General features: G+C 40.5%; 1 protein-coding gene across 1 annotated transcript; it reads right to left on the bottom strand.

Annotated features, from left to right (window-relative positions):
- Positions 1-51,687: 51,687 nt before the first annotated feature.
- IQCM (IQ motif containing M) lies at positions 51,688-126,531 on the bottom strand. Its single transcript, XM_033160814.1, has 10 exons — positions 126,236-126,531; positions 123,522-123,612; positions 119,582-119,652; positions 110,396-110,520; positions 107,882-107,952; positions 100,247-100,436; positions 98,325-98,469; positions 92,360-92,494; positions 67,973-68,131; positions 51,688-52,198 (listed from the first exon to the last, which is right to left on the bottom strand). The coding sequence occupies exons 1-10, from the start codon at positions 126,525-126,527 to the stop codon at positions 52,065-52,067; spliced, it is 1,413 nt and encodes a 470-aa protein (XP_033016705.1). The 5' UTR covers positions 126,528-126,531; the 3' UTR covers positions 51,688-52,064.
- Between the last annotated feature and the right edge of the window lie 17,648 nt (positions 126,532-144,179).

The following is a 144,179-nucleotide window of genomic DNA, read 5'->3' as shown; positions in this document are numbered from 1 at the left end:
CAGGTGGGTAGACGTGTTGGTCTGCCATAGTCGAAACAAAATAGAAAATTCTTTCCAGTAGCACCTTAGAGACCAACTGAGTTTGTTCTTGGTATGAGCTTTCGTGTGCATGCACACTTCTTCAGATACACAATAAGTGTAGTTTAGTATGCAATAAGGCTATTGGTGGCTTCTAGCTATGGTTACTGTGTTCCACTTCCCCACTGGAGGCAGCTGGGAGTCACAAGGGAAGAGACTGCTGTTGCACTCAAGTCCTGCTTGGGGGCTGCCCACCTGATTGACCACTGTGAGGACAGAACTCTGGACTGGATGAGTGTGTTTGCAGGCATTTCTTATACCCTTATAGGGTTCAGACTCAGTCAGGGCAGAGGATGGGATGCAGAACCAACCAGTGACAGAGACCGAGGGCTTAACTATAGGTAGCACAGGGATAGGACCTGTGGCCAGGGGCAGCCTTTGGTAGTACGGCGCCCTGAGCGAGAACACAATTTGGTGCCTTTCACTCTCCCATTCTGTGCATGGTATCAAGTGCACTATGTCATAGTTTTGCGCCCCCTTGGCTCAGTGCCCTGTGTGGGTGGAAATGCCTGCTTCACCCTAAATCCAGTACTGCGGTGGCCCTTCAGGTGTCGTTCCCATCAGCCCCAGCCAGTTTGGCCAATGGGCAGGGATGATGGGAGTTGTAAAGCAACAATATCTGCTTCCTCACCCCTGAGTTACAGTCTTCTGCAGTGCTCGTGCCTCACTATCCTCCTTCCAGTCCCCCTGCCCTTCTTTGGATGCTGAAGTTGGAGTACCAGAAGTTATATCATATGAAATTCATGGCAGTTATCTAGTCAGCTAAAGTGTCTTCTCCCCAGTCCTCTAGGGTGCTCTCTCAAGTGTCCATTTTGGCTAATATTCTGGAAAATGAATAATTGGAGAAATTGCATTTTAATGTCCATTATTCCTTTATATTTGATCACAGCATAGCAAATGATCTAATTTTGCCTTCAAGCATTCACTTAGTAATTCATGTTCATTGGTCCCTGGTACTTCTTCCCTTTATGGAAAACCCTCTAATTTTTGCACACACCACCCCAACATATATGAAATTAGATTTTAGATACTGAACTCGACCTCCCTGCACTAAAAATAGCACTAGATGGATTTTCTGTGCTTCTCTTTTCCTTTATGCACCATATTCTATGACCTACAAAATTGGCTTTTCAATATTAGATGCATCTACTTAAAAGTAAGCTGAATTGAGTTTAATGGGGCTTATTCCCAGATAAATGGGCATAGGATTCCAGCCTAAATCTAAAAACACATCACAGCTTTTCAAACCATTTTTATAGAATTGTACACAATATACAGCTCACCCCTAAACATGCTGATTTGGAAGGAAGCTCCACTGAGTTCCCTGGGACCTTCTTCCCATTATGGATGTGCTTGGGCACAGCCTTCATCTGCATTGTATCTAATGCTTGTATATGAAAGGCATCAGAAATGGCTACAAAATTAATGTCAGTGGTGTATTAAGAACTGTAAACCATTCCTTACATACTTTTCCATCCTAGCACTTGTAATCCACCTGGTTTCAAATTCTTGTCCCTTTTGAGTAGTATGTAGTAAGCTTGCCTTTAGCAGACATGTAGAGGTTTGTGCTATAAGTCACACATGGCAGTTTATTGCCTATGACTTTTTCACCTATTGTTTACTGTTAATCTAGAAAGGTGGGTAAAGAAAGTGCACTGCAGTTTAAAAACTCTGTGACAAAGGCTCAAGTCACTTCCTAAGGCAAAAGAAAAAAAAAGAATCAGGTCCCAAAATAGAATAATTTTCAGGTGAATGGTCCAGCCAAATATGTTGCCATATTTGATTTTTAAAAGCAGAGTTTGGTTTAAGCCTTATTTGGAAGGCAGTTTTGAAACCAAATTCTCTAATCTGAAGCATTATTCAGAGGAAAGAGGTAGATACTTTGCACATACTCTTGTTCTATGTATTACTTCATGTGTGCTAGAGCATGGACCCTTCAGATGTTATTGGACTCCAACTCCCATCATCTCCAGGCAGCAGGACTAATGGTCAGGGATGCTGGGAGTTGTAGGCCACCAAGATCCGGATTGGCCACAGTTTCACCACCCACGTTCTAGAGCTTGGCCTGTTGAGCATTAGCAACCCTAGCTTCATATTAAGCCCTGCCAGCTGGTAATAAATATAAGCTGGCCTTTCCTTCACAGGTCTGTTTTTCAGTCCATCCAAATAATCAGCTGATTTCCTTGCATCATTGTTGCAGCCTCCGAATTTACAGAATGACCTCACCGGCATTCAATTAGAGCATATGAAATAATGATGCCATTCACTTAGGGAATACTTTATGGTGCATTTATTCTGAGTTGGAAAATATTTCAGCCTAATGTATTGCTTGCTACCTTTTTAGAAAGAGTCCTGTGGCCGACATTTTAGAATGTAACTTATACAACTGTTTTCCTTGATCGGCTGCCACAGAGCAATCCAAATGGCATTTCTAAAGGGATGAAAAATGTATTAGGTCCTGACTGTAAGTTCTATGAAGTTACTGTCCAAGGTTGCAATCCAAAACTCCTTTGTAGCAGGCTGGCCAGGTGTGTGTGTGTGTATGCTGGCTGGGGCGGGGGGTAGGGATGGGGAATGGCGATGACAGGGTAACTAAAAAGTGATGCCACAGTTCTTTCATCAGTGCAGAAAAACTCTTCTACCCACCAATTTGTTGGGGAGGTGGAAGTGTTTGCTAGCAGTGAGTTTTCCACTGCCAATTACAAGCAGAATGCCTTGAAATATGGCATTGTGGGAGCAGGCAAAGGAGAGGCTGAGCATTCCCAGGATCCATTGGATCCTGAGTTCATCCCAGTGAGTTTGATCACTGGGGCTGCCAAGCTGGTGCAGCAGTTTGCCTACTCCCAGAATGCACAGCAGGTGATTCCACTGCCCAGTTAAATTCTGCAGAGCAGCAGCCAGGGTTAGGATTTCACCCCACATTCACTTCTTTCACTATGGATCTACACCATCGACCAGTTAAATATATGAGGGGCCTAATACATTGATAAAAATGAAGGATGTAAGTAGTATGTATTATTAAATCCCATGCACTTTCTGTTCATCAAAAACACATTTGACCCCTACAGTCTCCACGGCTGCCAATCATTTCTGGTTCCCATGTGAACTACACTGTTTGAACCAATCTACGGTGCTGGAGCCAGATTGTCCTGGATGGCATCATAGTTAAGTACTTCTGTGTGGTATATAGCACTATATCATTAATTCAAAAAACTTCCACCTGAAACTTACAGTATATGAACTTAACAGCATGTGCCAACAGAGGGGTATCATTGTTAACATTGCAAAAAACATACATTACTATGTGTCTTGTGCATTACATCAGCCAGTCCACCTGTTCATGGAATTAACACAAGAACAGTGGAGATTCTATCAGTATGTCAACGGGAGCTGAAGTGAACTCTAAAGTCAAAAGAAGAAAAGATTTGGCATAAATACAGCACTGTGGGGGTGGCCAGTCTCGCTTTTAGTGAACCAGGAACACAGAGTAATAATCTGACTTCTGTTTTCTGCTGTTGCTGACATGTTGGTACTGAACATGTGCTGGAGTATTGTGGTGTTTCAACCATAAGGAGACAACTCTGTGTTTTGCTAATCTCTGTGCCATGCTACAGATGGCACATAACCTGAAATTACCCTATAAAAATGTAAATCTTTGATGGCTTTTTAAAAAATGCAATGTTCACTTTATCTCCATTTGTTTTGGGGGGGAAGAGAGAGTAGTGAACGGCACTGACAAGGACACGCCCTCCAAGTGACCTTGCCCTTCAAAGTGAGATGGTGGCGGACGAGTGGGCATTTTTAGGTGTGATATGACTTGCCTAAGGCATGCTTTCCCCAAGTAGTCTTGCCTGCTGCCTACTATGATAGGATTTCAGAACCAGGTAAAGACATTTTAAATCACTTACTAGTAGCCTACTATTCCCCTCAAGGTCCCTTCCAACTCTACACTGTTTCTCTGATTCTATGTTATAGTACTGCTTTTAATGCGCTCTGGGGTGTGTCTGTTCTTCTGCTCCCTTTTTATTGTTGTTATTCTGACATTATTCTTACATTCTTGTTTCTTGTGAGCTGCCCTGGAAATATTTACATGGACTGGCTGGTTACCAATGTATCAAATACATATATACAGTATTAGTTGACAGGGACTGCAGAAAGTTGACAGGACTTGAATGCTAGTTATATCTGCTAGTTCAGGAATGAGGAGCCTCAGACCTGAAGGCCAAATGTGTCCCTCCAATAACTTTTGCCAGGCCACACAGCTCAACAGGCCTTGCTTTTCCCTAGCCCCATTCCATGCCATTCTCAAATGCCTTTGTCTGTCTGGATGGAATGCTTCTTTGAAGTGTGATAATGCCTCTTGCTTGCCTCAATGAGGAAGTGTGCAGAGATGTCAGAAAGCATTAATTTTGGGACAGGTGGAGTATTGCCTATTGTAAAAAGGTAAGGTTCACATCTATTGCTCCAACCACTTGGGCCTCCCACCCCTGTGGTAGGTAGCTGTCTGTTTCACTTAAGGTGAATGTGGAAGTTCCTGCACAGGTGAAACACCTAAAGGAATTTCAAGATTAAATTCAAGTAGCAAACCTTTTTCAGGAGGGTTTCTCTCATTGCCACCATGAAAAGTGAAGATCCACTGACATCTATAGCAAGACCTGAATCTCATTGGGTTTTTTCTTTAAAACAGTATTTTAGTGTTATGAATTTGTGGGTGCCAGACTCCTTAAATTCTTGGACCCAGTAGGCGTTAGAATTTAATTAAGCTTGGGGTGCTAAGTTGTGTGCTGGACACTTCTAATTCCTTGGAATCAGCAAAGGTTAAAAGCTAATTAAGCCAGGCTAGCTTCCTTTTGAAGTTGGAGCCTGGGTGTTGGGTCATAAAGACAACAAAGGATCAAAAGGGACTCAGTGTGGTATGACAAAGGGGTGGGGCCCCTCTTACTCCACAAATAAAATAAGAGCTTAGAGTAGGGAGAATTAGGAGTTATGTGATTGAGATGCAAAGCATGATGTCTGATGTCTGTTTGAATCAAAGGCTGTGGCTATGGGAGAAGCAAGACTCTCTTGGGGAGATTATGCTGTGAACCCCTCCATCATAAGCTCAAGTGGTATATACGTATAAATAACCCCTCCATCATAAGCTCAAGTGGTATATACGTATAATGAGTGCATGGAACCCCTAGAATATTGCACCACTCAGAGATTGGGGTGTTGTACAACAATACATCACAAGAATGGCTAAAATAATTAAAATTTATTAGCAACATTTTTCAGGGAGGGCTTGTCTATTTCTTATCATGCATGTCATTTTATGTAGTCATAAATACAGTGGTACCTCAGTTTAAGAACTTACCAGTAATTTGTTCTGGAGGTCTGTTCTTAACCTGAAACTGTTCTTAACCTTAAGCACCACTTTAGCTAATGGGACCTCCCGCTGCCACTGCGCTGCCAGAGCACAATTTCTATTCATATCCTGAAGCAAAGTTCTTAACCTGAAGCATTATTTCTGGGTTAGTGGAGTATGTAATCTGAAGTGTATGTAATCTGAAGCGTATGTAACCTGAGGTACCACTGTATTATACTATATGCTTTTACTTCTTACTCCATGAACATCACAGGTATCACCTCTGGAAGCTACATTTCTTTGAATGTTAAACAACAAGAACCTGTATAGTTCCAAAACCAGGAACTCAAATGGCTTTGAATTTTTTTCAAGAACCTCCACAATATTTCTGCACTGTGACTATCATTTTACTTTGTAATCAAGCCTCATAAGAATATACAAATGCATCTGATAATTGCCTCTTCTTTTAAATTCATAGGCTATTTCCCAACAATTTGTTGGAAGCTGAAGTTTAAAACAAGCACCCCTGTCCTCAGCAATGCTCAATATTTGCAGCTGAGTAAAGGCTGGAGGTAGTACCAAACTAGTACAAACTATATGTGGATAAACTAGCCTATTTTGCTATTGTTATCCAGAACTGTGAATGCTATGTAACAAGCAGTAGTTTAATTAGGGTGCAGCAGCAACTATTACTTAATTAATTAATTAATTACCACCCTTCACCTACATGTCCCCGTGACCCTACCAGGAAAATCTGGATGTATGGCAACCCATGTCGGCAGTGTCATTTCCCCTTAAAAATAGCTCAAAAATGTCTTCTTTTTTGCAATTTTGTTAAAAAAGCACAAAAACTTTGCCAAAAAATCTCAACAACTTTTGTATCCGGATTTTCACTTTTTGAAATACGGCAACCCTACACGTGACTCACACCAGAATGAGCGTCTTTTGGTCCAGTGCCAAAATATGGGACATTCCGGGATTCAGACAGAAGTCAGAATTGACTTCTGAAATTCCAGGATCTCTCACTTAAAATGGGGCAGTTGAATGGTATGGAATAAGCAAAACAATAATGCACAGGTATATTCATTTTTTTTTAGGTTTTTAATAAAACATTGCCTGATCTCTTTACCTTCACCTGTTCACTTTGATATGTGATTATGTGTACACAGCACGAGGTGGCCATCACATTTTTTGTTTATTTAGAGTAATGTCGCTGGAGAACTGAAAGGATGTAAACAGCACAGTGTTGTGTGGAAATTACTGGGGTATTCACTTAGATCTTAGGTACCGGTATTTAAACTTAGATCTACCAGAAGTTTAAATATTAATAAAGACTTTCTGCTGTATTTTATATGCAGCAAAAGAAAGAGGAAGTGCTAAAAATCAATGGGCAATCTATAATATATGGCTTGGGAAAATCCCCACTGGAGCAGCATAATATATATTTATTGAGCAGTGCATGCACTTTTTAACCGTGAAATTCCCACTGATGTCCATGGGACCCAGGCCAAAATAATCCCACATTATGAAAAATGAGGCTCGACTAAGCCAATGACTGAGAAACGCCTGTAACCGTTTTTCACTGAGGTCCATCTAGTAAAGTTCCACTGCATATCACAAGAAAAATAATTCATTTCCTCTCCCAGCTGGGTGTTTTTAATATTTCAAAGCCCCATATTCAATGAGTTAAGTAAAAAGTGCATTCTGAAAGATTTCAACTGCAGACCAAGAAACTGCAGCTACACTGGAAGGAATTCAGGAAGTGGTGGTGAGCATCTTGTATATGCGTGCAAGTGTGTGTGTGTGTGTGTGTGTGTGTGTGTGTTGTAAATATGTGGGTTATGCGTTTACAGCTCAGGAGTGTAATAGGTTATATTTTAACAAGGCAGCTGGGAGTGGAAAACTTGCCCATTATCTGAAGCAAGTGGGTCCCTGCTGTATAAAAGTCAAATTGGTAGGTTTGGTGACAGGGTTGCTAATGTCACACCTTAAATTGGCTCAATGTCAGCTCAGTCTCAGAATTTTGTTTCTTCAGTGTCAGATACTAAGGCTTGGAAGTAGTACCCATTTACTGAGTACTCTGATTTCAGATGCATTTCTTTTCTTTCTCCTTGATTCATCCTCTTCTTTATTATTATTATTATCGAACATGCACAATACAAAAACTGTAAGTGAAATCAGCACATTGTAGTTACTGCCACCTACACCATCTTTAGTATTCTATGGGCATCAATTTTTAAAATCCCGTTTTGATTATTCATTAAACAAACATTGTAAGGTGTCGTATTACCAGTAGCAGAACCTTCAGTTTCTAATTGTCTTTTACTTTACCATTTTACTCATAGAACACTTCTCTATGGGCTAATCCACATTTGCCCCGTGATTTCTAGGCATGGGTCCAAGTTCTTCTTTTTTCCTTCTAGTTTCCCCATGAAAACTCGCTGTCTCCTGCTAAATCAGAACAAAAACATCAAACTGCAGAAAACCCAGCTGAAGGCTCATTCACATATTTGCTTGTCCCGTTCCCAGAAAGCACAGGTTCAAGTGGTTTTACCTTTGCCCTGTCGCTTTCCCCCAGCAAACCAACTTTTTAGTGCTAAATAACATCTATCTGAAGAAAACCTGAATACTGTTTGTTCTGATTCGGCGCTAAAGATCAGGTTTCCCCAGAGGAAAGCAGCGGGGCAAACAGAGGTTTGGATAAGCCCTGACGTTTGTTTCTATTCAGTAGGATGCAGCAAGTTTTCCTGGGGGAAAAGAAATTGTGACAACAAGGTAAGTTTGAGTGAACCCTATATTTCTCAATGGATGATCAACGGTCTATGGCCTTTAAAATGTGTTTGTGGAAGTGGGGTTCTTGGTTTGCTTTTCTTTTTGCTTTATTGTGCATTTTGTGTTCTCATTTTGTATCTTTTTGGGTTGTGAACCACTCTGCAGACTTTTTACCTGGGAGGTAGTTCATTACCCCAGCTCAGTACAAGAGGTTTGTGTGCAGAAACAGGCCCACAATGACACGGCATTAAAAAGCTCGCATGACTATGAAGTATGGAGCAGTGGAGTGTCCGCAATGCTGAGTCTGCTGGCATGCAAACTGCCTTATTCAGTGGATGACCCATATCAATCAGTCACAGGAAGATTAAGACTAAAATAAAAATACACCACTAAATGATCAGATGGCTCTGGCTCCTTCAAAACAGTCTCAATGGATAGATATGTAAAGTGGAAATATGCATCACCAGCATCTGATGACTCTGATGACTAATAGCATACAATCGGAAGCTGGCTGGCAATGAGGAAAATCTGTAGGAGTCACAGAAGGGTTCTTTTCTCATTTATGAATGAGCAAGACATAATTATCCCTTATATTTACTACATCTCTGACACAACATCCTGGTGAATAGAGAGGTCAGAACCAGGTACAGATTATTTTAAGACGGACAGACCAGCATATGTAATGCAGGTGCTTGACTTGTGTGTGGATTTGACTTTGAACTATAACGCTTCAGTCCAGTACTTCTAGCCCTCCACTGGAGTACCCTGTGACAGCAGAAGATGCTCTGGGAGAGCACATTGCTTCTGATCTTGCAGTTTTGCTTTGGTGTTGGTCCAGTGAGACCTACTATATTTATGATGTTCTGTTGTAAGCTCTATATGATTCATGAATGTCCTGGCGGCATTTGTCTATAGCAAAGAATGAAATATGGGATCAAATTTAAGAGCACATGTGGAATACTGGTTAGAATGTTGAGTAGGGCTAAGAAGACCCAAGTTCCAGTTCCCATTCAGCCATAAAGCTCACTGGGTGACCTTGGATGGTCACTATCTCTCAGTCTAGCCTAATTTAGAGGTAGGGAGCAGAGTGATCTTAGATTTCAGTTTAAGTTGAACAACATGTGAAATATCAAATGGGGCTCCAGTTCACACTGAATTGCATATACCTCGGAAGATGAGTAGTCATCCAGTGCTATCTGCATCTAAACTTTATAGTATGGGAAAAGATTGTTTATTTCTACCCATCTTTAAATATGGAAAGACTGTGGATGGGCAGACTGCACACATCTCTTTTTGCTGCTCTATACTAATGTTTATGCACAACAGTTTGTTGACTATGTCCACTTGGAGGAGGAGCAAAGAAAGAAAGGAGGACTAAGATGTAATTATAATCAAATATTATGATTTCATTGTTTAGGATCCAGGTAGACCACAGTCAATTTATTTTCTTAATTCAGTTAAGTAACTTATTTCTTTTGAAAGCTCCTTGACCCTGACCATTAAATGTCAAAAAACATTTGTTTTTAAGATATGACATTTCACTCTGCAGTATAATCAACAGAATACATGGAAATTATAGGAGATAGATCAGGATGCAGGATCAGTTGAGTCATGAAGTAGCTGCCTCTAAGGGCATTTGGAAGAAGAGAAGGGTGTCCTTGTGATTGGCGTTGCTGCAAACTGGATTTGGCTGCTTTAGGACAGAAGCACTTTGCAATAGTGACAAATTGCTTTGCAGCAATTTGGGAAATGTTGAAATATGGCTTGCTCAAATATAACCTTGGGAAGGAATCTGAAAATCCTAGATAATGTATTTGTATTTTCCTATCACAGTGTCTCAAAGCAAAAGGACCCATCAACCCATGCTCACTCACACTAGACGATCTTAGTCATTCAAGCAGCTTTTGAACAGCTTTGTTCGCATTAGTGAGATTGCTCGCATACGTCTGTGGGAGGAGACAATATGGCCATATAATTGTATGCTAGTTCATCAGTTTAAATATGTGACATAATGGTAGACTGGAAATGAATACTTTCTGTAGGAGATGCAAATTTGAAATCCAAAGTCAAATATAATCATTTCAGAGTTTTAAATCAAAGAGCACACATTTATTTGTGCCAGTTGTGAAATATACACCACAATTCAGTTTTAGAAAGTCACTTTAAAATGGTTTTCTTTCTGACAAAAATTGTAAGTGCAGACTCCTGTGGTCCACCTGAGCACCATCCAGCATCACACAAATTCACACAGCACTGAAGCATCAGGAAATGCCTTGGTTCAGTCTGCTACAGAATATCACACATGGCAATTTCCACGCACATACTGTAAGTATTTTCCCACTAACAGAAACCTTTTCCCCATTTCTGCAGAAATTCTTCTGGGAAGTGACTGAATTGAACTCCAGGACAGCACCCAAGGCCTTCTTCCTTTCAAATTCTAAACATAAGTCATTACAACACAAGACTGTCAGGTGGTTTCTCTTCTAACCTTTCTAACCATATAGTAAATGTGAGTAGGTGGAAAAAAGGCTTTGAAGTGTATTCAGCTGAACACGCCTAGAATCCCTCTTCTTAGTCTGCTACCACTAAGCTACAGTTCTTTCCCCATCTGCATTATCCACTATTTGTAAAGTGGAACATGGCAACCTTCAGTTTGTGTCACTAAATGTAAAAATATGCTTATTTGGAAAAGAGGAGATTGAAAGGAGATATGGACGCCATCGTCAAATATCTAAAGGGCTGTCCCATGGAAGATAGAAGGTTGTTTTTTCCTGTTTCATAGGGTAGGATCCAAACCAATGGCTTCAACTTACAGGAAAGGAGATTTCCATTAGGCACCAGGAAGAATTTTCTGATGGTAAGAGCTGTTTGACAGTGGAGGAGACTCCCTTGAAAGGTGGAGGTCATTCCTTACAGGTTTTTAAGCAGAGGTAGGATGGTCATCTGTCATGGATAGTTTAGCTGAGATTTTTGCCTTGCAGGTGGTTGAACTAGATGACCCTCAAGGTCGCTTCCAGCTCTACAATTCTATGATTCTATGAACTACAGTCCAGAGCACACAGAAAGGGCAATAAAGTTTAGCTCTTTTGTAGTCAATCCTCCAACTCCAGAAGGACTTTAGTAACAGTTTCAGCTAATATGAAGCAAGAAGAAAGATTTGATAAGATACCAGAAATTATGGCAGACTACCCACCCACAGCCTTCTTCCCTTCAAATCCTAAACATAATTCATTGTCAGCAAAAGGCAGGCCATATAATATCCAGTTTACAGGATTTCTTTTAATAAAAAAAAGTGATGGGTAGATCCAGCATCTCCAACTATTAAATCACATGGAAACCTGGAGTACTGATTAAAGCTAATGTTCATGCTGCAACACCAGAAACATGCTCAAAAATAAAGTTGGGAAGAACATAAATCAAATCTAAAATTGTCCAGTCCAAAGACCTTCATTTTTCATGAAATATAGATTAATATCACTGGGTGAAATCAATTTGCCATGGACTGGGAAATGGCAGCTAAAAAGTTGGAAAGTGTCATAAAGTTTTTACTATTAGCACTCTAAAATAATTATGTTTTCTTATCAGAAGGTCTGGAACTGAAAGGGGTGGCGGTGTCACCATGTTGATTGGTTTCATCACATGGGATTACCTGAAGATAAATAGGTAAGTAGGTAGGTAAGTAAGTATACACGCTCTCTTTCATTTTGGTCTAGCCAAGAGTTAATATAATGGAAGGTTATTCTGTTCAAAAAATGTATAGAACCATTACCAATAATTTCCATGTACTTAACCTCAGATCTATTAGATGTAATTCATCAGTAGCCACAGCAAATGGGTTTGCTATATTTAAAGGCTCCGGGTTTCAAATGGCTTTCTGAATCAGTTAGCGTGGATGTTTTGAAATAGTATTAGACATTCTGGGAAAAAAGCAATTCTAAATAAGAATCTTCAAGCATGCTATTTCACGCCTGAAAACAGAAACTTCTAGTAATAATTTTATTTTTAAAGGATATACTGTACTGCAGTTATATGCATATCAAGGAAAGGTAAAGAGAAGTAATAAACTCACATTCAAAGGACCCAAATCGATGAGATGCAGAATCCATAACTGGGTCCCTAAATCTATGTATATGTGTCTGTGTGGTTTAACTAAAAGCTAATGTAAGTGACTCACATTTTGATCAAAACACAAGCACTGGGGGAAAGTGGCATGTAACTTCCCTATTCACAGTTTATTTGATTCTTTCAAAGGTACTAACCTCACTGGACAGGGGAAAGCAAATGCCTGTATCACACCTGCATTTTTGTCTGCACTAAAGCCAGTAGCAACTTTGAGGTATGAGGCATTTTTGATAATAGAAATGTTGCTGTGGTCCATGTCATATTATAAGCTACCGCAAATTATCATTGCAGTAGTTAGGCCAGTTAGCATTGCCACTGTCATTCAAGTCAGGCAAAATACCACCTTCTTTTGCAGACTTTGCAGGACTCTTACTTATCTTGACGTCCTCTTTTTCCTATGTGTGTTTTCCAGAAAAATCTCAGATTTGTGAGACTTCTGTCTTATAGGTTGTATCATTTGCAGTAAGAGCACCACATTCAGCTCCCTCAGTGTTAGTTACAACAAGTGTATAGTCATATTCTTGTTCTTCAATTGCTTTCCGTGTACAAATATATTTCAGGAAGAACCCTTCTCGCTTTGCTTGATCCTTAACATTTTCTACCTTTTGTATATCATCTGAGCTCCAGATGGCCGTGGTTTTTTTTTTAATCTGCCATAGTTTACTAGAAAATGAATGCATTTTCAAAATAAGGTTAAGATGTGTCTGTAAGTGCATTTTCACTTGTTATGTGTACGTATTACATAACCTCCAAACAACTCTACAGTCTATTTCTTATATACATAAAACTATAATATATGAATTATCTCAAAAAGGATAAAATTTGTATATTTTGTATATCATCTGAGCTCCAGATGGCCGTGGTTTTTTTTTTTAATCTGCCATAGTTTACTAGAAAATGAATGCATTTTCAAAATAAGGTTAAGATGTGTCTGTAAGTGCATTTTCACTTGTTATGTGTACGTATTACATAACCTCCAAACAACTCTACAGTCTATTTCTTATATACATAAAACTATAATATATGAATTATCTCAAAAAGGATAAAATTCCCCAAAATATAAACTGAAAGTAAAATATTATCTGACATGTATAAGCTATAACAAAAATTAATTTGTATAAACTGTGCACCTCAAATGTCAATACTGTGCTCCTCTGAAGTCTGAGCCCTTGGCAGCTGCCTAGTTGGACTAATGATAGCACCAACCCTGCTGCTACCTTTGATGAATAGTGGGCTTGTAGAGCAGATTCCCATACAAACCTTCCGGAAAGTAATGACCATATTTGATGGCCATGAGGTTAGGAAATGGCAACCAGGGAGAGAATCCTTCCCAGCTGTAGCACCCCACTTGGGAAATACTGGAGACTTGGCTGGGGCCTAACTTTGAATCATTCCAGCACCAGATGAAAACATTTTTATTCACCCAGGCTTTTTAATATCAGCCTTTAATGCCTGCTAAATGTACTATATGTGCTGCTGTTGCTTATTTGTTCTGCTGCTTTTAGTTGTGTTCTATTATGTTTTATCTTTGATTGCTTTTAATGTTGGATTGCAGGCTACCCTGGGAGTTATGAAGCTGAAGGGTTGGGTAGCAAATAAACTGGAAAACATCTGCAAATAACATTTTTTTTTCTTTAGCTCCTTTTGAGGTTCACCTCCTGGGCAGGGAGCTTGTCTGAAATGGTTGCAATCACTCCCCCCCACACACACACACATAAACACACAACCTTCCCCATAACTGTTGCTCTAAAATTAGAATCTCATAGGAGCTTTTAAGTCTGTGTGTCTATGTTACGAAATTAAGACACTGGGATCACGAATCTCATGTGTCAACGTCGGGGGGGGGGGCTAACAGGAATCACTCATCTAATTTCATTGTTGCTGTCTTTTTATTGTTATCCTAAATATCTATGAAATCTCACAATGCCATCTAGTTAATTTACTTAATATACTTTTCATATTAGGATAAAAAGGGTGTGCTCTTAATAAGTGAATGAAAAAACAAATTGACGTTGCTATGTATTTTTTCCTGCTTCAAGAAATAGCAAAACAAAGCAGGGGGCAGGGAGCTGGGTGCCTTCATAATGTTGCTGGACTACAGGTAGGGCTGGTAGAAGCTTGAGTCCAGTGGCATCTGGAGAGCTGCAAGTCGGCTGCCCCTGCTTTTTCCCTCTTGAGTCTCAATTATGCTGGGCTAATGAAGAAATCCCCTTCCTTCTCCAAAATCTTGTCTGGCTGCAGAACAAAAAAACTGGTGGGACATGATAACATGGTGGTTCACAACTGACTGGCCACTGGCAAGAAACTGCGGCACAAATTAAAAGCAGACTCTCCACCACTTACGATATGCTCTTATGAATTTGGCAGCATAAATATGTACAGTGCATTTTTTCTGGGGGGGTCGCAGAGGTACGCATACCCCTAAACATTTTGTGAATCTAATTTTGCCCTCATTGAGGGGAAGTATTTCAATATGTGTAGGAAAATGAGAGTATCCCTAGACATTTTTTAAGAAAAAAAGCACGGAGTACCTATATGTGTGGCACTAAAATTTTGAATGGCAACACTTAACAGTTATTCCTATAGCTTACTAGCAGATGTTGATGGTATCGCTGAGAGAATGGAGGACAGGTTGTGTTAGGGCTTCATAGTGCAGTTCCCACACTATGACACAGGGTAGTGACTACTGTGCCCAACATGGCTGGAGACCAGTAAGATCATTGACCTACAGGTTCTGTTGCATCTGCAGCATGCAGCTCCAATCTGCCTCTACTTCCTCCACTGGTGGCCAGCAGCATCCACAGGAACTTCACCCATCCTCTTTTCACTGTTCAGTGCCAGCAGCCATGTTGTACATTCTTCTGCCTTCCCCACATGCACCACCAGAGGAGGGATGTCAGAGGAGGGTCAGCACTAGGACAAGTCATTGTGAATGATGCTGAAACAGATGTGCTTATTCTTTTTCATTTCAACACAATGCAATTCGTTTAAACCAGGTACATTGCTGAAAGCTTGCCCACTTTACTAAGATGAATGGCTGAACTGAAAAGGGCTTCTGGGGGAACAAAATGTTGCTGTTGTCAAAGCTGTTTAAATGATTGTTCCATTTTTTGCTATAAAAAAATTCAGTTAAACTTTCAACAAGTTTTCATGTTATGATGTTGCTCCAGAAACAAACATTTTGCCCACCTAATTTCCTAACTGGCCAGCCAGCTGCTCCCAAAGGTGGTTCCATAATGTGGTTGCAATACACAGTGCGATTGGAACATGGTGTTAGAGGTGCCTATTTGACTGTGTGATTAAACAGCTAATGTGAGGGGGGAAGATTGCTACATTTGTTTTAGCTGAATTTGACATTGGCATTAAGCAGTGGTACATTGAGTTAAGTGCATAGCACACAGTCAGAGTAATGATTATATTAATAGACAGTGCAGACAAAAATCGGTTTCATCTGTAAACAAAGGTTTTCATCTCAACCTGTCCAACCTAAATACCCATATTTGTCATAGTTCTGGTTTTTCTGTACTCTTCACTTCCTGTGGTAATGTCTAGGGGTTCAACTAGTTGGCTGGGGTTGATGGGAGTTTTTACTAATCCATCAACATCTGAGGACCCAAGGCTGAAGAATGTTGTACCAATGCAATGATGTTGTTTTCTCCCTTTACGACAAACATAGCACCAGTAAGATTGGCTGTTTGAGAGGCCAGGCCAGAGATCCAAACTGAAGGTTGGCCTGATTGTTCTTGTCCCATTATATGAACCTGAATGAAGTCCACTTGAAACTCAAGTTATTACTAATCACACTGCAAAATAAGGAACATGAAAAGAACAAGCAGAAACACCACTTGTAAAGAGCCTACAAGTGTCTTTTGGGGAAAAGGGGTAATAATAAATCTGAACTTAAAACACAAATATTAAATAGTGCATAGAACCTGAAGATCATTTGCTTTTTGTGTTTTTAAACCCTTTGGAAATAAAAACAAAAGGTATTGAAGGAAGTATAAAAGTGTGAGCAAAGCATGCTGTTGCCTTGTGCTCCTTAATATGCACAGGCCTATTAACTGAAGCCCTACATAGCATAGTCAACACCATGTTCCCCCTAGCAGTAGCAATTCTTCCCCACAGTGAACTCAATGAGTTCTACCAGGGACTTACATATTGTTTTTGTGTTAGAACAGCACACAGCTGATTCAGGAACCCAGTGGTTTTACTTCAAGGGTTTGCTGTTCTTATAGAGAAATTATACTTTCCCAAAAATCAAACACAATATCTTGTTCCGATTCCGCCCCCGCCCCCCACCATTTAAGGGACCTATTTGATAGCTTGTGCACCATCTTTAAATACAAGTGCCAAGGACAACTGTTGCCTACAGTACATAACATCACGTGATATAATTCCTCTTATTCCTCATTTTGTGGTTTTTATGACTATATATGAACATGAAACACATAATACAAATAAATTGCCTTATCCAGTCTTAGGTAAGTCCTGTCTACCATTGTAAATCCCCCTTCTGCTGTAAAATTGCTCTAAAAACACCTTAACGGAGAAATGTAGTGCATGTACAGATCACCTAATTTCAACTACCTACCGTATGTTTCAGACTACCCCAGTAAATCCCATTTCTATCAGCCCAAGGATTTTTAGTTTCTGTGAGTCAAATGTTTTGTTCTATCTGTGAATTGCTTGCTCTGTACTGGACAGTGATGGAGCGATCTTTTGAAAGGGAGGTCTCAGAAAGCTGTTCCCATTTCAAGTAGGTCCAGAGACCCATGCAAAACTGGATCAGGTCTTAAAGGGGAGGGGCTTCCTTTCCACCCTGCAGAATGGATGCAAGCATCAACAGGTGCCAAAGAAAAAGCACTCCAGTTTACAACTGATAAAAGATAGTACACTCAGTCCATACAACGTGCCCTCAAACCTTGTGATGTGTTGCAATTATATGGAACAAAGCACCACTATCCTCTGTTTTTATGTGCAATGCATTGGCTACCGGGGGGGGGGCGTGCTACTTAGTACTCTACCCATGTAAATACTGCTGCATTCAGTGGGGCTTATTCCCTAGAAAGTACACACAGAATTGCAGTGCAAATGTCTCTTTCAGTTTCCCTCTAAATATCTACTACAGTTCTGGTTGATGTTAGAAACTGCAACAAAGGTGAGCCCTGCTGCAGTGGAAAAAACACCCATCAAGTCCAGCATCCTGTTCTCACAATGATCAATCAGATGATTCTGGGAAGCCCAGAAGCATGATCTATTCTAAGTACAACAGCACTCTTCCCACTTGTGTTCACCAGCAACTGGTGTACAGAGGCTTACTGGCTCCAATTAGTAGCCATTGATAATCTTATTCTTCATGAATTTGTCTAATCTTTTAAAGCTATCCAAGTTGGAGCCATTCACATTCCCACATTTTGTGGTAGAGATTTTCAGTGCCATTCAGACAGGTGTCTTCCCCAGTCCTGCCTGTGATGCTATGGACTGAACCTGATATATTTTGCATGCAAAGCATTTTTAAAAAATTGTTGTTGTTGTTTAGTTGTTCAGTCGTGTCTGACTCTTCGTGACCCCATGGACCAGAGCACGCCAGGCACGCCTATCCTTCACTGCCTTCTGCAGTTTGGCCAAACTCATGCTAGTCACTTTGAGAACACTGTCCAACCATCTCACCCTCTGTCGTTCCCTTCTCCTTGTGCCCTCCATCTTTCCCAAAGGGTCTTTTCCAGGGAGTCTTCTCTTCTCATGAGGTGGCCAAAGTATTGGAGCCTCAGCATCAGGATCTGTCCTTCCAGTGAGCACTCAGGGCTGATTTCTTTAAGGATGGATAAGTTTGATCTTTTTGCAGTCTGTGGGACTCTCAAGAGTCTCCTCCAGCACCATAATTCAAAAGCATCAATTCTTCAGCGATCCATCTTCTTTATGGTCCAGCTCTCACTTCCATACATTACTACTGGGAAAACCATAGCTTTAACTATACAGACCTTTGTTGGCAAGGTGATGTCTCTGCTTTTTAAGATGCTGTCTAGGTTTGTCATTGCTTTCCTCCCAAGAAGCAGGTGTCTTTTAATTTCGTGACTGCTGTCACCATTGCAGTGATCATGGAGCCCAAGAAAGTAAAATCTCTCACTGTTGTTGTTATATTACTTTAAAAAGGAGATGAACTCAAAGTGACTTACAAACACATATCCTGCCCTTCATCATAGGTGATCTCGGGGCATGTAAGAAAATTTAAGATACAATGAAACAGAAACTAAGCTTCCATTAAAACAAATATAGTATAGCTCTCCTCTGTTGTCATGCTGGTTATATGCTCTACTGCTGCACAATAGCCCCTAAAAAAAAGTGTTTGAAGGTTGACCTAAACAAACCTATCAGACATATTTTTACTATAGTGCTCCAATATAGAATATAACACTAAGTGGTTTAACTGAAATATAGACATTTCTGAGAGTGGTTAAGTTTGTTGTCTCTGGCTACAAACCCAGATTATAGAAACCTCAGTGGGCTTGTCACACATCCAGGGAATGAAAATCTTAAACTCCATTTGCTATTAAATCCAGATGTTGCTTAGCTGAAAGTGCATAAACTGATTATTCCTCTTTTCCTTGTGGTGCATAATATATTAAATCCTCAACATTGTTTTTTAATAAATGGGCATAGCTGCAATACAACAGCAAATAAAACATCATGAAAAGAAAATGCTTTTGAAACATACATGCAATCATGCAAAATGGAATGACAAACCTGATCATGGTTGGATATAACAGTAAGAAATTCCTGAAATAACCCAGTGCTTCATCTTTAGCTTTTCAAAAGAGATTGCCATATAGCAGGGGAAAGAAAGGTACTTATCTGGTCCAAAGGCATGGTGGGAAAATGAGGCCGCTAGACTCCAGCTAAGGATGCTGCAGTTATCTGTGAAAGATATTCATGGTAAAATAGAAGGTTTTGCTGGGTCAGGTTTCTTCTCTAGATCTTTGACCCACAACATAGGATATGGGCTTTGGAATGAAGAAACAACACATGGGACAAGCAGGTGCAATATGGAATGTGTCTCTTTAAGGTGCATTTGTTTTGTGCTGTTTTTAGCTGCTGGGTGATGAGATTTTTGCCCCAGTCCTCATTTAAAAAATTCCCTCCAAAGCTGCTGCTTGTTTCAGAAAGGAAGCGCCCATTGGTGGCAATGGAAGAGGGCTCTCCTAGGGCTAATAGCAACTTTGGAAAGGTCATGGACTTCATCAGGACCCTGGCAGGGAAGCAAAGGCTCATTCCCCTGTTCCCCACATGCTGTTGTCCTGATACAAGTCCCACCTCCTGCAGTGACTACTAACGGTGCCACACAAATGCAACTTCAAGTGACACATTTAGCATTATGTATGGTTTAGCATGGAAAGCAATGACAAACCTAGACAGCATCTTAAAAAGCAGAGATATCACCTTGCCGACAAAGGTCCATATAGTTAAAGCTATGGTTTTCCCAGTAATGATGTATGGAAGTGAGAGCTGGACCACAAAGAAGGCTGATCGCCAAAGAATTGATGCTTTTGAATTATGGTGCTGGAGGAGACTCTTGAGAGTCCCATGGACTGCAAAAAGATCAAACTTATCCATCCTTAAAGAAATCAGCCCTGAGTGCTCACTGGAAGGACAGATCCTGAAGCTGAGGCTCCAATAGTTTGGCCCCCTCATAAGAAGAGAAGACTCCCTGGAAAAGACCCTGATGTTGGGAAATATGGAGGGCACAAGGAGAAGGGGACGACAGAGGATGAGATGGTTGGACAGTGTTCTCGAAGCGACTAGCATGAGTTTGGCCAAACTGCGGGAGGCAGTGAAAGATAGGCGTGCCTGGCATGCTCTGGTCCATGGGGTCACGAAGAGTTGGATACAACTGAACAACGACAACAAAATGGTTTAGCACACATGTAATGTTCTCATGAAGTCTAACTATAACTGAATTTGCTCCCGTCCTTCCCTTGCTATCTTTGTTCTTCCCCTCTTTATGTCCTCTTGTCTTTCCCTTCCCTCTTCTCCCTATGTTAATCTACTCTTCTGTCAAAATTTAGACCAGAAGTCCCCTGGGGCATTTGTTCATGAAAATACATTATACAGTATATAAGTAAGTAAACTGTTTGATATGTCTCAGCTGTTAAGGGTGTTATCCACTGTTATCCTGAGAGAATACCCATCAATATGAATGGCCTACTCTAATTTAGTTGGGTATCACCCTAGATGTACTGGAAGATGCAGCATGCAATGCATCTACTCAGACCCAGTACAAATCTTTGATCTATGTATCCCCAGTCATATTAGCAATTACAATGCAATAAGCGTTATGGAACTGCCAGCACTTTCAAGTTCTTGCCAATCCTTACAGCTCTCTGAGATTCATGCAGTAGATTAGTTAAAACATTATAGAGAAGTTGGAGACGATGACAAAAGCTGATGACAACAGTTCTCTGGCCCTCTTGAAATGATTTGAAAAACTGGAGGTCGTTATGGTTTTATTGCTTCTTAAGGAAACATTTGCATCTCTAATAGCAACCCAATTGTGTGTCACTAACTCAACTGACTGAGTCAGATTTGTGCATTGATTCATCTGTGGTGCAGTGGTTAAGAGCGGTAGACTCGTTATCTGGGGAACCGGGTTCGCGTCTCCACTCCCCCACATGCAGCTGCTGGGTGACCTTGGGCTAGTCACACTTCTCTGAAGTCTCTCAGCCCCACTCACCTCACAGAGTGTTTGTTGTGGGGGAGGAAGGGAAAGGAGAATGTTAGCCGCTTTGAGACTCCTTCGGGTAGTGAAAAGCGGGATATCAAATCCAAACTCTTCTCTTCTGCAGACCCAGAGCAGAGGATAGTTTGCGATCAGTGTTTTACATGAGAAAAAGGTAGGGCAGGTGGTGAGCCAGGAGCCAATGCAATTGAATACATGTCTATGTGCATTCAGAAAAGAGCTTTCAGGATGTCACAACTGCTGAAACTCTTTAGCTATGCAGTAACATTCTGGAACAGCTGGTTGCAACTTCCAGTAAAACCCTTGCCAAAAATTGGGAGGGTGCTGTGTATTCCTTTACAGATCAGCACTAAGGAGGGGAGGAATACTTCTTTTTCTTTCTATAGCCATAGTCTGATCCTAGCAGACTACATTCTTATGCTGAGAATTTTGTTTTGAATTTGATACTGTTGTGATTTTCTGTGGTTATATATGCTTTTGAAATGTTTTCACCTTTGTTAATTAGGTATTGGTTTTGCCTTGGTTTTGTCAGCCACACCGGATCTCTTTAATGAGAGAAATGTGAGAGACAGTACAAGTATTTTATTAAACTAACAAAAACAACAAAGCTTTTTCATCACTACCAGTTGCCTGGGAACTTGGGCATTCCTCAAAGGATGGTGGCGATTCACAAGGTAATCTGCCCTGCGTGTTATAGCCGTGGCACAAAGCACTTGCCACAGAGTCTGTGATATAAGTATAATGTGCTCAAAGGCCTTTAGATTTCAGAATCCTTTTTGGAGTGCTACTGCTAATGAAATAGAAGAAGGTCAGACAGCTTCTTCTGAATGATAATTTGCATTATTAACACAGATTCAAATGCAGTTGAAAGGCAAGGCACTTGGGGCAAATAAAAAAAAATCCATATGATCTAGCATTTCCTTTAAAGGCCTCTCAACTTAAGCCATTCAGACACATCAGGGTGGTTTCCATCAAGCCATAGATCACTGGTGGTGAATGATGCACAAGCAGAGGTCAGTGCATGGGTTAAGAACACACCAAATATAATGCTGGACTGCATGGAAGTTATTTATGTGCACATAGTGCTTTATTTAAATTGGCTCTAATGCTCCTTGTTTTACTGTTTTCATGGTCTTTCCACTGAAAGTGGTAAACCAGCTGTGAGTAGAGAGAACACCAATTTTACTGGGAAAAGTGTATTCAAATTCTCAGCTGTCTAAAGTATGCATAAAATCCAAACTGTAAAAACACTGCACTTTTAAAGCCAATTTTCAGAATATTAGATGAATGTTTTTGACAGAGATTTGAGCTTACAGTGGGTAAAAGTGTTCATATCAGTGCTCAGCTTTTGGTGACATAGCTTAAGAAAAATATGGGTTGGAACTCAAATGTATTATTTACTTGGCAAAAATGGGAATTCTGAATTTTAAAAATGTGAGATGTAATATTTATTTACTTACTTATTCATGAGATTTGTATATCTGCCCTTTACTAGATGGTCCCAGGGGTGTAAGTACATAGATTGTTAAAATGACATAGCATGATTGCTACACCTTTTGGGCGGCCAAACATTGGAACATGTTTTCTCAATGTCTTCATATATAATAAAAATATAAGGCTGTCACCATACTGAAGTTTGTTTGGACATCAATAGGCTGCTATGCCAACTTTAGGCGATGAATGGCAGATGGGCAGGTGAGTAAGCAAGCAGCATGTCAGTAAACTGCTAAGGTTGGGTTGGGTTGGGTTGAGCTGTGAGGGATTGGTGAGAGGTATATTAGGTGTAAAGAGTAGAATTATGTTATATATACTATTCTCGGATGGAGATTCTTTGAATGTTTGAAAGTGTATAAATCCTGAAATGAATAAAAAATACCTCCTTTCTCAACTAACTTGAAGTCCCATTGCTCATGAAGCCAAATTCCTTAGTCAGTCAATAAGTCCCTCAGATATAGCACACTATCTTGTTTTGTATCAGAGATCATCAATTTCATGCATGAAATACATGTATGCAAATGCATGTGTGAGATTGAATTAAGGCAATTTTTTTAAAAAAATACAAGGTCTGCTGGATCAGTCCAATTGCCCATTTAAGCCCAGCACCCTGTTCTCACAGTGGCCAACCAGATGCCTTAAGAAAGACCCAAAGCAGGACCTGATAGCAACACCACACTCCTTACTTGTGACTCCCAGTAATAGACATTCAGACGCATATTGCCTAGTAGCCATTGAGAATCATATCCTCCATGAATTTGTTGAATTGTCTTTTGAAGCCATCCAAGTTGGTGGCCTTCACTACCTCCCATGGGAGCAAATGTCATATTTTAACTATGTGAAAAAGTCCAATTATTGCCCAATGAATAAGATGAAACACAGGTGCTCTAGTTTGTGCAATTCTTTTATGCTTAACTAGTTAGTTCAAACACAAAGCATAGGAACATAGGAAGCTGCCTTATAATACTAATCCATCTAGCCCAGTGCTGTCCACACTGACTGACTGGCCAAGGATTTTTGGCAGGGTTTTCTTCCAACCCTACTTGGAGCTGCTGGGGATTGAACCATGGACCTTGTACATGCAAATTAGACTAAACCACAGCCTTTTCCTAACTAAACTGCATCAGTTCCCCCAGGAGTCTGCAAGGACCATCACTGCCCTTTGTAATTTTATTCAGGGTATAGAAACCTCACTCATGAGATCATTTCTCCTATTAAATTAAGCATATAATTTTATGCTGATCACTTTGACTTTCAGTCATATGGCATCTGGATTAGATTTCTACAGTATCCCAGATATTAAATCAAAGACAGTGTTAGTAACAAGAGAAGACATCTGAGCCAGATTTGGAAACCAAGGTGCCCCCAGTGGCTTCCTTAACTCCTGCAAAATGAAAGGCATTTGCTGAACTCCTTTTGAAACAATGACATTTTCCTCCCAAAGGTTTTGCATGACAGGTATGCATTTTGGGGTGTAAAGACTTGCAGGAAAGGAGTTATTTTGCAGCATTGTAAATGGGTGGAAAAGAACTTGCTTTCCTTAAGATGGGTATGTTCAGCGCTTTTTTCTGGGGAGACACAGGGGTATGCCTATTTCAATATGAGTAGGAAAATGAGAGTACCCCTAAACAAAGCACTGGGTATGTTACATAGAAACCTCCAGGGAACTATGATGACCAGAGAACTGTTTCCACCCAACTTCATGTCATGAGTTGGAGCCAAGAGAGATAATAAAGTTCTTGGCTAGCTTCCTCACTGGTAACAGAAGGCCTGGATTAAATGAGACAACAGTCACATACAACACAGGACAGCAACACATTTAAATCAGAGTGCAGATGCTTCCCGTGAGACAATTCTCTTTTACGCTGAGAGTCCTAGAGAAAGTGAGAATCTAGATGCACAAAATCCATATTTCAGTCTCGCCTTACTGTCTCACCGGAACCCAAATCCCAGTTCTGCAACAGCTCTATTTAAAATTGAAATTCACATGCTGGTGAGGTAAAACCACCAACTTTGGACACTCTGCTGCAAAGCGACAAGTTTCTTATTAGATGTACAGGAAACCATGCCAGGCTCTCTCTGAAAATAGTGTAGTGAAATGTGAACAGGAAATAATGCATTAATATAAATTGCAAACATAAAAATATTTAGTGAAGAGCAGCAAACAATCTGCTTGCTCAAACATGGATTGGCTGCTCTATCAAACGAAGGACTTACAATTATCACACTATGAAAACAATCCGAGCTAAGAGATGTCTTAAAAGAACTGCAAACTGCAATCTGTTCACAAAAGCCTTATGATGCTTCTTCCAAGGTATAACATAATAACAGCTGCACAATTTTTATGCAAGGTTTTTAATAATAAGGTACCATGTGTTTTCTACAAGCAAGATTTACTTAAATAAAATTGTTACAAACCCTGCAGGAGCACTTAGACAACAAGTGGAACATCAACAGAAGGGAAGGTGTTCTCTGATGGACATTCAAAAGATCAGAACCACAGAACTATGAAATTTCAGAGATGTCTGAAATGTTAATTTTCTGCTTCATTTTCTGATTTCTCTATTACTAGAGTTTATGTAGCATCACTGTCCATTAAAACACACCTTTCAATATGTAGGAATGTGTGAATATGCCTCTGAAAAACTGAAAACATTTTATTGGAAATTAAAGAGAGGAAGAAGATAAGAAAATGGGGTTAAGACCTAAGGGGGGGGGGATAACATAGCAGCAGCACGTTCAATTTAATTCCCAGTTTGAACATGGAGACTATTTCACTTATTTTCATTTGATTTTTTGTTTGGGGTGTTTGGTATTTTGCCTTCATAGTAAGGTTACCAGACGTCCCTGTTTCCTGGGGACAGTCCCCGGATTTACAAATCAGTTCCCATACAAAATCCATTGAAGTTGAAAAGTGTCCTCAGATTCATTGGGAAAAAATCTGGTAATCTTACTTCATAGGGTACCCACACATTGGTTCCAAAATGTTTTATTCCTTGCTCTAGCATTGACAATATCCATTTGCCCACAGCCAGCTGAGAGACAAAATGATCAATCATGTTAGAATCATTAGTCTAGATTACATGACAAGCATGGAGATCAATGTAGTTTTCCTACTTGAAGTGGCTAGCAAACAATAATCCACCCGAGACTTAAATGTGCTTGTCCCATTGAAGCCAATAGGCTTACCAGCCAATCTTATGAATGCCAACACAGAAGTAAATCCCATGACGTTTAATGGGGCTTACACCAAGTATGTATAGGAGTGGAGCCTTAATTGTAATTTACATTGGTGGTTTTTACTGGGACTCCTGTTCTCCTGTTTCAATTTTCATGTGAAACTCAAGTGCTTAAGGAAGGCAGAAATGTTCTCTCTAAAACTTCTTTAATTGTGGGGCATGTTCACATTTTTAAAATGAAAATCCATATAACTGGCATTATTTTGTCTCTCTGTTCTTGCTTTGGCACAATTCCTCCCGTGTAATTACTTCATAGACTTCTTCTAGAGCAGGCACGTCCAACAGGTAGATCGTGATCTACCAGTAGATCACTGGACATCTTGTGGTAGATCACTGGTAGATCACTGGATCCCCCCAAAGAAGTTCAACAACTTTGGCTCCCCTAAAAAAAGCTCAACATCTTTGCCTTGCACCCCAAAAAAGTGGGGCTTTCCTCCTCCGTCAAACAATCTCAACATATTTGACCTGAACCCCTAAAAATGTGCCTTCCTCCTCCCTAAAAAAAGCTCAACAACTGAATCCCCCAAAAGGGGGTAGATCACTGCCAGTTTTTAACTCTGTGAGTAGATCGCAGTCTGTTGGGAGTTGGCCACCCCTGTTCTAGAGCAAGGATTCACCCATATTTCAGCTCTTCCTGTGCCACACAAGCACAGGTCCAAGCAGTTTTCCACTTGACCCACGCTTTCTAGACACAGATCCAAGCAGATTTGACGCAATGACCATTCCCCACATCAAATGGGGTGCGCATTTTGTGTGGTCGTGCACAGCTCCCTTAGATTCCAGAGCAGCACCTGGCAGTTCAGACTGGCACCACCTTTGTGGGCAAGATACCTGTGATCTCCGCCTACCCTAGTCAGCCGCCAATCCCACCTGGGGAGGTGTTGCCAGGGGGATTGACCAGGTGGGAGGAGGGACCACACATACACAACAGAGGGTGTAGCTTACCTCAGAAGCAGCAGTCGGCTCCAGAGCTTCTCCGACCCTCCACTCCCTCAATTAACGCTTACTTTGCAGGATAATATTTCTTCCACAAGCGCTACTATGTCAAGGCCGCTGTTGATGGGCCGGAAAGGAATTTCCCTGCATTGGCAGGTTTCGCCTTTCCTGTAGCAATTTGTCACAACTTCGGCAGTTGCAGGCCTTGGGCAGAATCCTTTAGTCATCTTTCTAAATGGGAGGGGCATGGGATGGTAACTACACCCCCCCCCCAGTGCGGCGGCGATAACAGGGTTCCCATTAAAGGGGCTTGGGGGGAGGCATTGGCCATACGCCCAGAGGTTGTCATTGCCCTCCCCCTCCAGCGGTGGCGAACCGGGGGGGGGCGGGCTATCAGCTTGAACACTTGTTCTCCAGTTACCCAGATGCCCGGCTGGGGGGCTGGGAAGGATAAACGTCCAATGCCTTGTCGGAATACGTTTCACGGATCCGCCATGGATTCATAATTAATTGGTTATTTTATGGGTTTTTCAAGGTCTACTTTTGGTATAATTGCGCGCAAAAGTGAAAGTGAAAGCATGAATGAATAGTGTGATTCACTTACAAGATTAATCCGCCTTTATTTTGTAGATCCGGTCATGTTCAAAGTTGTTAATGAGCGTTAAACTTGCTTCCCGCCCTTTTGGAGGGCAGCAACAGTGATCTTATTGGTTAAGGCATTATTGATGATGTCACGTTTGTTCCCTAATAAAAGGCAGAGGCACCCCGCTTAGGCAGGAGGAGTAGCACGAGACCGCACATTCTTCTTATGTTCTTTTAGTTGGGTTTTAGTTGAAGTCAAGTTTAGTTTAAGGGGCTAGGAGCGGGCTGGACGGGTTGGATGGGTTTTTCTTTAGTTAGAGTTAGATCGCGGAAGATCATTCGGTTTAGCCTTAGTTAGGTTTTCTTTAGGTTTAGCCTAGGGCTAGAATTGCGGAAGATATTTCGGTTTTAGTTTATTTAGTTAGCCTCGCGGAAGATTGGGCGCGCAGGGTCTTTAAGCTTAGGAGAACTTAGCTTAGGGGACGAGCCTACGCGGGTTCTGCCGAAGCCACTAAAGATACAACCGGTGTCTGTCTTCCTTTGGGGTTAAAGGGGGGAGTAAAGTAAAATTTTTATTTCTTTAAATTGGTCCGTCTATTCAGAGTCAGGGTATATATTTTATTTCACGAGGCAACTGTTCATTAAAGAAGGCAATTAGAAACTCACACTTCATCGGAGTCGTCAATTGGCTTACTCATCATCCTTCAGACTGTGAGGCTTGGCCGGCGACCGTGCTCAAAAGCACGCGGAACGCTGGCCACTTTCCCCGCAACTGGTACCTCGTGCATAACCAATCCAAGGCCGTGCACGAGGAGCTCCAGCACCCAAACCCCGACAAGTGGTGCCCTCTCTGAGGCAAAGCGTAGTCAAAAATCGCTTCCACGAAGACTCCGGTTAAAGGCAACATATCGGAAGTGGCTCGGAAACAGACATTGAGAGGTGAGGTATAACGGCCCGGTTTATCCAGGATTTCGCTGCAGTAGCGCGAATCCACCGCTTGCCCAAAGTAGTGTAAATAGAAGTCGCGCGCGTATATTTTGCCCCAAGGGGTCCCCGGGTAGAGCGGCAAGGAGTTTAGTGTAAGCCTACGGGCAGAGTAAGGTCTTCCCTAAAGCCTACGGGTGGGAAGGGTTCTGGCAAAAGCCTACGGGTGCCAGGGTCTGGCAAAAGCCTACGGGTGCCAGGGTTTTCGGTCAAAGCCTACGGGTAGGGCCGGTGTCTCCCGAAAAAGCCTACGGGTGGGAGGGAAAGGTTTTCTGGCTAAAGCCTACGGGTGCCAGGTTTTTCGGTCAAAGCCTACGGGTAGGGCCGGTAGCCCCTAGTAGAAGCCCACGGGTGGGGGTGGAGGTTTTCTGGCTAAAGCCTACGGGTGCCAGGTTTTTCGGTTAAAGCCTACGGGTAGAACCGGTGTCCCCTAGTAGAAGCCTACGGGTGGGGGAGGAAAAGTTTTGGAAAAGTGTTTAAAAAATGGGCTCCTCACTCTCAACTGCTCAAGTAAAATTTTGTGAAGATTTATTGTACCTTTTGAAAAGAAATGGTCACCCTGTCTCTGAATCAGAAGTAGAGCTTTTAGTTAAAACCATTGGGGAAATTTGTCCCTGGGTCCCTAAGGAGGGAACGAAAGATTTAGCTTCATGGGAAAGGATCGGGTTAGAATTTATGGCCAACCCGAAAATCGGAATTCCTGTACAATTAGTATGGAGCAAAGTAAGAAACTGCTTTCAACAAATCGCTCCAAGAAATGTTTTGCTTAATGGAACAGTGAATTTAGGAAATACTGCTTTTAATAGTGCCCCTGTGCTGCCGCTTGCGGTTGTGCCATTTTCGGCCCCCTCGCAGCAGCCAGTTCAGGCCCCGTTGTCGTACACGCACTCGCCCTTGTCCAATTTGTCATTGCCAGATTCATTGCCGCCTGTGCCGGTGCAGCAGACGCCGTCGGCCTTTCAAGCCCCGCCGCGGACTGCCCCACCGCCAGTCGCTCAGCAGTCATCGCAGGCCTTTTACCAGCCAGCGATTTCAAGTCAGCAGCAGCCGCGGACCTCGCTCCAAGCAACGGTCCCGCTTCCTCCATCGCAAGCCGCGCTTTTGCCAGCGATCCAGCAGCAGCAGCAGCAAGCAGCCTTTTTGCCAGCAAACCCTGCTGCCCTGCAGGCCGCGCTCAAGCCAGCAGCTCCAGTTTTGCAGCAAGCTGATTTCCAATCAACAGCAATCCAAGCTTCAATGCAAGCAGCACAACAGCAATTTACCAACCCTTCAGCACCTCCAATGCCAATGCAGATTCCAAGACAAGAGCAAAGCCAAACAATGATGATCCAGATGCCAGGACTTGCAGTACAGAGCCAACAACCTTATGCTCCAACTTCAAGTCAGCCATCTTGTCTTCATCCAACTTCAAGTCAGCCATCTTGTCTTCATCCAACTTCAAGTCAGCCATCTTGTCTTCATAGTCAGCCATCTTCAAGGCATCCAGATGTCAAAGACTCTTTAGCACCATCTAGTGGCTCATCATTTGGAAAGCATCAAGAAGATTTAAACTCACTGATGCCACCTACAGACCCTACAGCAATGCAGCCCATCTGCAGAACCCAAGCTTTGGAAGCAGCTTTGGGACAAATAGACTTTAGTGCTGATCCAATGCACATCTTTCCAGTGATTCGTGCTAATGGAGGACAACCTGCAAGATATCAAGCCATTCCTTTTGAAACACTACGTGAACTGCGAAAAGCCATACGCGAAAATGGACTTCAAGCTCCTTATACTAGAAGTTTACTTGAAGGACTGTCCACTAGTAGACTTCTGCCATCTGATTGGAAGTTGATTCTTCGCACCTTCCTGTCGCCTACAGATGCTCTTCTGTGCCTGCAAGAGTGGAAAGAAGTAGCAGCCAGACGTGCAACGCCACTTGCCACAGAAGATATGCTCACAGGATCAGGACATTACTCCAATCTCAATCAACAGCTAGCCATACCTGATGCTGCACTTGTCACCATAGCAGACATTGTAGTCAAAGCTTGGCGCAGACTACCCAATCGCACAGATGCTAGCTCAGTATCAGGATTCGCTGCAGTTAGGCAAGGTCCAAAAGAACCTTATGGGGACTTCGTGGATCGCCTGATTGTTGCAGTGGAACGCCAGATAGAAGATCGTCATGCCAGAAACATGCTGACAAAACAACTTGCCTTTGAAAATGCCAATGATGACTGCAAGAATGCCCTAACAGCAGTTGCAGCTCGTCCAGATGCCACATTGACTGAGATGCTACGCGTCTGCCAGAATGTCGGTACCCACTCCTACAAAGCACAGCTCTTGGCAGCTGCGGTACAGATGCCACGTCAAGACAGCTCTACGCCAGTCAAGAAGTGCTATGGATGTGGAGGCGATGGGCATTTCCGGTCGCAGTGCACAACAACGCCAAGGCCTTCTGCCAAGCCGCCAGAGAGATGTCCCATCTGTCAGAAAGGATTTCATTGGGCGAATGATTGTCGCTTGAATCCACAAAACACATCACCTACCTCATCTCCAGTTCAGGGAAACGGTTCTGCGGGCCGCGCCCCGGCCCCGGTAAAACAATAGGGTGCAAGTTCAAGAACATCATGAAGGTCAACCATCCCAGAAAGGTGAACAACGCTACTCCTTATCCAGGTCATCAGGAAAAAAGAGTGATCCAGAGAGATATCTACTCTTCAGGTGTCCAGAGAAAAGATGTGACCTCATCAAGCATTCAGGTTCCAGAGGTTTCATCATCTGCCTTACCTATTCAAAGGGTTCCAGTAGAGAACACAGCATTCAGTTCACCTTCTGCTGACCGCCCTTCAGTTCCTGCTGATGTTGATCCTGCTTCACAGCAAGCAATCACAGTCAAGCCTCTGATCGCAGAATTGCCTTCAACGTTGAGAAGACATCCTACTGAGATCAATCTCGCAACTCCTGAGCTTTATTCATCTTCAAATCAAGGTCAATCTGTCATTGAAGGACATTTGCCCTTGATGAAACAGCAGTGTTCAAGTTGCAACCCAGCTGATGATCACTTTCCATGTGGCCAAAGAATGCAAGTGGGTGGGCCAGCTCCCTCTTGTGGAAGCTTAAGCATCACTCCAGTTAACAATGTCCACACCTTTGTGTCACCTCCAGCTTTTAAGCTCAGCCCGCCACAACCAAACAACTATCAGGAACAACAACTTCCACTGCCTCGTGTCAAAGAAGAAGTTCCATCCTGCCAGTTTGATGCACAACTGACTGAATGCCAGCAGGTTCAACAGCATCAGCAACTTTTACCAACAGAGGAACCTCAAGTTTGCCAACTCAACACCAAGCAGCTTCAGAGTTGCCAACTTCAGCAGTGCAAAAAACCCGAAGCCAAAAAGATATCTTCAAACACTGCCAACGAAGAACAAGAAGCTTCTTCTGTCCCAGGTATACCACTCTTCTTAACAGAGGACTGTTATTTTTCAAATCCATGGTTTGCTCAGCAATTGCCAACATCCATTCGTGGTCCATTCCCAGACACCTCAATTTGCCTTATCCTGCCTAGGATGGATCGCCTCCCTGCCACAGTCACACTGACTGCAGGCCTAGTTCGAATCACAGATTCATCGCAGTTGCTGATTCCAGGATTTTCAACTGTTCCTTGTGTCCTAACAAAAGGTTTGGAAATTGCCAGACTCTATTTGCTTACTTCTACGCCTACAGCTCCTGTAGACTCTTTGCCTCCTCAGACAGCAATGGCGCTAATCAAGATTACAGAAGAACGCCCTCATCTCGTCTTAGAAATGGGTGGACGAAAGATCAAGGGTCTTCTTGATACAGGCGCAGATGTCACAGTGATCGCCAGAAAGGATTGGCCTGACCAGTGGGCAACGACTGTCACCCAGGAAGTCTTCGGAGTCGGAGGTTTCGAACCCGCCCACCAGAGCGTGCATCCGATTACCTTCCAGTCAGACTCAGGCTCCATGGTGCAGCTCCGTCCACTTGTTATGGATGTGCCCATCACCCTTTGGGGTAGAGACTTATTGTCTAAGGCAAGAACTGTTATCCACTCGCAATTTTGATGTGGGCCTTTGCATCGGTGCCAATTCATGCTCTTCCACTCCCATGGAAGGAAGGACCCCCTGTCTGGGTCGACCAATAGGCACTGACGCCAGAAAAGCTCGCTGCAGCAGAGGCCCTAATTAAAGAGCTACTTCTTCAAGACTGTGTCCAACTCTCTACAAGCCCTTGGCAAGCACTGTTACAAAAGTGCATTGTTCTTTTCTGCATTGCTCACATTTATTCACTTTTCCTTTATTCAATGATCCAATCGCCAGCCATGCAACATTCCTTGTTATGTTCTATGCTGACTTTGGCAGTGGTTGATTGGAAAACTATAACTCCCGGCGAAACTTTTGGTTCTTTGGCTAGATTCCTGTTTCTTTATTATCCTCTATATTCTCAGCATGCTGAGAATATCCAACTCATTGTCTGAACACACCAGTTTCTCAAAGCAAAGAACTTGTTTCTGTTCCTTAAGAGGAAGTTTCTAAAATTTGGCCCATCTATGGAGAACTACGGTTTCCAGTGGCCCGCCTTCGTTTGTGTGCTCAACCTCTACTCTTCAACAAGACGTTTCTACAGTTTGTCCAATTAGGGAGAACTACGGTTCCCGGCAATTTTTGCTCAACTTAGTGTCAAATGCAGCAACTCTTCAAAAATCCTCAACCTATGTCTTTTGTTTGCATCTAGGCAGCCCCTTGGTTCCTGGCTGCCTGAATCTGTTCCAGTTACTCCCTTACCTGCATTCACTAGCAGATCACTCTGATTTGCTTGCTTAACCTCCTTTCTTCTACAGGTATCGTTGTTTCTTCAGAACTCGATGTTTCAGTACTTTCCTGAGCTCCATGAACTTTTCCTGAGTTCCAGGACTATTTCTTCTACATGGTCATGTGTAGTCGGAGAAGAAGACGACCGGCAACTCATTCATCGTCTTCATCCTCCTCTCCAACACCATTTTGCAGTTCTAAACCTGTCTTGTACTTGTAAAAATTGCATATTTACCTTTGTATGCTTCTTGAAATATCCGCCTCGCATATTACATGTGTTTTCCATATAGCTTGGTAATTAATGATATGGGTGTTTATATATATGATAATTTTTCTGAAATGGTTTCCATTTAGAGCGTCACAACTTTGATGATATGGAAATGTTTATGTAAGGTCAAAGCATCATCTTTGTGCAGTTCTAGTCATAGACATATTTATACATATATGTTTTATTTCAATAATCCTAAATCTCCACGTTGTGCTTGCAAAAGTTGTAGTTCAAAATGTGGTAACACTTATATGCCTTATTTGAAATATTTCCTTTGGTCAAAGAATTGGTCATTCTCGGATTTGTTCAAGATATATGTGTCAAGTCTGGTGGCGTCCTACCCTTTTGGTACCCCTATTTTCTTTGAAGAATACCCCTCTATATGCTACCTTTGGCAGTAAACCAGGTTCCCAGCTTTTCCCTTCACTCTGTTTCCTGCTGTTGATGGGAGACCCTTATGTAGTTGGTTTAAATCCCATCTCGTTTCGCTGGAAACCCTTGCGTAGATGGTTTAAATCCTCATCCTGGCTGGGACACCTTTATGTAGGTAGCTTAAATCCCCTCTTGTGGCGAAAACCACTTGTACATAGGTGGCTTAAATCCCCTCTCTGGAATCGGACCCTAGTTCCCCGTTACCTGTGGTCGCTGTGGTAAGTCCAGAATCTAAAGTTCCCTCGATTCTGTAGCCTCAGAGCCACAACCCTTTTATGTTTCCTTATCCATTTTCCTTAGTTTCCAAATAAAAAATTTAAAAAAAATGGGGGAGGGGTCTGGGTAGGCCATGTAGCCCCAGCTCTAGTTATACTTTAATTTTGGGTCCCGGATCGGGACCTCTCTTATGTTTGGGCAGTCGTTATCCGTTATTTTTAATTTTGGACCTGTATCAGGTCCTCTCTTGTGTTTGGGGAGTAATTTGTTGTTTTACGCTGCACGCGAAAGTATACATGCTTATGAGGTGATTTGTTGTGTTATACTACATATTGAAGTATTTATATATGCCTAGAAGGTTTACAGTGTATCGGATCGATCATTTTTTATGTTCGGCTAGTGGTTTGTTATTTTCATGATTTTATTGCTACATTATTGTACAAGTATTTCCTCCTATGAAAGGGGTGGATGTTGATAGTTTTGCTGGTGTTTATATCACAGTCTTGATGTGGACACTGTCAGCACTGTTGACGCTTTGCCTTTTCATGTCGAGGTTTATATCGAAGCAAATGGTAATGTTTGTGTCAAGATAAATGCTTATGATATCTCTAATTTTTTTTATATAACTAAATCAAAATTAATTTAATTTAAAACAAAAAAAGAAAGATGATATGTCGGAATACGTTTCACGGATCCGCCATGGATTCATAATTAATTGGTTATTTTATGGGTTTTTCAAGGTCTACTTTTGGTATAATTGCGCGCAAAAGTGAAAGTGAAAGCATGAATGAATAGTGTGATTCACTTACAAGATTAATCCGCCTTTATTTTGTAGATCCGGTCATGTTCAAAGTTGTTAATGAGCGTTAAACTTGCTTCCCGCCCTTTTGGAGGGCAGCAACAGTGATCTTATTGGTTAAGGCATTATTGATGATGTCACGTTTGTTCCCTAATAAAAGGCAGAGGCACCCCGCTTAGGCAGGAGGAGTAGCACGAGACCGCACGTTCTTCTTATGTTCTTTTAGTTGGGTTTTAGTTGAAGTCAAGTTTAGTTTAAGGGGCTAGGAGCGGGCTGGACGGGTTGGATGGGTTTTTCTTTAGTTAGAGTTAGATCGCGGAAGATCATTCGGTTTAGCCTTAGTTAGGTTTTCTTTAGGTTTAGCCTAGGGCTAGAATTGCGGAAGATATTTCGGTTTTAGTTTATTTAGTTAGCCTCGCGGAAGATTGGGCGCGCAGGGTCTTTAAGCTTAGGAGAACTTAGCTTAGGGGACGAGCCTACGCGGGTTCTGCCGAAGCCACTAAAGATACAACCGGTGTCTGTCTTCCTTTGGGGTTAAAGGGGGGAGTAAAGTAAAATTTTTATTTCTTTAAATTGGTCCGTCTATTCAGAGTCAGGGTATATATTTTATTTCACGAGGCAACTGTTCATTAAAGAAGGCAATTAGAAACTCACACTTCATCGGAGTCGTCAATTGGCTTACTCATCATCCTTCAGACTGTGAGGCTTGGCCGGCGACCGTGCTCAAAAGCACGCGGAACGCTGGCCACTTTCCCCGCAACTGGTACCTCGTGCATAACCAATCCAAGGCCGTGCACGAGGAGCTCCAGCACCCAAACCCCGACAATGCCTGAGCCAAGGTCTTCCTACATCTGAATCTTAATAAAGTTGTGGCCACTTTTAATCCCATAGCACGTTGTCCTGTGTCATTATTCCACTCAGGGGCTGCATGGGGTTTGGGGGACTCCGCCTGGCCACGCAAAACAGTGAATTGCTGTTTGCTCCGATTGATGGGAGCAGCAGGGGGGAGCAGCAAGAAAAGAGGAAGTGTGGATAAACCCTTAGTGATATAGGTAATCCCAAATATTCTGAGATCTCATACCAAATGAGATGATCTTTTTGGTATTCAGTAGTTTGGTACAATTAATGGGGCACTTTTAGGTGAGTTCACACATGCAGGCACATCACACAATGGCAGCAACATCAGGCAGTGAATGACTGTGTAAGTAAAGGTAAAGGGACCCCTGACCATTAGGTCCAGTTGTGGATGACTCTGGGGTTGCGGCACTCATCTCGCTTTACTGGCCGAGGGAGCCAGCATGACTAAGCCGCCTCTGGCAAACCAGAGCAGCGCACAGATATGCCGTTTAACTTCCCGCCGGAGAGGTACCTATTTATCCACTTGCACTTTGACATGCTTTTGAACTGCTAGGTTGGCAGGAGCAGGGACCGAACAACGGGAGCTCACCCCGTCATGGGGATTCGAACCGCCGACCTTCTGATCGGCAAGCCCTAGGCTCTGTGGTTTAACCCACAGCACCACCCACATCCCTGACTGACTGTGTACATCCCTCAAAACAAAATGTGATACAGTAGACCGGGAACCTTTAGACCAGAAATTTGTATATTAAAAACATTTAGCCTTGTCTCAGTTTGCAATGAACCTGCATACAAGTTCTTCTAAGAAATACCAACTTTGATTTGCTAACAGAACGATCTCGTTCTCATTTGCTTGTCCTTAAAAGACTCTGATGCAACTGAATACAAACATTAAGCTTTTGTAAAGAATACAGTGTGTGAATGGCAAAAATGTAGAATAGGTGGTTTTTGCATATACAGTACTTCCATTGACAAACCAATCTGGAAACTGATCAGATATGAATGGAAGGCTCAGAGCAAATCAGGTTTTCATGTCCTCAATTGAGTCTGGATTGGCTCCAGGAGCTAATCTGATGTCAATGAAAGGACTATACTGTATTCATTTGAAGATACTATTGCTGTAAAAGCTGCTTGTCTGGATTTTAATTAGGGGACTAAAAACAACTTGGGTGGATTATATTTTAATGCATCTATTGAAGCTTCATTAAAAGATTGTGTGGTTTTTTTTCCTAACGATCAAAGGTCAGAGGTTAAGCAGGATACTACTAAGAATATTTTGGGTTTTATTTTATTTTATTTTTTTAAAAAATCACTTGTTTTCATTTTGATTTTGGCCTTTGCTTGTCTTTAAGATACCTTTCTTTCAAACATGATTCAGCATTTATAAGGTTTTAAGTCACACTCAAAACCCAAAGAAATTTCCCATGGGAAAAGAAACATACCAAGATAAGCTATAAATCAGTACTTTGTACGCATAGTGCAGCAAAGGAGAGAATAAGAAAAATTACTGACTAGATGGAAGAAAAATAGACCACAAATTTATTGTAACTTTCAACACATTGCAGCTTGGCAGCACAACAGGAGCCTTGGACCACCTATTGGTGGCACCTGGGTGAAAGAGTAGCATATATTGAATGCCCATAGTTAGTAGGCACAGTTAGTGGGCACAATGGCATTTGGAATTACAGCCAGCTTCCCTCTCCTGTATTTGGTGAACACATGAGAAGGGTGATTTGAACACCCCTTTACTCTCCTGCCGTCGCTTTAGCCTTCTTCACACCTTATAAGCCTGACTAGTGAAACTGGGTGGGAATCATGAGGCCAGGCAGGATGGCTCTACTCACCTGCCTACAACACAACGAAAGGTATTCCAGTAGACAAAGTTCCTGGTTGCATGAAGGTGTATATTCATGTTCAAATGAACACATATACAAGCTTCCTTCAGTATTTACTACTAAATGTGCTATGTGGGAGAGGAGGGGACTACGGCCCCACAAACTGGAAACCAAAGAGATATGACCTCATTTGCACATTGTTGGCATAACTTCTCTAACTCCCCCCCCCCAAGCCATAGAGGCCGGCCTTTTAACCATTGCTTATAATTTCTCAGTTCTTGTTCGTCTTATCTGCAATCTTTTAAAAAATGGAACACTGCACCAATAAATCTAGCTGCCATTATTTGTATTGCAACAATGCAGCATACTGCCTTTCATTGTACTGTACAATAATGCTACTTGTGAGTAGATGAATTATAAAGAGTACATTAATGTCTTTCTTTCAAAGATCCTTGTGCTCATGGATCTAGCAAGGGAAACCACCCAGTCTAGGAGGGGATTGCTGTAGCCTTTTCACCATGGATTCCCCTTACTGGATCAAGCTGCTCATAAAGGTGACCATTTCCAAGGAAGTAAATAATATTGTCATAGGTACAGAGTAGTATTCCACTAAGTTTAACTCAGATTAGACCAATTAAAATTAAGAGGCCTAACTTAGTCATGTTTATTAATTTCTGTGGGTCTAATATGAGTAAAACGCAACACCACCCATAAAATTAAATTTTGTAAACTCTCATTGCATTTCTTTCAAGAAAATGTGCATTTAATTGACTCATTTTTAGCAATTTCCTTATTCTGAATTTACATTTAACATGTTTATGTCCTTCAAAGATTTTTTTGAAAAAATATCCTAATTTTAAATAGCTTCTCTGGCTTGTAGACATATCCATGCTTCATTGTTATTGGAAACATATCATTAAATTAATCATGCTAGCATTATGGAAGCAAACAGCATGTTTAGATTTCAATAATCTGGAATAGGGTAACCAACTGTGCAGAAAAAGTAAGCCAGAACTGCTGCTCTCATGTGGCAGCTTGGTATGCTTAAAATGCAGGAATTAGCAGCAGCAAACACTTTTTGGGAACTTTGCAGATAAAGAAATCACTTTGGAGTGGCCATATGAAAGAGGGAAATAGCAGGTGGGGTAGGGGCCAAGCAGCTTGACCCTCCATCACTTCTCTGCTCTGAATTTTCCACTGCTGGAGTTGCTTTTCATTAAAGACAGCATTAGCTGGCTCAGATACCCATGCCCATGCATTTAGACCTAAAGCCTAAAGTGAGTGCGTTTGCTGGCATTAATCGCTATGTTTGCCTGCTTTTTGGCTCTTTTTCATTTGCTATCACCCCCGCTCTCCAGCCAGAGACTTTGCTCTTTGGAGCAGTAATTTGCCTTTCTTTGTTCATGTGGCTCAGTAAAATCTAAAACTCATATGTTGCTGGTGCTAAATGAGCAATAATTATTTGCCTGGTTTAATGTTGTCAGTATTTTTCCTTACAGTAAACAAGTTTGTCTGAAAGCAGAGCACTAAAAAGAAAAAGAAAACCTACCCTGGCCAACACATGTATCTATTTCAGCACTTAAATCTAAACATAATTCATTACAAGCACCTTTGTTATACAGGGCTGGATTTTTATGGGAGCAGAAGAGAGTGAGGCCCTCTGGTGTTTGTGATCTGTGAATATTTATACTCCTGAAACTTTTTACCACCATTACCATGCTGACTGTTTTCTAGTTTCAATCAATAACTGAGGGCTGCAATATAATACTTAATGGAAGTGTACGGGACAATTTTTTTTATTAAAAAAAAATCCTGTGCATACATGCTGGAAGTTTTCAGTACAGAACATAGAAGATTTCTTACCCATCCACCTACAATATCTGGCACTGTGTTTTTCTTAGTGTATAACCAAGTCCCATATGGCCAGATTCCAAAACTTGCTGCACCAGTAGGCTATATATATATATAACCTATCCCAAAAGCCTGAACATTATGTAATATATACTTAATTTATTTGCAGAATCAAACTCCTTAAACTAGTGGTTATGAAACATTTGAACTATGTGGCTTCCCCCTTAGCAAATACGCATTGTGACCACACATGGACACAGTAGGTTGGGTCACTGGGACAGATTTATTTAAATGTTTAAACCCCAAACAGATCTGCATTGTGGGTACAAGGTGTGGGATCTATATCTAACAACCAAACTTTGGGCAAGCTCGCCCTCCCTTAAGCCCCACTCTTTCAGCTGAGTAGGGATGCCTTCCTGCTACACCTCCTACCTCTGGGGCCCTATAACTCTAAGCAGGTGTTTACAGCTTGGCCTCAAAGGTGCTCACTAACCATGTCACACAGTCCAACAGCCCTGGAGGCAGGTCTTGGGACTACATCCTTCCTCTTTAAAGGTGCTGGGTGGGAGGATCACAGAGAGAAGAAATACTATGGCGCATCTGCTTCACCACAAGTCTTCATGTGCCCCAGCTGCAACAAAACCTGTATCTCCCTTATTAGTCTCAGCAATCACATCAGGCGCTGTAACCTTCCTGAAGTTTGACTTTACCTCATAACTTCCCGCACCTGTCTGCCACAGAAGCTTGATCACCTTCTCCATACACAGAAATAATAATTTCAAGGAGTCACATCATGCCTCTCCCCCTTCCTATTTCCCACCCAATTTCCCACCCATTGCTGCTGTCAGCACTAGCCTTCTGGCCATCACCACATTAGATGAGGAAAGAGCTGAAGTCTGTCCAAGCAGATGAAGGAGGAGAAGGAGACTGAGCAAAATGGTGCCCAATCCATTTAAAGGGCCTGCCACTCCACCACAATGCTGAGCCCCAACAAGATCCTATGGGAGTATTGTCCCCCTCCAACATGGCAGCCAACACTCACTTCAATCTACTTGTTGGGCCGTAAGTAACAAGCTATGTGAATAAACCATTGGAAAGGTATGTTATAGACAATTCACCACTTCCACAAAACAGAAAGCTCAGTAAAGTGAGGTGAATGTGGGGCAACTTTTCTGGGGACACCAGTGAGTGAGATTTCAGTCAGTAGTTCTTTTATGTCTAAAGAAAAAGTGGCTTCATACTTTGTCCTATTACTCACCTACAATCAGTACCATATATGTAGCCCACAACAATAGTTTAATAGATAACATGATGTTTTAGTTTTATAAGTCACACAGAACTCATAAACGCTCTTATGCTATTAACAACAGCAGAGTGCTGTACTTTATCTCTATGAAACAGATACACAGAAATATTATTTAATAAACAGGCAGGTATTTTTAGTGATGTACTATTACCCCACCAACCCCCATTGCTAATAATTTTAATACTGTACCTTTCCTTAAAAGCAAAGAAAAACAAGCAGTTTATGAAGAAGAGTCAGCTTGCATTTTTTTTTATTAGAATGGTTACTTTTTCTTTGCTAATGATCTTAGGAGGACTTTTTTGGGGAGGCTGTTGTGAGAGAAAGTGATGAGAAGAGATACATCCAGACATCAGCCCTCACAAACACACTTGAAACAATGTGCTTTCACAGTTGCTTAAAAGTCATGGAGCAGCTGCACTGAAACTGTAAAATCTGCAGTTTTGGTGTGCCAACGATTTTCAGTTGGCCTTAATCAGAAAATAACATAATTTTCATTGAAGTTCTCTGCAAGCTAGAAAAACACATTAGGACTGATGAAAATCCAGCCCAAAAAAGCAACCATCCTGCTGGAACTTATCAGAGATCTACAAATGAGACACTTTAAAAAATGTGGCAGGGTGATGATGCTCTGGGTTCAAAATTCCAGGCAGCCGCTTACATTCCCCCTCCCTCTTGGTTTTCTCCCTACTCCCACATTCAGAGAGCATTCCATGGCCACTGAGCATGCTCAGCCCTTATTGGGTTATTTCTTGGGTTCTCCTCCCTTAGGGTTCTCCCCCTCAAATATTGAGGGAGGGCACACATTCCCTATTCCTGATTTACACAATGACCTATTTTCAAGTTATCTCAACACTCTTGTTTCCTCAAGTTAATACATTTTATCCATAGATAGAAAAATAGCTGGAAGTGAAATTATTATAAATTCTTATTTTACCATATAATATATGTTGGTGAAAACCCTTAACGACTGGTATATAAGTTCACCACCAAAAGCAGGATTTTTTTAATCTAAGGTCTACTTCTCTCTCCCTCTCCCTCTCCCTCTCCATCCCCCCTCTGTCTCACACACACACTTGCTGCCACATGGAAGCCACTTGAAATTGCAACCATGTGATGTAGCAATTGCCCACAAAGTGACACCATTTTATGACATCATAAAATATTCTTTGTTGGGTGGTCTGTGGGCAGCAGCATGAAGAAAACTGTATGGTAATTACCCTTCTTTTTGAAGTTAAGTGTAAATTGTAGCAAAATTTTAACATACAAGCATGCAAAATCCTAAGGGAATGCTGATATTATTTAGTTGTGAGAGGGAACTGTATGACATTGGCTTCGGAACTGGCACTATCACCCCTTCCATTCCAAATATAATGCTTCAGTGACAAAGCCAAGAGTAAAAACAAAATAAAAAATAAAAAAAATTCCTTCCAGTAGCACCTTAGAGACCAACTAATTTTGTTCTTGGTATGAGCTTTCATGTGCATGCACACTTCTTCAGATACACTAAAGCCAAGAGTAGTGGCTGTAAAGTTAATCAACTATTGAACTCACTTTGGCTGCAATCCTATGAATATTTTCTTGAGGGAGTAAGTCCCATTGAATTTTGTGGGGTTTACATCTGAGCAAATGCACAGGACTGGGTTGAATCCTCAGCTTGGGTCCAAACTTTTGTCAACTACAAATGAGCACTATGGGAAAATATTCTTCGAACTAATCCTAAATTCAGGTGATGGAAGTTGCAATGGCTAACCCTGTCACTGACCTCCAGATGTTCAAGGGGCTTGCTTACATGGAGGCTGCACCTAAATGCTTTGACTTCTCTATGCACAACCCCTGCAAAATGGAAGGCCAGAGATCATACATAGCACCCCATGTACAAGAACCCATGCATACTTGAGTGTATGCCAAAACACTCAATGCAAACAAGATCTTTGAATGCATGGAAGTTTTTGGTGTGAATGACAAATCAGATAGCAGGATTTTGTAGGAACCTGAGACTTGTGGCAACAAGAAGTAAGTGCTTACTATACTATACTAACTGTTGCACTAGTCTAATGTTGCAAACGGTGGATGAGATCCATTGGATCTTCACTGAAGGAAGGTGGGGTTTTTGTCAATTCCCCCTGTAGCCTGCAAAAAAATTATATAGCAGTTTAGAGGGATCCTCTGAATTAAAAAAAACAAAAACTTTTTTAGATGACACTAGAGTAGGGAGAGAGAATTGGCAAAAAATTACCTCTTCTTTTATTCCTCTAAGAGGAGCTTCTACTAGATTCTTTACATGCATAACAGGAGACCTTCCTTCTATGCAGTTGGCAAGTCAGGATGCTTCCCTTTGACATTATGGGCATATTCATACAGGCAGGAGAAGTTGGTTTTGCGTTATGAACAACATACCAGTTCCTGACACTGCTCATTCTACTCTAGTATTCGAAACATTTCCCAAGACTGGGATATTCTGGGGCAGGTAGAGATGCATGGCAGTGGTTTGCCTGCTGACATACATGAAATGTCTCTCTGTGTGCTAGAAGTACAGTTTCCTATTTGATGTATTACATTAATGTGAAGAACTAAAACACACACAGACACAACAGTGGTTTCATGCAACAGCAGTTTCCAGCAATCTGTGCAGATGACGCAGCTCACCATGCATGTTACAGAGGAGACCTTGGTAAAGTCAGCTGAACAAAATCAGCACAGGAAGAAAAAACTAATAAATACACTGCAAACTGCTATGTACAAACAGAGCACAAGGTGCATCCATCAAAATACATTTTCATTTCAACAAATACAATATGGTAATTACTGTAGTTGCTGGCAAGCTGAGACAGTGTACAAGCTAATCACTTGTAAATACTAACTTTAGATTTTTAAAGAAAAAGAAAAAACAGTGTCTAATTAAATTTAGAAGATTTTTGTTGTTGTTTCTGTAGCATATACATAAAGGACACGATAAGGTTTAGTGTACTGTGCGCTTTGGGCAGAGTACTAAATGTTCTAAATATAGTACCTACTTGAACACAAGATAGATGTTGCAGAAGAGTGTAGAGCTTGGAGGCACAGCGTCAAGGAATCAGTGGGAAAATCTCTTGATGCAATTTTTCTGACAACAGATTAAAACGTTAAGGGTACTGAGATAGGATTGCAAATAGAAAGGTGTACCATTATTCATGCAGGTTCACCTTTTGTCTTAAAGAACCGAAACGATACAGATCTGCTTCTTTTAAAATGAAGACTGCTCTGTGCATGTTTTCTATAAGACAACACAAAAAGTGTCACCCTGATTCACAGAACTTACTATAGCATTTGCTATTGTTATCAAGATTGCTGCTGGTAAAAAGCTTGTATGCATGAAGAGTGTAAAATGATTCACTGGCACTATAACTAATACACAATGATCTGCATAAAAGCACACTTTCCATTAGATGATATCCCTGTTCAGAGAATAGTGCACTGCAGTATGCTACACTTGATTGCTAACTTTTTGTAGTAAGTCTTCAGGTTTCAGAGGCAGCATGATATTTTTTATATATTAGTGGATCCATTAAATTATATATTAATGTAACATTTTTACATGTAACTGTGTGTTTTCTACTATTTTGTTTAAGTTGTCTATTGCTCTTACTAAACATCTTCCAAGACAATAATGCCCACCTACAACACAAAGAACTCATAACCCGTCTACTCTCGGCAGCCAGAAACATCATAACCAGACACTGGAAAGACCTGTCAGGAATAAACATGGACCAATGGTACCAAGTAGTATGCTTCTTGCTAATGGCTGTTCCTCACAAACCACATCTACCTGCCCATGTGTTGTATGCAAGCACCTTTGAAGGCAGGGTCCCAGCACTGATCAGTTGACTGGCAGTGGGAGTGCACTTGCAGAGGGACTTGCTCCATTAGTGTGAAGTGGTTTGCATGGATACGAAATGCAAACACTTTCATGTATCCAATCTAGTTTCACCAACAGTTCTTCAATCTTACCTGGATTAAGCTTCAGTTAATAGGCTCTCATCCATTACTGAGAGAATACATCAATATAGCACATCCACTGCTATTCATGCAGATGTAGAGCTGTGTGTCATCAGCGTATCACTGACAATATACTCCAAATATACTCTGGGTGATCCCACTCAGAGGTTACATGTTAAACAATACTGGAGAAATCCATGTTGCATGAGAAATGGGGAGAGGGTCAAGGGTCAGTGGTCCAGGAGGTCCTATAAGTTAAGGAAGCAGGTTCAGAGTTTTGTTGGTAACTGTGCCAAAGTCATAAAAAAGAAATGTGACAATATATAATTTGCATAAACCACCAGTTTCAGTTCATGCAATAAATTAATTTTGGGAAGTCTTTTGCCTTACTCATAGTATGGATATTTATACCACTTGTGACATCCAATATTATGATACAGTTATATTTCTCTCAGCTGCAGGGGTATGTCTTGAACAGCTCCACTATAAAAACAAACCCAGGAGTTCTTCTGTCGGTATAGTTCATGGAATCTTAAGCTAAAAATAGCTTAAAGGGGTTCTTGTTTTGTTTTTAAGACTGTTTGAGTCCTTCACAGCAGAAAAATAACAGCTTTGCTGAGAAACTAAACAATGGGCAAGTGAATAGAATATTGGGAGATGATATCTTGGGGAAAAAATAGAATTACATCTGCACAGAAAAGCAAACAGCTCAAGGAATATCTCAAAATAATGATACCATCTGCACAGGGGAGTATAAATAGCTCAAGGGATATCTCAAAACAAGAACAGAATTCTGCAACAGGCAGCATGGAAGAAAATATATTTTATAGGTATTTTATAAAAGGATAATATACTGCTGTGGAACATGAGTGTGTACAACTCGGTGAAATCACTGAGAGATTAAACTGGATTTCTGCCCCACAGGCTGAAATAAACTAACAGCACTTGGTAAATTTATGTAACGAGGGTCTTATGGTGGTTTCTCATAAGCTGAGCTGCAATATTGGTGGGAAACACAAACAACAGGAAAATGTACAATACATGAAACATAATCTCTTCCAAAACTGTAATTCATGCTGAAGCAGTAGCAAAAAGAACTAAAGAGTCTATGAAGAGATTGCAGCTGATTTTGCATGGACAAAGAGGTTTTCACATAAAGTTCACTTGTGAATGTATCAAGTGGGACTGTTTTTCATAGTATATTATTATTATTATTATTATTATTATTATTATTATTATTACAATTTATTACTGATGCACAACAATATTGTTTTTCCTAACACAGCAATATTTTTATTATTATTATTACTATTACCATTATTATTAAGTAATTAATTTAGATTCCACTTAATGCTCAAATTGGCTTCTAATCCCTTTGTGAAGTATAAAAACTAATTCTACAAACATTGAAATATAAACATCCTTAATTAAATACACAATATAACAATCCTATTACTGAGATTTGCAAGTATCCGTGCCAATAGAATGGAGCACAACCGCCAGTCCAAGCTTTGTGCTTCACACATTCATTGCAGTTGGGGGCCCTTTTCAGCAATTCTATAGCAGAGCTTTGAAAGTACATGAAGTCCAGCCATTGTGCTGTGGGGTAGAGGGAAGTGAATGCATCCCTGTGTTGACTAGGAAACTAGGGAGTTCTTCCTTCTTTCCTTTTGGGAGAGACAACGAGTCACCCAACTGCCTATGGTGATATTAAGTGTGAGGTAGGTAGAAGATATGGCTGGGCCAATCTGATCAGAGTACCTGCAAAGCCCTGAGCATGGCACCCTGAGTGAGAAAGCTGTGAGAAGTGCCAGGGAGCCTTGATGATCAGCTGAATGTCTGGGATTCAAAGTGCCACAAACCAGGCTAAAATGGATCACCTGATACTGGGTATTATTGTGGTGTCCCAGCCACCTGCTGAACTTGGCCTGCAGGGGATGGGGGAGATAAGTACCCAGTCCACCAGACAAATCTGGTTCCTCACACCTGTTTTCTGCAATATGAGGGACACTTCCGTTTCTTCTTGCATCATACAGCTGTCTTGGGAGCCACCATATTGCAGCACAGCAAGATAGTAAGAGTCACCTGGTTGCCAAGGTGCTTGGGCTACTCACCCTCCCCTGTAGCCCTGTGCTACCACCTATGGGGCACCCCAGCATGCCGTGGGAATATAGGAAGAGTTCTCTGTCTGTCTAAGCCATTGGAATATTCTCAGTTATGCCACAACTCTCTTCTTCTGTGGCTGTAATGTTTGTAAACAGCACAGAAACAAATTAAAGGCACAGCTTGTGACGGGCCCTTTCAGTGTCCCACCAAGAGCCCTCACAACTGTAAAACGTTTCCCCTGACTGTGTCTCTCCCTAGGGTTCACCGACGACTAAAATGAATCCCCACAATGCTGTTATGAGAGATGTCCTAGGGGCACCTCAGTTCTCCACGTTCTTAAAGTGAAACTCCTGCCACCTTGGGATTCTCCCGCCCTGGGTTCCCAAACTGCTGCAGCTTGCCCTTTCCTTTCTGGCAACTGCGTGGCACCTTTGGCTTCCCTGCCCAGTCCTCTGTGTGTTAGGTAAATAAGCCACCCGTCCCCTTTTCCTCAAGGAAACCTCTAGTGCTTATCCCCTCAACCACACCTCTAGAGGTACTGACGCACTGCCCGAGTCCACAAACGTTGAACAACAAAAATATGTTTATTGAGGTAACTTATATATAAAGGAAGTTAAGGTAGAATGCGGTTACAATGTTTTTCTATTAGGTTCATAAGCTTGGTTACAACATGAAATCAGATAAAAACTTTCCTTTCCTAACCTAAGCCTATCCTCCAACCCGCTCTCCCTCTCACCCTCACTCCCTGACCCACAACCCACAACAACCGCCCCAACTGCCATTCTCCCCTTTTAAAAGGTGGAAAAGACCCACCTCTGCGATTGTGCTGCCAGTCATCTAGAGTGGGTGTTAACTCTTCGAGTGCTGGGCACTTGCTCACACCCAGGCACAGGGTTGGTCCGTTACATTTCTCCCCACCTCTGAGAATTTGCATAGGCATTCACTACCTAAAGGATAGTAATGCCGGTGCAAAGAGTCTCAATAACAGGGTTACTTTAATAACACAATAGAAACAAACGTTCCCCCTTAGGCTTTGCTCTCTTTATACCAGCAAATGATCAAAATACCTGTTTTATCACTGGATATAAACACAAACAAATAACTTTCTTCTTTAAAAGAAACGAGATAATGCATCTGCGAATACCAATGTGGGTGTGTGGGTGTGATATAATGAAATTCTCCTTCCCTCCACAGCTCCCAGCACCACCAGCCACACTGTTCTGGAGTGTCCACTCAGAGGATGATCCAGCTGGCGGAAGTGAACTTTGGATCCAACTCAATGAAGACAATTGTTACTAAAGGCAGCATCCAATTAAATAGACCTGCTACTGCAAGGACTCTTGGCTGCACAAAAGAACTTCTCCTTCCTCTCTTTGGGTACCCTATGCCTCCCTAAATATGGTCCTCCAATCCTCTAGAACAGATTTTGGGAAAATGCAGGGAGGGTAGAAGTACAGGGAGTTCCATTGCGCAAGTGGAAATTAATGAGTTAATGGATCTATGTAGTTGAATTCCACCCAGTATCTGCTTAGCTGAGAGTACGTTTCATTGAATTCAGTGCAACATTTTGGAGTAGACATGTACACTATTGTACTATAAATATACAAATAAAAAACTAGATGAATGGCACACATAAACACACTGCTTAATTCTGCCTCACATAACACATACAAACCCACAGATACTACAGACTTAAGCTTATTGGTTTTTTAAAAAAACTCCACACACCGGGGGGGGGGGGGAGGAACATTAAAGTACCTTATGAAAACTGAACGTATTTAACCTCACATTTAACTTTTTTTTAAGGAAATCATGCAAGTATTCAAATAAGTATATAAAGTCACTTGGAATTATGAAATCTGAAAAGCAGGAAGAAAATAACAGAGAAGACATATTCTTCCTAAAACAGGAGGAAGGAAAAGTATATTGAACACCCCACACCCACCCATTGGCCACTTTGACAGATGGATAGTACATCCCACCTATGATACCCGATATTTTATTATTCTAATTATTAAACTTATATACTACCCTTCATTTGAGGATTACAGGGTGGTTTGCTATATACCGTATATACCCGAGTATAAGCCGACCCGAATATAAACCGAGGCACCTAATTTTCCTACAAAAACCTGGGAAAACTTATTGACTCGAGTATAAGCCGGTTCACCTTTGCCGCTGTGGAGGAGGAGGAGGAACGAGCAGCCCGAAAGCAGCCCTTTGGGCTGCTCCTTCCTCTTCTTCCTTTGCCAAGTTTGCATTTATGTGAGCAGTTCAGGAATGGAACAAGCTGCCTGGGAAGAGTAAAGAACCGCCGTTCTTGTACACTTCTTAAGGAATGGTTGACTGGGGAGAGCGGGTGGCGGCACGAGCGAAGAGAAAGGGTTTTTTTCTCGCCGCCCCCACCGCCCGCCTCACTCGAGTATAAGCCGAGGGCAGCTTTTTCAGCACAAAATATGTGCTGAAAAACTAGGCTTATACTCAAGTATATACAGTAAAAACACAAAAATATGTAGCATAGTAACAAACAAAACAATTATACTCCCTACCCAGTTTAAAAGGCCTTGGATTGTTTAATTAGCCAAAGGTCTAAAGAGGCAACTTAAGCATACATATGACCATGCAACAAAATTAACATTACAGATAAGACCTAAAGAATCAAACTGATACCATTAACCACCATTTTGGTATCAGTTTTCTTACTCAGTCCTGTCTCCTTTTTAGGCTCTAGATTAGCAGAGGTACTAAAATCTCAGGAGGTCATTGTTTTCGTTTGTTATTATGTATTTTTGCATTTTTGTATTGTAAACCATCCTATGATCTTTGGATGACGGACGGTATAGCAATTTAATTACTAATAATAAATGATGAAGCAACCATGCAGAAGAAAACCAGACTGTGTCTCTCTTCACACAACAGTTCGGTTTAAAAGGTAGCACAATTCTAATCATCTTCACTACAGTATGTTCTACTGTTTCCAAAAATACTCTGCAACAAAATTCAATCCTGAACTGTGGAGAGAATCTCTGTGGGCAGTCAGTGTATCCCAGGAGTGTGCCTGTGTGTGCAGCAGGAGGGCAGCCTGGTGGGTGAAGGATGTGTGGAGAGGGGACTGTAGCTCAGAAGTAAAGAAGATGCTTTGCACATAAATGTTCCGGGGTGAATTTTTCACACCTCCAGTCATGAGGATCTCAGCAGGGCTCTATTAGAGCTCTGCAGTATCCCTGAAGAGTCATAGCAAATAGTTCTGAGCTAAATGAACGAATGGTCTCTGATGCAGCTCCTGATCCAATTCCAGTTATTTTGGGGGGTGGGGTGGCTTTTTTTAATGAGTAGATTGAATAATCCATTTAAAAATGCATGGGTTGATCCTGATAAGATCGTTTTAAATGGAAAGTAATTTAACTCTAGAATACAGATGGGGTTGAAATTTGACTCTGTTCACATCTGAAGGCAAGCTTATCAAATTTGCATTTTCCAAAACCATACTGGAGCCAAAACACAGCCTTCCTTCAAAATCTGCACTTTGAGATGCAGTTCTTCAGCAAGTAATACATACAAAAATTTGTATACTGGGATAACATTCAAAAATGCATTATGTTGGGGGAATTGCTTTGCTAGGTAACATAAAATAAAAATGTGTATAGTAGAAACACACAGCAAAAGATTGGTAAATTTTCATGAGAACTTTTTTTAAAAAAATCACAAAACAATGTAGAAATATGGAGAACAAAACTTAAGATTGGAAAAATGAGGAACTGGGAGAAATAAAATTGATATATTCACCCATCCCTGCTTTAGAATACATAGCTAGCTCTTTTTTTTCCATTGAAGAGCATTCCATTCACATTTCAATGTTAATGGAATTTGATTCAGTATGATTTCACCCCCCTTCCCCCAGTCAGAAGTATTTGTGGAAAAGTCAACTTGGAATTTTGAAAGGAGCAGCTCTTAAACTGGAAAATTATTCAAGTTGCCTGCCATCCATGGCCTTTTTATGTTGATACAATCTCATAGGAAAAATATTGGTGAACTGCAACTTTGGGTGCTTCCAGGCTGTTGCTATCTTTGGGCAGGACCCAATCACATACCATCAAATTCAGGTCTCGCTTCCCCCAAAGACCTGATTTTTTGCAATAAGGAATGCAACGGGAACATGCTCTGGAAAGTGTGGGAGAACACTTGCTTGACGTAACAGCATCTAACCTTCCCGCAAACAAGTCAGGACAAGTGCTCGCTAAACAGCCAACATTGTCTAACCACCCTTGCAAACAAATCAAATGAATGCTCAATAAACATTGCCCTTTGAAACCTTGGACATAATGCTTTGTTTTATTTCTTGTTTAGAGGGGCTTGCTCGTGATCTTACTATGTCTTTAGGCTTTGGGGAAAAAAGATCAGTGGGAAGCAGTGTTTTTGAACTCAGTTGGGTCACTGGAACTTTCTCTGCACTCCATTCTAATTTGCAGTTTTGCTATAATAAAAGCCCCAGATATATTGCTACTGTCTAGACATTTTATCTGAAACAAGTGTCCTTCGTAATCCCAGAGGACTTTTCTATTTTATTTCCAGTAAATCAAAGTCTGTGAAGAGCTTTGGTTCTTATTAAGACATACCCTTCACAGTCCAGTGATTGCCAACAGTGGCAAACCATTGACAGTTCATTTACATATAAGTGATGACTTCCATCAGGTAGTTGGCTCAAAAAACTACAGTGGACACTCAGAGAGCATATCCAATATTTCTTGCTCTTTGATGAGGATCAAGTGCCAATTTATTTATAGAAAAGTGACTATTGAAAGGTAAAGGCTTTCCTTTACTGACCTTACACCGTCTTTTTGCAGATTTAGGGAATATATTGTTAAAGCGCTTGATGCAAGTTAGTTTGTTTTGAAATGCACACAGAACAACTTTGAGATCAAAAGGCACCAGAAAGGCTGTAAAATTTCTTGGGCAAAAAACACTGACACATTTATTTGATGTTAGATGCTGCCATACAGAATACAGAAAGACAAAAACAGAAGAACAGTGCCTATTATGATCCAAACAAATAAACATGGGATTTAAAAAAAAATTACACATTAGGTTTCTAAATCCTACTGAAATTGTTTCTAACCATATAGGAATCTAGTGTATAGTATGGGCTCAAGAGTGATTTTTCTGCTATATTCTGTCTACATCTGATGATTTAAAAATGAAATGCTTTCAATTGTATACTGGGAATTTTCATCAGAGGAAACTGAAGTTTGTTTACAATCCAGTATCTTTAGAATCAAATTGATGATGCCATTTATTACAACTGGGCATGAATTGCATCCTATGTTAGACACTGTTCTCTGTTACAGCAGCAGCTTGGTTTGCTTCCTGTTCTTTCCTCTTCCTTTCTCGCATTGATGCAGCTACTAAAGCTCCAGCGACTCGAATATCAGCTGCCTTTAATATTGGATGTCCACCCACTGTAACACAAAATCAATAGATTTATTGGTAAGTTAAGAGCATACAAATGAAGATCCATCTCAATTGAGGACAATGCGGAGAAAGGTTACTGTGGTGTGCTGTTATGAGTTTGTGGGTGCCAAACTCGCATTTGATCCCTGGATCCAGCAAGTGTTAAAAGCTAGTCAAACCAGCCTAGCTTCCTGAAGCCCTGGATCCAGTAAACGTTAAAATATAAGCCAAGCTGGCTTCCTCTTGAGGTGATGGGCCATTGAGAGCACAAAGGGGGTCACAGATGTAGATACATTCTGTATAAACTGTATAAACTCAAACAAAGTCTATGTCTGTAAGAAGTCCATTCAAAAGTTGTGAGTGTTGCCATATTGTTGATCCATTGATTATCTTTATTCTTCCAATTCATCAGTATCAGTCTCTTGGCCACTTTACCCTCTTGACAATCCTGTGAAGATAGGTTTCCTCTCCCAACATAATCCAGTGGTCTTGCTGGCTGGGCAGGGATTAAAACCCTGGTCCCCCTGGTCCTAGCCTGACCCTCAACCCCCTATGCCACCACTGGCCCTGTGTGTGTGTGTGTGTGTGTGTGTGAGAGAGAGAGAGAGAGAGAGAGAGAGAGAGAGAGAGAGAGAGAGAGAGAGAATATATAAACTTTAGTCCCCCTAGTCAATGTAAGATGCATCTTAAAGCAACTTGTTATCCTTGAATTTTCCATGAGCTATTTTGAATATAACTTTTTAGGAAACTTGAGAAAGCAACTCAAAAAACACCACCACCAAAAGTATAAATATTACTGCAAAATTAACAGAGAACACCCTAATAATGCAATGACTATCATCAAACTATTTGATACAGAAAAAAAGAAATGATGCAGCAGAAAAGCAGACAACTAGAGGGCAGGAGAGATTCTCCAGACATAGAAAACTAGTGAGCCCATGTTGTGACAGCAAATTAAAATTGAGCTGAGCAGAGCAAAAACCATGCACAAGCACAGTTGGAGCAGAAAGAGAGTTTGGTTGTCCTCTCTTCAAATGTTTCAGAGATACTTCTCCCATGCAGAGGTAAAGCAGGAGATGAAGTCATAGAACCATTCTACAATCATTTAAATGTGGCATTCTTTATCTTGGTGAGGAAGTAATCATCGCAGCAGAAATGAAGATGTGGCAACATAAAATTGCAGCTTTCAGATATTGCAGGATCCAAATATTGTGAGTGGCTATGAATATGTTCCCCCTGTACATTCTTGCTGACAATAAAGCTCTCAAACAAAAGCAAATTTGAACTGTGAAGGTGTAAGTCTGCAGCCAATTTGTTCTTCACAAAAAGAAAATTGTGAAGTAAAATTGCAGATATAGCCAGTTGGTTTGTGATTTACCAGTACAGTTGAACTGTCATTTTAAGGTCATCCCAGGAATGTACAATGTGTTAAGGCTTTGAACTGAAACTAATGTGGCTTGTGGGCCAGAGCAATCAGATTGGTCCTGTAGCAGTACAGAAGAACAAGCCTTGCTTAGGAAGAATCAGCATGGCTTCTGTAAAGATGGCTGTTTCCTCACTAATCTTTTAGAATTCTTCGATGTGTCATTAAGCATTTAGATTGGGCTAAGAATATAACATTTGCATTCAAAGAAGCAGAAGTTTCCCTAATAATATTAAGTGGGATTGGTGCCATTTCACTTTATAAGGAAGGAAACTGGGAGGATGCACCATTTTAAAATATTTTTCATAAGAACGGCATGGGAAAGGAATATTCAGTGTTCAGTACTTCAAAACACTCTTCTCCTTCTTCTTCTTTGGCGATCATTCATAAGATTGTCTTCCATAAACACAGTTTTAACAGTAAGTCTGTAAGTGATTGTGCAGGCCAATTCTGGAACCACATGTCCTTCAAAACACTACACCACAATCATCCAATGAGACTGATTAAACATACAAAATAGAAGCATTTATTCATGCAATACATTAATAATATGTGGTTGACACCACCACCCCCCAATATTATTTTTTATGTAATAGCCAGTAGGTTAGGTGGGTTTAAAAAGGAACAACACATTTATGCAGGAGGGGTCTAATCAGTACAGATTCATCAAGATATCTAAAAAATTGAACCTTCACATTCTGGAGCAATCCACCCCTGTTTAGCAGATGCTGTTATTATATCTGATTTGCAAATTTCCAGGGACATTTGTTTGAAGAGTGTCATGGGGTAAAGTGCTGGACTATGTGGGATCTTGGCCCAAGCTAGCAGTTTTCTTGCACACAAAAAAGTCTCTGTAAAAAGCACCCTAAGCCAGAAGGGGAAGCTAGAAACCAGAATGATGAAAGAATAAAGGAAAGGAAACAGATGGAAGACATAACTGGAAGAAGCCACAGACTGAAAAACCTCTTTTGGCAGTATGCGTGGAAAACCTAACAGAACTGCATAAAAGATTCTAGTTACAATTATGAAGTTATAATCTGTTACCACCTTCTATTCTCTCTTTTTTAAAGAGAGAGAGAGAGAGAGAGAGAGAGAGAGAGAGAGAGAGAGAGAGAGAGAGTTGAGATATGTGAGAAGTAAAATTTACTTTGTGAAGAAATTAGTTAAAATTCTTATTGGGTATTTAGGGTTCAATTGAATAAATTGTTCATCAGACATTGATGCAAGAATACAAAGACATTTCAATTTCTAAGTGGGATTCACATACTAAGCTGTTTTTCCAATGAAGTGGAAAACAGCTTGCTGTAAGTCTTGAATAGGATCTAAAGATCAATTTTCAACAACAAAAAGGGGGTCCAATCTTTTCCCCAAACTCTTCCCCTTAATATCAAGGTAGAAAATGTGCTGGCAGTAGTAGGAGAAAGAGAGGATTCTCTTCCTTACACCAATATTCCTCCTACACCATGCTGCCCTTCAGGCCTTTCCTGGTGGCCCTCAACAATATTTGATGCTCTCCCCAAAAATATTTGATGCCTTCCCAAAGCTGGGTAAGCAAGGCACTGGTCTTTGGCAATGAGGCATGGATCCTAAAGACCACCCACCCCCTTCCCAAAGCCTAGGTAATGGGTGAGGGCTGGGTGTGGCGTCAAATTTTGGCCTTGCTTCCCACACACCATGCCCAACAAGGCAGTGTGCGGCCTGCGGGTTCTCTGTCAAAGACTCCATTAACCAATTCCCCACTTTGCACTCTTGGATGCCATTGGCGTATACATATGCCCACTGCTTATAACAGCCTCTACTCACAGAGGCTACAAAACTATTTCTGTATAGCTTTGGACCAAGATATCTGAAAGATTGTCTCTTCCTTCTCATGTGTTAGCAAAGTCACTTAAATAACAAAGAAAGAGTCCAGACACAAGTCTGTAATATTGTCTCCTCCACTGTGGTGAGATATATTGCAGTATTATTTAAACCACATCCACTTTTGTGACAATCCATAAATAGCCACCCCATTTAGGAAGAGTGAGTTGATCCTTAAGCTAAAAAAGTGGCTGTTTTATATAGTTTAAAAGGTAATCCACTTGAAAATGTATTAATGAAGAATGCTAAGATTCTATTAACCTTAATAGGATATCTACAAGGAAATTCAATGCTTAGTAGGGATGCAACACAGCATTTAGAATGTATTAGCAAGAAGAGAAAAAAAGTAAAGACTTGTTATTCTTTAAGCAACTCAAATGCGAAGCTGACTAAACATTTCAGCAAGCACCAGAGCCTGTCTATTCAACTCACACACCAGCTACGAACTTTAAATCACAGACTTGAGAGCTAGTGTGGTGTAGTGGTTAAGAGTGGTAGACTCGTAATCTGGTGAACCGGGTTCACGTCCCCACTCCTCCACATGCAGCTGCTGGGTGACCTTGGACTAGTCACACTTCTTTGACGTCTCTCAGCCCCACTCACCTCACAGAGTGTTTGTTGTGGGGCAGGAAGGGGAAGGAGAATGTTAGCCGCTTTGAGACTCCTTCAGGTAGTGAAAAGCGGGATATCAAATCCAAACTCTTCTTCTTCTTGTAGGTTGTGTAGCACTAATTAGCAAATAATTTGGAACAGAATAGCAAGACACAACTTTGGCTCCAGTGCAGTTCTTATGCCTAAGTACCTTGTATATACAGGTGGGTAGCCGTGTTGGTCTGCCATAGTCGAAACAAAATAGAAAATTCTTTTCAGTAGCACCTTAGAGACCAACTGTGTTTGTTCTTGGTATGAGCTTTCGTGTGCATGCACACTTCTTCAGATACACATATATACCTTGTATATATACCTTGTATATATTATTACTTGTTCTAGTACAAAGTGAACAAAAAATTCAGGCCAGTTCAGGCATGCATACGTACATAAATATACTAATTTTTGCATGCCTCTTCTTTCTATATTTTCCCAGTGAGAAACTTTGCCATTGAGTAGATTTGTCTCCCATGTGTTGGGTGTTGCATCTCCCATTTTCCTCTGTTTCCCCAATGATAAACTTTAGCACTGAGTAGATCATAAATTCTATGTCAGTCTTTTTTAAAAAATAATAATAATGCAAATTGGATCTCTGGATCTCTGAATAAGAGTTTGAAGCTGTGGTGTTGGTGCCCCCCCTTTTTTTAATTGGTGGCCATTTTTTAACCACCTTCGCATCTAACTTATTACTATATGGTTTTGGGTGCTAAAATTCTGGTGCAATCCGATAGGAAGTACAGCAAATGAAAGAACATGGCTAATCTCTATGGACAAGTTTGCACATGATTCTGAAGTACTGAGGCCTTCTGTCCGTCCTGCAAAGCTGCCCTAGTTCCAGTAGTTTGTAGTGCCTTGACATCTGCCAAGCAGCTAACCAATAATTTCTTTCTAGCCCTATTCTCTTGGCCATTCTGTGGCTCAGGCTGATATCCACATCCCCAGGAACAAAGGAGATTCAGAAGGGTGGTGAGCATCATAACCTACTGTACCAGAAGAACATGCAAAGATTACTTGCCGACCCAAACCATTTATTAACAGGCGTTATCCAAACCTATATAAAGCATGTTTCAAAGACAACTTTCAATTGCCAAAAAAGAGAGCATGCAATTAGTATTTGAAATAATTGTGATTACATTTTGTGCTAATATTAGCATTGGGGGGGGGAAAGAACAACAATCTCAAATGGCATTATTATCAAGGCACTCAGCTGGTTACACAAAGCAGGGGAGGGCTGATCTTGATTGTTTCTTACATTATGATGCTCTGCACAAACAGACACCCTTATATAAATGTAAAGTGCATCAGAATTAGTATTTATATGGTGGCATTGATAAGAATTTCATGCTTCCTTTGGGGTGTCTTGTCGTAACAGAAACAAAGTACTGCAATATTTGCAGTGAGCACCCATTAACACAAACTTTCTAATGAGTCTCTCTGGTTGTGTGCACTGACAAAAGGGAGATTACTTTCTCCTTTCAGTGATTATAAATCTTCCCGTAAAGTTTTAGACTGCAATGTTCTTAATGAAGAAAATGTGTCTATTTTGATCCAAGGAATTCAAATGACAATCAGCCATTCACAATGTTGTCATGTAGACTTTGTCAACACTGGAATTAAAGTCTCCAAAGCCTTTTGTGTGAATTTGTGGCCTTGGTATGATAAAAATGTTACGACTGAAAGTTATGACTTTTAAAATTTCAGTTATAGCATGTTTATTATACCAACTGCATGAATCCACATATAAAGCACTAGAAGCCTTGTACATGGAGTTGCTTGGGAAGTCTAAGAAACAAACAACAACAACAACAACAACGATCAGTGCAATTTTGAAATCAGTGGTTAAAATCAGTGCTTTGAAAGGGTCAGCTTGTAATCTTGTTTCAAAATGTAGATGGAGACTTTAATTCCCTAAGCTTCCCACAGCTTCTGTATGGAAATCACACAACCCACAGATTGATTCATACCTGGAATCTGGGGTCACATCCCAGAAAAAGGTTTAACTGCTACAGAAATAAGTCAAACTATTTGCCCAGCCCCCACAACCACCCTCCAGGTGTTTTGAACTGCTATCATCCCCAACCATTGATCACACTGTTTGCAGCTAATTGGAGTTCTGGTCCAAAACATCTGGAGAAGGCTGAGCTAAGCTAATACTATCTACTCTGACTGGCAGCATCTCTCCAAGGCTCAGGCAGCCTTCTCTCCTAAGAATACGTGACTGAACCTAAGACCTTCTGCAAAAACCATGCGCTGTACTAATGAACTACAGGTGCTTCCATATACTAGGACCCCATTCCCCCCCCCAAGAAAGCTTGGTGGGGGAGTTAAGCGGTGGGGATAATAAATTATGAAAAATGCTAAGGGAAACTCACCCATCATTAATACTGACTGGATATATTCTTTCCTAAACCTCCTAGTAATTTGGTAGCGCTGTTAGGGCTGAAAGGGAGCTAACAAATGTCTGCTGTAACACTGGAATCTGATACATTTTTAAAAGGGGGGGAAATGAAACAAAACAAGCTGTTTCCTGTGCAAAATCTGTGGTGCCGGCAAGAGAATCAACAGTGTTAATTACCTATATAAAAATTAAATTTCCTTAGGCAAACATAATTGCTAAGGAACGGTGGCAACAGCAAGATCACAGGGCTATTTTTGTAAGATGGCTGTATGATTAACAGACCATTTCCCAGCCCAAGGAACTGGAAACTTAGCAAGAGGCTGGTTCATTCGGACACAGCATTGTTCAAGCTTTAAAACAGAGATGCTTTCCAGCTCCCCTTCTTTTGGACTAAATTCCACCATTTTGAAGAGACCAAGGATCAACTTGCCTTAGTCCAGCTGGGGAATGAAAATAAAAATAATAAAGTCATTCATGAGCTTACAATACAGCTCCTCTGAGCTATCTTCTTTTTCACTCAGAAAAACTTTCTTGTAAATGTAATTCATTCTATTTGCTTAGCAACAGCTGCAGTTTTTATTACTGTAACATAAAAATATCAGATGTAGCCTTGAAAAGCAGAGTGACAGGGACTCTGGCATATATTCTGCTACACATACATATTAATGTAAATGGTCTGCCGTTGCTATTTTTTGTAACTCACCTTTTAAAACACTGTGTAGTTCAGCTTGTAATTGTTAGGAAAACGGCCTCTACTCACAAGTAGGACCCTGGCAGAGACACATGCCCGACTGGCATGTTCCCCCTTACTAGATGATCGTTTGGGAGCTTTTCAGCTTCTTCAGCCCCCGGACATCATAGTGATTGATGTAGGAGTACATCCACACACTCTTAGGCATTCACAGAGGTTTGCGCAGTTGCGTAACAGAACACAGCAACCAGCATGTTGGCTAACCTACTTTATTACATATATACACAGTCGGAGCACTTCAACATGGCTCCCTCTCTCTCTAGCATCAGACAGCAAAGAGAAAGAACAAAGGACAATAGTCCTACTTCAGGGAAACGCAGTAAGACAAACATCCTGTCTATGTCACTTCCCCCTTCCCACTCTGTGGAACGAAAACACATACCCAGTCATGTGATAAACAATAAACCCATGACTGCACACAGGGGGAATGAATCTCCCAACAATAATGGCAGAACATTTCCCATTCATCGCATTCAGGAACAAATACCATACCACTCCACAGATTTTTATCATTAGGAATTTCAACATTTAAAAAGAAGTTAGTGCAAACTTATTTAGTTATGCCTCCATTACGGATTAAAAGCCCTGTTAGTTATAAAATATAGTTGAACTTCTAGAGTCATGGAAAGCAGAACTGAACCATATGTTGATGAAATCAGCCATTGTAAGTTCATATGTATGGTCCTGCCATTAGGTAGAGTGAGCCATCCACCTCATGAAGTTGATTTGGGGTGTCATGAAAGGGCAGCAAATGGTTAGTTGATTACAGTGCAAGACTATACTTGCCTACTTAGAATTAAACTCCATTTTGAAGAAGAGGCATGGAAAAGTCTGTGGGTAAAAGCGCCATATAAATATCGACAACAACAAGAGAAAGAGCCCTTAAAATTGTACACGGCTGGTACTTAACACCTAGATGACTAGCTAATATAAAACCAAACTGTTCTCACATGTGTTAGAGGGGATGTCCCATTATAAGAACATATCAGCACATGTGGTGGGAGTATCCAAAAATAGAAAGATACCTCCAGGTATTATTTATTCCAAAACAGTTCTAAACTTTGGATATATGCTTTGGAAGATTGATGATTTTACAAATTAGTCCAAAACATGTCATTTGAACACAAATCCCACTAAACCTAAGATTCATAACAAGAGTCCAAAGTTTTTCTTAGATTATCTAGTTTGGATTTGATATCCCACTTTATCACTACCCGAAGGAGTCTCAAAGCGGCTAACATTCTCCTTTCCCTTCCTCCCCCACAACAAACACTCTGTGAGGTGAGTGGAGCTGAGAGACTTCAGAGAAGTGTGACTAGCCCAAGGTCACCCAGCAGCTGCATGTGGAGGAGCAGAGACACGAACCCGGTTCCCCAGATTACGAGTCTACCACTCTTAACCACTACACCACACTGGCTCTCCTGCCTTACTATGCAATCTAGTGGTTGCATGGGCCCAGAAAAACTATTAAACTCTTGTTTCTTTAACAGATGAGTACCAAGGTAAAATTCTCTCTTGGATGGTAAACCTGTCCCTGAGTCATATCAATTCAGATGGCAGGTAAAGTGTCACGTGACAGATGTTCCTTCTAGGGCTTGACTGAAGTATTCTGCAAAGAAGTTTTGGTGGGGCTGCAAATCATCACCACCCTAAGCCCAAGATTTGATTAACCCCCAGCAGTTCAGCAAATTCTCAGAATTTGGAGGAAATGGTCCTGCTTCTAAAGACAAAGAGGCCAAGGGCTTTTTCTTTTCCTTATTTAATGCAAAAGAGAGAGAAAAAGGAAAAACCCTCAACCACTTCATTTTTAAAGGTAAGACCACCCTCCTGCAGGATACCCCTCTCACTTTTCATGGAGGGTGAATGATTCTGAAAGTGGGGGATGATGCAGTTCAGCTGTAGCTCTTCCATATGACACAATCCTTCAAGAAATAACACTGGTGGACTGAGCCTTTCAAAACTACTAATTTTAACAGCTGACTTTGGGTTTGAGGCTGCTAGTAACCAGTATGTTCAACAGAGAGGGGGAAACTGCGGCATCATTTTTGTTGCTCCTCTCTTAAATGGGAGGAATGTTGCTGAAATATTATGACTTCTCTGAAACAATATAGCCAGAAAGCTGGTCAGTATGATCAAGCGTAGTGCTAGGTTTGACAAAAAAAAAAAAAACTGATTCAAAATGTCAGCTCTTTACCTGAAGGCAACTTGCATTTTTTCAGTGTCAAGTTGCCTTCTCTTTCCAAAAAAAAAAGTGTTAATAGTAACAACCTACCTTACTATTTGTTAATAAGAAAGTATGACATTTAATAGTGCTGTATTTAAAACAGATGCATTTATGATTAACAAAGCCAACAGTGGAGCAAAGTCAAAATCCAGCATTCTAATCTTGGAATCACACAAGTGCTCCAATACCCTGTTTCTAAGATACCAAACAGCAAAATGCAAAAGCCACAAACTTCACATATACTAATCAGGACTGAACTGGCCATTAAAGAGATCTTGGGGTTGTGGTGGATAGCTTGGTGGAAATGTTGACCCAGTGTGCAGCAGCTGTGAAAATGGTGGATTCCATCATTAGAAAAGGGGTTGGAAATAAAACCACCAATATCTTATTTCCATTATGCAAATATATGGGACAACTGTGCTTGAAATATACTGTGTATAGATAGCTCTAGTCACTGAATACCCCTCCCTCTCCCCCAAAAAACTACTAAGGGGCTGGAAGCAGGACTACCTGTTTCCTCATTGTATGAACCTTCAAAATCTGCAGGACAGGCAAGGTGATATTTATTGTTTGTTCCTTCTACCTTTGGAATATATCTATCTATACACAATTCAAGATGGGTAAATGCCCAGTAGACAAACTTGCATGTTATTGATTTAAAAAACAAACAAAATGGAATGCCCTAATATACTGAAAAGTATATAATTTTCTGATCATGATAATGTTGAAATTAATCTCTGGCAAAGCTGTAAGATCCTTAGGAAAGAACAAGGCAGAGATAACAACTGAAAATCGGAGGCACTGGTATTCTCCATGGTACCACAAATGTAACATGCATTTCACTTTGAGGAATATACAAGGTTATTTACATGCTTCCGTCTCAGAAAGAGTGAAGAGGCAAGGATGTCACAGTATTATATTTATAGATGTGTTTATCAGGTGCAAGGAATCCAGCAACTTTTTCTCTTCAGATATATAGGCTATCATTATATAGCCCTGCAGTAAATACTAAATATATTTCCAAGCTCAAATTAAATGGCAGTTCCATCAAATGAATAGCAGAGTGGTGGAAATCAATCTTATCAGTTGTTTTTCTGTTCCAAAGACTACAAGAATGAATCACAGATTTGACATTCCTAAATTTATTGAATTGACTGCAATTTTGAAGCTGTTCTTCTGTCTGATTAGTCAGGAAACAGTTGTCTCAGAAGGGGGAGAGACATACTACTCTTATTTCACCAGAATCATAATGGCATACTTTCACAAATGAGTATGTTTTTCTCAGTGCTTGAAAAAAAAAATAGAAAATACTATTTTGGGGTTTTTTTAAGTTTTAGGATTGCTGGTAGTTCTGAAATTTGATTTAGTGGTTGTTCTTGCCCTGCCCACTTCATCACTGAGAAGATATCAGGTTCAGACCTCTGATGCCCTTATGTTTCTCTTGACCAGGATGTTTGTCTAGCTTTTGCCAGCATTGATGTAGAGTTTCATCTGTTTCCATGTAATGCGTGCCGGTTCCGATTGTTAGAATCACAGATGAAAGATTTGGGTGTAAGAGTGCAAATCTATACACCTGGACTCTGATCCAGCACATTTTGGCAGAAATCGAAGAAGTGTTTAGCAGCGGCAGAGGAAGCCTCTCAGGCACCTGTGGCGGTGCACCCAGGGGTGGGGCGAACAACCCATAGGGAGGGACGGGACAGGGCGTCCCACCCGCTGCCTCCCCCCCCAGCTATGGGGCGGCTGAGGCCCCGCAGTGCACCCCATCCCAGGATGGGATTGGCAGCACCCTTAGGGAGGGGCGGGGTGCCTGGCCTCAGCTGCCCTACAGCTGTGCCATTTTGTCACCCCCGTCAAAGTGACACCTGGGGCGGGCCACGCACCCCCCGCAACCCCTTTTCTATGCCCCTGGTGTTCAGGATAGGTGGCTCTGGGTTGGGTATTTTCAACCTTTTCAACCTTGCCCAGGGGCCCACTCAAATCAAATTTGGTCCAGAACCAATCTGAAACAAGCAGCTTCCCATTCTAGGCAACACACTCCACATTAGCTCCTCAAAGAACAACGGCACATCTGTTTTAGCCAACTCCAGAAAAAACCTCTCAGGGCTCTGTCTCTGCCCAAATCCAAACTTCAAAACTGCCTTCTTTTTTCTGCTGATTAGTAATGCTAATATTAAGGGCATTTCCCCTATCTAGATGACCTGTATCTCGAGGGAAGGTGGGTTTGGGCTGTTAGCCTCTAGCACCCATTTTTAGTATTCATAAAAGTGACCTCTAACACATTCTTAGCAACTGCCTTCCCTCCTTTCCAGCAATCCATTGGAAATAGGATAACAAAGGAAAGTAATGAATTATTCTGTTTAGGTAATCTCCTTCTTAAAGTTGTATTAATTTTAATAAAAGTATAATGTTGAATCTGGGATTTTGAACATCGTTGCATTTGCTAAGATGTTTTAAAAGCTAAATTTGGTTTAGGGGAAAGCTCTACAATGCTTAGTTTATGATGTTTAATTCATTTCTAGAAAAACAGCTCAATTATTTTTCTAATCTTATTATAACTTTACTTCTCTCTCCCAGCAAGATAATCAATATTTGTCTTCACAAGTCATTCTCAACAAAGAAAGCCAGGAACTAAAGGAATTCATATTCTTCCCAGAAAACTACCTCTGAGATTGGCATTGCAGGATTCCGCTTTGAGTTTGCCTTAAAGACTGATTACCAGAGCAAATCTGATAAATGTATGGCTGCAACATGGTTTTTATGGTTTATAGTGAAAATCACTAACGGCCAAATGTCATGTGTAATTGACAAGGAAATCCACATATTACAAATAAAAAATAAATTTAGACAGAAGTGCCACCGTATATAGCAGAGTAAATATACAAGCACGATAGAAACAAGACATAATTCTGAGTGTATGCAACTGGCAAACACATTGAAATCAGAATTGGGCTTTATAAGCAGCAGCTTCGTGTTTGCTCCTCATCCTTCCCCTCATAACACCTGTCAAATTGCTCCTCCACTCTCCCCACAAGTGGCAATCAATGAATAGTAACCAGGCAAAAATCTCACACGGTTATATTCAGAGTTCCTGTAAGGGAACACTGCCGTCAGAAGAAGAGTAGGAGGCCATTTTTTTTTTTTTTTACTGAGACCATTTCCCCCTCCCCCTCCAGGTGCCTGAGCCTTCCCAAAGTCTGCTCTGGAGAGTTGTGGGACCTTGCAGAAGAGTGTGGTAGGTGGTACAGCAGGCTTCAAGAGGAAAAAGGAGACCAGAAGAAGAAAAAATCCCCTCCCCTCTCCTTCATCCAGTAGGAACGTCCACAGGAGCTCAGTCCCTTCTGCGAATGGGAGGAGCCCTTTCATACGGACAAGGGCAATTCTGGATTCCACCCACAGTATACAGATAATGCAACACTAGTTTTGTAATACTGGATATTACAGAGAAAGAGGAAACACAGTTCTTGCAATGTCTAATCCTTTTCTGAGACTTGCATTTCATGTAATCAGACCAAATGCTCTCTCTGTAAATACAAAATAGAAATCTGTAAATAAAATCCAATTGTTTGTTGTACACACAACTGATGAAAGTTTACTGAAGTCATCAGAGCACATTCAAGAAACACAAAAAGAAAGTCTGGAACTTGTGCCAGTGTTTTTAAGCATCAAGAGTGGATCATATAACAAATGTCCAGTGCTATCTTTCCAAAAAATGTTTACAGGGAGAGCAGTTGCTGTGCTACAGAGAGACTTTCTTTAATAGACTAATCTCTTTTCAAGGCAACTCCTGCAGTTCTCTTGTCAACTAGTTTAATAACCACTGTAACTCAAAAAGATACACTATCCAGTCATCTAGGGTGGAATTATCTATAACTACTTTCTGAAGAAAACCTTGCTGTCCACAAACAGTGTTAGTAAAAGCCAACCAGGCCAAGTTTAAGGGTGAGATAGAAAGGAGCGAAGGTTCATGACTCCTGTTTTGAGAGACAAAAGACCATAAGAAGAGGCCTGTCGGATCAGGCCAGTCGTCCATATAGTCCACAATCCTGTTCTCACAATGGCCAACTTGATGCCTATGGGAAGAAAGGAAGAAAGGATTTTCCCCTCCACTCCCACTAATGCAGCTTCCCCCAACCTGGTACTCTCCATATTTAGACAACAACTCTGATAAGCTCAACCAGCATAGTCAATGTTCAGGAAAGGAGGGGGTTCTAGTTAGCAACATCTGGAGGGCACCAAGTTGGGGAAGGCTTTTCTAATGTTTGTAACATTGCTACAGCAAGTGGTCTCAAGGGGTCTGGGATCTGTTGTTCCCAAAAATGCCTGTCATCCCTAATAAGACTTACAATGGGAGCCAGAGAACTATTGGGAGGAATTGCTGTCATTTCAGAATCTGTATTCCAAGGTGGGAAATTATGCAGTTCAGAAGCATCCCTAATTAGGAATTTGCTTCAAATAAAGTTCATTTTATAATTTAAATTGTGGGGGCAGCATTCTTTGTTTAAATTATGTAAAGAAAATGCAGCAAAACACTTCCAGCAAATTAGTTGCACCTGAGGTACTATAATACCTATCTCCTCCAAGTATTAACCCATATCGCACAACAAACTTATAACTGCTATATCATCACTCTTATGAAAAGAAATACAAACATTAAATTAATGGAATGAGGTGGAAGAAAACATATAGTGCAGTCCTAGTTTAGAATGCCTTTAACATGAAATGAAATTGTAAGGCTGTGACTGATGCTCCTCCATGAGTGAGGAGCCACTACTGAGAAAGGCCTGTCGCAGGTCAGCACCAACCATGCAGCTCTTAACGCGGGCTGCCTGAGTTTATTATGATACTGCTATTCTCTGTCATTTTCTCTGAACTGTAGGACCTCACCAAGAGCCTAGCAGCAGCATTTGAAAGTACCTATAGTTTCCACGCATTCTTCAAAATGCAGTGCAATCAAGGACACATTACAAAAGCCCAACATGGATTGTCACGTTAGCAAAGAATGTGTGATAAAGGCCAGATCTTCATACAAGGGTGTATACTTACTGAAAAGTTGAGGGGAGCGTCCTTTTAAAAAACAAACAAACCAACTAACAAACAACAATCTTTCATTGTTTTAATTATTGTCGTTTTACATTGCTTTCTTGTGGGATGTTTTGTGGGTTCGGAAAGTGTCACAGAAATACTAGCATAAAACAATAAGTAATAGACCACCAAAACATATTGTAAAGGAATTAGGGTTTTGCTGCACTACAAAGTATGACCTGTACACAGGTGACTAGCCACCACAGTGACATGCTCTTTTTGTGCCCTGGCTGCCTTCTAAAATCCAGCTTTATGCGTCACACATGGAAGGTGTGGAGATCTTCAGAACAAATTGAGTTCTCCCTTGGGAGAGCACGTGTTGCGGTGGGGCCTTGCAAACCACCTCCCTGGTAGCTGGACGGGGTTAGCCATCTGGCCACAGCTTCAATAGGACCCTGGGGTGTTGCTGGGGATAATTAAATGTTGCAATGTTGTGATGGACAGCCCAGCGTCCTTTGTATTGCTCTGCACGCAGGGTGATCCTTTTCTTGGCTGCGTGCTTCGGATCGCCCACCCTCCCTCCCTTCCTGTTATTTTAGGCCTCTGCATTGACCTTGCAACTGCCTGTCATGGGGCCATCTGCTTTTGGGGCAGGGGCCCAGTAGGAATTTTGTCCATTTGGCTGATTGGCTGTTGCCATTTGGTTTTCACCTACTGCAGTAGCAACTCGTCACAACTTGTAAGGTTGGCGGCTAGGCATTGGTTATTGTGTTGGTTACTGGAAGGGTGGTTGCCCCCCCTCCAGAATGATGATGGTGTGCAGGGAATTCCGTTAAAGGAATCCAGGGGCTCGACATGCTTTTGTCCGAACCCCCGGTAGGGGGACAGGGCCATGCAAGAGCCCCTGGGACCTCTGGGGAGAGGGAGGGCTCTGCCCCCAGCCTCCTTAACTCTCCCCAGATGGCATTCTCCCGTCGCTGACCGAAAGTCAGCTCTGTCCCGGTGGACAGCTAGTCTGAACCAATGCCTACGCAACCACTCACATAATTTGTATTTTAATAAAGTTGTGGTCTAAATTATTGCCAAAAATCCAAACAAAAATTATGTCTGAAGTGTGAATTTTTGGGGGGTGACTTGGGGACCTCAACACTCAAATGCTCTCCTGCATGATTCCCTCTTACAGTGAAAATTTAAAAGTTTTCCCCAACTCCTCTGCTAACTGAAATTCAAATATTTATAAAGATATACTATCCTTTAAACAAATTCGAGAAACTGCTTGTCCCCTTCTGTCTCCAGGAAGTGCTTTTGCTGAAAAACCTGTAAAATACTAACTGCATCTAAACAGACTACATCAATTTCTAATCAAAACAGAGGTATGGATACAGATATACATACAACACTACTAGAAAAACCTTTGCATATTCTGAGCCTGATTTTATATATAAAATCTTACCTAAATATTTGTAACCATCTTCCCCATCGACTATTGGTTTCAGCCAAGTTGACCTGGGAGCAGCTGCAGTTGTAAGCTTGAGACCACGAGGTGGATACAACATGAAGGTCATTTCAATTGCTTGAGCCTTACTGATGCTCTTTATTTTTGAATCAGCACCTGAAAAGAGTAAAGGGCTGCTTTGTGAAAGCAGTATTTTCAGAGTGCTCAAAGCTTAATTAATTTATAAAACTCACTGACACAAGAGATAGCATCAGCTAATAGCTACACGGGTTTGAAAAGGGGAGTTGCATAAAAGGAGGTTAGGCATGTTCATGGAGAATAGGTCAAGCAATAGCTAATTCTTAGTCCTGACCGGCTACGAGGATATTCCAGATTTAAAGCTATAGGGCCGTATCTAACATAGCACTATGTGAACATTCCATCAATACAAGGATTTCCTCTTGCTCAGCGGCATTTTTTGCTCCCTCTCCTCCTGTTGCACATTTCCTAAATCTGTTCTATGAGCATTCCCCCAATGTTCTGCAGAAGATTGAGGGTGGGATGCAGAGGATGCAGTGGAGGAGAGGGGGGGGGGAGTTCTGTTAAAACAAGCAAAACCCCTTGCACTGGTGGCAGTTGGATACCACCCTTCGATTTAAAGCTCCAAATACTAGCTGCTAGGGAGAAATATCGGAAGGGGGCTATTGCCATTTTGTTTATTTGCAAAACTAAATGTACGGTTCTAATTCTATGTGCTTGGCATGGCAGCAATTCAGGATCTAGTTGGGATGATGGTGATAGAGGCATCACTGACACCCAAAATCACATCCTCAAATTCCAGCATTGATGGCACTAAACTTGCATCTCAGGCAGAGGAGTGTTTATACCACTCTTTGCAGTTCAAAAGCTGCTCAGAGCAGGCACAGCTAGTCCTAAACAGCAACTAGCAGCATTTTTTTTAAAAAAAACAACAACAACCCCACAATAATATTGCAATAAACGACAGGATGATGGGCAACAAAATTTGTACTGTCCTATGGAAGCAAGAAAATAATTAGCCTGGGCCTTATAAAAAGATAAATATAAATTATATAGATAAATAAATATAGCTTATTTAAAAGAGCAGAAGATGTTTTAAGGGTCAGAGATGGGATAAAGAAGAAGAAGAAGAAGAAGAAGAAGTAGAAGAAGAAGAAGAAGAAGAAGAAGAAGAAGAAGAAGAAGAGGAGGAGGAGGAGGAGGAGGAGGAGGAGGAGGAGGAGGAGGAGGAGGAGGAGGAGGAGTTTGGATTTGATATCCCGCTTTATCACTACCCGAAGGAGTCTCAAAGCGGCTAACATTCTCCTTTCCCTTCCTCCCCCACAACAAGCACTCTGTGAGGTGAGTGGGGCTGAGAGACTTCAAAGAAGTGTGACTAGCCCAAGGTCACCCAACAGCTGCATGTGGAGGAGCGGAGACGCAAACCCAGTTCCCCATATTACGAGTCTACCTCTCTTAACCACTACACCACACTGGCTCTCAAGTCTGTGATTTAAAGTTCGTAGCTGGTGTGTGAGTTGAATAGACAGGCTCTGGTGCTTGCTGAAATGTTTAGTCAGCTTCACATGTGCAGAATACTGTTTTCTGAGGTTCATGTTCACTGGTTAGTATGTTTGCCACTAATGGTCAGTAGCAGTTTTGTTCTTCTAATGGGTGTCTCCTCGGTTGCATGGGGCTTCAGACAGAGTGTGTGTGTTCACAGTGGAGATAATGGCTTGTAAGATGTAAAAGCGCTGAGGTTTTAAACATTTTTTTGAGTAAAATCTTGCCCATCTGTTAATGAACATTCCATGTGTTTCCATAGTTTGACAGCATGTATAACAATTTATTTTCCTGATTTGCATTTTTAGATTTCTTCAATGCACTTTTCTTTATATTTTATATGGTTTTGTAGTTTCACGAGGCGATAACAATGTTGTCCAATTATTGTTATTCTTATCTTTGTTTAGATAGATAGATAGATTCCTTTATTACGGTCAACAACCAGCACACACACACACAAAAAGACACATACAGAATCAATAATAAATGCAATTTAAAATTGATCTGAGATTTGATCTAAAAGGGGTTGGCCGTATTAAAATTAAAGTACATTAAAATTAATAATTATTGCTTTAAAAGAATAAATTTAGAAATTAATTTAAAAATCAACAATTCAGATTATTATAATACTTAAATCAAAACAAGGATCAGGAGCCACCTAATTGTGCGGACCGAAGCTTAATAGCGACAGCACAGAACTTTGCCACCGCAGCTGTGACCTTAGGGTTGGCATCTGAGAGGAGCCAATGGGCGTAGTGATCTTCGGGACATCCAGGAGACTCACATAATAGCGGAGAGATAAGTTCATTCCGTAAAGCCCTATAAAAGCAGCAACGGAGAAGTACGTGGTCTGTAGTCTCTACTTCTCTGGAGTCGCATGGACAGAGTCTGTCGCCCAAAGGAACCCCCCTATACCTCCCATCCAATACGGCAGATGGCAGGACATGATTTCGGGCCAGTGTGAACGCCCTTCTGTGGGATAGGACCTCAAGCTGAGTAAAATACCTAGCTGGGAGTTGTAAGTATCTCCGCTCCTCTGGGGTTAAAAAAAGAGGGACTTTACTTAAGTCATTTTGCCTCTCGATAGCCATTAGCCTCTGCTTGACTAATGCCCTTGCTGTGTTGTAACTATGTGAACACAGGTAAGCTGGATGTAAACCTATGCTCATCATCTTGTTTTCTATGGCCTTGCTCCAAGAGGAGCGATGTTTATCTTTTAATATCAATGAGGCAAGGCCCTGAGGATTAAGATGAACTTTCAGCCAAAGGTTACAGGCCTGTGTCCAGAGTCTTGCCTCGACGCAGACCATGCCTGTTTCGAGACGAAGAGCAGCATTTGGCACACATGGAGGCACCTGGAGGGCTGCTCTGATAAATTTTGACTGGACCCTTTCAAGAAGGGTCAGATTTGGTGGAGGGGCACAAAGTTGAGCCCCATAAAGCAATTGAGCTAGCGCTTTAGCCTCAAAGAGTTTTAGAGCCGCAGGTACATAGTGTGCACCGTTGAATCCTAAAAAACCTAAGATTGCAGAGGTGGACTTCTGGGCTGCAGCCACAACTTGTGTTAAGTGGGCTTTCCTCGACCCTCTATCGTGGAAGACTATGCCCAAGTATTTAAAACAATGGACTTGCTTGAATTTTCGTCCATTGATACTCCAATGTCGTGTCTTAGGACGCTTAGCAAATGTCATTACTTTGGTCTTCTGATAGTTAATAGTAAGACAGGCCTCTTTACAATATTGAGCAAGGGACCGGAGCGCCTGTCTTAATCCAACTGGAGTCCTGGACAAGATCAGGGCATCGTCCGCATACAGGAGAATAGAGATAGGCCTGTCTGCCAGTTTGGGTGGATTGAAATCAGAACTTGATAGTTTAGATATTATATCATTAATAAAGTAATTGAACAGCAGGGGGGCTAGTACGCATCTTTGTTTATAGCTCCTGGTGAAGGAGTTTCAACTAACTCTGCAATGTGTGAGCCAAATAAGCACCCCATTACATTAAGCACCAGAACCTCTCTGCTCTTTAGTCTACTGACCCTGGTGCTTTTCCCATCTTCCTGCTCGCCTCCATCCCCATCTGTGAGCCAGAAATGGCTACGTGTCAGCAGCAGATAGCGAGGTAAACTGAGGCAGGACATTCTGTAACTGTGATTTCTACTCCTCGTGTTATGCCAGCAACCATTTTTCATGGAATAGGATGTTCCCGACCCTCACAGAACATTTGCATCATAGACAATTTTCAGAGGAGGGGAAGGTGTCATTGCACATGAACTAGTGGGATGCAATGACAAAGTTGAGAAGATGCGTCACCATCCTTACTATTGTGCAGATTACAGGGGATTAAGATATACAACAGCAGTACCCCATTGCTGCTTTGTACAGCCGGCGCTCACTGTACCATAAGACAGAGAAGCAGACAGCAGTGAGGTGTTGAAGGACAGTGTTACGTGAACTATGTGACCTGCCCTGTGCCCCCTAATATAGCTTGCTGTCCTTAGGCAGATGTCTCATCATGACTGATGGAGTAAGATTTAACTGCTACTCCAGTCTGTCTATGGAATGGGGTGCCATTTCGTCCTCTGCTTCAAGCATCAAAATGCCTTGGGCTAATCCTAAATACGTCAAGTAGTAAAAGGATTTTCAGCCATTCCACTATGACTAATCAGAATTGCCTTAGGAATAATTTCCAGTGACAATTTGGGCAGATCCAAACCATACATTTAAAGTAAGTACAACCCACATTTAAAACACATGACTTTCCCCAAAGAAGATAGGGGAACACATAGCTACAGTTCCCAGCACTAAAAGACAGTTCCCAGGATTCACTGGTGAAAGTAATGTGCATTAAATGTGGGTTGGATGTGTTTTAAAGGTATGGTGTGGATCTGCTCTAAATGTGCCATGCCATGAAATCAGCTCTGTTCATAAATATGAACTTCTGACTTATCCTTTCCTTCTCAGATTCCTTCTCTGTTTTAACAAACTAAGCTGTTTTTGAATTTATGACCAAAAGTTTTGGTCTCAATTTGTAGTCAAACTAGTTTTAAGAACTCCCAAATATAAACTTTGAAAATTTGTTATCACTAAAACATAGGGTTCATTTACTTCGACATGAAAAAAGTGAATGTCATGCATTTTTGTCATGTCATTTTTATTGAACACTTCTGTTCATTAGTAATAAAAATTATAAACAGAGCAATTCATTCATCAAAGTGAAAAATTTTGTGCTCGTATACCAAGAAAAGGGGAGCCAAAATAGACTGTCCTAATTCCTAAATTAATGGAGCATCTGTTGCTTGGTTACAATGTTTTCTACCTAAGCAGGAATATAATAACCGCAAGTGTATTAATGAAGACTCAGAAGGTCAGTATTAACAGCTGAAAGGTGAATATACTAGCAAAAAAATTCAAATGCAGGTCAGCAAGGGGTTGTGATTTAAGAAAATAAATAAAAAGTTAGAACTCCCAATTGGAAATGCCATTCATAAAGCCCTATTCATAAAGCCCTATTCTTCTGTCACAATATAATCCCCTTTATGATCCTGTAACAGAAGGGAAGGGATGATATAGCAATGTGTGAGCATGTTATGAAATAGCTGCTCCTCCCAAACTCTGTGAAGTGTCAGTGAAGCTGCTGTAACTTCATAGCATTGCAATTTGGCCTGCACTGGATAACTGAAAGGCTCCTCTAGCACCTGAGGAACCTCTAGCTCACAGGCCTAATTAGGTGGCAGGAGGTGTCCTTATTTGGACCATGAGTACATTTTCTCCAACCCACACTCATCCGCACCACACCAGACATCACATATAGGAGACTTATAATGTGCTCTCATTTTTTTCTTGGCAAGTGGGGATTATATTTGGTCTCTTTTAAATCTGGCATTAATTGCAAGACCTGCTGGGATTGGTTCCCACTCAGAAGGGCTTGATGACCATGTGCCAAGTGTCATGAGTCTCATGGAGAGGTCGTTGGGTGGGGGGTAGTTAGATCCTGAGGAGGAACTGTAGGAGATTGGGGAGTTAAAGCTGGACCACCTTAGGAAGGGTCCTAGCATGGTACAAGAAGTGAACTCAGGACCCTAAGAAGCATCTGAGCCTGGAGAGGGAGCCAGCAATCCAGAGGACAGAGGGCTGGACCCAAGGGAGGGACCAAGTTGGTTGGCAGAGGAGTGGCCATCAAAATAACATTAAGCCCGACTGCTATGCAGCCACCTTAGGTACTTCCTCCTTTCAATGAGGAGCTTCCGCCTTCTGAGATGTAGAGGCAAACCAGGAGAGAATGTGGCAGCTGGAGGGCAGTATATGGAATAACACCCTGTAAGTCTTGGATGGAAGTACGTGGGCCACCTCTGTAATGTTAAAAACGGTTGCCTCCCCTCTGCAGAACACCAAGCACAAAATATATTTTCCCATACAGTACTAGTGCAAGGAAGGTGTTATCTGTCCCATAGGATCAACATTTTTATTTTCTAAGCAATGGGATAAGATAGATGTGGGTGAGCGATATTGGAAAATTGTTTAATTTTTTTTTTTTAAATGGCATTGTTATAATGAGGCTGTTATTGGAACGACATTGGAAAATCAATAATTTTTTTCCAGTAAAGATAGATGTGGGTGACCTGCATGTGGAGAGTTTTAAACTCTGTTGAAATTAATAGAAGTAATACATTACTATTTCAGCCCATGTTCCCAATCACCTGAGTGTGTGTGTGTGTTCCTATTGCAGCTAATCAATGCAATATTCAATCCAATCCAGTGATCAATTTTCAACTCTCTCTCCAAACCACATGGATTTCTTTTTAAGTTTTGAGTAAAAACTGAATTACCTTGCCATGCTTGAGTAAGTCATGTGATAGTTGCAAGAAAATAGACAAAATCCAGGTGATGTGACAAGGCTACCTAAAGGGAACATATATAATCCCACCTTTGCCTTATTCTGTATCATTACATATCATTATATGCTTATAATTTGTATTCTGTGTAACCATTCATTCATTAGGATTGTACTTTGTAAGAAATCATTTCTGCGGATTACAGCTGAGTTAGCAGAACAAAATATATCTAACTAAGCAAATTGATCTCATGTAGTCCCGTCGTCTCAGTCACAAGATAGTCATAAAGCTTAGATAATAGGAACGCCTAATATGGTAAATGTAACTAATTATAAGAAAAGAGAAGTATTCTTTAAAAGGATAAAAGGAAGGGCGATGTCAACGCTTATTGGTTTAATTTTGCTGCAATGTATGAATATGTAATATCTGAAGAGATCTATAAAACCTCTGGACACCATTGACTTGGCGTCCAGATTTTTGGAGGTGACTCACTGGACCTTATTGCTCAGCAATAAAATGATTACTCTCAATTTCTCCTAATCCTGTGTTTGGCAATTATTTTAAGAACTAAGGTTCCCATTCACGTACATCACAGGGGGAATTAAATTCCAGGTTCTAATATCTAGGAGCAGCAGTACTACCAAAATCACTAGCTAAAATTCTGAAACTACTAAAGCACAGCTAAGAGTCCTGGGGTGGGGGTGGGGGTGGGAAGATAAATAATATAATCTATCTGAAATAAGCTCAAAACAGAACGAAAATGTGCAAACTGCCTGATCTATTATACCATAAAGCAGTATATAGGAATCATGATGAAAGATAGTTGACACATGAACTAAAGCTTACCAGAGGGGGGGAAATGCTTTTCTAAAGGCCCACTCTGACAACTCTGTCTCCACATGACAGCCAGGAATTTATCCTCGTGTTAATCTGAGACGTCTTTCAAAAGAAATTGTAGTGATTCCTCTTACAAACAGAGCCCCAGTCCAAAGCACCATAGCTAAGACGAGACACTCACAGATTTTTGGAAAGCTAAAATCCCACCGATTAGCTCATCCTAGTTACATAATCCATAATAATATATCGTCTTCCCCCAAAATAATGACTGCTGAGTCATTTCTAGAGCTGTGGGCAAATGGCATCTCATAATTTTTCATGCCATTTGTGGATGGAGAAATGGGAAGCACAATTGAAGACTTTCCATCTAAAAAAAGCAAAGAAGCAGAAAACACTTGGAGAATATGCACCTAAACATATATGTTTGGTTATAGCAAACAATCCATAACACATGAACAAATAAACACTAAGTTAAGCTATCAGGGAACCATCATAGAAATAACCAACTAGCCAAGGGTGGAGCTCACCATTACCTGTGGCAGTAGTACATGTTCTGTCAATTTGCCTAAGGTATGTTTTGTTGTTGTTTGCAGCTACTGCAAGCAACAATAACAGGTTTGTTGGCAAATGGTCACCAATTTGCAACCTGCACATTTCCCCAAGATGCTGCCTCAACAAAATGGCGGGCAGCATTTAGAGAACATTCTGAAAAATGACTTCCTTTGGTGGGTGAGGAAAAAAGAAAAATGTCAGGGGGAAATTGCCTTCTATGAAATTTCAGCTCAGCTGTAGTTTTCTCTAAAAACTTCTCAATGGTTCTCCCCTCATCCTTGTCTCATGGGATGTACAGTGGTACCTCGGATTAAGAACTTAATTTGTTCCAGAGGTCTGTTCTTAACCTGAAACTGTTCTTAACCTGAGACACCACTTTAGCTAATGGCGACCCCTGCTGCCGCTGCACCGCCGGAACACGATTTCTGTTCTCATCCTGAAGCAAAGTTCTTAACCCAAGGTACTATTTCTGGGTTAGTGGAGTCTGTAACCTGAAGCGTCTGTAATCTGAAGCGTCTGTAACCCGAGGTACCACTGTATAACTAAATATGTTCAAAGGCATTACTGTCAAGGCTCCTGGCTGACTGCTGGTTAATAGCACTGAATAGTCAGCTGACAGGAGCTAATTGTTAGTTAGGAAACAGAAGTTGGTACAAGTGACACAGCTGCAGCTGAGGAAGGAGCAGGTGAAAATGTGTGCATTTACATAGAGAGGGAATGCTGTGAGTTGGCTGAAGACACCTCAAGAGTGCAGAGCCTCTATGTATGTCACATGTTCAAATAAACTGAATATTAAAGAACATGCCAGTTCTGTCCCTATTTTCCTTACTTTAGAATGACATTGATCGTTTGTTATATACAGAAGCTACACATGTTTGATGACTGCAAACTTGGCAATAAATCAAATGACCAAAGTATTCCCCTCCCTTCAGTTGTTTGGACTGCAGCAAAAGATGGATGACATGAGAGTGATTTTCTCATTCATCTGAAAGCTGTTGCCTAGGACATCTGTTAATCTTCCAATTAGGCAAAAGATCATGAGTCTTATGGGGGAGGGGAGAGAGCAAAATGTAGGGAGGGTAAAAGCACAAGAGAATCCATGAATGAATTACTTGAATCCGTGAATGAACGAAGAAGCAGCTATTGTTTCAATTAGAGATAAATGTCAAATAGATGCTGCAGTTCTGCATAAAGATCACAAAATTTCGTGCATCTCGTTCTTTGAATTTCCAGGAGCAGCAATTACAGTGCTGTAGCTGCTCTTTCCTGTGAAGCAAAATTGTGGCAGACCAGCCACACAACCAATCACAAGATGCTGTTTTCTGGAGGCTGTCTGTGCTTTCTTTCTTCCATCCATGCCAATAGTGAGATGTATTCAGATTGAAAAACGCTCTGTGCCTTTATTCACACCCCTTCCATTCCTACATTCCACCAACCAGTAAATGCTGCAGTTATGAGTATGTGTACAGGTCACTGACAACCCCTTGGGAGGGAAATGGGGGAAGGCTATATAACATCTGGTATTCTGAAAAATGGACCCTGAGGGAGATTAGGAGAATAGATAGCAGGAACATTCATTCATTCATTCATTCATTCATTTTACTGTCCTTCATCCAAAGATCACAGGGTGGTTCACAACCTAAAAATACAAAATGAGAACACAAAATAAAACAAAAACAAAAATAAACCAATAACCCCCACACCCACCCACAAACACATTTAAAAGGCTATAGAATGTTAATCAGCCAAAGGCCTAGTTATAGAGAAACGTTTTCGCCTTGTGCCTAAAGAACTACTTGAGGTAACTGTGTTGGTCTGAACCATCTGTCATGTTAGAGACCAAAGTGACAGACCTCCTGTCAAAAAAGACAACATAATGCCTCAAAGTGGATGTCACTCAGCATACGCACCACTCACTCTACCTGCCACCCATAAAAGCAGTAAATTGTGCAAAACAATGAACATGTTGCTGAACCAGTCCATATATTTCACAAATGTCAGAATTTCTGTGACAGAAAACAGCACTTTGAATTATGAATGTAATATTCCATAACAGTGTTGGAGTGAAAACGACGCCATGTGGAAGCATCTAGAAAAATCCAGGGGGAGCCAGACAGCAACTACTGTAGGGTACTACCAAAGGTATGTATGGAAGGGCCAAAGACCTCGCTATAATAAAGGAATGTATTAAAACCACTGGGATTTTAAACAAAGGCCTGCTGTGTCTCTGGCCTCTTTGGGGCTTCCTCCGCCCCCACTGACCCTCCACCCCCACTGACATCCTCTTCAGGCTCTGTATATATACTATGGGACTGTACACAGATAGTATGTTATTGGAGCTTAGCCAAGAGAAAGAAAGAGAAAGAAAGAGAGAGAGAGAGAGAGAGAGAGAGAGAGAGAGAGAGAGAGAGAGAGAGTCATTTAAAGATATAGATAGAAGTTGAAGTCCTTTAAAGATTAGATAGATAGATAGATAGATAGATAGATAGATAGATAGATAGATAGATATAGAGAGAGAGATAGACAGATAGACAGATGAAAGTAAAGCTGATAAAAAGAAAAGGATCTGCTAATGACAGAGAGGTCATTACCATGCAAATGTTTAACATATTATACCTTTGATGACTGATTTACTTTCATTTCCTCTGATTGGCAGAAGCAGTAGGTTTCTATGTCTTATGGAAATCAAATATATGCCTAACTACCAGACAGCTGGTCATTTATTTAAACTATTTTACTATCCATTTATGGAAAGTATGAGTATTTTCAGAATCCAAGATTACCATGGGAACAAAATTTTTGAATCCCTAAGGGTTGAAAAAAATGGTTATGAAATATGGATGGCTAAGTAACCAAGTCTACAATAGCTCTAGTTTTATGAAAGTGTTGAAAATCGCCTTTTCAATACAGTGTTCTCCCTAACTATATTTGTCACCATGTGTTGTGGTCATGCTAAGCTACAAAAAACCTGAAACAAACTTTACAGAATAACCTGTGAATCATCAGTTCCTTTACTACTACCGGTATTTCTATAATGCTTATCGAAAAAGAGGACTACTTTCATTTAAGATTCCACAAAAGAAAAGAATGCATTGGAGCTACATGAACTCTGAAGGTGTCGCCTGAGGAAAGACTGAAGAAGCTTTCTGAAGCAAATTGTTGGAAAACAGAAATGTGGCATGGGAATCGTTCCCTAAACAATTTGGTACTGGGATCCCAAAGAATTTATAAGCTTGGATTTCCCCCCACTAATAAAAGCAGTGCTTTTTTTCTATATAAAAAAAGTTTAGGGGTACTCTCATTTTCCTAATATTGAAATACTGGCCCTCAATGAGGCCATACTTAGATTCACAAAATGTTTAGGGGTATGCATACCCCCAGAAAAAAAGCAATGAATAAAAGCATTTGTGTTCTTAAAAAAGCATAGAAGACAATTACCATGAAGCTGAGACTTTAAGACTGCGAACCTCTACTTACCTTGAAGTAAGCTCCATTAAATAGGATTTATATGTCTACATATTATGGGTTCTGTGATATAATAATCATGATATTATGCATTATGCTGGCATCCAATACTGTCAGAAACCGCATTACATAAATATTTTCTTTTGCTGGTGGGTTTTGTCTACAGCACACAAAATTTGTTAGCTTCATCATCCAACTATATGCCATAATTTTTGTAATGATTCTGTAGGAACCATTAATAGACTTCCATTTTGAAACAGTATTTTTGTATTGTTAAGTTGCAACAAGGAGAAGACCATGATGGGATGGTCCATAAAACAAAGAAATCTTTTAAACAAGAACTGGGTTACTTCTGCTTCATTTTCCTAGCCCACACCTCCACCCACCTAATGCAATATAAGGAGGCCACTGGCGGAAAGCAGAGCTCAATCATCTTAACAGTTGGATTCACCATGGCTGTGATCTGATCTGATCTATTTTTTCTGCAGCTTAACTTGAGTCGAAAATGTCCCACAGAACTGTAATTTCCTTCACTTTCACTGTGTGGGGAAGGAGGATGTTGCACCAATGCATTGCAATTCCTTATTTCATTACATAATAAAATACTTCAAAAGCAGCACTTTTGGAGCTGTTATTTACCATGGTGGGTTAATCTTGTTCAGGGAGGTATAGAAGCTCAATAATGAGCACTACAGTATATAAGCTAATTGCAAGGATAAAACCAAATGAATAATTACTTAACTCCAGAATGGGGCCTGAGGGAGTTCTTCTTTAATAAAGGTTTAACTCACCAGTGATAATGAATGCAATCTCACATACTACTGAATAACACTATTAGCATAATGGCTGAGATACAAGGACTATAATTAGAACTTAACAGAAATGTTAATTACCCACCAGTAGGGTACTGAATGGAAAGGGAGTTTTTTTATCCCTACCCATAAAATGGACTTGTAGGAGACTAGTTTAATTATTCATGCCATCATCTACCTTTTCACCAAACCAGAAGATTAGCAGGTAAAATAACTTCTAGGTTATTTTTCCAAATAGGAAAACCAATAAAAACTTCATTTTTAAAAAATAAAGTTGAATTTTTGGTTTTAGGTACTGTTGCGGCATTAACAGCTTAAGGCCAAGAATAGGGGTCTATATTAGTGGGTACCAAATTTCATTTTTTAAAAAAAAATGTATCCAAAATTACACAAGATTGCAAGTCAACCATTCAAATTTACTAATTTATCAATTGTTTCAGGAATAAAAGAATGGAAGTATTGTATTGTCTGCTGTGACTGAGGCTGTTTGCCCATAGAATTAAAGTTATAGAAAATAAGTAGATGACTAGAAGCTCACAAAAATATTGGTGAATCAATACTTGAGGGCACATGCCAAGAGGGATCTCACTAAATTTGAATTAATGTTGTAGAATGAGGTTGCCTCAGGAAAGGGATTAGTTTCTGCTGCATATAGGGAATTACTGAATTTATCAACCAGATACCTCACAGGTCTTAAAACTCTGGAAAACAGATTTCAGTATTACCATACTGGACAGTAAATGGAATAACATGTAGTATTCTAAGCCATATAAATCTATGTTTGAATGTATAACAGAATATTCACAGGTGGCATCACATATTGACACAGTTGCCCCGTGTAATATCTAAGGGCAGCACCATAATGATTTCATATGAACTGATCTGGACCTACAGTCATCATTTGGTGCCCTTTTTTGGAGGCAGCAACACAAGAAGTTTTTTTCTGTGGTGGCTCCCTGCTTGTGGAATGTTCTCCCCAGGGAAAAACATTCCTCTTCTCCCAGACCTTTGGCTAAGTAAACAATCTATGACCCTTTAAAGTGTGGGGGGATATCGTTTTCGTTTGTTACTATGGTATGTATTTTTGTGTTTTTGCATTGTAAACTGCCCCCGGATGAAGGGCAGTCTAGAAATTTAAGATCTTGAAGACTTCTGTGCCGATGACACTGCAACGCTCACCCTTGAATCTATGGGAGAAACATACTCAACAACTTAATTCCAAAAAATTTATCACATGGTGACTGGCAGCAGCTAGGATGTCTACAGCACAACCTACAAGTATATTTATGGTATAAAAACCTATGTGGTATGGTGGGATTTCATTTCTCATGCTGGTACTATTCATCTCATAGACTCTTTGTCACCACTAATATGGGACATATGGCTGTCTTAAAAGCTTTCTATTTGCAGGTGTTCCCGCATGTTTTCTCACCTCATGGATAGCAAAGAAAGTGATGTAAGGCCCTTTATTCGCATTTTTACTAATTTGTGTCTTGTTTGTATTTTGTGCATGATTGCAATAAAACTCTTTTTACAAACCCCGATCACTGTTTCTACTAACAAGCAGACTTCCTAGATATAAAATCATGTTGCAAGTTATCACAGCTAGAATAACTTGCAAATGCGTCTTGTTATCTAGTTTAGAAACAGGCTTTCACTATATAATTCTTGACCGTAATTAGTTGAGTTTCTGCATAAAGAAAGAAACAAGATGTGTCTCCTTAACGTCAGAAGTGGTGGGAAGGATACAGTTAAGTTTGTCTTAAGTCTTTGGAACACTGGTTCCCAATTCCTTCTCCTCCTCATTTTTTTTTTACTACTAATACTGCTGTTTATTTATATACCGGTACTTCTTTTTGGCCTTCTACTTGTCAGTGAACAAGACATGGCCTTCCATTTCAAGGAAAAGGAATTATATGAGCAAAGGCATCTGTGGACCCCACTGTACTTTAGTGAGGCATGTCCATATCCTTGACACGTGTTTTTCTATCTCCATCGCCTTCCAGCTGGCCTCCCCTAACTGTCCTTGAGTGACAAGGTGCCCTTGGCTACAGAGGAGAGCACAGATCTCTGAGGAGTTAAGTGTCAGATAACACTCATTATCTCTACCAATATTTAACTGTAAACACTTCCTTGAAATAGAATGCAATCTTTAATGTGGCTTTAGAAGGAATAGCATGCATTACACCATACAAACTCAGCAGTGGGTTGACTTTTTTCCTTTCCGAGCATGGAAGAAACTAAATGTATATATTTGTACAGAAGATGCCACAGGGCAGTTTCTGTATTTTGCAGCATGTTATTTCATCCCCCGTCCAGTAGACTTCCTACCAGTACAAAATCACAGTGGAAAATAAGATTCAAGCTGTCTCAACCTTTGCCTCCTGCCATCCATTCAGCAATCCAGCTGTTTTAGCTCTTAACCCTCTTTCAAAAAATTTCTGACTCATTGCTTTGGCTATACTGTAATAGAAGTGCTCCAACTGTCGAGGATTTGAATATCTTTTAAAGACTTTCAAGCTTGCTTTTGCTTTTGGGTTTTCTGAGTAACAATGAATAAAATGACCTATTTGATTAGTTTGCAAGTTCTTGTAAATATAGCCCTTGGGAGTTTTGAAATCATTTTTCAACTAAGCAAGGTAATATTTTTTTACATGTAATTGTCTTTCAGAATGAATACACTTTTTTAACCTCACAAAAAACCCAACCCAGTAGACAATGAGCGATATCCAACCAAGTCAGAGTACACCCATTAATTTAGATATTGCTAATTATGCTATATGGCTGAAAGAACATGTTAAATTAACAGCCCACTTATTCAGAATTAAACCCTGGTATATTCAATAGGGCTTATTCCCCAAGAACTAAGCTTAAATGTTCAACTGGAGCCATTGTATCCAAACTGTTATTTGTATAAAATTAACAGATAATATTGCAAACTATTAGCAGGGATGAAAGAATGGATACATTTTTAAAAAATACCTTAAGACTTTCACCACTTCTTTCATTTTCACAGATTCTTTATGCATGAGTGTTCACAAATGTGTGTTCAATTTGTATGCCATACACTAGAATTAGCAGCAGTGGCTGGTGTGGTGGAACAGAGCCACAGAGCTGCCCTCCTGACACTGGGGAGGAACCTTCAATCTACCTGGATGAGGATGGGGCTGAGCACAGCTGTGGTGAGGTCAGGGCTACACAGAGCCAACCTGGTGCACCTACTAGTACATTCGCACAACCCTAATCTCACTGCTGCCCTGTCCCATCTAGGTGAGATACTGCCATACTGGTGTCAGGAGTGTGACCCTGAGGCTCTGCCCATCTGCATCAGCCATAACTGAGAATTAGTGTAAATGGCCCAAAAGTCTTGAACGGTGTTTGGGACTTGCACAGGAGGGCAGCGTGGAGCTGCAGCAGATTAGATTATGTCCTATCCTAGGGCCATTGGTATAGTCTCAAAAAGGCAGCACCTTCCATTTAAGCCAGACCTTTTTGGCTAAGCAGGCCGGGTCCCCACCTCATCTGTCCCCACCCCTTTGGACCAATTTTAACAGGTGGACAGGACAACCCACCTGCCAATCTCCTGGCAGATGATTGACTGGTGGGTTGTCCCAACCCCCGTCAAAGTCCCTCGTGCAGCACCTTCTAAGAGTTTCAATGCCAGCAGGCTGACAGGTGCTTGGAAAATATAAGGAGCATTGCAATGTGCCTAGCACAGGACTAGCAAAGCTGCTCTGTAGCATGTGGCTGCACTAACAACAATTATTAAGAACTGGTCAGCTGTTGCTATTTTTGCTATATTTATTGAATTGTAATGGATTACATTTATTGCATTGTTATATTCCTGTTGTAAGACACCCTGTAATGATTTTATGAAGGTCAGAATAAAAATGTTTTAAATAAATAAATACATAAAGATCTGCTGTTGAAGATGCTGTGCACCTTTATACCCTTGTTAGAGCATGATCAGATTTTGATAATGCACATAATGAAGATAATTTTGTATTCTTGAACTGCTTTTCTCACTGCAAGTGCAACAGCTGGTGTGTGTTATTTCTCTTGCAGTAACTTGCATCCATACAAGTGTATGCATAGCTCTGTTACAATACAGAGCACATATTTACTGACTAGTCTAATCTACAGTAAAAACTGAGAGACACAGCAATATTTAAGATCCAGTTAATTATCATTTGGTTGCAGGTGACTAATAGCTTACTTCAGTAATCCACCACCCCGCACACACACAAAAATGCTACTGAAGGTTCCTTCATGAAAATAATCCTTATTTCTTTTCCAAGTTCACAGCTGTGTACACTGCAGGCAGTAACTAATGAAACACTTAAAATGTCTGTCTCTTCATACGCCAAAAGCTTATGAAGCTATGAGCCACGTGGAAGGTCCAATTCTGCCTTTCTTGCTGAAGATAAAAAATTGTTCCCTTCTCCTCCACTTTCAGGATTTGGAAACAACCATACTACAGTGTCTTTTGCATTCTCCCTTTCCAAAGATAACTTAGAATTGATCACGGTAATATCTGTGGCAGCTCCCTTGCTTTTCTTGTAGGTCCACACTTTGTGTTGCTCCAGATGCAATCCATTACCTTTTCACTATCATCCATGCAGTAAATGACTCGCTCATGCTACACTAAGATGAAACAGTGTTTCATAAGGGCACTCTAGGCTATCTCTTTCCATTTGGGGAAACAGAAGGAATCACCACTGATGGTCTGTTCATTGCCCATTTAATGCCATCCCGCAGGCAATGCTTGTAACTACATTGTAAATGGATTTTTTCTTGTCTAATAAAATTGGATTTAACAGAAAACAACGACCAGCAGATACGAGCCTTACAGCAATCAGAAAGGGCACTCCCAGACACCAATCTCTTGCCTGCCTGCCTGATTGAAGCAGAAGTAGCAGATCATAAGCTATGCAGAGGCAGTACCATGGCACACTCTTTATTGTGCATGTTCTTTCTAGTCACTGCCTCCTGCACCTCCTGTTTTATCCTAGAGCACGGAACAAAGAATTGCAGAAAGCACTCATGTCCCCAGTTGTGCCAACACAAAAATTTCCCATCAGGGATGGTGGAACAGCTCAGCCCGGCTATGTAAGGGAGCCTACTGGCTCCTCAAGTCACTTGATTCTCCAAGGGCAGAAAGATACACTATACCCCCCGACACCTGCAAAGATCCGGCCAGCTGTTCCCTTTGCTTACAGAGTAATATAGTGGTAGCAGCAGTAAGGTGCCTGGATGCTGACACTGGAGTTCCTGTTTCAAGATCACCAGTTCCTCGCCTGATAATCTGTTAGGAAAAGTTTAATTCAAAAAAAAAATCCTTTATTCTATCCTCTAAGTTAAACATCTTTCCCTCTGTCATAAGCAGAGCAAGTGCTAAGTAGACGTGGGAGGCTCAGGTTACAGAGAATTTCCTCGCTGGCAATAATATGACAGGAGATGGCAAAGGTCAACCTTTATCCGAGTGATGCTACGTGTTCAGTCTACACACAGGGTCCCAGCTGCCAGAACACAGAATGGTAGACTAGAGGTGAATAGAAGCACTCAGCCAGCTTTCATTCCTTTAGAGCACTCTCCTTTGTGTGTAATACAGGCACACACACACACACACACACACACACACACACACACACACACAAACATTATTGTAAACCTGAGGAGAAGGACAGTTGTTTTTTAGTGCCGTGTAAGTAACTCAGAGTGTTTTAAAGGACAAGCCACACAACGTATACTGTGTATGTTGTTGCAATCAGGCAGGCATACTCTTTTTCTTTACTAAGCAGTTTAGAAAAACTAATAATTTATTTCTGAATAACTTCTGAATAGCTTTTTGAAAAGTTTTGCTTTGTCCACAAAAGCAAAATTCTGTTTGAAGACGTGTAATACACTACTAAGCTACTAAGTTATACATTGTACTAATCCCTTCGTTACATCTAATGGAACAAGCAAACCATTGAGGTGCTGGCACTGCTATGCACTATAAACTGGTATAAAGCATTTGCTATGATCCACCAAGGAAAAACCATGTGTTTATGCCAATCTGACAATGGGAAATTTATGTTGTGCCCCCCTTCCCTTGATTCCCTAAACCATACCCTCCAACATTTTCCCCATGAAAATAGAGACATCCCATTCCATAATGATAATTTTACTATTTATACGCCACACATCTTATTGGGTTGCCCCAGGACTCCGAGCAGCTTCCAACATATGTAAATACATAATAAAACATTAAACATAAAAAACCTTCCCTATGCAGGATTGCCTTCAGAGAGCTTGGGGGGTTGGATAACTCCATACCCTCCAACATTTCTCCAATGAAAATAGGAACATTCTAAGGAAAAGTGGGACATTCCGGGATCAAATCAGAAACTGTGATTGCTTCTCTAAATCAGGGACATCCCTGGAAAATAGGGGCACTTGGAGGGTTTGCCTAAACACAAGCTTATTTTGCTTAATGTTTATCCAGCCTTGTTGCCCTCTGAAAGCAACTTGCTGGCGGGGGGGGGGGGTTACATGACCTGGACTGGAATTGGGCTACAGCCTGTAATGTTATGCTTCTTCCATTAGGTTTCTCAGCACCACTGTTGATAACTCAAGACTTTGAAAAAAAACATGTTATAATTCAAAAGGCTATGGATAGGGTTGCTAACTTTCTTCTTTTTTCTTTTGACAGTGCTGCTCCAGCGCAGTGCCCTTAATAGCAGTTTGGCATATAGAGAAATTTCCTCATCTGCCTAGCTCCATGCCTTCAAAAGTTTCACCCGCTAAATTTCTACAGGTCAGACAACTGTGAAAGGTATAAGAGTTGTGCCAAAAGAGGGAGATGACTCAAGCTGTGGCTGTTGCCCAGCAAGAGGAGCTGGCATCCATTTTTCTCACATAAATTACCTCTCCTAATATAGTTTGCTTAAGGGAGCCATTCACTTAGAAAGAATTTTGAGTACAAAGTTCTATATAGTAGTTATGAAGATCTACATTTTGGCTTGTCTCTTGGAAAGATAAAGTAAGAGAATGTTTATCTGGCTGTTTAATTCTTTCCCCCAAGGAGCTACAAGCATGCCTTCTCCACCATAAGTATAATACATATTCCACTCTGTAGACTATAATACAAACTCTGTAGGGAGGTCAAAGCTGCATAATTACTCCCTTGCAAGAAAAGAGAGAATGAGCATGTATACTGGGTCTCCACACATACAGCCCTCTGTGTCACAGCTGTCAACTTTTCCCTTTTCTTGCGAGGAATCCTATTCGGAATAAGGGAATTTCCCTTAAAAAAGGGGGAAAGTTGACAGCTATGCTCTGTGTGCATGAGAACCATACATTTGAATGTATAAGCATCTGTGTGCACAAGAAAGCATTGCAATGCAAGTAGGTATCATCCACACTCAGATGTACAGTGCATTGGATTCATATTTTGATATTTATCTAATTTATTCTGGTGATACTTGGATGCTTGATGCACACAGATCAGGGGTCAGCAAATTATTTCAGCAGGGGGCCGGTCCACTGTCCCTCAGACCTTTGTGGGGGGACGGACTATATTGGGGAGGGAGGGGAAATGAACGAATTCCTATGCCCCACAAATAACCCAGAGATGCATTTTAAATAAAAGCACACATTCTACTCATGTAAAAACACACTGATTCCCAGACCGTCCGCAGGCCGGATTTAGAAGGCGATTGGGCCGGCTCCGGCTCCCGGGCCTTAATTTGCCTACCCAAGACATAGATGCTTGATTAAGCATATAGGTCTCCTTAGAAGGATCAGGCATTTGTTTTGTTTTTAAGAACTAAGTTGCTGTAGCTCCAGTTGAAAAGGAAAGACTCACTGCCATTGCCTCAGAAAAAGTACATAGTCACAATATACAATGCTGAAATCAGTCCTAGACAATTTCATTGTACTATGTACAATGACAATAAAGTATCAATCTATCTATCAAGCATCTATCTATTTATCTATCTAGAGCATTGTGTCAAGGGCAGGAGTGACACGAGCATTGTGTCAAGGGCAGGAGTGAGTGAGTAACTTGGGTGGCTATTGATTTTAGGTACAGTATAGATGGAAAGTTATCCGACAGCACTTTTGTACTTTTATGGAGAACCATGAGACAATCCTGCCTATCCACAGGATTTGCTTAAATGATTTAAAAAAATAATCTAGTGAAATACAAGTGGGATTTTAAAAAGCCACATTTACCCATTCAGTTATAATAAAAGATGCAATGTTTCCCAGTAGAACCTGTGGAATAATTAAACTAATTTTCCAAAATTATTCTAGTGTATTCAATTACATATTTTAATTACTTTAGAAAAAACAACTCGCAATGTTAATGAAGGAGACAGTAGTAGGAATCATGGTAGAGAACAGGTTTCCTGTTCATGCATTCCAAAAGCCTTATTAGAAAATGTAAATCAAATATTTGATGAATACTAAGAGCCTTTGGGATGCTACAATTAACATTACCGTTGTGACACCAGGAATCAGGTTGAAATATAACTGAAGTCAGTTAAGGTAAGTGGATTTCAGTGCCAAAGGGAACATTAGCTCTTTTAAAGAGGCCCCCCAGAGATTTGCCCGGCATTAAAAAAAAAACATTTTAACTACACAGAAATTGTGATGTAAACCAACCAAGGCTGCTAGAAATTCAAGTTAAAGTTCATCTATGGCCTTTGAAGCTATTGCTGGAAACAATAAAGCATAACTGTGTCAAAACATTCCCAAAGAAGCAGAAGAACACTTGATTTGAGTTCCCTTTGTCCAAATAATAATTTACCCAACCTTTAAAAAAAAAAAACATGAATGGCTTTGTGCTGGTATCATTGTATATCAATGATACAGGTAAAATTTTATACTTTGAAGACTGCAGTCCTATGAACACTTGGGTAACTTATCTGTGAATAAACATGAACAGGATTGGGTTGCATGGCTCATGAATTTCAACCAAAGACTTAAGTGCATGTGGCTAAAGTAACTATGTTGGAACTATGCATTTTTATATTAATATTTTAAGCCACTTGCCCATCAAAAGATGAAGATGGAGATCAGAAATCCAACTTTAAAACAATATTCATATAAAGAGTAAACAAGACCAACCAGCAAAAAAAAGAAACACAGAAACAAAAATTTGAGCAGAAAACCAGGGGAACAAACAAACGAAAACATCCTGATCTATAAACCTGACAAATCAAAATGGATTCCAAGAAGCATTTAAAATGCTTGTCATTTGGGGGCCATTTGGTATTATAAGGAGAGAAAGTTGCATAGCCTATCTCATGCCCAAAACCACTATGATCAGAAGTAAATGGAGAGCTCCAGAATCTACAACTGTGGGAATATTCAGGGGTGCAGGAGAGGATATATTGTTTGATTATATCCTTTCCAACTTGTGTTAACAAGTTCTACAATTTAGCAGAGTAACATTCCCCTTTTTAAACTTGCACAGCGGATGCGTTTGCTCAGGCTCGCTAACGCCTCTAAAATAAGTTTCCTTGGTAATTTCCCCTTTACTCCCTCATAAAAAGATAGACACGACACAGTATTCTATAAAAGTATAAAAAGAGTTTACTCACACATTCTGTTCACAAATGGATCCCAGAAGGCAGACTTAAGTTACAAAGGTAATATTTGTCCTCTCTTGGCTTTCGAGGAAAGGGGCATCTTAGGCTAAGCAGAAGTTGTTTCTTCGACAAATAAAGTCAGAAAGAGAGATAGTGGCCTCCGCTGAGGTATTTTGTTACCTGCATAGGTCTGTCCCAGCTAGGAGGAAACAGGAAGTTCCGACTGGCTGGTCCAGACATCCCCTTTTTATGTCCACTCTAGGGATGTTGTACTTGACTGCTCTGTGTTTCACATCCCACAACAACAACCAGTCACAGAAATACACCACCTTCTCTGCCTCCCCCACTCTGCTGTTTTTTGTTTTCTTTTAATTTATGGAGAGCTTGGAGGTGCTGGCCTGAAAAAGTGGAAATAAAACACCACGCTTTCAGAGCTCCAAGGCACTTCCAAAACTTTGGGAGGTGGGGGAGTCTATATTGTGGATCACTATGAATATTACTTTCAATGTGGCCCAGTGAAGCAGTACTATTTACCTTAAATTTGCACCTTGCCTAAAGCTTTTGCACAGCTTCAGTAGCTATCATCCCTCCATGCCCTTTTGAGCAGAAGCTTTTTCAACACAGCAAATGGTGATGAATATTTAAAGATGATATTTTTTTAAAGAAAACTTTGATATTTATATCCCACCCTTCAACACATTATCAGGACAGATTACAAGATCAAGGAACTGGGGGAAAACACACACAGTTAGAACACATTCACAAATCAAAATTCCAAAAATTTGGGGAGAAATTAGGATGAGGAGTATTTTGGATGCATTCCTAAAGGGTCTTGCGTGTCATCTCCGCTCCAGTCAGATACTTATTACAGTCAACTGACCAGTAATACAGAATCCAAATAGAAGAAACCCGTCACACCTTTTTTCTTGATCAGACCTTATCAAGAAGTTTGTGGATTCTCCTGTCTGTTGCTATGCAGCTCCCTTCCCTTGAAAGCTGCAGGGCATATCATTCATGATTGCTATGGGAGAGCAATTTTCACATGGCTTTGTGTGTGAAGGGGGTTACTGTCAATCTTCTTCAAGTTACTCTTCCTGAGTTACTTATTCCAATGCAGTCTTACTGTCTTTTGTGAATATTTGCTTATTTACACGTTTATGGGCTCAGAAGGGACACATGAAAAACAACTGGCTGACTAGGTAGCTTGTTTGTTTCCTAACACAATTCAATCTATTGGTTATTATGTTTAAAGACCTATAGGATTTGGGACCAGGATATCTAATAGGCCACCTTTTGCCACACAAACCTGCCCACCCAAGAGGTTCTCAGCGCCAATCATACCCTAGACCAGGCTTCCTCAACCTCGGCCCTCCAGATGTTTTTGGCCTACAACTTACATGATCCCTAGCTAGCAGGACCAGTGGTCAGGGATGATGGGAATTGTATTCTCAAAACATCTGGAGGACCGAGGTTGAGGAAGCCTGCTCTAGACTCAAGACAGGCCGCTAATAATAATAATAATAATAATAATAATTTATTTGTACCCCACCCATCTGGCTGGGTTTCCCCAGCCACTAGGGTTGCCAGGTCTGCTTCCAAAAAATAGCGGACAAGCGGGGGGGGGGGGTTTAAATTAAATTAAATTATATATTTTCTTACAAACATTTTAACACGTATTAAAATACCATTTCATCATAAAGCTTTTGAATAAAAAAAAAGTCCACTGTTTTGTGTGGGGGGAAATAGTGAACATAATGTGAAAAAAGTGGACTGCCCACTCAAATAGTGGACACCTGGCAACCCTACCAGCCACTCTGGGCAGCTTCCAACAAATATTAAAAATACATTAAAATGTAACACATTAAAAACTTCCTTAAACAGGGCTGCCTTCAGATGTCTTCTGGATGTCAGGTAGTTGTTTATCTCTTTGACATCTGAAGGGAGAGCGTTGTAGCAAACCATGAGCTCCATCAGCCAGGTAGCATTATTTGAGGTGGGGGTGAGGAACAGAATATGGTATTGCCACTTCATCTACTTCATCCACCTTCATCCACCACTGCTCTTAAGGTAAAGCCACAACAACAAATACAAAAAAACTAGAATGCCTGGAAGATTAAGGTGGCTTGTCCTCTGAGGATTTTTACTAACAGATATGGTTTTACAGAGCGCACAAAGCACTACACTTAACAATGCATGTGAAAATGTTGCACAGCCACACAACACTCATGACATAGAACACAACAAGTTGCCCACAAAACTACAGTGCGGGGGGGGGGGGGGTGATAAATAAATAAATCAAATGCTCTCTTTGCCTAGAAACCTCTACACTTATTTCTCTGAAATATAGCAGGCTTCATCCCCTGAGAAGAGCCTACATTGCCTGTAGTTTCCTTCAATGGTGGAGGAGAAGGCATTTGTTGATGTTCTCATTCTAGTCAATAAAGAAGCCATCCACGTCTTCAGGAAATGAGGTGCCCTCAATTCCAAGATGAAGCACAATGTCTGTCCAAGCCTCTGGGGGCAAGGTGACCCGTATGTCCAAGTGAGTCAGGTTCCAAGCCCATTTTCGTTTTTTATACAGCCCTAACTACCACTGCCTCATTTGAATTACTCAGCAGCATAATGTAGGTTCTAAACATTACTTAAATAAACAAAGTGCCCATTCCTTCAACAACTGAAACTCCCCTTTCCACAAGAATAGCATTCTCTACTGCCTCTGAACAAAAACATCCAGAAAATCTCTTACCTTCTAATACCATTTTCATTGTATTGTTCATTTCAGCCAGGGTTGGGAAAAGGCCACAATCTCTGAAGAATTTAGGTAGCTCATTTCTATCCATCTCTTTCAAGAAGTCTCTCTTGGTAAACATTGTTTCGTAAACTAGAATGTAAAATAATGTATATGTACATTTTTATTAGGTGAGAACTTTAACAAATCTTGAATTTTTCATATCATTTTAAATCAGATTTTTTAAAAAATATATAAAATAAACAGTATTTGTGAGTAGTATTTTTCAAAATATTAAAGTTAACAGCATAGTTGCATTACCTTCTCAAATGCAAAACAAATTATACAAAGCAAAGAATGAGTGGAATAAGGTGTCATCCACACATAGCATGGTATAGGGGTGCAGTATACTTTGGAGGGGGACACGGGTGGCGCTGTGATCTAAACCACTGAGCCTAGGGCTTGCCGATAGGAAGGTCGGTGGTTCGAATCCCTGCGACGGGGTGAGCTCCCGTTGCTCGGTCCCTGCTCCTGCCAGCCTAGCAATTCGAAAGCACATCAAAGTGTAAGTAGATAAATAGGTACCCCTCCAGTGGGAAGGTAAACGGCGTTTCCGTGCGCTGCTCTGGTTGCGCCAGAAGCAGCTTAGTCATGCTGGCCACATGACCCGGAAGAACTGTCTGCGGACAAACGCCGGCTCCCTCGGCCAGTAAAGGCTCTCTCGGCCAGTAAAGCAAGATGAGCGCCACAACCCCAGAGTCATTCGTGACTAGACTTAACTGTCAGGGGTCCTTTACTTTTTTATACTTTGGGAAATGGTCTTCCAGGAGCTCTTGCAATTGCAGGTCTTAACCCTCCCATTGACTATAACTCATTGCATAAATGGGAGAGTGGAGGGAGAGAAAACTGGAGAGAGGGGAAATTCTCCTTTCTCATCTTTCATTGATTCCACTGGTGGTCCTGCTCTTCACCAATGGACAAGAGAAGGAACAGAGAAGTGCTTTGGAGGGCTGGAGTAGGTGGTGGCTTTTGGAGGCCAGGGAAGTAGAAGAAGCAAGAAGGAGGGTGTAGGAGATCCTCTCTTTTGTTTAGAGGTTTTTTTTTATTTCTCTCAGAGTTATTTTCTAACTCTGGAGCGGGGGAATTTGAGGTGGGGTTTTTGAACCCTGAAATGTCATATCCAAGTCAGGCTCAGGTGAACTCCCACAATACAGTATCCCTAATTAAAAGGAATGGGAAAGCCTGCTTCTTCAGGGGACTCCATGTGTTTGTCAGTGTGAACACAGATTCAAGAACAGGGTACATTTTTAATTTTATTTTATGGATCAGCTTTAGCTACTCAAAAAGATTTTCTAAAGCTGAGTGGTTCTTATTCAACAGCCATAAGTGCTCAGAGCAAAATAAAATAAATGTATTCTGTTGTTATACAGAATTATATCCAGATGAGATATAGGTTCAATTATAAGTGTTTATGAGAAGATGTTCGAAACTTAGGTCTGACGCCGTCTCCATACGTGAAATCAAGCTCTATTTCCACTCAGGCCAACATGGTTGCTAGCTCATCAAAACTGAATGTATAAAATATGTACAATTCTTCTTTCATCTCATCTCCGAACTCTGGTGACTGGTAGACACCTTTGTGGGGTTTCAAACCTTTCAGGACTTTTGAAATGGGACTAGAACTCATTTAAGAAAACATTTGGGACACCATGCTTGAAAGAGTTGCATGGGAATGATATGACTACTGGGGGCAGAAGTGAATTGAGTCACCAAGTTCTGTTTCTGAAGGCTGTGCATTTCTTCTCACCATCAAGCAATAGAAGAACGAGCTGAAACGGAAGAGCCAAAGTGCTCCTTTCTTGTGACTAATCACCTAGGGCACAGCCTGTGGCCACCAAGATCTACAGGTCCAATAAAAGAATTATATAACTGGACCTCTTGTTAATGCTGTTGATTATGAAGCTTGAGATGGATGTGAGGGCGATCTGGCTGCGACATCTGTCACCCCATTGATCGCCAAGGTTGATTCGGCTGATCTGGCTGGCTAGGCGGGTGTCCCCTTCCTCCCTCACCGCTCCATGTGCGTCCCTCCCGAAGCTGCGCGCTCAGTGGAAGAGGACGACCATCCCAGATAGAAGGAGTGTACCATTCTTCGGTCAAGGGTATACGATAGCTGCGCTCCCCTGCTAGAACCTCCAAACAAGATTATGAAGCCTGAGACAGTGTAATATAAAAGTGTGTGCCTTGGTAAAGGAACAGTCTTTCTAGATATAATATTTTACACTTTTTTTATAAGTGGTGTGCTTGTTTTATATATGTTTTAACAGTAGATTTGTGATATTGCTTTAAAAGGGGGGGGGGGATGCAGTACTTTTAAACTATTTGTGTTTTATAATGGGTAATACCAAACACTCAGGGAGTCCCGGACTTATCCCTCTGTGTCTAAATCTCAAGAGAGCAGAATTGAGTTTGGCTCCCCTGTTTCTCCAACAATCCCCTTTGAGTTTTAACGTTCCTGTTAGTAATTTTTTTTGCAGTATTTGATTCAGGTGCTACAGGGTTGGCAGTGGCTTCTGACCAAGCTGCCACGCTTTCACCTGAGGCATTTAAAGCTGCTCCTACACCTGACTCAGATAATGTTGTCATATATCCATACCTGAGGCAGCTAAATCTGCTACATCTAACCTAATTTCTAATAGTGAGGATGGGAACATTTTGGCTAAACTGCATTACAGACTACAACTCTTTGCCCAGATGGAGTGCCAGTCCACCTGCTCCCAATAATGTCACAGCGCTGTCAGGCATGGAATGTCCAGAGTGAGAAATCAACTCGTCATTGTCAAAAGTACACTTACAAGTCAGGGGGAGGCATGTCCATCAGTCCCATATCTCTGAGATACTCCTAGGTGTGCAACTGATGAGGCAGTTGCCGCAACAGAGAGGCCCTGCCCCCAACCTTGGCTTTTGTATCCTCCCTATTTGGGCTGCACAAAAGCAGGTGAAGAGTCCGCCTCTGTAACTTTCTCCTCCTCCCGCTTTAATCCCCTTATGGTCCAGGGAGACAGTGGAGCAGGAGAAGTGGGGGCAGGAGGAGGAGGTGCAGAAGCCCTTGACTCTCCACTAGCTTGACCTATCTTTGCCTCCTTCACTCTCCAATCCTGCATCTTCTCCTGCCTCTGCCTCTTGTCTTCTGGCTGTTACAAGTTCCCCCCATTTACTGATCCCTTCTTCTAAGTCAATCTCCAACCCTGCTTCTCCTGGTGCCCACCCCTCAGTATCCATCCAGTCCCTGACAAATAATATTTCACGCCTAGTCAATAATAATATTTCACGCCTATATTTCTTGCTACTGTTTCTATATAAGGCAGAGGGCCTTCTCAGTGGTGGCGCCCGCCTTGTGGAATGCCCTCCCACCAGATGTCAAGGAAATAAATTATCTGACTTTTAGAAGACATCTGAAGGCAGCCCTGTTTGGGGAAATTTTTAATGTTTGAAGTTTTATTATTCTTTTTAATATTCTTCTGGGAGCGGCCCAGAGTGGCTGGGGAAACCCAGCCAGATGGGCAGGGTATAAATAAATTATTTATTATTATTATTTACCATTTTCACTATGTTGATTCCTCCACTATTGCAATTTGCATTCAGAGAGTGCCGCTCCAGGTCTCTCTGTCACACACACACACACACACACACACACACCCTGGATATGCATGTACTGATATAAGAAATTAAATGGTTATCTTCGTCCTTTTTATGTGTAACTGTACCCATTAATATTTTGAAGATGTAAACATATTCTAAGAATTGGGCCGGGGCACGGGGGGGGGGGCTTGGTAATCTTATCATTAAATAAGAGGTAGTCGCTGGGTTTTATTTATTTATTTTTTTCATTTCATTTTACTGGACAAGCTTTCTACCCTGACCAGGATGCTGAGGGTAGCCAACCTGCTATTTAATTCATTAGCAGCCAACTCAAATTAAAGGTAACACCAACACCAAATAGAATTCACCTACACCCATCCACATCAAGGACTAACCCAATCATTGGAACACACACACACACACACACACACACACACAAAATTCAGAAAATAGTACGAAAATTGCTGGGGTGCAGATTCCAGCCCAGCACTAGATCTCCTCACTGTCACTAGATATATTCACTGTCAACATAGAATGGTATGATCACTGCTACTTCAGCTACTTTACTAGTTCTGCTGCTTAACTTCAAAGTAATACTTTATATTTATCTATTACCCCCTTTTCATCATTTAGCATCGCTAGTGTGATAGATGCTGCTATATCAAGCATAGACTGTTGCTTTGCCACATTGGCCATATGTTCACTCCATATTCTGTGCCGGAAAATGCCTGCCAAGCGCCTCGTTTTCCTTTGTAGATGGACCTGCCTGTTTCTCAAGCTAACTCACTGCGAATACTCAGATTGAGTGACTTGCCAATTTGCTCCATCGCTTCCTATCGCTTGCCAGTTTGCTCCATCATTTCCTATCTTAGGGTCAATGTAAACATTACAACCTCCTAATGGAGGCTGCCAAGAAGACCTTGGCAGCACTCCACACAGTGCACATCAGCTTTCAGCTTTTGCTAATGCATGTGTCTCCTCAGTCACATGTAGTTCCTGTGTGCCAGTGCCATTCCTGCCAAGGATATGCCACACTGATATGCAAACGTGGCATGCCCTTGGCACTCAGTAAGTTGCTTTTACATGCTGTGACCATCACCTTTCATGTGGAAAGACTTTACAGGCAGCTTCCATATGGGAGATATAACATTCAAATTGGAGCTGAGCTAGCACAGGACTACAGAAGACTGTGGTGAACCTAGGAATGCTACCAAACAGCAGTGCATAGTAATTTCCAGTGAAGAAGCTGAGGGCAAAGTGGATGCTGAATATTTCCTTTACCTGTCACTCCCTATCCCCTGAGTCCCTTTCCCGAAACTTCCCTCCAGCTGGACTCAGTTTCCATTTTGGATACCAGACTGGAGTGGAAGAAGCATATGGAGAAAGGAGTAGGGCAGACGGGCGGGCAACAAAACAATGGACAGCATTTTCAGCAAAGCTCTCCCACACTCTAATGGTAATCACTAAATCCACCCCACCCCCTGTGCTTTATTACTGTTTGGTGGTGAACTGCATTGGAAGATATAGGACTCCCACCATCCCATGCAGTTCTAACCATAGAACCTGGCAGAACAACACACAGTTGTGCATTTCTGTGCTCAATTAACTAGGAAGCTCCCTATTTGTCCCTCTAGGCCAGTGTTGCCTAAATCAGGAGTAACAAACATGGTGTTGTCCAGAAGTTGTTGGGACTCTCATCAACCCCAGCCAACATAGCCAGTGGTTGGGGATGATGGGAGTTGTAGTCCAGCAACATCTGGAGGGCACCAGGTTGACTACACCGGTCTAAACTGGCCAGCAGGTGCTTCCCAGGGTCTCAGACTAGGTTTTCCCCATCATCTGCTACCTTATCCTTTTAACAGGAAACTTGGGACAGTGTACCTGTGCTCTACCAGTGAGCTATGGCAGTGTTTTTCGACCTTTTTTGGGCAAAGGCACACTTGTTTCATGAAAAAAATCTCGAGGCACACCACCATTAGAAAATGATAAAAAAATTAATTCTGTGCCTATATTGACTATATATAAAGTCATTTTTCAATTTTTCCCACGGCACACCAGGCAACATCTTGTGGCACACTAGTGTGCCACGGAACAGTGGTTGAAAAACACTGAGCTATGGTACCCCCCATAGAGTCTCATAATGTTAATACATAAGTCTGTATTTCATCTATGGTGGAAAGGTCTTTGAGACAATACTGTAAGCTTTGGAAAGCACAAGAGATAGTTGCATCTTCTGGAAATCTGAAATATTGAAATATAGACAGCATTTTAAAAAGCAAGAGGTACTGCAATTTCAATAATGGTTTGCTCTTAAATATAATATAATATAACCAATACATACATCTTTTGTGGTCAAGATAGTCTTCTAGTTGATCAAATATTAGTGGTGTAGTTGGATCCAAGATTCCACATCGGCGTTTAATGCGAAACATCACTTTGCGATATTCCTTTACGACAGCTAGTAAATTTGGTCCATGGCTCCTAGCCTACAATTACACAAATATTTTGTTTACATTTATTTAAAATGGAAAGGATTATAAATTATCAGTGTGTAAAGTAAGAAACTCTTAGAGGTGGTGAACAGAGACAAATCCCTTACAAGTATGTACAACCACAACCATGACACACACAAACATAATAAATGAATGTGATGAGGGAAGTATCAAAGTCTGTTCAAACTATTGTAGAAGTTCTACAAAGCAAAAGTGAAAAAATACAATGAGAAGCAACAGGTGTTAGCATTTTGATAGGAAAAATATTACCAATGTGCAAGACCAATGTGCAAGATATTATATGTATTTTAATTAGTTATAAAAGTATTTATATACTGCCCCCTCATAAAACTTCAAGACAATGTAAAGCAACATTAGAAAAAACTTCAAAAGCAATGCAGGTGGATTAAAAATTACCGTTAACTACAACCAGATATGGGGTACTATACATTGACCCAGTTCTCATGTAATAGTAAGCCAAGCATGAACGAGTAACAATGGGGACACACAAATTGAAAAATCATATCTCTCTTGCCTCTCCTCCAGCCTTGCTGCCATCACACTACCTAGAAGTCATGGTTTGGCTTAGAGTTATGTGTGAACCTGGGTTTGTGACTTGTCTTCCCCAAACAAACAAGCCAAGAACAAATGGTTTGTTTAGATGAGAGAGAAACTACGACCTTGGGTTCACACATAATACTAACACAAACCATTGCTTACGTCTGGATAGCATGGCATCAGCAGGACTGGGGAAGAAGGAAGCATGTGTGATTTTCATTTTCTATAACTGCACACTTGATCATTCACACTAAGCCATACTTGTCATTATATGCAAACCATTATATACCTGTAATGTAAAGGTAAAGGGACCCCTGACCATTAGGTCCAGTCACGGATGACTCTGGGGTTGCGGCGCTCATCTCGCGTTATTGGCTGAGGGAGCCGTCGTTTGTCTGCAGACAGCTTCCGGGTCATGTGGCCAGCATGACTAAGCCACTTCTGGCAAACCAGAGGAGTGCACGAAAACACAGTTTACCTTCCCGCCAGAGCTGTACCTATTTATCTACTTGCACTTTGACATGCTTTCAAATTGCTAGGTTGGCAGGAGCAGGGACCGAGCAACGGGAGCTCGCCCTGTTGTGGGGATTCAAACCGCCGACTTTCCAATCGGCAAGCCCTAAGCTTCTGTGGTTTAGACCACAGCGCCACCCTGTACAAATGTTTAAATAAAGGGCACAGCCTGTTGGCCTTCATTATATTTAACTGAGATTGTGGCTTCTGGCAGTATACATTAAGCTACATAGAAAGCTGCCTTATACCATATCAAGCTATTTATTTTACACACACACACACAGAGAGAGAGAGAGAGAGAGAGAGAGAGAGAGAGAGAGAGAGAGAGAGAGATCTACCATCCAACAAATCAGACATTTTGCCCCTAGAGGCACTCCCTCCCGCCACCTCCACCCCTGCTGTGCACCAGCCACACCACATCTGCCCAGGTGCCCCACTGCCACCCGCTACTGCTGGAAGGTGGGTATTTGGGCACAGGCAGCACGTGCATAGTGGAGGAGGAGGAAGCCAAGAAGCGCAGGCCACAGGGCACAGTCCACAGAGCCAGAGCCTTGCCTTGTCTCATGGCAGTGCCAGCCCCGGATAGTATTAATGCATAAAAATCATCATGGTCAGCTGATCTACCTAATGCTGTGTTCATAGTTAAGCCTAAGCATAGCAATCCTAGCCATGACATGTTACCTAGCTTCTGATACAATACCTTCAGCCTTAATCTGTGCATTTTGCAACGAACAAGCCATCCTCTGATTGTTTTCTGAATAATAATGGCAGATGAAATATATTTATCCTTGGTTTGTTTTCTTCGGAGGTTTTTGAAAGCTTCAAAGATATCCAAGTGTGGCCCAATCCTTTTGACTTTCTCGTGAACTATGCTGAGCGTACGCCTTCTCCTACAAAATATTTTGTTGAAAAACAGAAAAAAGTTTAACATATATGGAAACAAGGATGGATTTAAATGTTAACAAAATATACATTTCCACGGAAATATAGAAAACCAGTAGTAGGCCTTGAAATGTTGCAATTTATACCCATTTCCTCTAATCTTTTTAAAGTTGAGACTCTGAAACCGCCCCAACATTCACCAAATTTATGTGACTAATTTGAATACAAGGAGGATCATCCTTAAATCTATATTATGCTTTGCTTCACACAAACCCTTTTAATGACTGCATAATACATACATACATACATACATACATACATACATACATACATACATACACACACATTGTTGGAAGTAGTAGACTGAAAACTGAGGAGAACAACAACAGGGTAATAGTTTTTTTTAATCAGTTTTACACCACTCTTCAGCCAAAATAGGTTCCTAGAGCAACTTATAGAGACCAGAAATGTCAGCCCACAGACTTCCTCTGTACAACTCAGTTAGTGCCCAGTCGTTGTTTTTAATAGCTTTTAATTAGTTATTTTAATAAGCATAATGCAAAGACTGGTCCTGCCTCGCACCCCAAGTGTTTCTCCCTGGCTGGAATGTGTCCTTATACTCTGATAATGCCTCTTGCTTGCCTGGAAGGAGGATGGGGAAGGGTGAGTACAGAAACCAGCCTCCTGTTCAAATGCACATTTGTTGTTCTACCAACTTTTGCCTCTGGCCCTCCTGCTCATCAGCATGTGGCCCTCAAATGGTGGCCCTTGCCCTTACTATATGTACAGTAGTCCTTCAACTGGCAGATCTTCACTACTGGATTGTGCCTTAATGTAGAAGAAAAGTCGAAACAAATTAGAATTCTAAATTCATCAGGTTTAAATGAAGCCCATTGTGATTTTTCTAAGGCATAATATTTGAAATGACTTTTTCTTTTTTTAAAAAATAAACTGTACTTTCATCTACATTGATATATATATTACTTGAATTATACATTTTGGTTCAGCTATTGCCACTAATTAGTTTTGGCTGATAGTGAAGTATTTTGTATGCCCCATTTATAAAAGCTGTTTACCCATCTGTTAATAGGTTGGAAGTGATTAAGGGACATTTATTTTGGCTGTTGTAAAGGCCAAATAGATTTTGAGCTGAAAATATGTGACTAAACCAGCTGGAGGGGTTGCCAAGTTCAAAATCAGATGTCTGCCTCCACCCTCTCCAATCACCTACCAACCCACTTTCTCTCAAAGCAAATATTCTGCCTCCTTTAACAGGCTCAGCTTTCCTGTTTTGTCCAAATGTAATTTCTAGTGTAATTGCAATTTGCTTTGAGTTGGCTGATGTCCTGTTAAACTGAGCCAAGAGGCTGCCACTTGCTGCACAGTGACCTTGAAGCAGAACTTCTGCTACATTCACTGCTGTGAGGACCTTCAGTCACATATGGGTTGTAGGCCTACTGGGTACAGTTGCATTTTTTTTGAAGATGGCATTCAACTTTTGGTGGTCTTTTCTTCTAAAATGGAATAGTTAGAGGGTTATTACAAAAAATGCAAGATTTAAAAACAAACCACAGCATAAAGAACAAACCCAAAAGCGATACAAAGAGGAAAGTTTGAACATAATGTTATAGAGAAAGAACACACCAAGGGCTCTGCTGCTGCATCAGGCCAGATGTTTATCTATTTCAACATTCTGTTCCCACAGTGGCCAACAAGACAGCACACTCCCCACCTACAAATTCCAGCCACAGGCCTACTGCCCCCCCAACAGCTCATAGAATCATAGAATTGTACAGTTGGAAGGGACCACAAGGGTTATCTAGTCTAAACCTCTACAATGCACACTATCTGAAGAAGTGTGCATGCACAGGAAAGCTCATACCAAGAACAAACTTAGTTGGTCTCTAAGGTGCTACTGGAAGGAATTTATTTATTATTTATTTTGTTTTTCCCCTACAATGCAGGAATCTTTTGCCCAACATGGGGCTCGAACCCACGACCCTGAGGTTAAGAGTCCCATGTTCTGCCGACTGAGTTGCCATCTACTTTTAGACAAAACACAGACAGATTTGGCTTAGACATGCTCATTTTTAGCTGAGAATTGATTGTTTCATTCATACACACACACACACACACACACACACACACTACTAGACACATATTACTTTCACTAAATGATTGGTTTGTTTAAAATATTTATAACCTGTTATTCATGTTCAAAATGGTATCCCACAGAAGTTCACCACATAAATGCTTAAACCAGAAACATCATATAGCAGGATAGAATTGCCTCCTATATAACCATCACAACTTTGTTCAGTAGAACACAGTGGGATTTACTTTTGAGTATACACGCATAGGATTGCACTGCACATTTCTTCCCATCCCACAGATACATGCACTCTCAATATCTGCATTGCTTTGCAACAGGTGTGGGAAACCTTTGACCCTCCAGATGTTGCTGATCTACAGTTTCCATCAGTCCCAGTAAGCAGTGTTCATGGCCAGAGATGATGGAAGCTGCAGTTCAGTATCACTGGGACAACCAAAGGTTCTCCACAGCTGCTTTACAATTAAATGATAGCATAAGGGAGGCTGATTGGCTGTTTTTTCTTATTTCTATACTACATCTCCCTCTTTTTTCTACACCCTACTACACCATTCTCTCTCTTCCAACCAACCCACTCACTCTTTTGGATCGGGACTAAACACATAAGAAGAATGGAGGGGAGAAAAAGAGGTTATGCGGGACTCCAAGAATATACAAAACACTGCCAGCCAATAGAGTATGACATCATACACATTCATTATATAGTTCTAAAACCTTTCTTAAGTATTTAAGTGGTAGATTGAATTTATGCCACATAAGACAATTTGGATGTATTAAATCACTGTTGGCCTACCTTTCATGCCAAGTGTGTGTCACAAGTCAGGTTCAAAGTATGAGTTAGTGCCACTGCAATATGTGTGGAGTACCTGTGCAGCTTCCCTGCCTCATCCCAAGGTTATAGTGTCCCTTGTGTGATGTTGTCTTGCCCAGTGACCCGGAGAAGTAGGCAGCAGTGGAGAGCAGGCAGGCCTAGCTCACCTATCATAAGGCCTGCGGCTCTTTCTGTCGCTGTCCAGTAGCCATGTTTTCACATCACAATAAGCCAGGATTCCTGGCTTTCCTGGACTTACTGTGAATGAGCATCTTCCTTTCATGTGCACAGGTAAACCCAAATGAGGCTAGCTTGTTGTGGCATGAAAAGCCAGGATCCTGTCCCAGTTGTTCTCAAGCAAGTCAGAATTCATAAGCCAACTTCAAATCCTGATTTGCACTCCTGGTTTGCTTAAGTGTAGCAAACATAGATCTCAAGATAAGTTAACTATAACTGGATTGTTTTGAAGAAGGGGTGAGTGAATGGGTTGTATGCGCCAGCATATTGTTCATCCACAATAAACCAGTAATTTCAATTTATTGTGATGCGTGGACATGGAAAGTGTGTCTCAAATATGAACATAAGGAGAGCTTGCTGAATCCAGCCAATAGCCAATCTAGTGCAGCATCCTGTTCTCACAGTAGCCAACCAGATGCCTGTGGAAAGCACAACAGCACAACCTAACTGAGCACAACCGCACTCTTCCTACTTTTGAATCCCAGCAAACTGCAGTTAGAGCTGCTTGTGTAATTTTCTGGAACCTATACATAGCATTAAACATCTACACATTTCCCGCTCTTTATTCACCAACATCATCTCTTAGTGTAAGATCTTATAGAGCAGGTTGCCCAGATGTGAAACTATGAGGAGGCAGGCAAATGGCAAATAATATTTTGAGCTAAGATTTCAAGTGTTCTATCGGTGCTGAAAGACGGTTCGTGAATGCCAGATATTTTTATGTCACCTACAATTTTAACCTTAAAAATTAAAAGAAATCCATCAAAGGTTCTTCACTTTCTTGGTACCATTTTACTGGAAGTTCTGCCAGCCTACTAACTTTAGCGAATCAGCATCTTTGAACTTCAGCAGATGAAAGGATTATCGCTGAAAGCATATTAATCTGCTGAGGATTAGCAGCAAACTGTTGGAGGACTTGAACAGAGAATAAATGGTTTATTTATAAACTGCAATAGGGTAGCAAAAAAATTCATACAATTTGTGCTGAACAAGAATGCAACATTTGGAGCACTAAAGCTGAAAGAGACAGAAACCAACATATGAACAATGTGCGTGAGCTATACCATATATATTTATGCTGGACCCACGCAGCCCAGCCCTTTTACGAGAGGATGATATGGCTTTCCAGACTGTCGTGGGGCCCAAGATTAAGGCTTCTACCTCCCTTTGTCCCACTCTCTCCTGCTTCCTGCAATTGTGAAAGTGGGGCTCTTTTATTTATCTGCTTTGAATTGTAGCTTCACAATTTCATTAAGAACAGAGATTCAAGAAGCAACTGTTGAAATAAGGAATTGATCCAAATGTGGTTTAGGGTAAGGAAATGAGTACAAGAGGTACGTAGCTCTCTTGGGGCTAACAGCTAAACATACAGAAACCAGGATGGTGCCACACAAATGAAAATATCAAGGATCCACTCCACTCCAGGATATCAAGGATCCACTCCAGGGTGGAATCCAGGGTGGAATCTACACACATATTTTAAAAAATGCAGTGAAAATGCTTTTTTAAAAAAAAAAACGTTTTGAAAAATACATTGAATTTGGCATAGCTCACTGTCACCATCTAGTGTCACATTTTTATATTGCACTTTACAACACATTTAAAACGTTTTATTTGCAGCTGTATAGCTGAGTCCCAGATCTTTCAGAAAAGTTGCAATTTTGTGATAGAAAAGGGGTTTACATAATTCCAGTAAAGGTAAAAGGTAAAGGACCTCTGGGGAGTTAAGTCCAATCAAAGGCGACTATGGGGTTGTGGCACTCATCTCACTTTCAGGCCAAGGGTGCTGGCATTTGTCCACAGACAGCTTTCTGGGTCATGTGGCCAGCATGACTAAACCGCTTCTGGTGCAATGGAACACCATGACGGAAACCAGAGCACACAGAAATGCCATTTACCTTCCCGCTGCAGTGGCACCTTATCTACTTGCACTGGCATGCTGAATAATGATGATGTTGTGTAGTAGCATACCGCAAAAAATTGATGTGGAGCAATAACTATACCACAATAGATGGTAAGTTCAAAAAGCCCCCTTACCACATTAATGTTGAGGGACGTTATGCAATAATAGTATATTCCAATATATTAATAATCGACAAGAGTAGCGTTACCAGAGTTAGCTTTATTCCTTGTCCCTTCCAATCTGTTTTCCTCTGGTGCCATGTGGTGTTTTTTTGGGGGGGTGAAGAGTGGAATAAAAATTCTTCAAACAGATAAATGACAGAATGAACTAAGAGATGGCTTTTGTTTAGCCAGAGTTCTCTGTAAAGACGCATTAATATCACACTCCATATCTTATGGGATTGAATGATCACATTAACAGCTCTTTTCAAAGGTTAAGTCATTGTGACACTTGAGTAAAACTAAGCGCTGGAGATTTTTAATCTTAGTTTAATAACTTTTTGGAGAGGAATTTATTATCATAGAATTCCATTACTTAGCTTTCAGGGTTAAAAATACAGACACGCACACACGCACACACGCACACACACGCACACACACATAACAATATAAAAAGATCACTAACAGAATAAAGAATCTCACTTATTACAGTTTCTACTATGTCATGCTTGTAGGACAACTAGGTCACAAATTATTATATCTCATGTAAATTATGTATAACATATACATCATAATCAGAAAAAATACAGTGCTTTTTTGGAATTAGATCAGATGTTTTAACGGCCTCCGCACAAGAAATAAACAGAAACCATGGTGCAATATACTGTATTTGCACAATGATAGATCTGATCATATAAACCAGGGGTGGGAAACTTGTATGCCTCCACATTTTGTTGGACTTCAACTCACATGAGCCCCAGCCAGCATGGTCAGGAATGGTGGGAGGTACAAAGCACCCACATCTGTAGAGGCAAGAGTTCCCTGTCCTTGATACAAATGAAATTTTCAGTAAATGAAGTTTCAAGACAGGCTAATTAAGGAAGGCATATAATTGAAAATGCAAAGCTTGAAGCTTATGTGTGTCAAACTGATATAAAATAAGCTTAGGCACATTAGGGGGAAATGCATTTTCTTCTGTTTTCATTTGTTACATTTTGTAATGCGTTCCTCAATGGCAGCTGAATTTAAGAATACTAAACAGGAGCATTAAAAGGTCGTTCCAACTTTTCTGATAAACATTGTGTCAGGAGGTTGGGTGAAAAACGTGACATTTCAATTCTTTTAACAGAACCAGCTTGCAAAATGTTAATGGCATGACACAGCAGAGGATAGTACCAACCACTGAGAATGTCTGTCTCTGTTTTAGTACAAGGTAGCCCAGCCCAGCCCGATCCATGTCCACTAATGCTATTGCACAACTCTCCATATGGTATGCATGCCCTCCACAGACAATTGGGAAGGGGGAAATAATCTCATCCCAGAGTGGAGTTCTTCACACCATCCCAGTGGTCCCCTGAATTTATTGGATTTATTTTTTATTTGGTTTCACCCTCTGGATAGGTTGGCTCTATAGGAGCCTTCTGGTCATAGGAACCAGAAGGCATTTGTATAAATTCCTTCCTTTATTCTCCCAAACCCAGTTGGGAACTGTAATTCATCAAGGTTGCTATTCCCCTCACAGAACTACAATGCCCAGAGTGGATTAACAATCAATTTCTCTTCCCAGGGAACTCTGGGAATTCTGAGGGGAATAGGTTTCTCCTAACAACTCTCAGGACCCCTAAGAAACTACAGTACCCAGGATTCTCTGGGGGAAGCCATGATGGTTTAAAGTGGTGTGATACTGCTTTAAAAGTATAGTGCAGATGAGCCCTCAGTTTAAAGAGGGTATCTAGGTATTAGAGTGGCAGCAGCTCCCAGGCACTCTCCCGGTCGTTCACTCCGAGAAAGGACTTTCCCTTTGCCATTTCTCAGTGTAAGGGGCTGAGGGTAGGAGGGGAGGCATAGAGACTGCCACTACGGCAAAATAAACATAAAGAGGGGTGGAAAGAAAAAGGAGGCATGGAGTCATAGAAGGAATAGGACTTGGGGAGGCATGGGCCTGGTCCTCCAACACAGCTTCTGTTTGCATGTTTGATGCCAATACTTAGCAGTACTGTGTAACAGCCCTAGGATCCACTTACCAGTGCAGAGCCTCTATATCCTGCAGAGTTGAAGTGTGCCTTAAACCGTTACCAAAAATAATTTGAACCTATTCCTTTCTTTTGCTTTTGGAAATTTAAGATACCTGACATTTCACACACACACACACACACACACACACACACACACACGGCAAACAATCCAATAGCAAACTAGGTTGTGTCCTGTTTCAGAAAAATAATTGAAAGCACCTGTAAGATTTCTTTGAAGTCTTCGGAGGCCCTTCACTGTATATTTTCACTTTAGTTTCTCGACGGCGCCGCTGTGAAGAAAAGGACCGATTAACAGAATTGTTCAGGAGACATGCATGATTATACATTGTGACAGATCTTTCATGGAACAAAATGGTCACAAAGGAAGGGGTACCCTTCAAATATATATGAGACAGCTACCTAACCACACATAAATAAATATTATTTTAGAGGTAAAGGTAAAGGGACCGCATGGCTAATGCTGGGTGAAGGAAACTGTGCCAGAATGAGATCAATGCGATGAGGGTGTAGTAGTAATCGCAGTCCTGCTGTCACACACTCACTTCCCTGTTCATGCAGGAAGAGGAAGTTATATAAGAATGGGGGGAAGAAGTCATGTAGAAGAGGAAGCAGGTGGCAAGAATTGGTGAATTGCCCCATTCACCAATTGCCTGGCATTTAATTATATTTGTTTGTCAGGCATAGGGAGAAAGGTTAACAATAAAATTCAGAGACCTGAAGTGCCTGATTAGGCCCACAAGCCAGGGGTTTTCCACCACTGTTGCACAGCATTGAATTTACAATGAAATATCTTTGGATGGCCAGGTTAAGGGCATAAAAAAGACTACCTTGAAGAAGAAGAAAAAAACTGTTTATCATTGTAAGAAAAATAGGACAAATTGAAAGCAAAATTTATTCAGGCGCCACCCCTCTAATAATTGGTAGGTTAGAGTATGATCCCAGTGTATTCCACTGTACAATAAATCCCTTTAAATGAAGGGATCCCTTCTGTAAATGAAGCTATATATGATACTTCTGTAAATAAACCTCAGTGAATAGCCTTTCACAGCTGAATGATTAGGTTCTATTTCCACAAATTCAGCTACAGAGATAACAGCCTCAGAGAGATAACATGTTAAATGCTCAGTAGCAAAGTTCAATAAATGAATTGGCTTTGTTTCTACATGAGATATGCTGTTAATCTCTTAAAGTGAGTTTGTTTAAATAATTACTTAAGGACTCAGAAGTTAACTACTCCAAATGAGGTGCTTCTCTCAAATTAAACAGCACAGTGCTAGCAATTTGCTTCTCTAATTATTACTATGACTTTAATTGAAGGAATATAGTATTCTGGTTTTCCTCCAGTGAAGTGGTGTGCCCCTTAACTAGTGTTAACATCGATGGAACTGCTCTGATATTCTGAAGATATCATCTCATTGATTGTGGAACTGGTAAATTCAGCATCACATAAGATAGGGAACTTACAGTAAGTATATTGTACCTAACACAGGGCATCTTAAAGAACAGAGTTCATATTGAGTGACCAAAAACCTGCCGGTTTAAAGACCAAAGCTAAGGCTCTCATGTTAGCACAAGCTCTAAAAGACAAGAAATTGTAAGCCAAGGCGAATGCCTTAACCGACAAGTCCCATAATTAGGAAAGGGGTTGTGCAAATGTCACAAACTGTACTTACTTACAATTTGCACTTCACACTCCCACTCTCCCAGATTGGGATGAAGATATGCCTGGGAACAGCAAAGATGCCTCATGCTGTGGTCCTTATGAAGCAGCTGGACCTTACTGTACTCTCAGGCATGTCCAACAGGTAGATCATGATCTACCAGTAGATCACTGGACGTCTGCGGTAGATCACTGGTAGATCAATGGCTTCCCCCAAAGAAGCTGAACAACTGTGGCTCCCCTAAAAAAAAGCTCAACATTTTACCTCCCTGAAAAAACCCAACAACTTTGACCTGAACCCCCAAAAGGGGGGTAGATCACTGCCAGTTTTTAACTGTGAGTAGATCACAGTCTCTTGGGAGTTGGCCACCCGTGTACTGCAAGATAATTCTTCCTTTGTATGAGTTGGCGTGTGCTTGTTTGTTGGATCGGGGTCAGTGTGAAGCAATGTGTGCAAGGGGGCTTTCAGCACAGGGTAGAGTGTGTGGAGGTGTTCAGTGAGGGATTGTCTATACTGTATAGGAGAAGGTTGGTGTATGAGAGGAGATTATGTTTATAAGTAAAATTTAATTGTGGTGAAGGCTACAGTGTAGAGTTGGATGTTTGATTGTGAAGTTTCATAGTGTAGCAGGGATGTAGGGGTTGCACCACAGGGAGGAAGAGGGCAGCAATCCAGAACAGAACAGTGGCATAGGTTGAGGGAGTTAAATTTCCACCCCACATACCGGTAATTTTCTCTGTGAAAATCTCCACATTTGCTCTGTTTTTTATTTGCCCCATTAGGAAAAACATATATGCACACACTATGCCACATCAAGTATGGCCTGAGGTTTGAAAACCACAGCTAAAGCTCACTAGGTTCACACGTATGAACTCCTCTATTCTTTAATATGAACTCTGAAGACTTAAGATTGCTCTCCACAAGCATACACAGATCAAGACCACTCAATAAATTTCTGTTCTTTATAATCCTGCCCCATAGTGTTACATCATACTTCCTAAACTCTATGCCTCAGAAGCTGGGGGTGGGGGAGAATCCAACTATGACTTACCATCTTGTGCCTTTGCCTTTTTGTTATTGCTAGCAATCTTTCTTGATGTTCCTTATTGGTGAGCGATGAGTATGGAGGCATAGTATCTGATAATATTACCCCTCTCCAGTCTTGGTATGTTCTTCCTATTGGGAAGATTACTGAAATTTACATCAATTCTGTAATAATCAAGACAACACAACTTAGTAGCAAGACGTGTGGGCAAAACCACTGCCAAATGATGCAAACTGAGTAAAAGCATAACTAGACTTTTATTTTTAAAATATGTCCAGCCTTTCTGTCTGATGTTATAAGGAGGAGAATCTGTTGAAGATGAGCCACATGCCTCTGCCAGAGCTCTGAAAGAGGTCAATTTTCAGCAGGTGCCATTTTTCCCATTACAGTTTTCATTGTAACACCTGTGGATATTCTGTGACCTTCAGTGCTTCTAAAACAGACAGTAGATCTTTGGAATACATTTCTCCTGCCAGTCTGACACAACCCCCCCCCCAAAAAAAACCACGTCCATATTTCCATCTTTATGCACCTCATCTGTTCTTTCCTGGCTGCTGAAGGCGCAATAGCTAAACCAACCCTAGGAATCCAGCATTGACATCTATAAAACTGGCAAAGGCAGTAGAGGGCTTTATGCAGCATGAATTATGGCTATACCTTCAGAAATGCTGGGCCCAGAAGTGTGCGAATGGCCAGTCAGCTGACCCAGGTTTCAATAGAATTAAACACCAATTAGAACCATTACTGGGAAAGACAAAATATTCAAATGTTTTGTTATCCTAACAGAACCTGACCATGCCACCACATAGCCTCCAAGTGTCCTGATTTCCCAGAGACAGTCCTGGAATTATAAAAATCGTCCCAGCTTATGACCTGATCCTGGAATGTCCCTATTTCCCCCATCAGTGCTGCCACCATCAAGCTCAGGGAAAAGGATGAGCCAACGCTTATCCCAAGCAGTGGTGGTGGTGACGGAGTTGCCGGCTGCTGCGAAGGAGAATCCTATTGCCTCTCCATGGCCTTTCCTTTTGTGGAGCAAAAGGAGTCTTGACTAAAAAAAGAAGAAGAAATGCTATGTGTGTCTATGTCTAATAATGCCCCTTTCTAAAATGTATTTATTGCTGTGTGTTTTTCTTTTTGTAAATCTACCAGAGAATAAAATAAAATCGGGGTTGAGGGGTTTGCACAGGATGGTGGCGGGTGTGTGTGCTGTGTCCCATTGGTGTAGTGGTGGTGGACCAGGGGCCAAAGATGGCCCTTCAACTCTCTCTGTCTGGCCTTTAAGGCTCTCATCAACTATGCCCCTCTCCCCAGGCCACACCGCTCACCAGACTTGCTTTGCCCCCCTCTTTGAGTGTCTTTAAGTGTGTCCTTGAACTCTGGTAGTACTTCTTGCTTGCCTAGGTGGAGAAAACAGAAAGCTGTTTATGTGTAAACTGTTGTAAAATTAGGATTTGCTGCTCCACCCATCTTTGCCTCTGGCTTCACCTACCCTTGGCATATGGCCCTCAAAAGCTTGCCCAGAAGGGAATGTATACCCTGAATCTGAAAATGGTTCCCCACACCTGCTCTACCAAAATCAGAAATTATAGGGTTGTGGCAGCCCAGTTGGGTTGAATTACAAGGCCTACATGTGTTAGCATGTCAAAGCAACGACACAAGTGTCATTTTCTTGTGGTGTTGTTAAAAAGATAAATACTAGATCCTTATCTTGTCACTGCCGCTCAAAAGCTCAACTGCAATCATTCCATACTTGCCTAATTCCCTTCCCCAAGTTAAACGCTTGCGTGGTTATAACAGTAATCTAATCCTTCAGCGTTTTACATCCAGCAAAGCAATAAAGAACTGGGAAGAACCAACCGATTTCAGCAGCACTATTCCTCGGTGACCATTTAATTCAAAATTTGTGTTATCTTTCCGTAAACGCTCACAATAGTTTAATACCTTTTTAATTGGACATTTAGCTTTAATCTTTAGGCACTTACAAACAATTAAGTGCTGGAAGATAGAATTAGCAGCTACCAGTTTATCTGTATAATTAGAAAAATGAGGAGGGAGGATCTTATGTCAGTTCAAATCCTAATTATTTGAATAGCGGTGTCGTGAAGGGTTGATTTGGACAGTTTAGATTTCACCTAATCGAGTTGTCTAAAACGAAAGAATATAATTGAATAGATCAAAATACTGTATTTCTAAATAACTTGTATACAGGGCTGAACTTGTGTTCATTTTCTTTTCAACTGTAAATAAAGGAAAATAACTCCATATTTGCACAAACATGGCTATGATGTCAGATCACTAAGCCAACTTAAAAAACCCCAATATATTTCATGTATAAGTTCTTACAAAATGGAGATCATTTATAAAGAAGAAAACTTGATCAGCACTGGGTCTAAGAAGCTACTAAATTAATGTAACAGACTGTGAAAGTGATCAGAATTCCAAAAAGCATTGAAACTGATAATTCCAGCAGCACATAAATGAACAGAGAAATTCAGTCAGTTGGGCTAGAGCAGAAGGGAAATAAATACAGAAGCACTCAGGCAAGGAGAGTTGTCTTCTAATTCCACGGAGCTTAAGAGGTTGGAAGGGAGAGGAAGCATAAACTGCATACGTTCCAAACATGTTCTAGTGCCTGCTGTCAGTCTACCCAGGATGCCGTGCTTCCGCTATTATGGCTCATCACATGCACTGGGTGTGCAAGGCACAAGTTCTCATCTCAGGTCATGAAGCAAGTCAGCTAATTCCAACAGCAGGTGCAATTGACTATATCACACTCAGTAAATGCCCCAACACTTCGTTCCCTTGTGCTATGCAGGCAACTTTATAACTACATTTCACCTCCCCCCCCTCAAAAAAGTGCTCTCTGTATGCCCTTTCAACACCTACTGCATTCCTTTTTAAACTCTTTCCCCCTGTGAATTTACTGATATGCCACAAGTCCAGTATCACAGTCTGCATTCACATTTATACTGCACTTAATGTATGTCTAGAGGATTCTTTTCCTTGTACCAGGCAGACAATCTCATTACTGCATAGCTGTTTTCTTTTGGCAGAGTGACCGCTCCCCACATCAAATGGGGGGTGCCTTTTGCGTGGTCACATGCAGCCCCCCCTCCCGGGATCCCAGTGCGGTTCCTGATAGTTCGGGCTGGCTTCATCCTCCCCAGGCTGGATTCCTGGAGGTCTCTGCCTACCTTAGCCAATCACCCAATCCCACCTGGGGAGGCATTGCCAGGGGATTGGCCAGGTAAGGGGAGGGACCGCCCTGCCCACACAACAGAAGGTGAATCTTACCTGCGAAGCGAATATCCTCAGAGTCTGCCTGTTCTGCCAGCATGCATGGCCAACTACTGTCTGCAGGGTCTATTTCATTGCAAGCCATTTGTGATATGGTTTGCTCAGTGTCTCCCAGTCCTTGCACAAGGCATACAGGAAACATCACACAGTTTGACTTACTGAATGAGGAGTGCCAAACCGGGGGGGGGGGGGGGGGCATTTTCTTAGATTCTATATGATCTACTTAAGTGTCACTATCTCAAAAGAGGCATTCTGTTTGTGTAAGAAAAAAGTAAGAAAGTCTGTTCAAAGAAGGCACCTGCCAGTCATGAATTTGTGGAGTACTTGCATGAACAATTATTGCATTTATTTTTTTTATAAATTTATTTTTTTATAAATTTATTTCTTATAAATTGAGGCATTCTTACAAACAAATGTTTTGAAATTAATTACAACCAGGTTAATTACAACAAATAAGTTAATTGCAACCTAATTGACTATATAGATATCTTGCTCCCCGAATAATTGGGGCAGCTTTTTAATCAATCAAAAGGTTTTTAATTGCTTAGTCAACTAAATGTTGCAGCTGATAAACATACAGATGAGCATATTTCTGTCTGTTCACACACACACACACACACACACACACACACACACAGAAAACCACCTGGCCCTCAAAGTTAAGAATTTTCAGAATTGTTTCATCTTAAAAACAGCCAATCTGTGTAAGACTCACAGTGGCAGTGAGTTACTGTACTAAAAAGAATCAACAGTTTACCAAGTACAGCTCAATTTATCAAGCTAATATCCAGTTACCATCAGCCTCAGAATTATTTATGCAATCCAGTGCACCACAAGCAGAGAAAAGGAATGATCAAGTTATACCACCCTAAAGTGCATACAGACCAAAACATTCAAAATTGCAGGGAGTGGAGCCAAGACCTATTTTATAACAAAAGGGACAATTTATGTGCCAATCGAAGCAGTCAATCCAGTGCCATGATAAATTCCATCCTGCTCATAGGTAGCTATATCTATAGCCATTGAGCATGAAAAGAAAACCCACCCTGATCTGTCCAAGGAAATGTCAACAAGTGAAGTCAATTATGCTAAAAGGAATGAGTCTCTACTGAGGCAGGACAGGTACCTTCCATCAGTTCATTTCCACAGAAGATTTCACTCCATTTACATTTTGTTCTCTTAATTAGGCTGATACCATAATATCTGAGATACCTGCCAGAACAAGAATAAGTGCCAGCCTGCAATACCTCTAATGGCAAATACTTCCTAACATTATAATCATTGAATGATTCTCATTTTGGGGGCCTAGTGACTAACTGACCACATTATGATTAACATGGCACTGCTGATAGGAATGGTTACTTTTAATAGCTCAAAAACATATACCAACATTTGCTCATTTCTTTACTTATAGGATTTATATCCTGCCCTCATCAGAGGTAATCTTGAGGTGGGTAACAGCAATTTAAAATATGGTGGGGGAGCACTGGCATCCCGCACATTGTTGTGATGGGAGGGGGGCACCTCTTCAGGTAATCAGGTCACAAGCCATTCAGAGTTTTTTATGTCAAGGTGAATGCTTTGGGTTAGGTTCATTCATGGATAAACAGCCAAGGCAAGTGTTCAAGAACTAATGTTATGGGGGAGTGGAAATGCCATCAGAACCATCTGCAGTTTCCAAGCCATCTTCAAGAATAGCCACATGTACAGTGAGTTGCACTGAATAATCCAATAGCTGCAGTGGCACATAAAAACAATTTTTTTAAAAAAAGCCTCAAGGAAATATAGATAATAAGTCTGGAGGAGATATAAATAGCATTAGATGCAATCAGCAGCATCTGATTGTAAAGCTGGCTTCTGTTCATCAAAAAACAAATATTAACCCTTACCACACAACATAGGCCCAGAACACCTTCCTGCCTTAGCCCACTGTCGTGTTACTTACCTGTGTGTACATTGAATATGAGCTGCTGGGAAAACAACAGCAGGGAAAGGGCTACTGCACTTCTGTCCTGCTTGTAAGCTTCCAATAGGCATCTGGTGGAGCACAATGGGAAACAGGATGCAGGACTAGATGTGCTTTATGATCTTAGAGAACTGTCGCCTCCATGCCCTGCATTTGGGATGCTCAGAGGCATCCGGCTGGCCACTGTAATGAGAAGAAGGCTGAACCAGGTGGACCTTTCCTCTGATCTAGCAGGTACTACTTCTTATTCTTTCTTTTTCTTTTCTTTTTCATTATTGGCCATCTATTACAGCAGAGAAACCAAATGGAGAATGGACTTTCCCCCTAACTCATTAACCTGACTCAGAGTATAGCATATTGATGATAAATGGTGGCACCAATCTTAGAATATTAATTTCATCAAATTAATTTTAAAGCATTTGATTAATTTAGAATGGGTGCATCACTTTTATTCGCAGAGATGAAATATCCTTAAATGCACCAGTCAGTCAGCCTTATATTTTTAGCGAGTGGTGCTGTATCGCAGGTAAATCTTGTTTGTTTATTCTCTTCAAAATGTACCAGACAGACAGAACAGAGAAAAATAAAGCTTCTGAAAGATCACTCACAAAGGTTTGCTTTTCAGGGGTTGATATTACAAGCAATTAGCGTGACATTTAATAAATGACATTTCTAAGAACTGCTAGAGCTGACTTAACAGGCAAACAGAACAACCTTGTTTTGTTTCAAAAGGCAGTTGCATTGTAGCACATTTTATGCAAAACGTCTGTGCCAACTCATGTTTAAAACATTTATGTGGATGAAGTATTTGGAATAAACAGCCTTTGTATACATCCAAATTACGGTGCTCTCTACTTAGTGAAAGTGTTGAAGAGATGACTTGCCATAAAACAGGAAATGTATTTCCATATTCAAATTAATTTGTATGCATTTACTGCAAATAACTGGGCTCACCGAGCAATAACAAATTGATCCTTGCTTAAATTAATGCAATTTTTTCAAAGCATAAGTCAAGTAATGAAAAGAGACACAATTTTCTTACATAAAGATGTAAAGATGTAATTAATAAAGAGAATATTTAGTTACACTGTGGGAAGTGTGATGAGAAATGTTGCCTTCACACCAAAAATATGAAGAGCATTGTATCATTTGGATTTGCTGATACCATTAACTTGTGGATCTCCAACCGCTGAGGATCTGACAACTAGATTAAATCACACATACCAATATGTTGGCTGTCATTCCTTCTGTTCAGCACCAAGAATGACCAAGCTCAGAACTATCTCCAGACTTCTAAGAGGAATATGTGTATTTTGTGACACAAATGCTTCAGTAGGAACCATCTAGAGCAGGGGTTGTCAACCTGGTCCCTACAGCCTACTAGTGGGTGTTTTAGGATTCTAGGTGGGCGGTAGGGGGTTCCATGGCACAAACTCAATCCTCCTTCCATCGAGCACTGGTGGGCAGTAAGGAAATTTTACCATCAAGAAAGATGCATTAGTGGGCGGTAGGTATAAAAAGGTTGACTACCCCTGATCTAGAGGAAAGGGCTCTCCAATTACAGAATGCATGTGGTCAGACGCAGTCTTGCATACAAATAAATGCAAGTGGTGGCAGGTTCACAGTGGGACCATTAGGACAGAAGGTCCAAGCATCAGGTGGAGCCAGAGCCAATGACAGGAAGAGCCAACTGATTCTAGTTTTGTCACCATCCTCCTCCCTACTAGGTTCTGCAAGCACATCCCAGAGACTGAGGAGGAGGAAGCTGACGGGCAGGGACACCCCCTGGATAGAATAGGTATAAAGAAGGCAGGCAGGCAGGTGGAGGGCTGGCTGAGGGCATACTGGTTATGGGTCTATTTGCCTCCACTGTATATAAAATCAACACGAAGCTGCATAAACAGGATAAAACCATTACCTAGCTCTGCCACATGAAGGCTAGTATGGTTCGTACGTTTTGATTGCACTGAAAAAGCATTGCGAAGGAGTGGCATGAGAGAGTAACATTCACTGTATAGACCAAGCCTTCCATGAGAGCACCAGACTACACAGAGACCCGATTTGCATTATTCTTTCCTTCCCAGAAAAGATAAAGACCATGTGAATAAGGGCTCCCTTGCAATTGGGTGCACATTCAAGCTTGGGTCACACTGGAGGCTACTGGATATGTGGTCCATGCTATTGCAGCTTCGCCTCCAACTGAATGAGGGCAATCATGCTCTGTACCTGAACAGCAAAACAAAAACGTTGCTCATCTTCTTGCCAATTTTTCCAGTCCTAACTTTTCACCAGCTACACAAACTAGGACATGAGAAACTGTAGCAAACTTGAGAGATCTGGCCACTGGTGTGCATAGAGACAGAGACAAGATAAAATATAAAAACAAAATCGAAAATTCTTTCTAGTAGCACCTTAGAGACCAACTGAGTTTGTTCCTGGTATGAGCTTTCGTGTGCATGCAACCTCTCCTAGACAATGACAGTTCTCTTTCTCAAGCTCTGGGAGGAAGACCCTTCATCGCATACAAACAGCCACCCAATCTCAAACAGCTCCTCACCCACAATAATACAAAAACAGGACTCAACATGGACACTGGTACCAGAGCCTGCAATAAACCCAGATGCCAACTTTGCTGCCACATAAACCCGGATAACACCATTACTGGTCCCAACAACATCAAACACACCATCTCAGGACTATTTAATTGCTCATCTTCCAACATTGTGTATGCAATCAAATGCCAACAGTGCCCTTCAGCTCTCTATATTGGACAAACAGGCCAAACCCTACGCCAAAGGATAAATGGACATAAATCTGATATCAGGAATCACAAGACAGAGAAACCAGTAGGAGAACACTTCAATCTCCCAGGACATTCTATAAAAGATCTCAAAGTAGCTGTCTTAATACAAAGAAATTTCAGAAATAGACTGGAAAGAGAAGTGGCTGAATTGCAACTAATCACCAAACTTAAAACCATGGAGAAACCTGTTTTGAACAAAGACATTGGATTCTTATCTCATTATACATAACAAAGCCATCTTTAGCCATCTCACCCCTTGCCTTTCCCTGCAAGACTAATTGCAGCCGTTTAGAGTCGTCAACAGGTTTTCCACACTTATCAGCCTATCACCCATTCCCACCACCCTTCTGAGTAATACCCCTCCCCACTCCCCCACTATATTTAAGGTTCTGGTGACTTCTGTTTCAGTGTATCTGAAGAAGTGTGCATGCACACGAAAGCTCATACCAGGAACAAACTCAGTTGGTCTCTAAGGTGCTACTAGAAAGAATTTTCGATTTTGTTTTGACTATGGCAGACCAACACGGCTACCCACCTGTAAGATAAAATATAGGAAGACATGTCCATTTTCAAATCTGGGAAGAAGTATATAAGAGTAAAGCAAGCAGCTGAGGATTGATGAAGGAAGATCTGGTATAATCCATAAGATAGCAGTTACTGTTTGGTCATCATTGGGCAGAAGTAAAGTTAAAATACTTCCCTTTTTGAGGAAAAACCATAGTTTAGATAACAAACCTCAACAAAGTATGGGTAATGGCCAACTAAATCATACTCAGAGTAAGTTCATTGAAATCAATGGACAAACTCATAGATCCATTGAAATGGACCTGAGTCCATTTATTTCAATGGGTCAGCTCTGAAAATGGCTAACATTATGGCTAATATTGCTGTGTGTGTGTGTGTGTGTTTATATATAAACACAAAATGAAACTTTCAAAATTTCAACAAAAAATTCTTTCCCTAAAAGATCATTATCCATAACAAGACTCATTCCTACAAAAATATGTCACCTCCACCCCTAGGTAGAAATATTCTTAAATGTACAAATGCAGTATAACACTTCTGCAGTAATTGACAATTATTTAAAATGAAATGAAACTGCTAAATAATAATAAAGATTTACCCTTCTGAAGTTTTGGAATCCAGGCAGTCTCATTTTGTTCATTTGAGGATAATCCAAGCAAATTGCTACGGCTGCTTAAATACAAAAACAAACACGCACAAAACAAACAGCCATTATTTCTTTTTTAAAAAAAATCTTTCTACTTAAATAACTTATGTACATTTTATTTTTGTTTTGTTTTGCTTTTTTAAAAAAAGGAACAGAGCAATGTGTTTTGTAGAAACAGTGATACAAGTACATGCCTTTTATATAATCTCAAAAATCGAAACATTTCATGAACAGTGAGAAATTGCTTGAAAAAGCATGTGCCCTGCAACCACTTTCAGTGCTCTAATGGAATTGAAAGGCAAGCAATACATTTTAAAAAAATAAAATAAAAATAAATAAAACTTGGTATTGATTTTTGCAAACATGCTGTGTTCCAAGTCTGAACTGTGGTTTATGCTCGGAAATAAAGTTTAATAGCATCTGTCCATTCTCTAGCTATCTGTAATGCAGATAACTCTACAAGAAGGAAAGCCGACTGAGCCGCCGTTGACATTCCCTTCTGTACAAGTGGGTGGAATTGGGCTAAGCCCCATAACCAGCACAATGCCAATCTGCTTTGTGATCTGTTCCAGAAACAGCACATCAACACTTTCCCATTTGCTTAGGATTGAAGGCAAAAGCCACCGTTGAAACATGGCAGCAACTTCACATGAAAATGCTGTCTGGGTGGGGAGGGGAAAAGCTAAATGTCAAACTAAAGCACTTATGTTTTCATGAAATATTAATTTTTTCATTCAGATTTTCTTGAGACTGAAGTGTGTGAGGTGCCATGCAGGGTATAATGAGGAAGGAAGGAAGGAAAGTTTTCAGAGACTATCTTCTCTGGAATCAGTTATAAGGTGCTAGATTATTTTATTATTATATTCTTATATGCACTAGGCAGAACCCACCCAAAGTTAAATACTACCAATTTGAGTTAAAGAAATAATAATAATAATAATTATTTTAATTTATATAGCACCCTTTGTCAAATGATCCCAGGGCAGTGTACAACCTTAAAAACACATTACAGAATATCAATGATAAAAACGTAATAAAAACAAAGTAAAAAGCATACAGACAGACTGCCTAATAATAAAACAATCATCGTAATAACAGTCCTGTCCCCAACACTTTAACACTTTTGTCTCAAAGTCATTTGTAACCATGCAAAAATGTAAATGGATAAAATCCAACAGTAAAACCAGCTGAAACAATTAAAATAGCCAGTTCCATCCTAGGAACATAAAAGCCTGAGCTTGGGAGTCCTGCTAACTGCTTATTGCATTAATTGAGCTCCATCACCAATTAAGCCTTTAGCTCTAAAGAATAAAATCCAATAACCTAGATTAGCCCCCAAGAGCCATGATGAAAAAGTGAGTCTTTAAATGGACCTTAAAGTTAGCAAGGTAAGCCTGATCTCACTTGGAATCAAATTCTCTAATTGGGGGGCTGCTACTGAAAAGGCCCTGTTCTGGGTGCTCACCAACCTGATTGTTTTTACAGGCAGGCATTTCAACAGGCCTTCAAATTAGATATTTTGATATGGCCGGACTGACAGTGCAGTCAGTCCTTAAGATAACCAGGTCTCAAACCATTTAGGGCTTTAAATGTCATAACCAGCACTTTGTACTTGGCCAGAAAATGTAACTGGTGAGATAGTGGTGTAATTTGTTCCAGCTGCCTGGCCCCTACCGCAGTTGGGTGTCTTCATTCAATCAGAATAACTCCCCATTGGATTTTTGGATCTAATTCTGAGTAAACATGCATAGAATTGGGCTGTAAGAAAATCATCAAAGCTGACAAATTCAAACAGACATTCTTACGGATGGAAACGATGTTTTTATCAGTTAATTTTAAACTGGATGTGTGAATTAGCTTTATACAAATTACACCAACTTGAGCAAAAAGATTCAATGCAAGCATACAGAAAAGAAATTGTATACAAGTTATAATTTTCTTATCCTTTGAGTATGTATGCGAAACTGCCAAAAGCCTATATGCACAACTACACTGTTCACTGTGATCATTCATTTGCACAGCATTCTTTTCAAGAGAATATAATTATCCCACAAAACAGAAGTGAAGAATGCAAAAATGCATTCATCTCTCTATATTCCAACATTTATTTTTCAAAAGAGACTTTTAGAATTTCTAGAATACACCGTTTTATTGTCAGTCAGTATTAGACATTAATAAACAGATACGTTAGAAGCAACATGGTTCAACTGGGAATTTTTTTTTAAAAAAAATTATCATCATGACAGAACATTTGGAGTTCAATAAACTGTTGAAAGATTAACTGCTCAAAACACCCTCCAAAACTGTGCATAAGTAGAAATAGATTGCAGTACTTCTATGACATTTCAAATTATGGAACAAAGGTTCTGAGATAACCACCGTGTGTGAGATCTCAAGCAGAAACAGCATCCTTAAAGCTAATTGCCGGTTGCCTATGGCACTATAACTTCATTGGATGAAACTGTGCAATGGCTTTTTATATCATAGGGCGGCGCTGCTGATTGACAGCAGCAGCATTAGAACTGTCTTAGCATCATCATAAGTAGTGGTTACGAGCATGAGCTATATGTCACAGCTGAAATATTTACACAGCTATAAATTTACTGAGTACCCTTAGTAAAGACTATACAATTTCCCTCCCCACCACCGAAATATGGGGTTACAAAACTTAAATGGCTAGGCAATAACCATTTGCAAATAATATTTGCCTATCTTAAATCATTGTGACAATGAGGCAATGGACTCCGAACATTTAGGAATTGAGTTATTTTCATACCAAAGCTCTGATTCTATATTTACTCTACTGGGAGTAGGTCCAATTGCACTCAATGGGCCTTATTTCTGACTAGACTTCCAAGTTTGCACTGCATGTGTTATTGCTGTCATAAATATTACTGGGCCAATAATGTCAGGAGGAAAACTGGAAAGCATTTGTTCAACTGGTATATAACATCCACATACAGATGTAGAGCACTAACAACACAATGTTTTGAACACTTTTTTTTTCTAAAATGTGTCCCCGGCCTACCCTGCCTTGCCACTGCGTCCCTGGCCCCCTCACTAAATGGCCACCTGGTCAATGTTGGAGGGGATGTGCCGGCAGGCAGCGCAACACGTCCTCATGAATCGTCTGTGCCCTCCAGTGAGGGCTGGGCTGGGGCAGCAGGTTTTGTTCACTCTTCATGCCCCAACTCTGGCCCCACCCAGCTCATGTGCTTGTAGCCCCAGGCACCAGCAAAGGATGCAACACCATTGACTGTGCATCTCTGTGTTGCAAGCTCTCTCATCTACTGTACATCTAAGCAGGCAGGCAAGTAGTCAAACTACAGCTTTTCTGTTGAATCTAATACTTGTGATCTAGTCACAAGGCTTAGTTACAAAATAGCCTACCATACTCAATGAAAATTTACTTGCTATATCCCTAAAGCTTATTCTACAGTACAATGCAATTAAATACAGTGTTTATGTACAATTAAACTTGTAGATTCGACAGGCCAGCTGACTTCAAGGGGACTTCTGATATATAGAATTGCGCTGTTAAATATTTACCATCAGAATAGTTTCATTTAAATTATGGATACATAGCATCCTTTTCTAAATTGTAGTAGAATTCTATTGTCAGAAAATTGAAAAGTTGCATTGGTTATATAAAATTGTAATTTTTAAATATATTTTTAATCTTTTGTTGGAAGCTGCCCAGAGTGGCTGGGGAGACCCAGCCAGATGGGCGGGGTATAAATAAATTATTATTATTATTATTATTTATTATTATTATTATTATTAGCCTGATTTAAAGCACAATAAGAGCTCAAGATTATTCTTTGTACCCTTTCTAAACAAATTGCAGTAGAGATAAATATGAATTGCTATTCCAACCATTTCAATACATTACCCAATAGATAGCTTTTGTTTATCTTTCTCACGTTCCATTGCTCTACTCAGTGATCCAACCTCGGTGAATACATCACTTAGCCACATTTTCTCTATCAAAAGTAGAAAGGGGAAATGTTTTTAAAATAATTAACAATAATAGGAGAGTTGCACCAAAAGCAATAGTTGATATGGTTATTCCAACTTGGAAAGAGTTTAATATATTTCAGAAGGAAGCTACCAACATAAGAACAGACTGCCAACTCAGGCAATTCACATATGTAGATGTACAATTAATTATGGATTCAGACCACTAGTCAAGTAGGGGACACACATACACACACACACTCTTCTTTATTATATATTTGTAAAGCAAACCATTTTTAAATGTAAACAGCTTCAGAAGCTGGGCTTACAAGGGATGTATGCACAAAATTCTTGTTTTTAAATATGCAAGACCGTGGAAAAAAATTCTGGAGACTTCAACAACATGCATACGTGAAAAGAACTCCTTCTGTTCTCTTCCCACACAGAGGAAAGAATTCTGGATGGAAAATTACACCAAAACTACCATGAACTTCTGTTTCATTATATTTATGGCATTCACTGAAAATGAAGTTACCATATATCCAAGCCACATCAAAAACGTGTATTATTTGAATACTCTGTGAAAGGGGCATTGCAGTTCAACATTGCCCATATTGACTCAGAAGTAAGCCCCACTTAGTTCAATGGGGTTAGTTGCCCAGTAATTGTGTAGTGTGTACCTTATGCTGACAAAAGCACTCCTGTTTTTGTCAAAGACTCCATACAAAAATTATTCTATTCTGCTACAGGAGAGCCTGCTTATACTTGAAAGGGAAGCTAATTGCTTCTATAAATACATATTGCAAACCGTTACCATAAAGGGCAGAGTGCCACAGATGCCATTCCTATGTCCACTATGGGCTGCACTCATAATCCCCACTTGTCATTGTGTTTTTGTTTAAGTCTCAGCTGCCTTGCAAAAGCAAAGGTGAAATTTCTGAGGTGAAGGAATGGCAGAAAAGTGGAGGCAATGCTGGCCAGATGAGAGAGAGGCAAATGAAGTTGAGTTGGCCACCATCTTGAATTAAGAAGAGCCATCCAGCTACCAGCTGAGTATTACGCTTGATGCTCCTGATGAAGTAGACACTATTCCATGAAAGCTTGTGCTATAATCAATTTGTTGGTCTTTAAGGTGCACAAGATTCTTTCTTGTTTTCAATTCTGCAATTAGGGGACTGCTGCTGAAAAGGTTCTACACAGCATATTACATATGCAGACATCAGTAACATGGAAATTAACTTTTTGGATTAATGAATGAAAGGTGTTTGTAGAAATCTAACTGTAATGTATATGTCCCAGTTAAAATACTTGGATATAAACACTTAATCATTTGTAAATATATCAGTTTACAATTAAAATCCTCTGGTCATTTCACAAACTCTAAAACAAGATTTTTAACAGGTGCATAGATTCAATAAAAGTATAACAATCTTTGAGCATTAAAAACCCCCTGAGAATTTCTCAAAGCTCAACTTTTATATACACACCCATAAATAAATTAAAAGGATTTTATTTTTTGAAATATAAAGACAGCATTGAGAGAAGAGCAGAAAGGCCTCTGTGGAATATGGTTGTGTCAACTTTTCTTCTCAGTTCTGTATTTGAGTTTCAAGAATTATGCATACTCTATGAAAAAAATGTCTGTACAAACACACATACCCTTTCTCAACTATTCATAGAACAGCCTTTTTCATTTTGTCATATAGATTTCCGGTTTCCACACCTGTGACATGCTGGGATAGACATCAATTGAATTGCTCACATATAGAGCAAGAAGATAAAAAAATGTCTCTCTTTGACCTAAAGCTCTAGTATATTTTTAATACAACATGAAAAGAAAAAGGCTTTATTGTCTTTTTAAACTCCACCCAGTCCTGACAAGTATTTTTCACTATTTTTCTCCGTGCCATTTGGATTGGGGGTGGGCTGCACCAACTTTTCTCTTTTGTTAATCAGGCATACTAGTTTGGCCCTTTGTCCCATTGAGTTCGGGGAATTACTCCTGAGTAAAAACATTTAAGGATGGGCTACAAGCCACAAACATGCTATGGAAAATAATGTCTCATAATATATCAGGGAATCCCTCAAAACAAATTCTGAGCTCCTGGAAGGAATCATGAAGTCACTTGCTATGAATAGGAGTCTGCCTAAAGGTGGGGCCAGCTTTGAGATAAAGTGAGGTGGTCACCTCATGGTTTTGGGTGTCATGAAAAAGCAACAAATTATTAATGATTTAATTTTTTTATTCTTGTGTTTTTACTTCCAGTGGGATTTTCTTCATCAGCATAGTTTGATCAGGCTTAGGTTCATTTTTAAATAAATCAAAATTAACAAAAGTACCATATGTTTGCAGTGAGCTCCTCTTCCAAAGTTAAGCCTGAGTTAGTGCTGTCTGGGGCACTCATGTGCACCAACAACACATACAAACATATAGATATAGAATTGTTAAATAGGGTAGAAATAGTGTGATGACCACCTTTGAGACATATATGAACAGTTGCTGCAAATGAAGATAATGCTATTGACTTGCACTGAGGCTTGAATTCAGCCTAGCCTATCTCACAGTAAGAAGAACATCAAAACTTGTCAAGAGTGGTATGTCATTCTATATGAAACCATATTAAGTATATTCACAAATATATATCTCACCTTTTCCCCATCCATACTCCATCTTCGTAGGACAGGATTTTATACTGCTCAGAGACCTCCCTGTTTCAGAGTATGGTCTTAATGGCAACATGTCTAATACTTCTTCCAGAGAGGTCTTGCTAAAACGAGTTTTTGATGACCAGGTGGGTTTAGTGCCCACATAAGATGATAATTTAGGTGGTGCACTAGTAGCCCTTTCTGACTCCCCAAGGATTTTGCTGTGAAAATTCTGGTCACTCATATTTTCTGTGGAGTCCTCGAGGATATCGCTAAGAATTGGGTGCATCGCCATGTTTTCTGTTGACAAAACAAATGAATAACACCATCACCAATTTTAGTCTGAAATCATCCCTCTTGCTCTGTGCTACTTTCAAAGCCATTACTCTTCAAAAGTTTAAGTAAGGAACAGTTTTATTTGTTTAGCTATAAACCAGAAAAGGGGGGGGGGAGAGACATTCAGAGTTGAGCCACACAATTGGCTCTCAATTTCCTGGCAGCTAATGAAAACAGATAACCATACAAGGTAACATAGTTTTCCTTGTCCAACAGTAAGAAGCACACAAGCACATTTGATGTAACAACAACAACAACAATTTCAACTGTTTCAAAACTACATGGTGATTTGGATTACCTCCTACATGCTTTGAAAGAGAAGAGTGCAGGCATCTTTTCTCTTAACTTTCACCCAATTTTGTAGGGTATTTGCGAACTCATGCACTAAACCCTGTCCCCGGAGCCTCCCCCCCCCCCCGAAATGAGACATGACAACAATATATGGGTTTAAATTATGCCACAACTTTACTGAAATTCAGGTGTAGGAACCTTGGCATAGGCCTTGGAAGGTATCCTTCTCAATGTTCAATGGAAATGTTCCAGACAAATCTCAGTCACATCCATTGAGGATATATATTATCTTATAAACTGCCATTACATGATTTGCAATAACCTTGGATTGCTTAATCAGCTCTGTGTACACTTTTTGGAATCTACATGTATAAGAAGCAAGGGTCATTAATCTTCATTAAGAATAATGCAAGTGTATGTAGGCTATAAATACCTATGTGATGTATTAGGTTTCCTTCTGCATGCTTATTTTACATCTTTATTCATCTGTCCTAGTTTAATAATTATATGTTAAAAATAAATTATAACTTTACGCATATACAGAAGGGGGGAAATTGAATAAGTATTCATCATTTCCCTTTCCAAGTTCTTTCTTTCAAATATATTAATTATATTGGTTATGTACAGATCTAGCAAGTCTTTATAACTGTTGGAGACACACACCAACTACATTAAAATACCCCACTACAAGAATAGCCATAGTTTATCCTGAATTCAGTGCTTCAGAAGATTGGGGGGAACCTTAAGGATGCAATCTGAAATCTTATATTGAGAAGACTGAACATTATTTGACTACAGTATGAAAGAGCATTTTATTGTTTCCACTGGTGTCTCTTCACCACAAAAACCTGCTTTTACACCACTGACTTTCCATGTTGTCGTCTTTTAATCATGGGTACTCTGCCAACATTTCAAATTTGAGCAGGGCACTGCTTAAACCAATGATGGAGACCTGTGGCCCATCAGCCACAACTGATCAGCCACTAGCATGTTCAATGGTCAAAAATGATGGGAGTTGTAGTCCAACAACATCTGGAGAACCACAGTTTCCCATCTCTGGTTTAAACTCTATTCCTTACTATAAACTCAGAGATATGACATATGGGTTGGATCTAGATTTATTCTTGCTTAAACTGGACCTGCCAAAATAAATGGCAAATAAGTTATGGCTAAGGCTATACTCTTAACCCCACTCACCTGCAATTAATTCAATAGGACTTACTTCTGAGCAGAAATGGTTAAGATTATGCAGCAAGTAAATCATACCTTAAGCCCCATTAATTTAACTAGGGCTGCATCTACACAGATATTTTAAAAAAACGCTATGAAAATGCTATATATATATATATATATATATATATATATATATATATATATATATTTCCGAGGCATCCCATTGGTCAAATTGCACCCCAGCAACATGGGACCCACCTATCAGGGGTTGTGGCTGTTCCAAGATTACCCACCCACAACACTGGGTCAAGTAGCTGGGTCGCACCGCAACACGTGCCCTCTTTAATGGAGGACCCGCTTTGTAGCAGTCATATTTCATTTTTCCTAAACTTTATATTAGTCATCTTTTACTGTTCCTTAATTTTATTTTCCACAGGAAAATAAAGAACTGTTTAGGGAAGTTTTTAATCCGTGATATTTTAAATGTATTTTGATATTTGATGGAAGCTGCCCAGAGTGGCTGGGGAGACCCAGCCAGATGGGCAGGGTACAAATAAAATTATTATTATTATTATTATTATTATTATTATTATTATTATTATTATTATTATAACTGGAAAATGTTCAGAATAAAATCCTGCTCAGAGGTAAGTCCCATTACGTTTACCCAGGTCATTGTGATTTGGATTACAGTCTGAGAGTGCATTCCTATGCCCCCTTACCTGGGAATAAACTTCACTGAAATCACTTCTGAGCAGACATATATAAGACTGCACTGTAAGTAATTAAACTGAAGTAGCCCAGCAAGAGCAATCAGCTGCAATTAGATTATTGATTTTTTCACTCTAAAACACCACAGCTATGAGTCAACAGTTGACAAATTGGAATTTTGAGTATTTCTTGTCTCCATCATTTTTCTTGTAATACTACAGCTGACAGTGCTGTCTTTGTTCATATTAAAACAGGTGTGTTTCAAATGGCTAACACCATAGTTTAGAATGTGTATGTTTATCCACTTTTGGACACATTTTCCTTCTTATTGTTCCTCTTGTCTACAAGAGGGTAGGCACCCTGTATATCAGTGATGGGACCCTGTGGCTTTCCAGTTATTGTTTAACTCCAGCTCCCATCAGCCCAGCCAGTGTAACTACTGGTCAGGAATGTGGAAGTTGTAGTCAAGCAACATCTGGAGGGCTGCAGGTTGCCTCCCCAGCTTAATACCTTTTGACAAATTAACCTCTACAGTAAAGATTATTGTCTGAAATACAGGCAACCTATAGAAAATATCTGATTAGATTTTAACTCTCCCATGTGATCTTTGGTATTCCCATTTTGGCAACAGAACTTGCATGGCCTAATTTGAAAAATTCAAAAGCAAAGATGCCTGGCGTAAGTCTTTAGCATCTTGGCAGAGCTCTCCTAGTTTCTTGAAACAGTTGTGGCACAGCTACTGTTGTTTGTCGCAAGTCAGGTTTGATTCTGTTTTCTTTTGATTTCACCAAATAAGAAACATATGCTTCACAAACTTGATTGCTTTCACAATTCTTGTTCTAATAACTTGTAAAGTAACAATCATAGCTGTCAACTTTTCCCTTTTTTTAAGGGAAATTCCCTTATTCCGAATAGGATTCCTCGCAAGAAAAGTGAAAAGTTGACAGCTATTGTAACAATAGGTTTAATTCAGCTGTATAGTTACACTTTTCCTTACCTGTTATTTCCTTCCCTGACCAATACCTAAAATAATTTCTTCTTCCAAGTTCACCTTAAGTGTAGTATGGCATACTGCAACATGGTAATGCCTATATTGTAATCTGAAAATGAAGGAGAATAGATTAGAATAATTCCTTTTTATGCCCGTCAGAACACAGATCTTTCAGATTTAATGACAAATTTCCTTCTGCATTTGAAATGTCAAGATTAACCAAGGAAAATAGTCTTGAGCAGAATTACCTTTGTTCTCTAGGCTAGAAAGTAGTTCAGTTTTCATCAGCTGATAATAGATGGAACTATGTTTTTTGGAGCAGGGGGTGTTTCCCAGTCATTGCAATTTATGACATAACAGCCCAGTGGTTTGACACTCTCAATCAGTTTTGGTTCACCTGCATATTCAATAGCTGTCATAAATTTTCATTTCACCAATCCCTTTCTGTAGGAAATGCCTTACTAACATTTGCCTGCATTTGTCCTGGTGTAATATTAACAAAAATGCTTTCAGACAAATATTTTGAAGCTTGAATAGGGGTCACATGGGAAAGAGCCATGATCCTGCCCTACCTCAACTGTAGCCAGAGAGAGAGAGAGAGAGAGAGAGAGAGAGAGAGAGAGAGAGAGAGAGAGAAGTACTCTGACAGCTGAGGTACATACTAGAAAGCCCAGATCTGACAAGCTATCTCTCCCCACATTTTTAATGGGGAACAGCTAAAGTACCATGTCAATTTGCTGCTCAAATTTCTCCTGTTAAGACAGCTTTGCCTTTCATTTTTAAGGAAGGTGGAGGGAGCTGTCCAAGGGAGCAGGCATCTGACCAACATTTTTAAAATAGATTAATCAACTTATTAAAGCCTTCATTGCTGTATTAGTGGTGCTCCAGTTGTAATCACTGGAACAAACATTCAATCAGTTGGACTGATAAATTTGATTCTGGTATATGGAAGGTTTGGTTTCCTTCTTTAAATAAAGAATAGGTCTTGATTATTAAGTTATCTTTCACTTTCTTCTTGAAAAGGCACATATTGAGGCACATATTGAGTGTATTTAAGTTTAATTGGGTGAAAGATAGATTATCAATCAATTAAACATTTGTTTTATGTGGATATTGCAGAAGGCTCTCGTTCATGGAAAGAGAACACAATTCCATTTCCCCCCTGAATAAATCAGCATTCTCACTACCTTCAACGCCCAGTGTTATTGGCCCATAGGATGATTTTCTACCAGATCAAAGGAACACACTGCTCAACTGAAGTGGTATAGTAAAGTTCCTGTCATCATGAATAAAAGTGCTTTTTAAGAGATTGATTGTCACTAATAACTTTGCTTTGAGAGAATCCGCATCCTAAGTGTCACTAAGGGAAATGATGATAGGCTTTTGGGGAACTGGGGATAACGTGTGTTTTTAGAGCAGGGATTCAGAAAATGAATACTTAGAATAACTTCTGCTCTTGTTGACACATTTTCACAGATCATAGCAATGAGGAAAGAAGAGTTTGTTTCCTTCAGACATACCCAAATCCCAGTGCAATCAAGTCATGTTGAATGATATCACAGCCTATTGCTGGAAATTCAGTTCCTATTATTGAATTATAATCCCCCTTAGAGGCCTCAATCAAAACTGGGGATTTTTTTGTATTAAGTACATGACATATCTGACACACAAAGTATAAATGGCATCCACCTACCAAACACCCCTTCTTCTCAAGGGGCCTACATTATGTTATGTTATCACAAATCCACAAAACATGCAAGAGACCACTTATTTAAGAACAGGGAGTTCAGAATTCTACAGAGCTGAGAACATAGCATGAATACACATTATTTATAGGATATTGTAGATCAAAACAGCATTTTTGGAAGTATGAAATATATTATGAATTAACTGCAGTTGCCTCTTCACTGTATCAGTAGATCAAATGTAGGGACATTTTAGAAAAGTAAAGATGGAAATATAATTCTTATTATTAGGTTGCAGGCAGGTTGCTTTTTAGTTTTTAAGACTGATTATAACTAATTATAACAGGGTTACAATAGCACCTCTGGGTGGGTGCCCTTAGGATTTTGGAACTGTTCATACTTGCATGTAACATACTTGATTTCTCATCACTTGATTGCTCAGTTCTTAAGTTCATTCTTTCTCTCCATGTAGACATGTGGCAGGCGAGCAGGTTCTCCCTGCCCCAACCTTTACATGTTCAGCAGATGTGTAAGAATGACTCAATGCATGTAGACTTGTCAACTAGCCAACAGTAAATCACACTGTGTAAATTGGAGTTAACTGTTTATCAGCAAAAACAAGATCTGCACAGGAGTGTCAGGCCTAATGAGCACAGCAACTCATGTCCAGTAGGTCTTGGCCCCATGAAGCAGTTGCTGAGTCTGAAGGTCCCCAACTCTCCGTAGCTGCCTAAGTCCCCTCCTCTCCAGGGTTTTTTCCCAAGCAATCAGAGACTGTGTCTGGGTGTTGCTAATCTCTCCTGTGCCCTTTTCATGCCTCTTCTGGCTCTGGGAGACAAGGGGGGGGGGAGCTTGTTGCAGCAGAAGGAGGAGACACCCCTGACTCTTCACCAGCCTAATTCATCTCTGCCTCTTGGCCTCCCTCCTCTCCTGCTTCAATTTCTGCCTCTGATTCTGGACTTCTCTCTACCACAGACTCTCCCAGCTCACCAAGCCCTTTTACCTCTTCAGCTTCCAACACCTCCTCCTCCCAGTTTTCTCCATCTTCTCCCTGTGACCACTCATCAATGTCCCTGGGCTCTGAGCCTTCTTCCCTTGGGGGGAACCCCAGCTGGTTCCTCCCACCATTCCTCTGTGTCCAACCAGTCCACGACAAGATCCCCATGCTGTCTGGAACTGTTCACATTCAGAGTTTCTAAACTCATATGACAGAGCCTTTTCATGCATATGTTGAATGTGCAGAGGTCAGAACCCTAGCAATGTGTTCTGTGCATACCTGAAGGGAATGAGTGAGCAGGACTTTAGGCTGTAACTCTAAGCAAATTTCTTTGGATATACATCTCACTGATTGCAAGTAAGCACACTTACAATCTCATGGCACATGACTCACCACAGAATGCATGAACTTATTGCAAAAGCATTGCTTCAGAGACAAAATGAAAGTTATAACTAAGTCATTTGTTTTGTACTGAAATTGGAGTGGCTGTGATCCTAAGCCACTTACCTAGCAATACATTTAGTCAAACATAGCCCCAAGCTAATGTTTTTAGGGTGGGGCTTTCACTCAGAAGCCAAAGGCTCATATAAGAAATGGGAGAAGAGCTGCTCTTCCAGCGCTTTAAAATAACATGTATAAAAATAGAGTCCGAGAAAAGCAGTTAAAAATACATGGAAAATACCAGAAATAGATTGAAACACACTCACATGTTGGTACTCTACTAACCCATCCTAGCGTTCTACTAGAAAGCTTCTGTGCTCTGTGACATCACCAGAAGAGCAGGGGAAAATAGAACTTTCTCCCTCCGATACTGGTGGAATGTGGGCATTGATTCTTTGCATAGAATCAATGACAGAAGAACAGAGCTATTCAAGAAAAGGATTTCTGGCCATGACCTGGCCATTAAAAAAAAAATACAATTATATTCACTCTTGACTGCTTTTTGAAGTGCTTTAACTTTGGAAAATTGGAACTAAATGAGAGGTCATGTTATGCTAATTGAATCCTATTATGTCAACGTAGGCTGTCTTGAGAGTACATGATCTAAAGCATATGATTCATACTTCACTACGTGTCACAGAGAGTCTGCCAGACTTTGGGCAAGTTGGGAGATTTCCCAGTGTGCAGTTTTATCTGTGAACTGGAGAGGATATTTATCCTTTCCACAGAGTCAACACGTAAGATACTGAAAAGATAGATATGTATGCAAGCTATTTAAATTGTTAAACCACTTAAATTTCTTCATTACCAAAGTATTTATAAGACTCGCTTCTTATGAAGCTGAGGGTGGAGAACAGGCAGCAAAAGCAGAATCTGCTATTGTTCAGAGCAACAAGGCAATCTAGAAGACTCTAGACGGGCAGAGGGGCAACAGCTGATCTATTCTGATTTATAAGGGTAAAGAGTTGTCCATGCTGCTGTGACTATACAATAAACAGTACAAAGAGGTTGAATCTTTGCCCGATGTGCTTTAGGATTCCAGTTCAAAACCCACTATGGCTTGGTTCTAATTCAGATTTGAGGATTCTGCAAAATCAATACTTAATAAAAAATAAAAACACTATTAACATGGCTATCCCTTATTTTCCAGGATGATGAGCTGCATTTTCAGCAAACCATTGTTTGTGAAGTATTCCTATTTTATTGTATTGCCCATGGCTATTTATAGGTCAGGTGGGGGAGGAGAGATTGGTTGTGTTCTATATTATTATTATCATCAACAATAAAATCATACCATACCAAAATAATTTGGCCCTTACTTTTTAACCTCTAGAGAATCTCAGTTTATATGACATTTTTTTCCTAGCAGAGCTGATTTCAACACCTTTGTGTACCAGTATGAAATATCTGCTTCGGCTAGATCCCTCCAAAATTGGGTTATTGTGGCTCTGATCACAGCTGGCATATGGAGAATCAACTCCATACAGCTTAGTTCTTGATCATTATCGTCAATAATTGTTTAGAAGAGCCATTAAGATATGTGCCATACATTGCATGGCTTTAAATCCCATAATAAATAGACCTTGTGCATCCTTGCATCTCATTCATTTTGAGTGAAGCTTTCTGCCATTGCAATAAGTCTTTATTTTCCTAACTGAACAATAGATTATTTGCCAAACTGATATATTGTTTAGAAGATGCACAGATAACTAACTGTTTCATAGTCATTTACAGTTAGGTAGCCATGTTGGTCTGCCGTAGTCGAAACAAAATAAAAAAATTCCTTCCAGTAGCACCTTAGAGACCAACTAAGTTTGTTATTGGTATCAGCTTTTTTATTTTGTATGATAGTCATTTCATGTTGAATCATAGTTAGCACCTATCAGTCTTAATGCATTTTGTGATGTCAAAATATATCACAAAGTTAATCCTATCAGCTTTATGTGCATTGCAAATTGATAAATCATGATATAAATCACATGTGAAATACATAATATATTATTTTTAAAAACTAGATCAGTGAATAATTTACACAGATATAGAATCTGTATTGTTGTTCAGTCGTTCAGTCGTGTCCGACTCTTCATGACCCCATGGACCAGAGCACGCCAGGCACCCCTATCCTCCACTGCCTCCCGCAGTTTGGCCAAACTCATGCCAGTCACTTCAAGAACACTGTCCAACCATCTCATCCTCTGTCGTCCCTTTCTGTATACAAAACTATAATAAGTAAACCTTATCATTTGGAGTTTTAAAAAACTAGAAAATGCTAAACTGGATTTTGCTCCCGGGGTTTTGTATTCATTTAGAAGTAATATTTAATTTTTTTAAAGATAAAATAAAATGTGTACATTAGCTATTGCTATAATTTTAACAGTGCTTGGAAAGTTCATTTTGAAAAGGAACAAGTTATAGTTCAAGGTCATCCCATCCAAAAATAATCTAGGTTCGATTCAGTTTTACAAAACAAACTAGTTCAAGTTAAGTTCAGAATCTTATAAGCTGTTACAATGAAGTATAGGCTCCAAAAGTAAACCAGGGGCAACACACAAATAATATGATGCCTGAAAGACAGAATATCAACTAGTGAAGCTTTCCCCATAATTGTATTTCTATAATAGAAAATGCTTACCCTGTTTAATTGTGCTAGCCACAGCACTCTTAAGGCACTAGGCATCATTTGCTTTGTTTACCGTATGTACCAGTACTTCTCACTATGAGCTGCTACTGTTGGAAGAGAGTGCATCTCTTCAGCAAGAAAGATACAGGAAATGCCTCATATGCCTTCCTTCTCATTGCTTAACAACAGGGATTAAGTGACTAGGCATTCTTAGAAACAGCAATGCCTCCATATCTGCCTAATAAGCATTAAAATGCCTCCTGCTGGGATGGGGGTGTTTGGGGAGGGAATGAATGTGAAGATCAATCAGAAATCATTCAGAGTTGTGCTCCGAAATGAACTCAATTCACCTTTAGTTCACCTGGCAATATGGGAACTACTTTCAGGTGTAGTTCAGAGATTTTTGAACTATTTTAGTGAACTTTGTTCAACTCAGCTAGTTCATGCCAAGCACTGAATTTTACTGAGGAGGTATCAGAATATAAGTGACATTTATTCACCTTCTTGAATTAATTGCAGCACTCCATCTCAACTAATCTAAGAGAAAACCGCTACAATTTATGCAAATTGTAATTTATCCTGGGAAGACATAATTGAATCAGTATTGTTTTACACCCAGTTGTATAATTGGACTGAAAGAAGATTAAGATTACTATAAATAAGTGCCTGTATGTATTTAACATCACTTAAAGCTAAGAATATGTACATTTTAGGGTATGTAGAATATATAATTCGAGATAACTTCAATAAGTAGAAGCTTCTGAGTGTGTTATTTGCCAAGAAAATAATGCCAAAAGGATCATCCACATACGGAAACAGAATGCAAATGTACCCTATGAACCTGCCTTTCAACCAAGTCTAGTCCACTCTACATTGACTGACTGCAGCAATCCAATATGGCAAGCAGAGGTGTTCCCTAGCCCTACAGTCTTGATATCCTTTTAATCCTAGCTACTAGGTGTTAAGTTGTGGGCGGACACAGCAGATGACACAGTGATTTCCAAAACAGCTCTTGTTTATTCTCAGGCTGGAACAGAAGTGGCCTGAAGGCCTCAGCAGCCTGCTTATATAGAACTCAGCTACAACGCAACAGTAACAACTTTCCACAGTTAACCAATCCCTGAACGTCCCTTTACAATCCCTCTTTTGCATATGCTGACCTGAGTGAAAACTGCAGCAGAATGAACTATATACACACACCCCTAGTGGCCTAGGGTGAGAACTTCAATACATAACACTAGGGATCAAACCACATATCATTTGCTTGCAGCACAAGTGATCTACTACTGAGCTATGGCTGTTACAATACTGCACAGTGATTGTACTCCTGAATATGGTGTCATGGAAACACAGAGGTGTGGATATAATGTTCCTGAAGCAAATGCACTCTACTAAAAAATATGCTCGTATTGTCAACTATATTGACACTAGTCCCCTGATGAAGCAGAATATTGCAACAAGTAATGAGGCAAGAATTGTTCTATCATACCCAGTCAACTGTTCAGCTTAAGATATTTGTGCACACTGTTTACGGACAGGGCCGGATTTAGGTTTGATGAGGCTCAAAGCTACTGAAGGTAACGGGGCCCTTCATATGTCCAGCTGTCCTTTGTCAACAACAAATTGTCGCTGTTTTTGTGTTGAATATATGCCATATGGTAATTTATGGACCTAATAGGTGTCTAAAGCCATTTGCACATAACAAATAGGAGCCTACACAACACAGAACACTGTTGCTGTATGTAGGTTTTATTTTATTTGTTTTTAATCTTATATTTTGGAAATATACATCCAGGGTTTTTTTCCTTTACATTTTTTTGGGGGGGGGGGGCAAGAGAGCGAGACCCTAAGCTATAGCTTGTTTAGCTTATACATAAATCTGGCACTGCTTACGGAGCAGGGACTAATGTATTTTTTAATGGAGGTTTGCTTAGACATGCTAACTTACAAACTGAATTTGATAATATATGACCTGGTAACCTCTAGGTTTGATTACTGCAACACGCTATATGTGGGGCTGCCTCTGAAGATGGTTCAGAATCGTCAGCTGGTGCAGAATTCTTTGAATGTTTCCTTCATGAGAGGTCCAGAGGACAGCAACATAAGAATGGGCCTTTTCGGTGGTGGCTCCCTGCGTGTGGAATGCTCTCCTCAATATTGCCTGGTGCCTTAGTTACATATATTTAGGCGCCAGGCAAAAACATTCCTCTTCTCCCAGGCCTTTGGCTAATTAAACAATCTATGACTTTTTAAACTGTAGGGGGTAATTGGTATACATTGGGGGTAATTGGTGTATATACACGCTATGTTATATATTGCTGTGTTTTTAAACCACCCTGTGATCCTTGGATGAATAGTGGTATATAAATTTAATTAACAACAACAAACAAACAACTACTACTACTACTAGTAGTAGTAGTAGTGGGACTGAATGCATTGTAACAGGTCAGTGAATCAATCCCATATGTAAAGACACAATTACTTTTCATTGGGACTTGAAGTTTCAAGGGAAAGCAAAATTATAGAGCTTTGATACAGATGTGGCCAAGAGGTTTGTAAATTATTCATTTTATAACTCATTCCTCTGCTGGTCATAATTAATTATGATAAAATACTGAATACTAGATACTGGCATGCAGAATCCTAAAAAGAAAATTGGTTTCAACAATTTATAGCTGTCTCTTACTTCTTTATAATATCCACAAAGCACATACCGGTAAGTAAACACATCTACCAGAGAGTCCTTCTTAATGATTTTGTAGCTGGAATAACTGAAGCCAGAGCAGATGAATTGACCTTGCCAAGTTTACAGACTGTGCCAGTAACAGAGCTGGGATTAGAAAACCAGATGATTAAAATTTTGCTCACTAGGATAAAACACTTAAAACGAATCATCTCAATTTCCAAAGTGTCCTCAGGTTGCTTTAGGCATAATAAATTGCAATCACATAACAGCAAACAATTATTTTAAAAATTAGGACTTAAAACAGTACATCTGACAATGAAGCAGTGCAATCTCCACTCAAGAAATCTATTTACATTGCTGATGAAATGTATAATATTTGGACAAGATGTTAACATTATTGTTCTGTTTGAAAACATGTCTATTTTTTTTTTTAGAGGAAATGGGCTACAGTTACACATAGGACATTAATGTCACTTTTTCTACAATGCCAAACTAGATGAAATGTTGTCAGTGGTGGACTTTGGGCTTTTGAATTTCAACTGCGCCCTGTGTGACGCCAAAATTCCTCCCTTGCGCCCCACTGCCACCTCTCACCTTTCGTTCCAAGTCATTGTTGTGGTGCCCTCTCAACTCAGCACCCAGTGTGGGCAAACTGGTTGCACTCCCCTAAATTCACCTCTGGCGCCATTCTCACAGTTAGCAATGGCACAAATGGCTTTTTAAGAAGTACAGTAAATAGCAAGTGTGGGGAATGTATTCTGGGACAAGATCCTGGCACTGAGAGGAGGGCAGGTGTTGGGTTGTAAGGCCTTTGCCCCCTGCTGCGGCCTTACTCCAGATTTTTTTGGGGGGGCGGGAGGTTCTATTTGTGCCAACGGAAGTTTTTCCTCCAATATTAATAGCAGGTAAAGCTCCAATACTAATAGGTAGGATTGGGAAATCTGGACTGGAACTACGATTTGTTTTAAAATCTGTATGTCACAAAATTCTGGATTTCCATGACAAGGAGAAAGAGAGAATTACAGGGGGGGGGGAATGGCCAACATGACCACAAAAGAGTGCTGAGTACATTCTAGGAAGCACATTCTCAGCCTGATGTGCCCCGGACATCACACTGCACAGAGTTCCCACCAACTGAGGACCAAATTTGATGTGACAGTAAGCATGACTTGAAATCACGTCCGCTTAAGAAATAAAAATAGCAGGCATGGGGCAGCATTTGTAATTCTAATGCAATGTCGGGGGTTGGGTTAAAAGTATGGTCCCACTCCTCCATCTGCATACTTACCGTATTGGCCCGAATATAAGCCACACATGAATATATGCCGCACCTTTAAAATTCAAGGGGGAGGGGGAGAGAAGGAAAAAACATAATACCCGAATAGAAGCTACTTCCTTAAAATTCCACAAGCACTCACAGCCGTTCCGTTTTACCGTATGTCTGTTTCAGCAGCGATATCGTAAAAGTCCATTTTTGTAGGGTTGCGAATTTAAGCCGCACTTTAACTTTTCACGGTCGGAATTGGGAGGGGGAGTGCGGCTTATATTCAGGCCAATACGGCATGTCCTGCAACAAAGGTGAATGGGGCTCAAGCCTCACACACCCATCCCACATGTGCCCCAATTAGAGATGGGGGTAGAAATTTGGTTCCATTTACATGTAAAAGTGATTTTATGAAATTCATATTTTCCAGAACAATCTGTGAATTGAAACACAGCTGTCCTTCAAAATCTGCACTTATCCGACCTTTGCAATGCAGCTCTCCAGCCAAGTAATGTGTGCATATACTAGAGTAAAGTGGGCATATAAAATGCATATAATGGTGAAAATATCATCCAAAAATGCATTATATCAGGGGAAAATGCCTTGCAAAAATGTGTATATGAGGCAAAATTGCATATAAAAATATATATTGGAGGGGGGAGATCATGCAAATTCTAATGAGGACTTCCCCCCCTCCTTTGCAAACTGATGTAGAAATGTGGAGAACTGGTTAAGGTTGGAAAAAGAAGAAACCAAGAGAAACCGAAAATGACATATTTGCCCATCCCTACGCCCTAGTAGGCTGATCGCCGAAGAATTGATGCTTTTGAATTATGGTGCTGGAGGAGACTCTTGAGAGTCCCATGGACTGCAAGAAGATCAAACCTATCCATTCTTAAAGAAATCAGCCCTGAGTGCTCACTAGAAGGACAGATCCTGAAGTTGAGGCTCCAGTACTTTGGCCACCTCATGAGAAGAGAAGACTCCCTAGAAAAGACCCTGATGTTGGGAAAGATGGAGGGCACAAGGAGAAGGGGACAACAGAGGATGAGATGGTTGGACAGTGTTCTCGAAGCTACAAACATGAGTTTGGCCAAACTGCGAGAGGCAGTGATGGATAGGCATGCCTGGCGTGCTCTGGTCCATGGGGTCACGAGGAGTCGGACACGACTGAACAACAACAACCCCCTAGTACACATTTCATCATTCCAAAAAGTGAAACCAAACACACCATTAATTGGGTTTTTAGATGTACATGCTTTCCTTGGTATGCTCAAGCAATTGGGTTATGCACAGTTTGTTCTTAACATTTGACTTTAGTATCTTTGATGAACAATATAGGTTTTTGGCATAGATTCTGCCTAACTCAGGAAATACAGGAGGACTGTCATTATATGAACCATTGGTTATTGATATTAAATGTGTCCTACTTGTGTTCTTTCAGCTCACAGCTCTCCTATTCATCCAAACACATTCATTACACAAATGTTTTGGATGCCCTTTGGAACGCCTGATAAGTGAAGCTCTAGCATTATAAACTGCTGAATGCTTTCTTAACAAGTGTGTGCCCAACATCCATCACGAAGGAGAGAACTGACTAACCAAAGATTGAAGTGATGTACAGTAGATGCCAAGAAAAACTGTCTTCTCCTGCCAAAAGTTATCCCCAAGAGGTGAATATCATTTTCCATAAGTCTGTAGAAATAACTGAATTAGTTTGTTAATGAAATACCCCTAGCTAATTTCTATGTATGATTCAACATGTCGGTGCTCTTCATAATAGTTTGGCTCCACTAATTGCGTAAGAGGAAACCCATATTTATTCTTCAATAAGATTAACACAAACTAAAATGCTATATTAAAATTACTTGAGGTAACTTTGATTCACTAGAGAATAACTGTAATGGTTAAAACAACAGATTTGTATATCTTAACCTACTTTCGATGTCGAAAGTCTATTTATAATTCACTGTAATTCTACAGAATTTGAATTACATATAAAGTACACTGGGCATGTTCTGTATTAAGATGCAGTAATTATACAATGACTGTCTCGTCATCACAAATAAAGCTAATACAAAGGTCTATAAATGAACAATTTAGCTTGAAAATATATGCAGCAACTACGATTTGATTTAAGCGCAGAATTTATTAGTGGCCTCTTTTCCAGAGACAACTAATCTAAATGGGTGACATTTAATCGTTTTCTATCAGACTATTCTCCCACATGGAAGGTCTCCTAGGAACCACATGTACTCTACCTTGGCAGAAAGGTGGGATAGAGAAGTAAGAAAATAAAGAAAGTAAAAATTTTGTCTCAGATATGTCAGTCCATGTGTTAAGATCTATGGGCTGAACTCAAGGGTTGAGTGACTGGAAAACCACCCATACAAGTCATCTTTTTCTTCCTCTCTGCTCCACTGAAGCCCCCTGCGTCCCTCAAAAGCCTTTCCAGTGGATTTCGCGCCCTCTTGAACAGCGTGGAGGGGCTCCAGTTTGGCAGAGGGAATTTGTACAAGTGGAAATTTATTGCGCAAAGAGCTTTTGGAAGTCACATTCAACCATACATTTAAATTACATTTAATGCATGTGGTTCCCGCCCCGCCCCCCCCCCCAACAAAGGAATCATGGAAATTGTAGTGTTAAGGGTGCTGGGGAATGTTGTTCTGTGACTTGCAAACTACAGTTCCCAGAGTTCTTTGTGGGTAAACATGTGCATAAAATGTGCTTTAAAGGTACAGTGTGGATGGATTGACATGCAGCCTTTGGATCCAATCCCTGCGTAAAGTTCATAAAAAAACAAATTAACGACCCTTTTTGTTCAAAAAATAATATTTGCTGGCCATTATTACTATTTGGGATACAACTTGAATAGAATAAGAAGCTATGATAATACAAGCTGTATTTTTCATTTTTAGGAAGAATCAAAGAACAGAGTTCCCCATGAGCCAATGTGCTACAAAACTAAAGAGGAAAAAAAGTATGTAGCTTCCTATTGTTCTCTATGATATATCATTTTTACTTTACGCATTACAAGATTCATATACAGCCTAACAAAGAAAAGTGGGCAAACCCTCTATTTATGATTTTTATGCCTGCTTTGAAATGGGGGTGGCGGAATGTTTGCCTATTCAATAAGCATTGCCTTCCCTCTGAATGGACTTAGTCTGATCTCAGTGAAGTCCGTACATAGTCAAATTTGATTTCCTCTGTAACATTAGAGCATCCACATTTCACTACATCATTCCTGATGGATTGCCTCAGAAAAATCCTAGGAAAAAATGGTTCCAAATCAGCAGCAAATAAGAGAAACAACCAAACTAATGTCAACAAACAAGACTGAAAATAACTGATAATTTTCACAATAAGAGGATGGTTTTCAGCATATCCTCCCTCTAATACTTTCAACTCAAGAATCAAAATGGGAGACCAAAAGGTAAAGCCATTATTTCATAGTGTAGTCTAAATGGAATCACTCTGAATTATGAGTTCAGATGTCCTCCTAGAATTGTGCCCATTTTTTTAAAGAGGGTAGTATCCCAAATAGAAATATCAAGAGAATTATTGTACAGATCTGCCTTTCCATATGATATATGAAACATGCTAAGTAACTTGCAGCAATACCTCAAATTTATGTGCTGAAAGCTATTCAAATATAAAATAAGCACTAACAAACGGGCAACCTTGTCAGTTGCAATGTTAATAAATCAAATTCACCAAGGTAAGCTGTGTTTTTACTTCAAGTAGATCTATCATCAGAGGCCACTGATAATGATACAGCTACAAGTAAAATAAATGTGTTTCCCCCGACCTTGACTATAATTCAGTAACAGCTTTCCTTACAATTTTGCACTGAACACATCACCAGGTGTCACCTGAAAAAGGCTTATATACCTGTAGATAGATATTTTTTTATTTGTGTCATCCCAGTGAAGAATTTGAGAGAGTATGCAAATTAATTTCTTTTACAACTATTGCATTTACTAGATTAGTTGATTTATATAGAGAAAAAAAGTTGGATTGATCCAGTAAGATTACTTCATGTGCCTTAAAATAGCCTCAGGTTGGAATGCATTCTCAGGTGTGTTCCTACCTTAGCAAAGTCTAAAAGCATCTCAAGATGGAAAGAAAAAGTTTTACCGTATTTGCTATAAATGAGGGTTATCATCCAGTGTACAAAAAAAAAATGTGGTTTGAGCACAAACTGGCATCTCCAGTCTCCTTGAAGGTAGAACGATTTAGCTCTGAGTTGAATGTGCCTTGTTCCTTATTCCCAACCTGAATATGCTGGACTATAACTCCCATCAGCCCTAGCCAGCATGACTAATGCACAAGGTTGGCAAAGGCAAACATTGGTACACTACACCTTATGGAAGATGTATATATATATATGAGAATTATGTTCCTGATGAGGCTCTCTGGGTGTGTTGTCTTCAGTTTTTTATGTAGACATTCACTGCAAGCTGAGTTAGTGGCTAACAAAATTTGTTTTTGGTGAGGTCTGGGAGCTTGCATAGAGTAGGGACCAACCTCTCCAGCTAGGCCACACCTCTGACTCAGCTCATGGGTCATAGCTGTATCTCTTAAAGAGCCCACCAGCAAGCTATTTAATTTCCCCAGGCATTAGACCTGAAGCCTTCTTACTGGGTTTGATGGGAGATGAAATACCCAAGAGAGACCAAAGACTGTTCATGTATGCAACAACTGCTGCAAGAATATTGCTTGCCCAAAAATGGAAATTACAGGAATTAC

The sequence above is a fragment of the Lacerta agilis genome, chromosome 9 (assembly GCF_009819535.1).
Source record: "Lacerta agilis isolate rLacAgi1 chromosome 9, rLacAgi1.pri, whole genome shotgun sequence".
NCBI classification, from domain to species: Eukaryota; Metazoa; Chordata; class Lepidosauria; order Squamata; family Lacertidae; genus Lacerta; species Lacerta agilis.
This window is presented reverse-complemented; position numbering and strand designations above follow the sequence as displayed.

Coding starts and splice junctions, on each gene's coding strand:
- IQCM (XM_033160814.1), bottom strand. CDS start 126,527: ATGGCGATGCACCCAATTCTTAGCGATATCCTCGAGGACTCCACAGAA. Junction 107,953..110,395: donor AAAGGCAAAGGCACAAGATG/GTAAGTCATAGT, acceptor TTTTCTTCACAG/CGGCGCCGTCGAGAAACTAA. Junction 100,437..107,881: donor ACTTCAAAGAAATCTTACAG/GTGCTTTCAATT, acceptor AATATTTTGTAG/GAGAAGGCGTACGCTCAGCA.